This window comes from Salvelinus fontinalis, chromosome 35 (assembly GCF_029448725.1).
Source record: "Salvelinus fontinalis isolate EN_2023a chromosome 35, ASM2944872v1, whole genome shotgun sequence".
Taxonomy (NCBI): Eukaryota; Metazoa; Chordata; class Actinopteri; order Salmoniformes; family Salmonidae; genus Salvelinus; species Salvelinus fontinalis.
The window spans coordinates 20,630,979-20,765,596 of record NC_074699.1 but is presented as its reverse complement, the minus strand read 5'-3'; the positions used below and the strand labels follow the sequence as shown (position 1 = coordinate 20,765,596).

The window sequence follows — 134,618 nt, the reverse complement described above, 5'->3', positions numbered from 1 at the left end:
TGAGAGTGATAGAAATTGGTCAGGTGATTGGGTGATATTTACTGTAAATGTAATCCCTTTTCAGTGCTCCCAATTTGTTCCTCTGTCACTCCTCTGTCCAATCCCAATCCAAATCTGTACACACACACACACACACACACACACACACACACACACACACACACACACACACACACACGCTCGTTCATGATACACACATATCACAACTGCTACTACCAGACTCTTAATTACTATTGTTAATAATGCACAATTTAAAAACTTGCCCTCCAATCCCCCCTTCCCTGATACGCACATGTGTACATATTGGACTATAAATTGTGCCTTACTGTATTATACTTCTGCTAAAAAGTTTATTCTATTCTACTGAGCCATTTACTTTATTTTCGTATTCTTATCTTTGTTGCATTGTCGAGAAGGAACCTGCAAGTAAGCGTTTTGTTGAACGGTGTATACAATGTGCTTCCAGTACATACGATTAATATAACGCTAAACTTGAAACACACACACACACTGGATGTTCTCTATGAACCCTGCCTCTTACACACTGAATGGATGAACCCATTCCCCTGCCCACTCTTCTGTGGATGGATGGTCTACACTGGTGGCATGATTCCAGCTACATCACAATCTGTGAAAGGCGTATCCTTCCATATGTCCCTCTATCCATCCAGGAGTGAATCCAAATATAGATCAGGGATGTAATCACTTAACACCAGAGAGAAAGGCCAAAGGGGAAGTGAATGGAGTGGAAAGGCCGTCCTCTTATAATAATAATAATAATTAATAATTATGGGGGGGAACGTGTTGCATTGAAGATGTAGGGGGTTGTGTGGGAAATTACACTGCAAATCCGACCCTATGCTCCAGTGATGTTGTCCACCATGGCCCACGTCTGCCGCCCAGGTTATACTTGTGTGTTGATGTCAGCCATTGTGTGAAAGGGGGTATTTACTTTCTATGGGATGTCTCCAACCTTGGCTATAATAACAGACTGACATTGACATGTCATAGTGACAGTGTCAGGGTTTTCGAATGATAACAGTATCAGCGTGTTTGGGTTTTTGGAATGAAACGTGTCAGAGTGTGTTTCTGTTTGGGAATGATGGATTGGCGAAGTTCTGCATTTTGGGAATGATGGAGTGTGGGGATGACAGCTCTGTTCTGTGGCTGGTATCCCCTGAGACAAACTATCACACTGAGACACATTGGGATGCAGAGACTTGATATAAACACCAAAGAGAAGCACAGTGAAAAGCTGTTTTCTGTTGCAGCAACACAACAACAGGACAGAGAGGCAGTCACCCTCCGTGTTCCTACACTTGCTCAGTTAAGAGATAGAATAGATTCTAAGGAAGCAGGTAGAAAAAGAGAGAGAGAGAGAAGAGCGAAGACATAGGAAGGGAGCGAAGACAGGAAAGAGAGAGGGAGTACAGAGACAGAGGAAAATGAAGGATGATGAAAGTAGGGGAGATGCAAGAAGAGAGGGAGAGAGAGAGTTTAAAGAAAGGGAGGCGCGTGGAGAGGTTTGTGAGGCGCAGTTGTTCTCCCCAGATGCTTGTTACAGGCAGAGCCTTCTGAAAGAGCACTGAGCACAGCTGTGAGAGTAGCTGGGACACTGTACTGTTCGCTCTACAATAAACATGCAACTAGGAATAAATATAGAATAGAATAAAAAATAATAGAAATCATCAATGACAAAGACTGGTAATCAGGTCAGGCCACAAGCAGTAATTTAAAAAACGATGCTCAAGGGAGGCTTCAGTCCTTAATGAGGTGCCTTTCGGTATGTGATTAACCAAGAGGAGCTTGTTGGGTAAATGAGTAGTAGGTTCCCCTGTCATGTCATTGATTAACGAAAGAGTCCTGTGCAGCCTCATAAAGTTGCTATGGTAATAAACATAAAGGGGGTGATTGGAAGAGGGGGGTCTCCAGCCAAATCAAAGACTGAACAATCAGATGAGAAGGGGAAGGGGTGTGAGGAAATGGAGGGGTCACAAATCTCTCTGGATGGCAGGTGTTTTCCATCAATAAACAACAACAACAAATGAACCACTGACACCTAGTCTGGATTGGAATATCCATCATTGTTGTTTCTTGAAAATATTTCATTCTGCCCCCCAGTTAAACGGCTGGTTTTATGGACTGAGTATGTACATCATGCTAGACAGTCTATGTATTGCTGATTCCAGATGGTCTATGCCTTTGTCTATTTAAAGTGTTCTTCATCAATGCTGTCTTTCTTCATGTATTTACTTTCTGTCTTCCATTTGCTGTATGGAACAATTGAGGCCTGTGTGTGTTCGTGTTTCCTAAAGATTTGAATTAAGCGTTTACTGATTTAATTAACATTTCTCCCCTAATCTGTGCTGATGTGACGAGTTGTCTGTGTGTGTGTGTGCGTTTGTGAGACAGAGAGAGAGAGAGAGAGAGAGAGAGAGAGAGAGAGAGAGAGAGAGAGAGAGAGAGAGAGAGAGAGAGAGAGAGAGAGAGAGAGAGAGAGAGAGAGAGAGAGAGAGAGAGAGAGAGAGAGAGAGAGAGAGAGAGAGAGAGAGAGAGAGAGAGAGAGAGAGAGAGAGAGAGAGAGAGAGAGAGAGAGAGAGAGAGAGAGAGAGAGAGAGAGAGAGAGAGAGAGAGAGAGAGAGAGAGAGAATGTGTGTGTGCAACTGTGTGTGTATATGTGTGACTGTGTATGTGCATGCAAGCATGCTGGTACACAGAGCAGTCCCATAACACACACAGTGCCTTAGGTGAACTTCTGTCCTGGTTGTATTTGGGAACAGAGCCAAATATTTGGGGAATGAAATTCAAACACTCTTAACAACCCAGTGGAGCCTGCATAGTCTGACACTCTAATAGTCTACTGCAATCATCCCTCTTAAGCTGTCACCCATCAACATAATGGAGATGCTTCAGTGTTTGTGTATATGATTAGATGAGGAATGGTACTGGTGGGACTGGTCTGAGGTCAGTCTTCTGTATTTATGATTTCTGTGCTGTGAGCTGGAGAAACTGACACAAACACCCCCCTCAGTTTTATTGCAGTCTCGCTCCTCCTTCTTACATGACAATTTACTGTCATAACTCAGTGTCCGTGTGTGATAAATGGATGAATGTGCAGCTTTGATGATGTGTCTGTAAATTCAAATTCTTCCTTTCCCCAACCTGTGTTGTGTGTGTTCATTGTGTTGTTATATGGCTGGATTGTATTTCCATTTCTCTTTGTAAGTGGAGGCCTTACACTCCCCTTGCAGTAAGGGTTGTGATTGTATAGGCCCCAGCCCAGCTCAGAGTGAGAGTGTGTGAGTCGGGGCCACTATGTGGCTTTTCTCTTCCTGTCACTGTAAAGCACAGGTGTCAAACTCATTCCACGGAGGGCCGAGTGTCTGCGGGTTTTCGCTCCTCCCTTGTACTTGATTGATGAATTAACATCACTAATTAGTTAGGAACTCCCCACACCTGGTTGTCTAGGGCTTTATTGAAAGGAAAAACCAAAAACCTGCAGACACTAGGCCCTCCGTGGAATGAGTTTGACACCCCTGCTGTAAAGTGTAAACTAATGCCATGAAGCTACTCTCATACATTACAGTATGGCCATTAGTGTGCTTATTGACCCCATGCGAGGGGTCTTTTATTCATGCTTTTAATGCTTTTAAGAGCTCCAATTGGGCTCCATTAATTGACACTACTTCAGTTTCCATGGAGCCACAACACTTTTTAATTTCCTTGCATTTATACACCCACTCCTTTACTTATCGCCCGTTGCTATAAGCGCACGTGACAATGAGAAATCGTTACCATTTATGCAGAGGCGCCTATTTATAGAGAGGGTATTTTCTGATCCAAAAATGGTTTGGGGTGAGTAATCCCCTTTGATGTGAGGCCTTGCTCACACTGGCCCAGATCAATGCGCTCAATAGGCCTATGCGTAAAGTTCTCTATAGCTTATGCTTTATGGCCTACTAAGCACATCACTTGTCCTAAATTCTTGAATATACACTCTGAAACGTGGTTGGTTATTTCATGACAGGAATATGACTAATCTAATGGCACAGGCCATATGACCAATATACAGTGCACTCGGAAAGTATTCAGACCCCTTGACTTTATCCATATTTTGTTACGTTACAGCCTTATTCTAAAATTTATTAAATTACACACAATACCCCATAATGTCAAAGTGAAAACAGAAATGTTTGCAAATGTATTAAAAATAAAAAAACAGAAATACCAACACAGTGAAAATTGTACAATTAATATCCATTATGGCCACCATAATTCAATAAAGGGGAGGAGGGTATAGTAGTCAGCCTTGAGAGCAACATAGGTTATTAAATCATGCAACAACTATAAAAACAGACATTAACACATTTATTTATTTTTATTTCTAATGGACCCAGTTGAAAATTCAAGATGGCAGATTTTTCAAGATGGCCGCCATTGAAACTTTAAAAAAGAGTAAATGAAGTCACCCTTGTAGTGGAGGTTTCAGTGAGGAGGCATACAAGTGGATCCAGTGCAGCGCACGTGATGAGGGCTTTTATAAGTGAAATCACGGAATCAAAGACTGTACACTATGTACATGTAGGTACAACAAAATAACAAACAGTACATAGACTGGACATGTAACATAAACTGGGGGAAAACTGAAAGTACATTTAAACATAGTAGAGCTCAAAAAATTAACCAGGCCTCAATCATGCCTGTAGACTGCCAGCATGGCACCTTACCTCTGTCTGGGCAAGACACAAATGACAAGGTTTAAATATATTTCAAACATCGCATTCACCTGGACCATACCATTCTCAGCCAATTAGAAATCACTTGTAGAATTAACTTTAAAAAAGGCATGAAATGCACAATAAACCTATTCCAGCAATAAATCAACCATTCTTAAATACATATACACTATATCATAGTGTTTTAACAAGCATGAAGCATACAGCATACATGCATGTGTATTTCATTCAGATAGGTCAGGCCGGCCAGATAAGTAGGTCCGGCCAGATAGGTCAGGCCAGATAGGTCCTTTCGGATAGGTAGGTCTAGCCAGATAGGTCAGGGCAGAAAGGTCCGGTTTGCCGGCCGGCCGGACGGCCAGATAGGTCAGGTCGGTCAGATAGGTAGGTCCGCGTCCAGCCAGATAGGTAGGTCCGCGGCTAGCCAGATAGATCCGGCCAGCCAGATAGGTAGGTCCACGGCTAGCCAGATAGATCCGGCCGGCCAGATAGGTAGGTTCGTATAGGTCCAGTGAACAACCTTTCTAATTATGTGGACACCTGTTCAACTTAGTGGAATCGGCTATTTCAGCACCCGTTGCTGACAGGCGTATAAAATCGAGCACACAGCCATGCAATGTACATAGACAAACAATGGCAGTAGAATGACTTTCAATGTGGCACCATCATAGGAAGTCGGCTCATGAAATTTCTACCCTACTAGAGCTTCCCGGGTCAACTGTAATTGCTGTTATTGTGAAGTGTAAACATCTAGGAGCGACAGCGGCTCAGCTGCGAAGTGGTAGGCCACACAAGCTCACAGAATGGGACCGCAGAGTGCTGAAGCACGTAACTCGTAAAAATCATCTGTCCTCGGTTGCAACACTCACTACCGAGTTCCAAACTGCCTCTGGAAGCAACGTCTGCACAAATCTGTTCGTCAGGAGCTTCATAAAATGGGTTTCCATGGCCGAGCAGCCGCACACAAGGCAAAGATCACCATGCGCAATGCCAAGCGTCGGCTAGAGTGGTGTAACGCTTGTCGCCATTGGACACTAAAGGAGTGGAAACGTGCTCTCTGAAGTGATGAATCACGCTTCACCATCTGGTAGTCAAACGTACGAATCTTGGTTTGACGGACGCCAAGAAAACGCTACCTGCCCCAATGCATAGTGCAAACTGTAATGGTCTGGGGCTGGGACAAAGGGACAAAGGTTCGGGCTAGGCCCCTTACTTCCAGTGAAGGGAAATCTTAACGCTACAGCATTCAATGACATTCTAGACGATTCTGTGCTTCCAACTTTGTGGCAACACTTTGGGGAATAAACTTTCCTGTTTCAGCATGACAATGCCACCGGCCACAAAACGAGGTCCATACAGAAATGGTTTGTCGAGATTGGTGTGAAATAACTTAATTTTTTATTTAACCTTTATATAACTAGACAAGTCAGTTAAGAACAAATTCTTATTTACAATGACGGCCTAAACTTGACTGGCCTGCACAGAGCCCTGACCTAAACCCCATCGAACACCTTTGGGATGAATTGGAACGCTGACTGCGAGCCAGGCATATTTGACTAACATGAGTGCTCGACCTCACTAATGCTCTTGTGGCTGAATGGAAGCAAGTCCCCACAGCAATGTTCAACATGCAGTGGAAAGCCTTCCCAGCAGAGTGGAGGCTGTTATAGCAGTAAAGGGGGTGACAAACTCCATATTACTGCCCATGATTTTGGAATGAGATGTTTGACGAGCAGGTGTCCACATCCTTTTGGCCACGTAGTGTATGTCATGCAGGGGCAGCTAGTAGAGCTTAATTGTAAATCACATGTTCATCATCATAAAGGTTGGCGTAAACTGTATGGAACAGTATCAGATGGAAAAATAAATTATACAAAATTACATAATTTATGTCCATGAGACATACAGTTGAAGTAGAAAGTTTACATACACTTATTTTGGAGTCATTAAAACTTGTTTTTCAACCACTCCCCAAATTTCTTGTTAACAAACTATAGTTTTGGCAAGTCGGTTAGGACATCTACTTTATGCATGACAAATAATTTTTCCAACAATTGTTTACAGACAGATTATTTCACTTATAATTCACTGTATCACAATTCCAGTGGGTCAGAAGTTTACATACACTAAGTTGACAGTGCCTTTAAACAGCTTGGAAAATTCCAGGACATTATGTCAAGCTTTAGAAGCTTCTGATAGGCTAATTGACATAATTTGAGTCAATTGGAGGTGTACCTGTGGATGTATTTCAAGGCCTACCTTCAAATTCAGGGCCTCTTTGCTTGACATCATGGGAAAATCAAAATCAGCTAAGACATCAGAAAAAAAATTGTAGACCTCCACAAGTCTGCTCCATCCTTGGGAGCAATTTCCAAACGCCTGAAGGTACCACGTTCATCTGTACAAACAATAGTACGCATGTATAAACACCATGGGACCACGCAGACGTGATACAGTTCAGGAAGGAGACGCGTTCTGTCTCCTAGAGATTAATGTACTTTGGTGTGAAAAGTGCAAATCAATCCCAGAACAACAGCATAGGACCTTGTGAAGATGCTGGAGGAAACAAGTACAAAAGTGAGTCCTATATCGACATAACCTGAAAGGGCGCTCAGCAAGGAAGAAGCCACTGCTCCAAAACCGCCATAAAAAAAGCCAGACTACGGTTTGCAACTGCACATGGGGACAAAGCTCGTACTTTTTGGAGAAATGTCCTCTGGTTTGATGAAACAAAAATATAACTGTTTGGCCATAATGACCATCGCTATGTTTGGAGAAAAAAGGGGGGCTTGCAAGCCGAAGAACACCATCCCAACCGTGAAGCACGGGGGTGGCAGCATCATGTTGTGGGGGTGCTTTGCTGCAGGAGGGACTGGTGCACTTCACAAAATAAATGGCATCATGAGGGAAGAAAATTATCTGGATTTATTGAAGCAACATCTCAAGACATCAGTCAGGAAGTTAAAGCTTGGTTGCAAATGGGTCTTCCACATGGACAATGACCCCAAGCATACTCCAAAGTTGTGGCAAAATGGCTTAAGGACAACAAAGTAAAGGTATTGGAGTGGCCATCACAAAGCCCTGACCTCAATCCTGTAGAAAATTTGTGGGCAGAACTGAAAAAGTGTGTGCGAGCAAGGAGGCCTACAAACCTGACTCAGTTACACCAGCTCTGTCAGGAGGAATGGGCCAAAATTCACCCAACTTATTGTGGGAAGCATGTGGAAGCTTCCCTTAAACATTTGACCCAAGTTAAACAATTTAAAGGCAATGCTATCAAATACTAATTGAGTGTATGTAAACTCCTGACCCACTGGGAATGTGATGAAAGAAATTAAAGCTGAAATAATTCATTCTCTCTACTATTTTTCTGACATTTCACATTCTGTGAATTTTTACTCAGATTAAATGTCAGGAATTGTGAAAACTGAGTTTAAATGTATTTGGCTAAGGTGTATGTAAACTTCCGACTTCAATTGTATTAATATGCAAATAGTATTTATTGTCTTAGTGCCTTCAGAAAGCATTCACACCCCTTGACTTTTTACAGATTTTATTGTGTTACAGCCAGTGGCGGTTCTGGGGGGGGGGGGGGGGGGGGGGGGCAGTGCCCCACTGACAACAATTTTGGACCACCTTGTGGCCCCCCTAAATGTGGAGTATGAAATAATTTTTACATAACAAATTTTTGCTATCGTTCTTTTTTTACATCCATTATTAGACAGTGGCAACGATGATGATTATGAACATGGTCTTTTGCCTGCTAATGCCTGCAATGCAGTGAAGAAAACGGTGACAACAATAACGTCTTATGTAACTGGCCCCTCTAACAGTACAACTGGCCCCAGCTTGCCCCCCCCAGTTGAAATGGTCTAAAACCGCCACTGGTTACAGCCTGAATTTAAAATTTATTAAATAGAGATTTTGTGTCACTGGCCTACACATAATGTCAAAGTGGATTTTGTTTTTAAATAAAGAATAGCTGAAATGTCTTCAGTCAATAAGTACTCAACCCATTTGTTATGGCAAGCCTAAATAAGTTCAGGAGTAAAAACAAGCCACATAATAAATTGCATTGACTCAGTCTGTGTGCAATAAAATTGTTTAACATGGTTTCTGAATGACTACCTCGTCTCTGTAACCCACACACACACAATTATCTGTAAAGTCCCTCAGTCGAGCAGTGAATTTCAAACGCAGATACAACCACAAAGACCAGGGAGGTTTATAATGCCTCGCAAAGAATGGCACCTATTGGTAGATGGGTAAAAATAAAAAGGCAGACACTGAATATCCATTTGAGCATGGTGAAGTTATTAATTACACTTTGGATGGTGTATTGGATGGGGACACCTACTCTCGTTGCCTGCTGCACTGCTGCTTGAATTCCAGCTGGAGATCTGTTCACCGTCTGCCCTGATTTCCCCCCCCCCCCCCTCCCCACTCCCCCCACTCTCTATTGGTTACACAGATTTTTAGCCTCCCATCCCATTCTAACCACCTCTCGCCGGCTTTGTATTCACGTTACCTGATGAAATTGGTGTACAATATGATCTTGTTTCCACCTGATGCACATTCAGATGTCATACATCAGCACTGCAGAGCTCTCCCTATCCTATCCTATGCCGTGCCTTGATTGTATTACTGTTGATGATATCTGGAAATATGCATGTACCCCCTGGCCCATCTACAGTTGCTAGCCCCAAATCTGACTTGTGCTCTGATATCTGCTTCACTGATTTCTGCTCTCGTAAAATCCAGGGTTTTCTGCACGTTAACACTAGAACCTTACACATAAAATAGATCAATTGAAAGTGTGGGTTCCCAGCTCCAATCCAGATGTGTTGGTCATTACTGAGAAGTTTAAGGAAGAGTGTTTTGAATACTGATGTTAACCTTTCTGGTTATAACCTTTTTCGGCAAGACAGATCTTCCAAAGGTGGGGGAGTGGCAATCTTTACCAAGGATCACCTTCAGTGCTCAGTCTGTCCCCAAACAATTTGAATTGCTGGTTTTAAGTATTAAACTTTCAAATAGATCTTTGTTGACTGTTGCTGGGTACTATTGTCCTCCATCAGCACCGGCCTGTACCCTACCTGCCCTGAGCTCTCTCCTGGCCCCTTACACTAAGTCTGAATTCATCCTGCTAGGTGACCTAAACTGGGACATGCTTAAACCACCTGACCAAGTCCTAAAGCAATGGGACTCCCTAAATCTTTCTCAGATTATTACCGATCCCACAAGGTATGACTCCAAACACCCAGAAAAGGGTACTCTTATTGATGTTATCCTCACAAATAATCCTGATAGGTATCAGTCTGGTGTTTTCTGTAATGACCTGTGTTCGTATTGGCTGCTCAGTGAAACGACCTGTCCTGATTTGTCATAGATGCTTGCTAAAAAACTTTCATGGGCAAGCCTTCCTTCATGAACTGGCCTCTGTAAAATGGTATAGAATCAGCTTGATCCCCTCTGTCAAAGACGCTTGGACCTACTTTTTTTCTATATTTTCAGTGGTATTGTTAGCAAACACGTCCCCATAAAGAAAACGAGAATTAAAAACAGCTTCAGCCCATGGTTCGACAGTCATCTTGCAAAGTTACTCCACCTCAATAATTGCATTTGGCGAAATGCTCGACACACGCATACTCATGCTGACTGGCTCTCATTCAGGCAAATGAGAAGTAAGTGCACTCAGGCGATCCGTAAGTTACTTTAAGGAGCAGTTCTCTCTCTGTGGGTCTAACCCCAAGAAGTTCTGGGAAACGGTTAAAGACCTGGAGAATAAACCCTCCTCCTCACAGCTGCACATGTCCCTTAATGTTGATGATGTGGTTGTTACTGACAAGAAGCACATGGCTGAACTCTTTAATCACCACTTCATTAAGTCAGGATTCCTATTTGACTCAGCCATGCCTCCTTGCCCGTCCAAAATTTCCTTGTCTCCCACCCCTTCTAATGAGACTATCTCCAATGCTTCTCCTTCTTTTTCCCCTGCCCCGCAACAAAGTTTCTCCCTGCAAGCAGTCACTGAGTACGGGGTACTAAAGGAGCTCTTGAAACTTGACCCCAAAAAAACATATGGGTCAGATGGTTTAAACCCATTCTTCTTTAAGGTTGTGGCCCTTATCATCGCCAAGCCTATCTCCGACCGTTTTAACCTGTCTCTCCTTTCTTGGGAGGTTCCCATTGCTTGGAAGGCAGCCACGGTTCGTCCTTTATTTAAAGGGGGAGATCAAGCTGATCCTAACTGTTATAGGCCTATTTCTATTTTGCCCTGTTTATCAAAAGTGTTGGAAAAACTTGTCAATAATCAACTGACTGTCTTTCTCTCAAAGAGTGCAGTGTATAAAGTCAGAAAAATTGCTGTCTCAGCCACTGCCTGTCACCAAGGGAGTACACCAAGGCTCAATCCTAGGCCCCACGCTCTTCTCAATTACATCAACAACATAGCTCAGGAAGTAGGAAGCTCTCTCCTCCATTTATGTGCAGATGATACAGTCTTATACTCAGCTGGCCCCTCCCTGGATTTTGTGTTAAATGCTCTACAACAAAGCTTTCTTAGTGTCCAACAAGCTTTCTCTACCCTTAACCTTGTTCTGAACACCTCCAAATCAAAGGTCATGTGGTTTGGTAAGAAGAATGACCCTCTCCCCACAGGTGTGATTACTACCTCTGAGGGTTTAGAGCTTGAGGTAATCACCTCATACAAGTACTTGTGAGTATGGCTAGACAGTACACTGTTCTTCTCTCAGCACATATCAAAGCTGCAGGCGAAAGTTAAATCTAGACTTGATCGCTCCTCTTTCACCCCAGCTGCCAAACTAAACCTGATTCAGAAGACCATCCTACCCATGCTATATTACGGAGACATAATTTATAGATCGGCAGGTGAGGGTGCTCTCGAGCGGCTAGATGTTCTTTACCATTCGACCATCAGATTTGCCGCCAATGCTCCTTATAGGACACATCACTGCACTATACTCCTCTGTAAACTGGTCATCTCTGTATACCCGTCGCAAGACCCACTGGTTGATGCTTTTTTATAAAACCCTCTTAGGCCTCACTCCCCCCTATCTGAGACATCTACTGCAGCCCTCATCCTCCACATATAACACCCGTTCTGCCAGTCACATTCTGTTAAAAGTCCCCAAAGCACACACATCTCTGGGTTGCTCGTCTTTTCAGTTCGCTGCAGCTAGCGACTGGAACGAGCTGTAACAAACATTCAAACGGGACAGTTTTATCTCAATCTCTTCATTCAAAGACTCAATCATAGACACTCTTACTGACAGTTGTAGCTGCTTTGCGTGATGCATTGTTGTCTCTACCTTCTTGCCCTTTGTGCTGTTATCTGTGCCCAATAATGTTTGTACCATGTTTTGTGCTGCTACCATGTTGTGTTGCTACCATGTTGTTGTCATGTTGTGTTACTACCATGCTGTGTTGTCATATGTTGCTGCCTTGCTATGTTGTTGTCTTAGGTCTCTCTTTATGTAGTGTTGTGTTGTCTCTCTTGTTGTGATGTGTGTTTTGTCCTACATTCATATTTTATAATTTTTTAATTTTTAATTTCCGTCCCCGTGGGAGGCCTTTTGCCTTTTGGTAGGCCGTCATTGTAAATAAGAATTTGTTCTTAACTGACTTGCCTAGTTAAATAAAGGTTAAATAGGCCTCCCGGGTGGCGCAGTGGTCTAGGGCACTGCATCGCAGTGCTAACTGCGCCATCAGAGTCTCTGGGTTCGCGCCCAGGCTCTGTCGCAGCCGGCCGCGACCGGGAGGTCCGTGGGGCGACGCACAATTGGCATAGCGTCGTCCGGGGTAGGGAGGGTTTGGCCGGTAGGGATATCCTTGTCTCATCGCGCTCCAGCGACTCCTGTGGGGGGCCGGGCGCAGTGCGCGCCAGCCAAGGGGGCCGTACGGTGTTTCCTCCGACACATTGGTGCGGCTGGCTTCCGGGTTGGAGGCGCGCTGTGTTAAGAAGCAGTACGGCTGGTTGGGTTGTGCTTCGGAGGACGCATGGCTTTCGACCTTCGTCTCTCCCGAGCCCGTACGGGAGTTGTAGCGAAGAGACAGGGTAGTAATTACTAGCGATTGGATACCACGAAAATTGGGGAGAAAATGGGTTAAAAAAATAAATAAATAAATAATAAATAAAAAAATAAAGGTTAAATACAAATGTATTTAAAAAAAAATACACCCAGTCACTACAAAGATACATGTGTCCTTCCTAACTCAGTTGCCGAAGAGCAAGGAAACCGCTCAGGGATTTCATCATGAGGCCAATGGTGACTTCAAAACAGTTACAGAGTTTAATGGCTGGGATAGGAGAAAACAAAGGATGGATCAACTGTCACACCCTGATCTGTTTCACTTGTCTTTGTGCTTGTCTCCACCCCCCTCCAGGTGTTACCCATCTTCCCCATATGTTCTCTGTTTGTCTGTTGCCAGTTTGTTTTGTTTTGTCAAGCCTACCAGTGGTTTTCCTGTGCTCCTGTTTTTCTCTAGTTCCTGTTTCTAGTTTTCCCAGTTGTGACCATTCTGCCTGCCCTGATCCTGAGCCTGCCTGCCGTTCTGTGTCTTGTCACACCACCCTGGATTACTGACCCCTGCCTGCCCTGTGCCTGCCATTCTGTACCTTTCAGACTCTGCTCTGGATTACTGACCTCTGCCTGCCATTGACCTGTCGTTTGCCTGCCCTGCTGTTTAGTAATAAGCTTTTGTTACTTCGAAACTGTCTGCATCTGGGTCTTCTCCTGAGCCTTGATATCAACAACATTGTAGTTACTCCACAATACTAACCTAATTGAAAGTATGAAAAGAAGCAAGCCTGTACAGAAAAAAAATGTGGCAAAGAAATTAACTTTATGTCCTGAATACAGCACAACACATCACTGTGTCACGCCCTGACCTTAGTTATCTTTGTTTTCTTTATTATTTGGTTAGGTCAGGGTGTGACAAGGGTGGTTTGTTTAGTTTTTGGATTGTCTAGGGTTTTTTGTATGTCTAGGGGTTTTCTAGTCTAGGTGTTTATATGTCTATGGTTGCCTAGATTGGTTCTCAATCAGAGGCAGCTGTTTATCGTTGTCTCTGATTGGTGACCATATTTAGGTAGCCATATTCCTTGGGTATTTTGTGGGTTGTTATTCTGTGTTTAGTTGCCTGTTCTGCACTAGCCGTATTGCTTCACGGTTCGTTTTGTTGTTTTGTTTAGTTCTGTTCAGTGTTCTCTCTTTTATTAAATAGTTATGTTTGCTTACCACGCTGCGCCTTGTCTCCTCATTATGACGACCGTGACACACTGAGTAACATTCTTCATATTTTCAATCATGGTGGTGGCTGCATCATGTTATGGGTATGCTTTTAATCGGCAAGGACTAGGGAGTTTTTTTTGGGATAAAAACAAATGGAATAGAACTAAGCACAGGCAAAATCCTAGAGGAAAACCTGTTTCAGTCTGCTTTCCAGCAGACACTGGGAGACAAATTCACCTTTCAGCAGGACAATAACCTAAAACACAGGGGCCAAATATACACTGGAGGGACTGGCCTAGTTACAGTTTCGACTTAGTTCATCTTGAAAATCTATGGCAAAACTTTAAAATGGATGTCTAGTAATGACCAACAACCCACTTGACAGAGCTTGAAGAATTAAAAAATAATGTGTAAATATTGTACAATCCAGGTGTACAAAGCTCTTAGAGACTTACCCAGAGAGACTCACAGCTGTAATTGCTGTCAAAGATGATTCTAACATATATTGACTCAGGGGTATGAATACTTTTGTAAATTAGATATTTATGTTTTTAATTTTCAATAAATGTCATTATGGGTTATTGTGTGTTGGCATTTTTTTTTAAATTCAGGCTGTAACAACCACATGTGGAACAAGTCAAGGGGTATGAATACTTTCTGAAGGAGCAAAACTGAAATAGCCCATCATTTATTTAAAAAAATGGGTCAATGAATGGGTCAGATAAGAAATGTAATTATTGTTCATGGCTGTTTAGTAATGAGGGTAAGACAATACTACTGTGCCCCACAGAGTTATACGACTAGCTTTTTGTTTTATTGTATTTTTATTGAGAAAAAAATTCAGAACGTTGATTGTCAGAAAACAGCGCAAGAAGACATTTCTCTTCAAACACACGCATCCAATTCCCTGTCTATCAATGCAGCTATCAACACATGTGATATGAGGGTGTGAGCCGAAATGAGAGGCGGAAACGAGTGGGGGAATCGAGGGGCAGAAATGAGGGGCGGGAAATCAGAACATGGGAAGCCCTCCTGATGGATGAGACACCTGAAAGTTGTCTTTCTTCATATTTGACAGTCAACAGTACATTCATCGGGACAAAGTTTTCTAAATAACATAACTACTACATATTCGCCATCTGCAACACTGGAAAAAAACGCATCCTCGAATGCTGCACCTCTGGAATTTAATTCGTTAGCTAAGCTGCTAGCTCTGAGTTTCAGGGCGGCAGTTTAACGGGGACAGTACATTTTCTATTTGAAATCTGCAGAATATTAAACATGACTGTGGGTGAATATATATGTACATACAAGGTAAACAATCTAGAATTCAATAATAACTCACCCGACGATCAGGAACTTCAAATTCCGTGGTGTATTTTCGACTTCTTCTCTTTAAATTGCCACAGAAAATGGCCTGAAAAGATTGGCGTATCGGGGTGATAGGAATAGGAAGTTGGACTTCCGTAGATTCAAATAACATATAGATCATGTTGATGATGATTTGTACAAACCGCAGAAAAAAACTAGAAACGCATCTCCAAGTTGTAAAATTAGCAGAGATTGGAGGAGAATGGCGCCGCTGACAGCGGCATGTACTAGCTCCAGTTACAATGAAATAATGCATTTTCAGTAACAACATAGTCAAATACAAGTTAACAAAGGTAATATCAACACACTGGTGAACTGTTAGGTATGCGTAACTGGCTGTAAGGGAGTCAGGCGCAGGAGAGCAGAAGTTGGATAGCCAAAGGAGCCTTTTATTTCGGTGAACAAAACACAAGGCACTAAGAACACTAAACACAAAATGGGTTGACATAACCCAGCGCAAACCAGTCTAGCGTGCACATACACAAAACAACAAACAATTCCACACACAGACATGGGGGGAACAGAGGGTTATATACACGTCTAATACTGAGGGAATTGAAACCAGGTGTGTAGGAAAACAAGACAAGACAAATGGAAAAATGAAAGGTGGATCGGCGATGGCTAGAAAGCCGGTGACGACGACCGCCAAATGCCGCCCGAACAAGGAGAGGAACCGACTTCGGCGGAAGTCGTGACATGAACACTGTCGTGTATTTTAATGTCATGATGGCGAGAATAGGGTATTTTTCACATTGATTAAGTAGTATCCTCTTGAGTGAAGTCGTATTTTCCTGCATTCTAAGAGCAGTGTATGAACCATATATATATATATTTTTATTTCACCTTTATTTAACCAGGTAGGTAGTTGAGAACAAGTTGTCATTTGCAACTGTGACCTGGCCAAGATAAAGCAACGCAGTTCGACACATACATATATACTTATTTTATTTCTATTTTTTTGTGGCCTTTTGGGCCCCCCACAGGCCTGGGCTAAGGGGCTTCAGCCCCGGTAATCCCTTGCATCATGCCGGCCCTGGCCATCAGGCCAGTCCACGTGCTGCACTATTGTCATTCCACCCCGTGAGTGAATCAGTCCACCCCCACCTTTCAAACCGAAAGCTGTATCACAGACAGCGAGAGAAATAAATCTAACAATTTCCACAACCGTCGCCGACATGTCATCCACCAGCGAGAGCAGGTACGATAAATAAACGACTACATGATATTATGCTCGGTCAGAAGGAATAAACCTTAATCTATCACCTCATAAACATGTTTCGCCATTTCGAATTAACCATTAACTCGGGAACAACCAGATCATTGCCATAGCAACGGCGATCATTCCTCATAGAGAATTTGAGAGTGCAGCGAGAAAGCGCAATACTAATGTGGCGGCAGTAGCTCTCGTTTCTGATAACGCCCCCGGTCAAAGTGACAGGTAGATAGCCAAAACGTCCTTTCCATATGATACAAGGTGGATGGAAGGAAATAGACTACAGATAGCCAGTTTGAATTCGATGAGAGCTTGCCTATATTGCACACAATAAAACCACGCTGCAGCCAAAACACTGCAGGCTATGCAGGCACAAGATTAGGCTATAAGCCTATTCTCTCTTAGAGAAAAGGGTTCCAAAAGTGTTCTTCGGGTGACTCAATAGGCAGTTGTGTAAAGTACTTAAGTAAAAATACTTAAATGTACTACTTAAGATGTTTTTTGGGGTATCTGTACTTCACTATATATTTTTGCCAACTTTTACTTTTACACCGCTACATTCTTAAAGAAAATAATGTCGGCAACTTTTTACTCCATACATTTTCCCTGACACACAAAGGTACTCAATGCATTTAGAATGCTTAGCAGTACAGGAAAATGGTCCAATTCACACGCTTGTCAAGAGAACACCCCGATCATCCCTACTGCTTCTGATCTGGCAGACTCACTAAACACAAATGCTTCGTTTGTGAATGATGTCTGAGTGTTAGAGTGTGCCCCTGGCTATCCATTGATTAAAATAAACAAGAAAATTATGCCATCGTGTTTGCTTAATATAAGGAAGGTGAAATTATTTATCCTTTTTATATTTTATATTTTTTAATTACATTTACTTTTGATACTTAAGTATATATAAAACCAAATACATGTAGACTTTTACTCAAGTAGTATTTTACTGGGTCATTTTCTATTAAGGTATATTTACTTTTACTCAAGTATGACAATTGGGTACTTTTTCCACCACTGTCCCTTGCCGGTTCCAAGTAAAACCCTTTTGGTTCCAGGTAGAACCATTTTGGGTTCCATGTAGAACCCTCTGTAGAAAGGGTTCTACCTGGCAGCCGAAACGGTTCTACTTGAAACCCTTACCTACCCTAACCTAACTTAACCCTAATCCTTAATAGTGTGCAATCTTTTTGTAAATACCTATAAAATAGTTGAATATGGACCGTATTAAAGTGTAACTGTCTATTTAGCATACAAACTACAGAGGCTGCTCACCCTACAAAAAACAATGCTAAAACATGCAGAATTCCACTGCAAAATTTCAAGATGCAAACTTGAAAACTCATCAGTCACTGGAGTTGTTTTCCTGCAAAGCTACAGGAGGGACTAGGCTAGGGAGAGATTAGAATTCAGAGTACATGCCTCTCTAGGCTGCTCCTGAGAAGAAATACTGTATATCAGGGCTTTTCGTTGTAGCCTACATTAGGATAGGCCTGTTTGGTATTCAAATGCTCTGAACGCGGCTGCTGTGCTGTGGTCGGTCCCGCTTCCGTATTCATAGCGCAAGGGACAGGAACTTTGCCAGAGCGACAGTCAGGACCTTCGACAGCTCTGTGTAGGAGGGAAGGCATGGGGCAATGTTGGGTAATCTAGTTTACCCTGTTGCGCACTCCGTGCTCATCGTTTGTTTTCTAGTTTCTCAGTACTTTTCTGGTTTCTCAGACATGAGCAGTCGTGCAAGTTGAGCCTGTGGATGCCCCATGTGGCAGGTGTTTTTTTTTTTTACTGATAACAACTAGATGCAAAGAATTCCATTAGTCGGGTCTTTCTGGTTCAACACACACTTGAGTGGTGATGTGTGTGAGTGTATGTGTGTTTGTGTGTGTGTGTGTGTGTGTGTGTGTGTGCATCCCCTGTGTGTAGTGGAAAATAGCTATTTTACATTTTCAGCAAGTAATCATAATCTTTGGGCAACAAAAATATATTACTGACTAAATGTCTTTGAGGCCTGAATGTCAATTCCTGCATTCTATAGGATGAACTAGACTAGAATAGACTACTTGCTTCTTTGCTTGCTTAGTTCAACCTTAACTTAGTACCCCATTGTTCCCTTTCCTATAGCCCTTTCTCTAGCTACCTTTTCTTGCAACCTCTCACTCATTACTGGCTTTAAGAGCTCTATACACCGAGAGAGAGGGAGAGCATTAACCACACTGACCCATTACTGCCTTTAATTAAGAGCTCTATACACCGAGAGAGAGGGAGAGCATTAACCACACTGACCCATTACTGCCTTTAAGAGCTCTATACACCGAGAGAGAGGGAGAGCATTAACCACACTGACCCATTACTGCCTTTAAGAGCTCTATACACCGAGAGAGAGGGAGAGCATTAACCACACTGATTGCTCTCTTCAATGGCTTCTCATGTCAGAGAACTCTAGTCCACTCCATCCCCACAGACCATCTTTCTCTCTCTCTTTCTGTCTCTCTTTCTGTCTCTCTTTCTGTCTCTCTTTCTGTCTCTCTTTCTGTCTGTCTGTCTGTCTGTCTGTCTGTCTGTCTGTCTGTCTGTCTGTCTGTCTGTCTCTCTCTCTGTCTCTCTCTCTGTCTCTCTCTCTCTCTCTCTCTCTCTCTCTCTCTCTGTCCCTCTGTCTCTCTCTCTCTCTGTCCTTGCCTTCAGGACAGAGTGAGAGATGTCTACTCACCCAGTGAATTGAATTGATCGAATTTGATGAATTGCTGAAGCCATTCCACCCCACATGACCAAGGCTGACGGGGCCAGAGGGATGGGGGTTTATTTACGCATCCTAACCCTTCAATCAGGCTTCAGGGGCCACTTGTTGGAAGTGCATGTGTGTGCATGCACACACACTCATACATCACCACCCACGTGTTTGTGTTGAGTATCACATTTTGATGTGTGTGTAAGGGACTGCTTGCTTACTGTGCTCCAGTGGATTTGCTTATGGAGGCTTCTCAGCCTGTGATTCATCACAATCCTGCCAAGTTACTCTGCCCAGGGCCTGAGCTAAACGCCCCACTGCAGGAGTGGGACAAAACTGCATTTACACCCCCCAAATCCTTCCCTTTGCCCCTAACCCTTCACTGTTGCCCCTTTCTTTCTTTCTTCTCCCTCTCTCTCTCTCTTTTTCTCACTCCACTTCACAGGTACACCTATGAGCAGTACAAAGAGACAGCTGATTGGCTGCTGGAGCGTACGCAGCACATGCCCAAGGTGGCCATCATCTGTGGTTCTGGACTGGGAGGGCTGGCAGACTTACTGGAGAATAGTGTAGCCTTCCCTTATAAAGACATCCCTCACTTCCCTCAGAGCACAGGTACAGTATACACACACAACCTTGAAGACTTATCTTTGACACTGTGTTGTGAGTCTGTAGCTTAACATCTTCTTCACCTCACATGACTACATTGCATAATAAAGTTCTAAAGCCATGTCATCAACATTGGTCCCAGATGACATCATTAATGAGGGACCATGGTGGGTAGATGGGGGGTAGCTGGGTTGTTTTCCTACTCAGACGTAAGCTCTGGGGTACAGGGCTTAATCACCCCTCAGGGGGTAGGGGAACTGGCCCTGCCACTGAGACACACAAGGAGATGCCCACCTACTAAACACACACACCAAACTCCACCATACTGCACACCAGGTAGACTGGCCTGTTAGTGCTTTGACCTGCAACTTCACCTCCTTTCCTCATCTGTCTCCCTTAATCCCATCCCATGTAGGGTAACATACGTGTGTATGTATGTGTGTGTGTGTGTGTTTGCGTGCACACGTGTGTGTGCAACACCTCGTCGGACCCAAATCTGGCAAGGAAGTTGGTGTATTTTAGTGTGAATGTGCCAGTGTACCACAGGCTGCCGGTGGCACCTTAATCGTGGAGGATAGACTCCTAGTAATGCCTGGAACGGAATAATGGAATGGTATCAAACACATCAAACACATGGTTTCCATGTTGTTGATACCATTCCATTCACTCCATTCCAGCCATTATTGTGAGCTTTCTTCCTCTCAGCAACCTCCTGTGCTGTCCCCATATTTATGTATCTCTCTCTCTCTCTCTCTCTCTCTCTCTCTCTCTCTCTCTCTCTCTCTCTCTCTCTCTCTCTCTCTCTCTCTCTCTCTCTCTCTCTCTATCTCTCTCTCTCTCTCTCTCTCTCTCTCTCTCTCTCTCTCTCTCTCTCTCTCTCTCTCTCTCTTTCTATCAGTGCCAGGCCATGCTGGGAATCTGGTGTTTGGGGAGCTGCAAGGGAAGGCCTGTGTTTGTATGCAGGGCAGGCTCCATTACTATGAGGGCTACAGCATTGCCATGGTTAGACTGCCTCTTCCGCTCTGAAACACAAGGCAACACACATACAGTACATACCATGTTGTGTATGCTATGCTTTCCATAAAAAGTATTTTGAAGACAAATTGCTGTAAAAAAAAAAGACATGCAGTAAACATAGGTCCTGCTTAGACAGTATCAGTTACATGAGCTTGTTACATAGTACTGTTTTGGATTCTGCTGTGTCACTGTCCAACATGAAGCTCCTAGACTACTCTGACCACAGAGCTGGCAGATTACATTATAGTTGGGACTGCAGTGGGCTGCTGAGTCCTAAGTAAAGACAGCTGATTAACGTGATGATGCTCTCTGTCACTCCAAGACATTGTAATGGTGTAGGTCCACTCTGACTGCTGTAGTACTGTATATTCTGTGTGTTGTGCAGGTGACGTACCCGGTGCGTGTGTCTACTCTGCTTGGGGTGGAGACGTTGATAGTGACCAACGCTGCAGGAGGACTGAACCCTAAGTTCAATGTTGGTGACATCATGTTGATCAGAGACCACATCAATATGCCTGGCCTGTCCGGCATCAACCCTCTGAGGGGACACAACGATGACAGGTGAGACACCTAAACTATGAGACAATCAAACAGGGGCCTTTGATCATCAGTGAGCCACCAAAACACTGAGACCAAATTACCATAAATGACACCCTATTCTATGGGGTTCTGTCCTATGCACTTTCTACTGTATTGAGAATAGAGTGTAATTTGAGATTTGTCATGTTTGAGTCTGAACTAGCAATTCAAGTGCCTCTAAGCAGTCATCGCTAAAATGAGATGCCGATAACCTAAATGGAGTTATGACGGTAATGAGTCATTTAGCTGTGATGAGCTCTTATTACCATCATTAGGTGCTTTGATTGTTGAAGGTATGTGTGGACTTTAAAAAAGTACAATTTGGCATGTGAGGTTTTGGGGTGTATGTTTGAGAGCGTTCAGTGTGTGTGTTAAGTCTACTGTTCTGTGTGTGTGTGTGTGCGTGAGTGTAGGTTTGGTGTTCGGTTCCCCTGCATGTCGGATGCGTATGATGCAGACCTGGGCCGTTTGGCTCGAGAGGTTGCGGAGGAGCAGGGCTGTTCCTCTTTCCTCCAACAGGGGGTGTACTGCAATGTGGGCGGCCCCGCCTTCGAGACAGTGGCAGAGAGCAAGATACTGCTGAGCCTGGGGGCAGACGCTGTGGGTGAGTACAAGACACTGATTTATGGTCAGCTTTCAGATCTGTGCTAAAGGGAAACTTGTACCTTGAGGGAGCACATCAAGCCTCTGATGTGTATACTATCTTCTGACTGAGGAAATGGAGAAGGCTCTCCCCAAGAGCACTCTATCTGAAAGAGAGCGACCCGGCTCTACATATTTTACTGGTTTGTGACTCACTAACACCGCCCCCCGGTTAGAGGGGAATAAAGTAGCCAAAGAACAAACACACAGGAACTTTATTTAAACACACTGAGGAAGATGAATATGTTGATGCATATGGGGATGTACATGGGGATGAAAAGTGGGAGAGGTTGTGGAATGGTAGTGGATTTTGGGCATGCACACCATCCCACAAGTCCAGAGATATTATTGAGTCCAGTTGTTGATGGGCAGAGACCTGCTTGAGGGAGACTGCAAGTATTGTGTGACCTGTATAATCAAGAGGATGGGTAAATGTCCGGCCCCCTACTATCCTCCCTAGCAACCAACCAGGGCACATCTCACACAGGTCAGGGAGAGTTTGAGAGGCAGGTTTATGGGGCCCCCTAGACTCTTCGGCTCCAGTTGTGGGTGATGGGGAGTGGAGTGTGAAGCTCAGGGTTGTGAGGTGCTAATATCAGTCACTGGAATTTGTAATACTATCTAACCAAAGACACCATCAATAAAACGTAGACACACACACACGTGGAGAGGTGCATGCAGCTAGAAACAAAATTACGAACAAACAAACGAATGTTAATAACAGAAAATGTCAGGTGCTCCTTTCTCTCTAACACACAACATCAGTTGACATCCCACTGGGCCCACACTGGCTGAATCAACATTGTTTCCACGTAATTTCAATGAAACCAACATGGAATAGACGTTGAACTGATATCTGTGCCCAGTGGGATATCTATGCCAATGGGGTCAGCTTCAGGGGTCATAGTTCAATTGGTCTGAACCCTGAGTGGTGTCAGTTAGAGGGTAACAGGTTGACAGGGAGGAAGATGTACAAGTTATCCTTTGACATTACTCATTTTCTAGGTCTCCCCCTATCTTTCCCTTCCCCTCTTTATCCCCTGTCCTCACACACCCACACCCTCCTATATCACTTTCTCTCTCTCCCTCTGTCTCCCTCTGACCTCTCCCTTTTAACTCTGTCTTGCTCCCTGTCTCTCGCTCCCTCTCACTCAGGTATGAGTACAGTGCCAGAAGTGATTGTGGCTCGTCACGGTGGTCTGCGTGTGTTTGGTCTGTCTCTCATCACCAACCGCGTGGTATCAGAGTATGGCAGCCAGGAACGCGCCAACCATGAGGAGGTGCTGGAAATCACCCAGCGACGCACACAGGACCTGCAGAAACTCATCATCAACCTCTTGGCCCGAATATAGATACACACACTATCTGATAGTGATGTTCAATTAATTTTTTATTTATTGAACCTTTATTGAACCAGGTAGGCTAGTTGAGAACAAGTTCTCATTTACAACTGCGACCTGGCCAAGATAAAGCAAAGCAGTTCGACACATGCAACAACACAGTTACACATGGAATAAACAAGCATACAGTCAATAATACAGTAGAAAAAGCCTATGTCACGTTCGTCATAACTAGGAGACCAAGGCGCAGCGTGAGATGAATACATTCTTCTTTATTTAAACAAAGAACACTAAACAAACTAACAAAAATAACGTGACGCTATAAACACGAGTGCTGACATGCAACTACACATAGACAATAACCCACAAAACCAAAATGGAAAATGTCAACCTAAATAGGATCCCCAATCAGAGACAACGATAAACAGCTGTCTCTGATTGGGAACCAATTCAGGCCACCATAGACCTACATTTACCTAGACAATACCAAAACCCCATAGGTATACAAACCCCCCTAGACAAGACAAAAACACCCATACCACCCTCGTCACACCCTGACCTAACCAAAATAATAAAGAAAAGGCGGGCAGGGCGTGACAGTCTATATACAGTGTGTGCAAATGAGGTAGGATAAGAGAGGTAAGGCAATAAATAGGCCATGGTGGCAAAGTAATTACAATATAGCAATTAAACACTGGAATGGTAGGTGTGCAGAAGATAAATGTGCAAGTAGAGATACTGGGGTGCAAAGGAGCAAGATAAATAAATAAATACAGTATGGGGATTTTATTTATTTTTTATTTTATTTTACCGTTATTTTACCAGGTAAGTTGACTGAGAACACGTTCTCATTTGCAGCAACGACCTGGGGAATAGTTACAGGGGAGAGGAGGGGGATGAATGAGCCAATTGTAAACTGGGGATTATTAGGTGACCATGATGGTTTGAGGGCCAGATTGGGAATTTAGCCAGGACACCGGGGTTAACACCCCTACTCTTACGATAAGTGCCATGGGATCTTTAATGACCTCAGAGAGTCAGGACACCCGTTTAACGTCCCATCCGAAAGACGGCACCCTACACAGGGCAGTGTCCCCAATCACTGCCCTGGGGCATTGGGATATTTTTTAGACCAGAGGAAAGAGTGCCTCCTACTGGCCCTCCAACACCACTTCCAGCAGCATCTGGTCTCCCATCCAGGGACTGACCAGGACCAACCCTGCTTGATGGGATGAGGTAGTTGGATGGGCTATTTACAGATGGGCTATGTACAGGTGCAGTGATCTGTGAGCTTACCTAGCAAAGACTTGTAGATGACCTGGAGCCAGTGGGTTTGGCGGCGAGTATGAAGCGAGGGCCAGCCAACGAGAGCGTACAGGTCGCAGTGGTGGGTGGTATATGAGGCTTTGGTGACAAAACGGATGGCACTGTGATAGACTACATCCAATTTGTTGAGTAGAGTTTTGGAGGCTATTTTGTAAATGACATCGCCAAAGTTGAGGATTGGCAGGATGGTCAGTTTTACGAGGGTATATTTGGCAGCATGAGTGAAGGAGGCTTTGTTGCGAAATAGGAAGCCGATTCTAGATTTAATTTTGGATTGGAGATGCTTAATGTGAGTCTGGAAGGAGAGTTTACAGTCTAACCAGACACCTAGGTATTTGTAGTTGTCCACATATTCTAAGTCAGAACCATTCAATACTGTCAGTACAATAAAAATTAAGGACAGCTTGAATCAGAGAGATACGTGTCACGTTCCTGACCTGTTTTTCCTTTTTCTTGTGTTTATTTAGTTGGTCAGGGCGTGAGTTGGGGTGGGTTGTCGAGGTGTTATTTTCTTGTTGGGTTGTTTGTGTTCGGCCGGGTATGATTCTCAATCAGAGACAGCTGTCAATCGTTGTCCCTGATTGAGAATCATACTTAGGCAGCCTGTGATTCATGTGGTTGCGGGGGGTGGTTGTATCTCGTGTCAGTATTAGTACCACACAAGACTGTTTTCGGTTTTGTCACGTTTGTTGTTTTTGTATGTTAAGTGTTCAGTCTACGTTAATTAAAGATGACCACTTTCCACTCCGCATATTGGTCTGATCCTTCTCGCCTCTGGCTGGTCCTGGCTGGACGGCTCTGGCTGGTCCTGGCTGGATGGCTCTGGCTGGTCCTGGCTGGACGGCTCTGAAGGCTCAGTACAGACAGACAGCGCTGGGCAGGCAGACAGTTCAGACAGCGCTGGGAAGGCAGGCAGTTCAAACAGCGCTGGGCAGGCAGGCAGCTCAAACAGCGCTGGGCAGGCAGGCAGCTCAAACAGCGCTGGGCAGGCAGGCAGTTCAGGCGCCGCTGGGCAGACCGCAGACTCTGGCCGGCTGGGACGCACTGTAGACCTGGTGCGTGGTGTAGGCACTGGCTGCGCTGGAGAGGAGGAAGGCTCTGACAGCACTGGACAGGTGGGAGCAGCTGGAGAGAGAACCCGGAGAGACAGCCTGGTGCGGGGGGCTGTCACCGGTGGACTGGTACGTGGAGGTGGCACCGGGTATACCGGACCGTGAAGGAGGACACGCGCTCTTGAGCACCGAGCCTGCCCAACCTTACCAGGTTGAATGGTCCCTGTAGCCCTGCCAGTGCGGCAAGGTGGAATAGCCCGCACTGGGCTTTGCTGGCGAACCGGGGACACCATTCGTAAGGCTGGTGCCATGTATGCCGGCCCGAGGAGACGCACTGGAGGCCAGATGCGTTGGGCCGGCTTCATGACATGACCAGCCAGAGCCGTCCAGCCAGGACCAGCCAGAGCCGTCCAGCCAGGACCCGCCAGAGCCGTCCAGCCAGGACCCGCCAGAGCCGTCCAGCCAGGACCCGCCAGAGCCGGCCAGCCAGGATCCGCCAGCCAGCCAGGATCCGCCAGCCAGCCAGGATCCGCCAGCCAGCCAGGATCCGCCAGAGCCAGCCAGCCAGGATCCGCCCCTCAGTCCGGTGCTGCCCCTCAGTCCGGTGCTGCCCCTCAGTCCGGTGCTGCCCTTTGGTAGAGTGGGATTGACATGGAGGGTGGTCATTGGGAGGAGGCCAAGGAAGCGGGGTTTGACTATGTTGGGGACCACGACCAGCGCCAGAGCCGCCACCGTGGACAGACGCCCACCCAGACCCTCCCCTAGACTTTATGCTGGTTCGCCCGGAGTTCGCACCTTAAGGGGGGGGTTATGTCACGTTCCTGACCTGTTTTTCCTTTTTCTTGTGTTTATTTAGTTGGTCAGGGCGTGAGTTGGGGTGGGTTGTCGAGGTGTTATTTTCTTGTTGGGTTGTTTGTGTTCGGCCGGGTATGATTCTCAATCAGAGACAGCTGTCAATCATTGTCCCTGATTGAGAATCATACTTAAGCAGCCTGTGATTCACGTGGTTGCGGGGGGTGGTTGTATCTCGTGTCAGTATTAGTACCACACGGGACTGTTTTCGGTTTTGTCAAGTTTGTTGTTTTTGTATGTTAAGTGTTCAGTCTACGGTAATTAAAGATGACCACTTTCCACTCCGCATATTGGTCTGATCCTTCTCGCCTCTCCTCCTCGTCCGAGGAGGAGGATTACGACGATCGTTACAATACGAGTGTATCTGATCCCCCACACTGTTTTCCAAATCAGTATTTGTGAGTTATTAATATGTGCCTGAGATTGAGAGGACTTGGAACTCAACTCCACCTTATTATTGTCCACAACTGATTATTCTTTCTTAAGTAATATCTTATTTTCTTCAGTCGTAACTATCTTTCTAAAAATAAATGAATATATTATATTATAGTACTGTTATCTGTTATTGTACTGACAGTATTGACAGTTTTAATTTATTAATATAAAAGTTTTTATTATTCTATGAACATAATTTTCTTTCTGCTTACTTGCTGTTGTTGCCTTGCTTATAACCCTGCATCTCTTCTGAAACACTCTTGTGAAATAAAAGGCACCATTCCAATCATGTGTGTCTACCTCTATGTTCAACTGCTTTTAAGTTCATAAATCTGTTAATCAAATGGTTTGGTAAGTTAAACCAATATTGCTTCTCTGATCATGCTACATCGAAAGAGAAGGAAGAGAGGAAGAGTGGGAATGGGGAGATGGAAAGATGCTAGAGTAAGTCCCATTGATCCAAGCAGGAGATGTTCTGGTGATACTACAGAAGACAAGAAAGGTATTGTCATCAATAACATGGATCAATAACCAAATGGAGAGAGGGATGGAGATAGAAGGATAGTGAGGAACTAGAGAGAAATGATGAAGGGAGAAAAGGAGAGGATTGCAGTTGCATAGAGGGGATGACGGGCAGGATCTACTGTAAGCAAAATGACCTCTTGGTTTAGAATGAACTCCCTGAACACCCATCCTAAACACACACATGCCTAATGGACACACACACATGTCACGCATACTCGCACCCCACATAGCTCTACCCCAGGTAGGGAGTAAAAATACATTTAAAAAATTCAGAAAGGAAATTAAAATGGTCTGAAAAGCCTGTTATACACCTGCCCACCTCCTTTATGCCCCCTACCTCCCCCATGTCCCCTATTGTGTTAAAATATGCACATTATCCTTTATTACCATTTCATCCTCACTCTAATTTACATTTAAATGCTAAATATGCAGATTACGTTTTTTTAAAGGACGTTACCCTGATTGAAAATGTACTTTCAAATGATCCATGGGGGGGTGCAGTGAGAGTGGCATGCTAAAATAATACCCTCACCTTCTTATCAGCAGATTAAATGTAATGGCCTTTCTGATGACCGGATGGTTAACTAAAGAGATTAGGTCTGAGGGTCACTGTACTGTATGTGTGTTAGTGCGTGCATACATGCGTGTGTGGGGGTATTTTTGTGTTCAGGTAAACCTTGCGTGAGGATTTAATGGACATATTCACGTGAGAGCTGATCAGTGGTCCATCTACTCAAACTACTACACCCTACTCTCTCTTCCAATCTCTCTATTGCTCCCTCTCCCCCTCTCTCCTCTATCGCTCCTCTCCCCCCTCTCTCTCTCCTCTCCCAGAGAGATCAGAGCAGAGGGAAACACTCCTATATACACTGTCTGTAATTATTATGCATCAGTATAGATTTCACAACAGGGGTCCGCACACACTCTCTCTCTGTCTCTCTCTCTGTCTCTCTCTCTCTGTCTCTCTCTCTCTGTCTCTCTCTCTCTCTCTCTCTCTCTCTCTCTCTCTCTCTCTCTCTCTCTCTCTCTCTCTCTCTCTCTCTGTCTCTCTCTCTCTGTCTCTCTCTCTGTCTCTCTCTCTCTGTCTCTCTCTCTCTCTCTGTCTCTCTCTCTCTCTCTCTCTCTCTCTCTCTCTCTCTCTCTCACACACACACACACACACACACACACACACACACACACACACACACACACACACACACACACACACACACACACACACACGCACCTTCAGGCTTTATCAAAGCTGCTGGAGCCTCAAATAAAAAGAATGTTAGAAAAGTGAGAAGAAAATAGATAAAGGAGGAGTGGGGATATCCCCCATACCAGAGCCTATAGACGCTTTATTATACTTTAGTGGCAGTACAATATAGTCGTCCTAGTGGGTGATAGGATTTGTGCCAGCTATGAGGTTGAATGGCCAAGGAGTCTGAGGAGAAACTTAAATCTAAACAGATCCTATAGAAGAGCTGGGCTTACTGCGTGGGAGATGAGGCAGTGACAGAGGGATGCATTGATGGATGGGGGGATAAAATGGGAGTAAATTAGGAACGGTGAGAGAGGGGATAGTACAGTCTTTTTTCAAAGTGATACTTGATAAGTACAGTAAGATCAATGGTGAGGCATTTGGTAGAGCAGAGAGATAAATACTCGTTACCAGAGCATGTGCGCACAAACACACACACACACACACACACACTCACTCACTCACTCACTCACTCACTCACTCACTCAGTCACTCACTCAGTCACTCACTCAGTCACTCACTCAGTCACTCACTCAGTCACTCACTCAGTCACTCACTCAGTCACTCAGTAACTCACTCACTCACTCACACACTCGCACGCACACACACACACACACACACACACACACACACACACACACACACACACACACACACACACACACACACACACACACACACACACACACACACACACACTTAGTTGGATTCCTACTGTGTTGGCCTGTTTGATGGGACAGACTATGTGATGGAATGCTTTGATGTAATTTTTGGCTCATGAGTGCAAGTATATAGGGCCTTTCTCTGTATGATTATATTTCCATAATTCCAATCAACAGAGAGAACTGCCCGTGTTATTCTGCATGGACAGAGCCTGCATGGACAGTGCCATTGAGTATCTCTCATCCCTCTGAGGGGAGTGACAGAACAGTACAGCTCCTGCAGGCTCTCACACTCCTTGGCTCAGAGTACATTCAGGTTCAGAGCCGCTGCGCCCCCTTCTGTCAGCGTGAAAAGTGCATGCGCCGCGGGGGGGTTTAAAAGCCCGGGTTGTGTGGGAGCCGCTGACAGTTTGGAGAGGCTCTGGATCAGACTGGGACCAAGTTAACTAGGGAAGAAGAAAAAGCAGCAGCGACTGAATGATGGCGAGTCAAGCACAGCAGCCCCCTCATCTCCACCTGGCAGAGCTCACCGCGGCGCAGTTTCTCGACATCTGGAAACATTTCGACTCAGACGGTCAGTACTGCTACGGCCAGGGGGTTAAAATTGGGCAGGACTGGACTATGGGCATATCATAGGAGTAAGCTGGTTGTAAATTCAGAATGGTTGGATAGTTGTTAAATTGATAGGCTAGTGCTTGGTGGGACAGAGAAAGTGAGCAGATGTGATAGATGAGGGTAGGAAGTCCCGTGTGATGTACTGCGGTACAGAGGAGCATATGGATTGTTATTTAAACAGCGTCATGGGAATCTTGGCTGTGATTGTCAGTCAGAGTTTCCTTGTGCCCTGTACCCTGTTCCGTGATCATGCAATTCCGGGAAGATTTTTAACTTGACACTCCTTTTTTAACTTTAATTGCACAATTAGCATATTGAAGTTGTATAAAGGGGCATTTGTGGGGTTTGTAGATATTTGTTGCAGAACTGTCAGATAAGGAAACATATTTTGAAGTAGCAAAGTAGAAAAGCATTTTCAAATAGTTCAGTTTGTGCATTTTCCCCACACGAGCGTTATATGAGATTTCATATAGGCTACATATAATCCCCTATAACCATATTTGTTATTCATCATTTTATTTTAGTTCCTCAATTACGCATCAAACCGCGCCAAGCTGTGGAACAGAAGAGCGCTGCTTTGGAACACATTTGTGGCACTATTTTCTGTGCGTAAAACACGAAAGTCTAATACAACACTACATTCTTTGAGAGTAAACATGCGTTGTTCTTGCTAGATCATTTATTATATAGAGTGGTGACGTGTGTGCAAAACGGAGTGGCTGTTTGATCGCTGTGAATTATATATGTGCCTGGCTTGTAGCGACCCCAACGAGGCAACCGGATCCGCGCGTCTCCTATGAATGAATCTACAGTAGCCTATGTCATCACCGGGGCTTCTGCCAGGCGCGGTGTATTGACAGGCAGCTTGCCGTGTCCGGTCTGGGAATGGGAAGGAGTGGAGCGGGAGAGAGAGTAGGGGGGGAAGGGGTTAGGAGAAGGGGGAGCAGTGTGTGAAGAAGATGAGGAGGCAGGACAGAGAGGATGGTAAAGTGGAAGTGGGGGCAGAGGAGAGACGAGGGAGAAGTAGTGATGGGGAAAATGAGTGCGACGGAATGAAAATAGGAAATAGCCATATAGCCTTTAAAGTCATTGGGGTGGGGGGGGGGGGGGGGGGGGGGGGGGTACTGCACGCACTTTATACTGGGCGGTTAGGGGTGTGACTGACTGCAGATCGATGGCCCAGTCGCGGGTATGGTGTGCGTCACTGTGCGCTAGAGCTGGTCTCCGTCACACACCACTCAAAGGTGATCATGAAAGGTTATAAACAGTGATTATAACAGCAGCTATACGAGTTGCTAAATCCCATGACCCTCAGTATCTCTCATTTACGTCTTTGGATTTAAATATATTGCATGGTATAGCACTGCGTTTTCTTTCTTTAATCCATCCATCCATGCATTCATTTCTGCACTGCGCAAAGCATGTTGAATCCTTCTCCCCCCATCCCATGGTGGTCCCTTAGGGCCGTGGGAGACGTTCTGCTTGGCAGCAAAACGCTGGGCTAGGCCCGTTTAGACTTACTGAGGGCTCTACTAAACACGCGCCTGTTGAAGTGTGTAAAGATGTGTCAAAAAGTCTGTGACATTGTGCAGGCTTGACATGTTTCCGCCCCATAGCGCTCACTCTGAGCTCTGCAGCCTCTCACCTAGAGCGTGTAAACAGTCACACCTGAGCAAGCGCAGGGATTCTCCGAGCCGCTCAAACACTCCACTGCCCCAGCCGAGGGTTAAATCCGCCCACCGGGTCAACTAAGCCATATGCATCCCTGTTGTGCACTGGGCTGGAATGGACCTAGAAGTAGTAGAGCCAGGGATGAGGAATGAGTGCAATTACACACACACACACACACACACACACACACACACACACACACACACACACACACACACACACACACACACACACACACACACACACACACACACACACACACACACACACACACACACACACACACACACACACTCTAATTCCACAAATTATAGTTTGTGGAATGTAAAAATAGGTCTCACTGTTTGCTGTGAATACATGAATGCATTTAAGGCTTTTCAGGGATGTCGTGCCAGGGATCCATCTGTGGGAAGCAGAGGTGGTTAACAGAAACACATTGCGGCCAAGCAGGTTTGTGTCGGTCTGTCCTGTCGAATCCGTGCACCAATCTGTGTCCATAGTCTCATACATGATAAAGTGGGACTAGAGCTGGGGTAGTGGAGCATGCTTTTCAAGAATCCTAGATTTGATTTTTCGGCCACTGTCAATGACACGTTTCAGATTTAAAACTTCAGATGATTCACTCTTAGGACAGGCCTTGTATGGTGTGTGCGTGTGTGTTATGGTTTGTGCAGAATGTGTCTGTGTGTGGACTAGAGAATAGGCCTATGATAATTGGGAAGCGCATGCATTATTCCACTCTTCACACCAAAGATTATTACATGCAAGGAAACAAGATCTATGTCTAACATAACTGGAAAATGTATGAACAGGTCCAAGCCTTTTGGAGCCCTATACGAGATTTGGTTAGGGGCCTACCACCTCGCTGGTAAAATATTTTAGTGGCTCCCCACTTGACCATGGAAATATTTATAAATTTTTAAAGTTCATTTCCTGTAATTCCACACATTTTGCCATAGGGCATAGAGAACATTTTGCCGTTTTAAAGCAAGTTTTCTGCAGTTGTTGTCACGTTCCTGACCTATTTCTGTTAGTTTGTTATATGTGTTAGTTGGTCAGAACGTGAGTTTGGGTGGGCATTCTATGTTTTCTGTTTCTATGTTGGTTTTTGGGTTGCCTGGTATGGCTCTTAATTAGAGGCAGGTGTTTGGCGTTCCTCTAATTAAGAGTCATATTTAGGTAGGCGTTGTCACAGTGTTCGTTGTGGGTGATTGTCTTCCGTGTCTGTGTCTGTTCACCACGCGGGACTGTTTACGGTTTGTTCGATTTGTGTAGCCTATGTTTCCTATTCGTGCGTTCTTCTTGTTTTATGTTAGTTCGTCGTCTAGGTCTGTCTACACCGTTTGTTGTTTTTGTTAGTTTAGTCAAGTTCGTGTTTTCGTTAATAAAATTATGTCATTTCACTACGCTGCGCCTTGGTTCCCTCAATACTCCTCCTCTTCAGATGAAGAGGAGGAGGACTGCCGTTACAGAATCACCCACCAAATATCCAGAACCAAGCAGCGGAGTAAACGGAGTAAGGGACAGAAAAAGAAGGAGGAATGGACTTGGGACGATGTATTGGACGGGAAAGGTTGCTACACATGGGAGGAGATCCTGGCTGGTAGGGATCGCCTCCCATGGGAACAGCTGGAGGCACTGAGGAGAGCAGAGGCAACCGGAGAAGGGAACCGGAGTTATGAGGGGACACGTCTTGCACAGAAGCCCAAAAGCCCGTGAGTAACACCCAAAAATTTCTTGGGGGGGGGGGCTAAGAGGTAGTGGGCCAAGGGCAGGTAGGAGACCTGCGCCCACTTCCCAGGCTTACCGTGGAGAGCGGGAGTACGGGCAGGCACCGTGTTACACAGTAGAGCGCAGGGTGTCTCCTGTTACACAGTAGAGCGCAGGGTGTCTCCTGTAGGAGTGCATAGCCCAGTGCGGGTTATTCCACCTCCCCGCACTGGTAGGGCTAGATTGGGCATTGAGCCAGGTGTCATGAGGCCGGCTCAACGCGTCTGGTCTCCAGTGCATCTCCTCGGGCCGGCATACATGGCACCTGCCTTATGCATGGTTTCCCCGGTTCGCCTTCATAGCCCGGTGCGGGTTATTGCACCTCCCCGCACTGGTCTGGCGACCGGGAGCATTCAACCAGGTAAGGTTGGGCAGGCTCAATGCTCAAGAGAGCCAGTACGCCTGCACGGTCCGGTATTTCCGGCGCCACCTCCCCGCCCCAGCCTAGTACCTACAGTGCCTACACTACGCACTAGGCTACCAGTGCGTTTCCAGAGCCCTGTTCCTCCTCCATGCACTCTCCCTGTAGTGCGTGTATCCAGTTCGGTGCCTCCAGTTCCGGCACCACGCACTAAGCCTCCTGTGCGTCTCCAGAGCCCTGTACACACTGTTTCTTCTCCCCCTACTAATCCTGATGTGCTTGCCCTCAGCCCGGTGTCACCAGTGCCGGTACCACGCACCAGGTATAGAGTGGGCTTTGAGAGTCCAGTGTGCCCTGTCCCTGCTCCCCGCACTAGTATGAAGGTGCGTGTCCTTAGGCCGGTGCCTCCAGTTCCGGCACCACGCACCAGGTCTACAGTGCGCCTTATCCGGCCAGAGCCATCCGTCTCCCCAGTGCCATCTGAGCCATCCGTCTCCCTAGTGCCATCTGAGCCATCCGTCTCCCCAGCGCCATCTGAGCCATCCGTCTCCCCAGCGCCGTCTGAGCCATCCGTCTGCAATGAGCCTGCAAAGCCGCCCGTCTGCCATGAGCCTGCAAAGCCGCCCGTCAGCCATGAGCCTACAGAGCCGCCCGCCAGACAGGAGCCGCTAGAGCCGCCCGCCAGACAGGAGCCGCTAGAGCCGCCCGCCAGACAGGAGCCGCTAGAGCCGCCAACCAGACAGGATCCGCCAGAGCCGCCAACCAGACAGGATCCGCCAGAGCCGCCAACCAGACAGGATCCGCCAGAGCCGCCAACCAGACAGGATCCGCCAGAGCCGCCAACCAGACAGGATCCGCCAGAGCCGCCAACCAGACAGGATCCGCCAGAGCCGCCAACCAGACAGGATCTGCCAGAGCCGCCAACCAGACAGGATCTGCCAGAGCCGCCAACCAGACAGGATCTGCCAGAGCCGCCAACCAGACAGGATCTGCCAGAGCCGCGAGCCAGACAGGATCTGCCAGAGCCGCCAGCGAGCCATGAGCAGCCAGAGCCGTCAGAGCCATGAGCGTCGAGAGCCGTCAGCCTGCCATGAGCGTCGAGAGCCGTCAGCCTGCCATGAGCGTCGAGAGCCGTCAGCCTGCCATGAGCGTCGAGAGCCGTCAGCCTGCCATGAGCGTCGAGAGCCGTCAGCCTGCCATGAGCGTCGAGAGCCGTCAGCCTGCCATGAGCGTCGAGAGCCGTCAGCCTGCCATGAGCGTCGAGAGCCGTCAGCCTGCCATGAGCGTCGAGAGCCGTCAGCCTGCCATTAACGTCGAGAGCCGTTAGCCTGCCATGAGCGTCGAGAGCCGTCAGCCTGCCATGAGCGTCGAGAGCCGTCAGCCTGCCATGAGCGTCCAGATTCGTCAGTCAGCCATGAGCTGCCCTTCAGCCAGAAACGGCTATATACCCAGAACTGCCCCTCAGTCCAGAGCTGTCTCTCTGTCCGGAGCTGCCTTTCAGTCCGGAGTTGCCCCTCTATCCTGATCTCCCTCTCTATCCTGATCTACCTCTTTATTCTGATCTATCCCTCTGTCTTGTGCTATCCCTCTGTCTTGATCTATCTCTCTGTCCCGGTGCTGTCCCTGTCATTGATGTTACTAAGGGGATTTTGTGGGGGTAAAATGAGAGTGGACATTTTTAGGGGGAGATGGAGGCTAGGATTGATTATGGTGGGGTGGGGACCTCGCCCGGAGCCTGAGCCACCACCGTGGTCAGATGCCCACCCAGACCCTCCCCTAGACTTTGTGCTTGTGCGCCCGGAGTTCGCACCTTATGGGGGGGGGTTATGTCACGTTCCTGACCTATTTCTGTTAGTTTGTTATATGTGTTAGTTGGTCAGAACGTGAGTTTGGGTGGGCATTCTATGTTTTCTGTTTCTATGTTGGTTTTTGGGTTGCCTGGTATGGCTCTTAATTAGAGGCAGGTGTTTGGCGTTCCTCTAATTAAGAGTCATATTTAGGTAGGCGTTGTCACAGTGTTCGTTGTGGGTGATTGTCTTCCGTGTCTGTGTCTGTTCACCATGCGGGACTGTTTACGGTTTGTTCGATTTGTGTAGCCTATGTTTCCTATTCGTGCGTTCTTCTTGTTTTATGTAAGTTCGTCGTCTAGGTCTGTCTACACCGTTTGTTGTTTTTGTTAGTTTAGTCAAGTTCGTGTTTTCGTTAATAAAATTATGTCATTTCACTACGCTGCGCCTTGGTTCCCTCAATACTCCTCCTCTTCAGATGAAGAGGAGGAGGACTGCCGTTACAGTTGTACACATTTTGCCATAGGGCGAAAAGAAACTATAGCAAATGTCTAACTAATTTCATGCAATTTTATTTGTGAGAGAGTGGCAAAAATCAGTGGGGGCCCCCTAAAGGGCAGGGGCCTTGCACACATGCCCTTTGTTCCCGTTCGGTAATTTATTTATTACTACAAATTTAGATAGCAGGGTAGACTAATTTACCAATCTAAAAATGTGTAGCTTCGTGGGCTAATTGAGTGCTGTCAGTGACTGACATAACAAGAGGAAAACAGCTGATGCACAACCACATTTCGAAATTGCGCTTTGTGTATTCTGCTGTTCAAATTCTCAACAGTAAGAATGAGTTCCTTTTTGGGTCAGGGGCCCCCTAGCGGCCAGGGGACGTAGACAAACCGCCTATGTCGCTTATGCCCAAGTCCGGCCCTGTGTAAAGACATGGGCATAATTCACACTAAATCCTCACATTGGGAAGAGCAATTAGGATTATTTGTGATGGGGTCTGCCGATATCTAGCATAATATCCATGTCTCTGGTGAAACTTCTTTACGCAGTTAAACAGCCAACTCACCCACTTCCCTCCCACACAGTACAGGAATATGTTTAGTTGTGCTTCTGTGAAGTGATGACATGTTGATATAGAGAGGAGACAGTGATTTGTGTGTTTCTGCAGTGATTTGCTTACATCTCAAAGACCAGCCGAGCCGATGCACAGATGGTGATATACCTATCAAATACAACACACAAAGTTAAAAGTTTTATTAGTAGTATGGGATACGTATTGTATACATCGTCCAACGAAATGCTTACTTGCAGGTTCCTTCTCGACAATGCAACAACAATAAAAAACAGTAAAAAAATAAGAATAAAAAGAAAAAGTGAGCCTGTTGGTATTAGACCACATGCTTCGTAACAGTCTGCCTGAAGGTAAGGGAGAGAACAGCTCGTAGCGGGGGTGTGTGGGGTCCATGATGATGCAGAGTGCCTTCCTCATGCACAGTTTCAAGTAGACGTCCTGGATGGGTGGAAGCATGGTCCCAGTGATGTACTCGGCTGTCTTCACCACGCGCTGGAGGGCTTTGCGGTCGTGGACAGAGCAATTCCCATACCAGGCCGTGAATCAACCGTTCAGGACGCTCTTGATGGTTCAGCAGCGGTAGTATTTGGAGCAACATGCCAAATGTTCCCTCCTCTGCTTCCGGAAGTCAACAGTCAACTCCTTTGTTTTGCTGACATTGAGGGAAAGGTTGTTGTCATGATGTCACCACAATGCCAGTTCACTTATCGCCTCTCTATAGGTGAACTAGTCATTGTTGGTTATCAGGCCTACAACTATCGTGTTGTCAGCAAACTTGCTGTACACCATGCGTAGCCAGTCACATGCCTGTCATGTTTGTGAATGTTGCTACAGAATATCTAGTGCCCCAATAAACATCTACCTGACCCCCCACTGTCAATCACCCAGGCACAAAGCCATTCCACTGTGAATATGTTGCTAATGCCTTCTGAGCTGCAGGCAATTCCTGTTCTTAAATAGCATTCTGTGGCAACATTACCAGAGAATTTCCACACTTCCCATTCGTAAATGCCACCCTGATCTGCCTAAAGTCTCCAGATGCGGGCAGTGCTTTGGTCATGTGAATAATGCAGAACCCCTACCTTCTCCCAACACTGAGCTAAACTACAAGAATGTTAGAGCGGGTCCTTTCTTCTGCCCTCTCTTTACCCCCTCTCTCTCTATTGCTGCATCTCCTAGCTATCTCTTCCCATTCTCTCTCCTTTTCTATCTGCCTGTAGGGTGTGTGTGTGATGTGTGTTTCTCCCGTGTGTGTTTGATGGCCTCTGAGTGTTTCTCTCATCTCCCCGATGGGGGAACTCACAGAACACAGACCTGGGGGAACTCACAGAGTACAAACCGTTAGAGATCTGATCGGCCAAGACAATTAGGAGCTTGTTATATTTTCAATCAGCCTTAAATATCTACAGCATGTGGGTTGCCCCTACAGTGTGCGCACGCACACACGCACACACGCACACACACACACACACACACACACACACACACACACACACACACACACACACACACACACACACACACACACACACACACACACACACACACACACACACACACACACACACTTATTGTCACGCCCTGACCTTAGTTATCTTTGTTTTCTTTATTATTTTGGTTAGGTCAGGGTGTGACATGGGGGATGTATGTGTTTTGACTTGTCTAGGGGTTTTGTATGTTTATGGTATGTTTATGGGGTGTTTACTAGTCTAGGTGTTTGTATGTCTATGGTTGCCTAGATTGGTTCTCAATTAGAGGCAGCTGTTTATCGTTGTCTCTGATTGGGAACCATATTTAGGCAGCCATATTCCATTGGGTATTTCGTGGGTTATTGTCTATATGTAAGTTGCCTGTGTCTGCACTTGTTTAATATATAGCTTCACGTTTGTTTGTTGTTTTGCATAGTTTGTTTAAGTGTTCTTCGTTTCGTTAAATAAATAGAAGAATGTATTCTTATCACGCTGCGCCTTGGTCCTCCTCTCTTCATCCAAACGACGAACGTGACACTTATCAAGTAATCTCTTTCCCCTCTCCATAATTTTCTTCCCCTGTGAATTCAGCTATCATTTTATTCCTATGGTGCTATGACACAATAAGTCACATTAAGCCCCTGCCCTTTCAGATCCCTCCCTCCGACCTACCCTCCCTTTCTCTCCTCCTCCCTCTATCTCATCCCCATCAGATACTGGGCCTGATGGTTTTGCTGGGATATCAGACTAATCCTAGTAAGGACCAGGGAGCTCAGCAGTGTGTGTGTGTGTTGGATATAAATATGTGACTCAATGTTATGCTACTGTACTCCTGTGGGAGTCGTGTTGGCCAGATGGACAATATCGTGTGAATGTAGCATTAGGCTAGATAATGAGAGTGTTTTTGTCAACATGTTTCCATATTGTTTAGCCTGTCTAGGATGAGGGTGCCGCTAGCGGCACTCCCTCCCCACCCCCACTGAAAAACCAGTGCCGCGAAATTCAAAAAAAATATTTTTTTAAAATATTTAACTTTCACACATTAAAGTCCAATACAGCTAATGAAAGACACAGATCTTGTGAATCCAGCCAACATGTCCGATTTTTTAAATGTTTTACAGGGAAGACACAATATGTAAAGATGTAAATCTATTAGCTAAAAACACATTAGCATAATCCACCATCTTTTATTTGTCCACCAACACCAGTAGCTATCACCAATTCGGCTAAACTAAGATATTTATAGCCCCTAACCAAGAAAAAAACTCATCAGATGACAGTCTGATAACATATTTATGGTATGGGATAGGTTTTGTTAGAAAAATGTGCACATTTCAGGTAGCTGGCATAGTTTACAATTGCACCCACCGTCACAAATGGACTAGAATAATTACAATGAGCAACGTGTTTACCTAACTACTAATCATCAAACATTTCGTAAAAATACACAGCATACACTAATCGAAAGACACAGATCCTGTGAATACAGACAATACTTCAGATTTTCTAAGTGTCTTACAGCGAAAACACAATAAATCGTTATATTAGCATAGCACATAGCACATAGCAGCCCAGCATTGATTCTAGCCAAAGAGAGCGATAACGTAAACATCGTCAAAATATATTATTTTTTTCACTAACCTTCTCAGAATTCTTCAGATGACACCCCTGTAACATCACATTACAACATACATATACAGTTTGTTCGAAAATGTGCATATTTAGCCACCAAAATCATGGTTACACAATGACAAAAGTAGTCCAGCTGGTGAGAAAATGTTGGTGCGCCATATTAGACAGTGATCTACTCTTATACATAAATATTCATAAACGTGACTAAAAAATATAGGGTGGACAGCGATTGATAGACAATTTAATTCTTAATACAATCGCGGAATTACATTTTTTTAATTATCCTTACTTTTCAATACAGTTTGCGCCAAGCGAAGCTACGTCAAAAAACATGGCGTCCTAAGCCACTAACATTTTTCGACAGAAACACGATTTATCATAATAGAAATGTCCTACTTTGAGCTGTTCTTCCATCAGTATCTTGGGCAAAGGATCCTTTCTTGGGTCTAATCGTCTTTTGGTGGAAAGCTGTCCTCTTGCCATGTGGAAATGCCAACTGCGTTCGGGATGAACTGGAAACGTGCCCAGCGATTCACAGCGTTTCAGAAATAAATGTCCCAAAATCGCACTAAACGGATATAAATTGCTATAAAACGCTTTAAATTAACTACCTTATGATGTTTTTAACTCCTATAACGAGTCTTAACATGACCGGAGAAAGATTACTCCCAACACTAATGCTTGGAACAGGTGCGGGTCGGTGTCCTCCACGCGCATGACGCACCAAGAAAAGAGTTGCTAGCTACAGGGTTTTTTAATTTATAGTGCCTGTGAACGCGCAATCGACCCCATTCAAATCGTCATCACGTAAAGGCATCCAGGGGAAGACGTAAGCAGTGTCCGTATACTCATAGCAATAACAGTGGCCTTTTAACTGACTCCAGATCAGGGGCCAACATTTCTGAAATCTGACTCCATGTCAGGGAAATTGCTGTAGAATGGGTTCTGTTCCACTTAGAGACAAAATTTCAACTCCTATAGAAACTATAGACTGTTTTCTATCCAATAATAATAATAATATGCATATTGTACAATCAAGAATTTTGTGGGAAGCCGTTTCAAAAATTACACGATTAGCATAAATAGTGACAACAGCGCCCCCAGCCTCAACAGGTTAAAGTATGCAAACAGTCATGGTGGTGCTATACAACACTTGAATCTCTGGACTCCTTGTGGACTCGTTGTTCTGGACCTTCATTGAGCTACTTGTTGAGCAAAGGGCTTAAAAAATGCCTCCATATTGAACCCTGTTTTTTTTACAGTAATGAAACACACACTACATACCAGGGTTCTATCTCAATTCACATCAGCTGTATTGGAGAAGAAGGTCCAAGGTCCCTCCCCTTACTTTTTTCTCCAATAGGATTTGCGAAGGAGGTGAGGAGAGAGGATGCGAGGAATCAAGGAAAGATTAATTGAGAAAGTGCCATTTAACTATTATGTTTTTCACAGGTTCAAAAGTCAATGAAATCCCCATCTCACTGATCCCAGGAATGACCTTTAACCCTTGGGTATGTTCTACAGGAAATGGCTACATCGAGGGAAAGGAGCTGGAGAACTTCTTCCGGCAGCTAGAGACTGCGCGGAGAGGAACAGGCGTGGTGAGTGGGTTTGAATACTTTGAAAATGCACCCTTCCTTCCTTCCTGCCTTAAAGTGAGTGACTGACTCCATCCTAGTCGAGGCAACCTTAAACATTGTATTTAAATGAGAAAATGGTCCACTTTACTTGATTGTCATCATCCATGGTGTATTCAGGCTTCTGGATAGGCTAATCGACTAGACAATTTGATATAATATGCTATAACAACTCATCATCATAGAGAGTCGTTAGGTAGGAAGTCTATGTTTTATCAGTTTTTGATTTATTCTGTTTGTTTGTGTGTGTGTGTTTGTCTATTCAAGGATCCCACACATGCTGCCTTTAGAGAGAAAATGAAGGAATTCATGATGAAATTTGACAAGAATGCAGACGGAAGAATCGAGATGTCAGAAGTAAGACCATACTGTACACAAGCACATTCAAACTCCTCTGTTGAAATGTCTGCTTACTTTTTATGTTTACCTCAGATCTGCATAGATGTTCTTTGTTTTGTACACAGTGTTGTTGTTGAAATCCGCTTTAATATTGAGTTAGTAGCCAAGTGTAATAATCCTCTCTCTCTATATTTTCTCTCTCTCTCCCTCTTTCTCTCCAGTTAGCTCAGATTCTGCCCACAGAGGAGAATTTCCTGCTTTGTTTCAGAACATTTGTGGGATCCAGTGCAGAATTCATGGCGGTAAGTTGTGTCTGTCTGTCTGTGTGTGTTTGTGTGTAAGCCCATTGCACTGTACAGTATATCAATCACTAAAGATGGCTCCTGCTATCATTGTTCTCCGATACAGATAACTTTTTGGTGTATCGCTAAGTCTGATCACTTCGTCCCATACACAAAAACCAACACAAAAACACATCCATCCACACACACAGAATCAATCCCAAGAGAGCTTAGAAATATCAGGGAAACAGGCATCTTCTTGTCTAAAGTGTTTTATATCTAGAAATAACTAGAGAGAGAAAGAGAGAGAGAGAGGGGGGCTCCTTTTAACTATTCTCTGTTGGTGGAGACACACAAAGTAAGGAGAAGAGAGGATAGACAGAAGGAAGGAGTTTTGAAGTGGTCCAGTGTGCTGGCTACCCCGTGTTAAAAGTGGAGGGGGGAGGGGAACACCGAAGCTATTCTCAGACTGCCATACATTATGGATGGGTTGCAGGCTTACTGCAGAAGAGTGGGGGGTGTGTGGGGGGGGGGGGGGGGGTTGATGTAGTTTGGGCATCCATCTTTGATAAGGATTCGCTCTAGACACGGGACAGCTGGTAGATTAAAACACAAATTATATATTTTTCTGTCTCACTCTCATCCTCTTCTATCTCCGTCTGTCTACATTCTCTCTACCGATTATAGCATCATGACTTTTCCACTTGTTATTAAAGTAAAGAGGGTTTTAAGGCTTTAGAGTTCTTAATCTCTGTGTTTAAATGCATGTGTACTGTGTTGTAATGAAATGTTAAAAATGCTCTGTCTACAGGCATGGCGAAGGTATGACACTGATCGCAGTGGATACATCGAAGCCAATGAACTGAAGGTAAACAAATGTGTCAAAGTTTTAAACATTCATAACCTTCAGTAGTCAGTTTCCAAGGACTTGTGCTTGTTATCAGAAGAGGACCCCTGAGCACTCATCCTTAAACTTTAATTTTGGGTCACTGCGCCAGTTACCAGTGGGGTAACGAGGATCTGTCTTCCTCAGGGTTTCCTGTCAGATCTTCTGAAGAAGGCCAACAGACACTACGATGACAAGAAACTCAACGAGTACACACAGACAATCGTGAGTGTGACACACATACTGTACATGTGTACACAAACACACAGGTTTACCACCGTGTAGTAATGTTACGCCACTCACTGTTGCATTTCACTCTCCAGCTGAAGATGTTTGATTTGAACGGTGATGGGAAACTGGGCCTGTCTGAAATGGCCAGGTGAGTGTATGTGAGTCTTGTTCACTGAGAGACTCTCTGTGTTATACTTGAATCCATTTTGAAGTAAAGAATCTGAATGTGAACGATTTTCTTTTATCTCATTTAAGGCTGCTGCCGGTTCAGGAAAATTTCTTGCTCAAGTTCGAGGTGAGACCTGACCCACACACGCCACCCCACCCCACCCTACCCTACCCCACCCCACCCCACACACAAAATCCTTTAGGAATTGGGGCAATGTATTCATTTGTGAAAGAGTCGGTTACTATGTGAATTAAAGCAGTCTTGACTATAACCCTAAGGTAAAGGTCGGCAGATCTATGGTACAATTCAGCTTCATTGCATTCACTTTAAGAGGATTAAACTGTTTATCACAGGAGACGTTTACTGAGTCTGCACCTGGCTAGACTGCACCAGGCTAGACTGCACCAGGCTAGACTGCACCAGGCTAGACTGCACCAGGCTAGACTGCACCTGGCTAGACTGCACCAGGCTAGACTGCACCTGGCTAGACTGCACCTGGCTAGACTGCACCTGGCTAGACTGCACCAGGCTAGACTGCACCTGGCTAGACTGCACCAGGCTAGACTGCACCTGGCTAGACTGCACCTGGCTAGACTGCACCTGGCTAGACTGCACCAGGCTAGACTGCACCTGGCTAGACTGCACCTGGCTAACTGAAACCAGTTAGACTCCAGTTTGTGAGGAACAGACGCAGGCATTCCCAGGGTGCTACAACTCAATATTAGGAAGGTGTTCCTAATGTTTGGTAAACTCAGTGTACGTATATCATGTACAATACATATTCTAATTTTCACCTTCACTGTCTTTCCCATCTCTCCAGGGATGCAAGCTTTCAGCAGAGCAGTTCAACACAATATTCACCTTCTATGACAAGGTAAAAGAGCACAGTAGACATATTTGCTGGGAGGGTGTGTGGGTGGAGAGATTGTTTGTATCCCTGTCACTCAAGCTACAAGCTCCATGCAAATGGTCACTTGCACAGGTAAATACTCCAGACACACCTGCGTCTGTATCATTTATTTTGTTAGTGTTACCTTGGTAACCTTCCCAGTAGCGGTGCGTGGGTTAAATGAAGGGGGACGCCAATCCAGAAAAAAAAGCACATATTACAACCTATGTGTTGTGATAACTGTGTTGTTTGCTCTATAACCTGTTAGTTCATATGCCTTGACACCGTGATATATAGGCCCAATGCCGAGACAATAAGAAGACACAGTGGCAGAATACATTCAACCACACATTTGTTTCATTACAAAACCGGAGAGCAACATCTGTCCACAGAACATATTGAATGTAACAGTTACATGACCTACAGCATGGTCAAGCAAGGTAATGTTTCTGACAATTTTGGACTACTAAACAACTATTGATTTAGAACCACAGAGAGTTATTGCAAGTTACAAAGAAAACAGGAGCTGGCTGTCAATGTTACTGATTTATGTGTGTGTGTGTGTGTATGTGTGTGTGTGTGTGTGTGTGTGTGTGTGTGTGTGTGTGTGTGTGTGTGTGTGTGTGTGTGTGTGTGTGTGTGTGTGTGTGTGTGCAAGTAGAAAAAACATGTTGGCTCAACCTACTTGTAGAGAAATGCCAATGCCATCCTCCTCTCTTTCATGTTGCCTAAACATGAAGTACACACTTTTAGTTTTTGTTGTCCTAGGCTATCTTGCTAAAACACTTGCTCGCTAGCTTCCTTTCATAGACAACGATACACCAGGCCAGCTAGTTAACATTAGCATACTACACTCTTTGAAAGAAATATGCTATCTAGAACCTAAAAGGGTTCTTCAGCTATCCCCATAGGAGAACCCTTTGAAAAAACATTTTTGGTTCCAGGTAGAACCTATTAGGGTCCTCTTGTGGGGACAGCCGAAGAACCCTTCTGGAACCCTTTTTTCTAAGAGTGTACATTTAGCTACATGTTGAACTTCCATCCTCTCAGGTCAGGGGCACAACAATGTATGAATTAATGGTTGGATCAGAATCACCATTATAATCATTGGCCAGTACGGAGAATTAATTAAAACCACAAGTCCAAATCCCTAATTTAGGAAAGGGCTGAATACAACGAGATGCAACAATTCAAGTTTTTTTCTGTCATTAATGACATTTGGCTTTGGCTTGTGATGTGATTGGTCTGAAGCCAAATCCAAACTGGCTTCCCTTGACACTTTTTTTTATGGTGAGCTAGCACCATTCACAGCTGAGCTCACTCAGTTTAGCTCAAAGCTGATTGACAATTATTTTATGTATTTTTATCAAGGGAGGCCAAATGCTCGCTGGCTTCCCTTGAATTCAATGCTATGGGCGGCCACAATGTCATACTCTTTCTGACCAGAGAGCATCAGATAAATACTCTACACACACTGAGACAGAGGGGAGCTGTTTGGTTCGCTTGGATGCTTTCTCCGGTGAGATATATTCATTTCAGCCTCTTGTGAATTGAAGGAAATGTATGAAACACAGAGCGACGAAATATGTATTTTTTTCTTGGTCAACTTTTTGGGGAAGCCTGGCTTCCCTTGGCATCCATGAATACATGCCACTGAACCTTCCACAAATAAAAAATAGTACAGTAGGAAAGACAGGTGTACAGTACAGGAGTCTCATACTAATGCCTTTGTAATGACTGAATTGGCAGTTGGTCTGTGAATGATTGATCTTGCCTGTGTATACTCTGAGTGGGAGGATATCTGAGTGTTTGATTGTTCTTTTAATGAGAATATGATATGAGATGCCTGGCCCCTTTCTGCTGTTTCACTGTTTTTCACTGTTTCACTAGGATGGAAACGGTTACATCGATGAGCAGGAGCTGGACGCACTGCTGAAGGACCTACATGACAAGAACAAAATGGTAAAGAACAAGAGACTTCACTTATTTACTAACTCATCTTTTGATTAGTTGATTGGTTGATTATGTCATACTGCACCTGGAGTGTTTACAAGATCAGAATGATTGGCAGAACATTGTGGTCTTCTACAGGTTATGGTCTTCTGAGTTTTTGTTGGATCAGGATGTGGTGTTGCATTGACTGTTAGGGCCATACCCAGCAAACAGGGGACGTCCTGAGGATATTTGGCGACTTTCCCATTAGGTCCCTTAAAGGTTTAGGCACAACGTTATCCCACTGACGTTCTGAGAATGTTCTAGTTCCCAGGATGTCACTGAGGACCATGTCAGGACCATTTTAGTACGTTCTCAGGACTTTCATTTTACTAGTCCTTAGGACATCGAATGATGGTCCCAAGGGAACATTCTCTGTGGGACCGTTTTATAGTTCCCGGCTTGACTTGGGGATGTTTTTAGGATGTTCTTGGTCCCCTGAAGGTCACCTGAACGTTCTAGTTCCCGGTTTGTCCCCGGGATGTCCCCTAGGACGTTTTTAGCATGTTCTTGGGACGTTGTGTCATGGCCCCCTGGAGGTTTTGTCTAGTTCCCAGTTTGTCCCGGGGATGTCCCCGAGGACGTTTTTAGGACATTCTTGGGACGTTGTGTCATGAAATAAGTGAATCCCTTGCATTGCCAAAATACAAACAGCTGTGACTGGATCAGTGGTTTAGCAATCAGGGCCTTGATAGGCTTGACAACAGTAACAAGAGGTGATGTGTAATGAAACTAGGGTGTGCGTGTGCCCTGGGCAGATTTTTTTTTTTTGGGGGGGGGGGGTAGGAAATGTTTCTTTGCGACCGGGAACTAGGCAAAAACCTCTAGGGGACCATGACCCAAAATCCCAAGAAAGTTTTTTTTTAAAGTCCTTGGGACGTCCCTGGGACTAGACAAAACCTCCAAGCGACCATGAGACAACGTCCTGACGACTTCAGGCGACCATTTTGTGAAGTCCTGGGGACGTCCTAATGGCTCATTATTGTTTACAGGGTAGACACCATAGTTAATGATATCATTGGTTGAGGCACTAGCACTCACGTCTGTTTCTCTCCCTGTTTGCTGTAGGAGTTGGACTCGACTGGTCTGGTGGGCTATAAGAAGAGCATCATGGCTCTGTCCGACGCGGGGAAGCTCTACCGCACCGAGCTGGAGATCGTCCTCTGCCGCGACTCCACACTGTGATCTTTCACCTCTGACCCCTGACAACCCCCCACTGCCCCCATCCTGGCATTACTAGGTGCATGTATGCCCCCCTCCTCCGCTCCAACATCTGTAGAGTGAAAGTGAATGTCCACTTGAAGGTATAAGCAAGACCCTCAGCCTAACTGCCCCACTCTGTTTAACTACCTGTCCCTTACTATGCCCCACCTCACCTCCCCCCTTATCGCAGCGTGGCGCGACCTGATGATGTCATCAGCGTCTGCAGCTTTTTTGTTCTTTTTTTTTTACATGCAATTCTATAGTGAGTTAACCAATACATATGGAAATAATAGAAGGACTATTTATTTGAATGCATATACATTTTGCGTGAATGTCCTTTATACTGTACTCCCTAAGCCTACTCTTTGTTTTTTTTACAGTTTGCCTGTAAATCTCTCTTTCTCTCCCTTTTTCTATTTACCTCCAATCTCAATGCCCCCTCCCTCACTATTCGTTTCAGTCTGTTGCCTTGTTTTTGAATTGGGTTTAGGCTCGTACTGTTTTAGTGGAGAAATTATTGAGAGCATCAATAAATATAGCTGATGATCACTTATGTCTCTGCCTTACTCCCAACCACAAGGCCAAACTGTCTCTATCCAAACCATGGGATCTCAGTCTGCTATACTTCTATATCAGCCTATACATCTCTATAAATGCCTAGTTAAATCTGTTTCTATGAAGACTTAATCTTGGCCAGGCAAGGGAGAGCTATTTTTCTTTGCCAGCATAATGTGTTTCCTATGAAGATAGAAGTTCCAATACAGATGTTGGGAGCAGGCGCGTTATCTCCCTGAGCACTCCACTCTCGCTGTGCTAATCTCCCGTTGAAAGCCAGCTTGATGGAGGGAGTCTGCAGCACACTCCATTTTTCATAGATGAGAACTTTCAGAGGTACTTATGTGTCTCTATGGCACACTACAAACACTGAGTGGGTCAAGGCTGGAGGAGATGAGTGACCGAGGGGAGGGATATGAGTGGAGTTAAACAGCCATTCTCCAACACCTGCTAGTAGACTAGTCCTACCATAACAGCCTAACAAACCTTTGACATCACAAAGGAATTGAAATTCTTTACTTACTGTATCACTACAAGAAAAACTCCTGATGTTTTTTTACCTCAGGAGATCCATCTGAGCCTTTGAGCCTCACTACTTACATGCACATCCCGAATTTGCAGACAGAGCAATTTAGGGCACTCCAGTTGGTGGACACATTTCCCTGTGTAATATATACAGTATATATATGGAAATGTCCAGAGTCCTGAAAGAGAATGACAAATATGCACCAGGCTTGTTTTTGGTCTTTAAAGGTTTAAAAGAACAACACCACACAACACAGTAATCATTACATTGTTGCAAAAAATATATATATATATTTTTTGTGAAAACCTTCAGTTTCTTGGGTAATACATCTAATTTTATGTACAAGCTTTTGGAGCCGTCCACATTTTTCACTGTATGGAGAGGTCTGGACACCCCTGGTTTAGTACCAAATGAAATAGTTTGACTTCTATCAATTAATCATCCGCACTTGCATCTTTAATTAAACTCGCTCTAGTTTTCTTAAAGCACAAAAAAACACCAAACCACGCACTTACGCATGTACACACACACACACACACTACTTTGATCCCCAAGCAGCCAACTGCTGACAACAGTACAGGAGAAATAGAGTCTGCTCTGATTCCCTCCCCCACCTTGGTTCCTCACTCAGAATGAAAAAGGGAAGAGATGGAAGCGAGAGATGGGGGAAAGACAAGCTGCTAAGATTGGGGTCCATATTTAGCTATTCTCCCCTGAGTAGAATTGCTATTGCTTTAAACAAAAGGGATAGGTGCACACACACACACACACACACACACACACACACACACACACACACACACACACACACACACGCGGAGAGGTGCATGCAGCTAGAAACAATATTAGGAACAAACAAACAGATGTTAATAACAGAAAACGTCAGATGCTCCTCTGTCTCAAACACACCAAAACAGCTTCAGCTGAGTCAGAGGATGAGGCAAGGTTGCAGCCTCGGTGTACAAACACATTTAAGAGTTATCGGCACACGAAGTAGAAAAGTTTGGTCTTTTTAGAAATGAGTTTGGGCTTATAAAGTCTGCTGTCTTTTTGGTCCAGTACATATACAGGCACAGTCACGCATGCACGCACACGCACACACACACACCACTAAGTGTTGTTGGACAGCTCTGCGGTGGCTGGATAAGGCAAACAGTTGTAAAGCTTTTTAGGAATTTTCTCAGTGAGTCATGGACATGGCCGGAGCAGAGAGGGGAACAGATGCTGTCAAATCCCTGATGGGTTTTGGAACACAGGCCTCTCCTGCTCAGCACAGTCCCAATGTGCCACTAATCCCTGATTTCTGAAATGGTGGCAAAAGAAAAAACACTTGTTGGATTTTCCCTCCATTGTTTCTGTCTCTAATCCATTTATTCAGCAGAGAAATTAATCTCCATCATTTCTGAAAATGAGTGAGACTAAGAGAGTCAAAGATACTAACACACACACACACACACACACACACACACACACACACACACACACACACACACACACACACACACACACACACACACACACACACACACACACACACACACACACACACACACACACACACACACACACACACACACACACACACAACACACAAGGATGCATGATTTTTCACAACTGTCAGTACCAATAGTAGTAATATGTTGTCTTCTTTTGTTGCTTTGCTTATCTATTATTCTTTGGAGTCGTAAATGCTTGTCATTGGCTGTGCTTCCTCTGTGAAAATACATGTATGTGTTTAAATACCCCACTAGCAAGGATACACTGACAGAAACACACCCATAAAAATGTACATACTGTAGCCACAGCCTCTCAATCAACTCTCTTTGTCACACAAAGACTTCCTGCAAAAGAGTGTCCCACTCTCCCTGGACCACTTCTGTGTTTGTGTGCTTACATATGGCTGTCCTTTGATCGTTAATTACAATGTCAGAAGTTCTTCTTTTCGCGGTAACGTATTTCCACAGCAACGTATTACAGTGTAATTAAACTGGCCTGAATCTCTCCATGGGAAACCCTTCACCTCTGAGTGTGGAGGAACAATCGGGAACTGTTTGTCTGTGTGTCGGTGTGTGTGTGTCGGGTGGGGGAAAAACATGATCTGTTATCATTCCCTATAATTACCTTTCCCCTTTTTGACAGCTGCATTCCCTGCAAGCAATTGGCTTTGCACACGTACACACACACACACACACACACACACACACACACACACACACACACACACACACACACACACACACACACACACACACACACACACACACACACACACACACACACACACACACACACACACACACACACACTGTGGGTTTTATGAAAGCCTGTCTGACATGGTGCTCAAGGAAACCCCTAATCAGGGGAGGCTTTCAAATGTCATTCAGCATTACAGTCAGTAACACTTCTCTCTCATCATTTTCTCCTGCTTCTCTCTCTTCTATCCCCTCTCTCTGTCTCTGTCACTCCTCCTCCGTCTCTTCATTTATTCTTTCTTCCTCTCTTCCTCTCATTTCCTCCTCCTCTTTCTCTGTCACTCTGTCCCTCCCTCTTCAATTCTTCTTCCTTCTTTCTCTCTCCATCCTGTCCTGTCATCAGCTTCTCCCCTGACGAACTGCTACAGTAGACCTCCATTCCTGTAACTACTGTGTTTTTCATCCCAGAGCAAATACACCCAGCCACAACATACTTCTAAGCAGTGGTGTGAAGTACTTAAGTACAAATACTTTAAAATACTACTTAAGTCCTTTTTTGGGGGTATCTGTACTTTACTTCACTATTTATATTTTTGACGACTTTTACTTTACTACATTCCTAAAGAAAATAATGTACTTTTTACTCAATACATTTTCCCTGACACCCAAAAGTACTCTTTACATTTCAAATGCTTAGCAGGACTGGAAAATGGTCCAATTCCCGCACTTATCAACAGAACATCCCTGGTCATTCCTACTGCCTCTGATCTGGTCGGACTCATTAAACACACGTGCTTAGTTTGTAAATGATGCCTGAGTGTTGGAAATTTAAAAAACACAAGACAATGGTGCCGTCTGGTTTGCTTAATATAAGGAATTTGAAATTATTTATACTTTTACTTTTGATGCTTAAGTATATTTTCAACCAAATACTTTTAGACTTTTACTCAAGTAGATTTTTACTGGGTGACTAACTTTTTTTTTTTTTCATTTTCTATTAAGGTATCTTTACTTTTACTCAAGTATGACAATTGGGTACTTTCCACCACTGCTTCTAAGTCTTTGATGTTTCATGCATAAAAACAGTATGCAAAATTTTGCTTAAATCAAATCAAATTGTATTGGTTGTCTAAACATATTTAGCAGATGTTATTGGGGGTGTAGCGAAATGCTTATGTTCCTAGCTCCAACAGCACAGTAATACCTAACAATACAAAACAATACACGCAAATCAAAACATTTAAAATGAATTAGAACGAGCAATGCCAGAATATAAATATATGTATATGATGGTGTGTATACAGTATACAGTTGAAGTCGGAAGTTTACATACACTTAGGTTGGAGTCATCAAAACTCGTTTTTTAACGACTCCGCAAATTTCTTGTTAACAAACTATAGTTTTGGCAAGTTAGGACATCGACTTTGTGCATGACACAAGTACTTTTTCCAACAATTGTTTACAGACAGATTATTTCACTTATAATTCACTGTATCACAATTCCAGTGAGTCAGACGTTTACATACACTAAATTGACAGTGCCTTTAAACAGCTTGGAAAATTCAAGAAAATTATGTCATGGCTTTAGAAGCTTCTGATAGGCTAATTGACATAATTTGAGTCAATTGGAGGTGTACCTGCGGATGTATTTCAAGGCCTACCTTCAAACGCAGTGTCTCTTTGCTTGACATCATGGGAAAATCAAAATAAATTAGCCAAGACCTCAGAAAAAAAATCTGTCAGAACAAGTCTGGTTCATCCTTGGGAGCAATTTCCAAAAGTCTGAAGGTACCACGTTCATCTGTACAAACAATAGTACGCAAGTATAAACACCATGGGACCACGCAGCCGTCATACAGCTCAGGAAGGAGACGCGTTCTGTCTCCTCGAGATTAATGTACTTTGGTGTGAAAAGTGCAAATCAATCCCAGAACAACAGCATAGGACCTTGTGAAGATACTGGAGGAAACAGGTACAAAAGTATCTATATCTTCAGTAAAACAAGTCCTATATCGACATAACCTGAAAGGCCGCTCAGTATGGAAGAAGCCACTGCTCCAAAACCGCCATTAAAAAGCCAGACTACGGTTTGCAACTACCAATGGGGACAAAGATCGTACTTCTTGGAGAAATGTCCTCTGGTCTGATGAAACAAAAATAGAACTGTTTGGCCATAATGACCATCATTATGTTTGGAGGAAAAAGGGGGAGGCTTGCAAGTCGAAGAACACGGGGGGGGGCAGCATCATGTTGTGGGGGTGCTTTGCTGCAGGAGGAACTGGTGCACTTCACAAAATAAATGGCATCATGAGGGAGGAAAATTATGTGGATATATTGAAGCAACATCTCAAGACATCAGTCAGGAAGTTAAAGCTTGGTCGCAAATGTGTCTTCCACATGGACAATGACCCCAAGCATTTTTACATTTTGTATTTTTTATTTCACCTTTATTTAACCAGGTAGGCAAGTTGAGAACAAGTTCTCATTTACAATTGCGACCTGGCCAAGATAAAGCAAAGCAGTTCGACACATACAACAACACAGAGTTACACATGGAGTAAAACAAACATACAGTCAATAATACAGTAGAAAAATAAGTCTAAGCCTCCCGGGTGGCGCAGTGGTCTAGAGCAATTTTCGTGGTATCCAATCGCTAGTAATTACTATCTTGTCTCATCGCTACAACTCCCGTACGGGCTCGGGAGAGACGAAGGTCGAAAGCCAAGCGTCCTCCGAAGCACAACCCAACCAAGCCGCACTGCTTCTTTAACATAGCGCGCCTCCAACCCGGAAGCCAGCCGCACCAATGTGTCGGAGGAAACACCATGCATCTGGTCCCCTTGGTTAGCGCGCACTGCGCCCGGCCCGCCACAGGAGTCGCTGGAGCGCGATGAGACAAGGATATCCCTACCGACCAAACCCTCCCTAACCCGGACGACGCTAGCCCAATTGTGCGTCGCCCCACGGACCTCCCGGTCGCGGCCGGCTGCGACAGAGCCTGGGCGCGAACCCAGAGACTCTGGTGGCGCAGTTAGCACTGCGATGCAGTGCCCTAGACCACTGCGCCACCCGGGAGGCTTGAGAGTTTACAGTCTAACCAGACACCTAGGTATTTGTAGTTGTCCACATATTCTAAGTCAGAACCGTCCAGAGTAGTGATGCTGGACGGACGGGCAGGTGCAGGCAGCGATCGGTTGAAGAGCATGCGTTTAGTTTTACTTGTATTTAAGAGCAGTTGGAGGCCACGGAAGGAGAGTTGTTAGGTATTGAAGCTCGTCTGGAGGGTTGTTAACACAGTGTCCAAAGAAGGGCCAGAAGTATACAGAATGGTGTCTTCTGCGTAGAGGTGGATCAGAGACTCACCAGCAGCAAGAGCAACATCATTGATGTATACAGAGAAGAGAGTCGGCCCAAGAATTGAACTCTGTGGCACCCCCATAGAGACTGCCAGAGGCCCAGACAACAGGCCCTCCGATTTGACACACTGAACTCTATCAGAGAAGTAGTTGGTGAACCAGGCGAGGCAATCATTTGAGAAACCAAGGCTATCGAGTCTGCTGATGAGGATGTGGTGATTGACAGAGTCAAAAGCCTTGGCCAGGTCAATGAATACGGCTGCACAGTATTGTTTCTTATCGATGGAGGTTAAGATATTGTTTAGGACCTTGAGCGTGGCTGACGTGCACCCATGACCAGCTCTGAAACCAGATTGCATAGCGGAGAAGGTGCGGTGGGATTCGAAATGGTCGGTAATCTGTTTGTTGACTTGGCTTTCGAAGACCTTAGAAAGGCAGGGTAGGATAGATATAGGTCTGTAGCAGTTTGGGTCAAGAGTGCCCCCCCCCCCCCCCCCTTTGAAGAGGGGGATGACCGCAGCTGCTTTCCAATCTTTGGGAATCTCAGACAACACGAAAGAGATGTTGAACAGGTAAGTAATAGAGGTTGCAACAATTTCAGCAGATAATTTTAGAAAGAAAGGGTCCAGATTGTCTAGCCCGGCTAATTTGTAGGGGTCCAGATTTTGCAGCTCTTTCAGAACATCAGCTGACTGGATTTGGGAGAAGGAGAAATAGGGAAGGCTTGGGCAAGTTGCTGTGGGGGGTACAGTGCTGTTGTACCGGGGTAGGGGTAGCCAGGTGGAAAGCATGGCCAGCCGTAGAAAAATGCTTATTGAAATTCTCAATTATAGTGGATTTATCGGTGGTGACAGAGTTTCCTATCCTCAGTGCAGTGGGCAGCTGGGAGGAGGTGTTCTTATTTTCCATGGACTTTACAGTGTCCCAGAACTTTTTTGAGTTTGTGTTGCAGGAAGCACATTTTTGCTTGAAATAGCTAGCCTTGGCTTTTCTAACTGCCTGTGTATTTTGGTTTCTAACTTCCCTGAAAAGTTGCATATCACGGGGGCTGTTCAATGCTAATGCAGAACGCCATAGGATGTTTTTGTGTTGGTTAAGGGCAGTCAGGTCTGGAGAGAACCAAGGGCTATATCTGTTCCTGATTCTACATTTCTTGAATGGGGCAGGCTTATTTAAGATAGTGGGGAGGGCATTTAAAAAAAATAACCAGGCATCCTGTACTGACGGGATGAGGTCAATATCCTTCCAGGATACCCGGGCCAGGTTGATTAGAAAGGCCTGCTCACTGAAGTGTTTCAGGGAGCGTTTGACAGTGATGAGTGCAGGTCGTTTGACCGCTGACCCATTACGGATACAGGCAATGAGGCAGTGATCGCTGAGATCTTGGTTGAAAACAGCAGAGGTGTATTTAGAGGGCAAGTTGGTTAGGATGATATCTATGAGGGTGCCCGTGTTTATGGCTTTGGGGTGGTACCTGGTAGGTTAATTGATAATATGTGTGAGATTGAGGGCATCAAGCTTAGATTGTAGGATGGCTGGGGTGTTAAGCATGTCCCAGTTTAGGTCACCTAGCAGCACAAGCTCTGAAGATAGATGGGGGGCAATCAGTTCACATATGGTGTCCAGAGCACAGCTGGGGGCAGAGGGTGGTCTATAGCAGGCGGCAACGGTGAGAGACTTGTTTTTAGAGAGGTGGATTTTTAAAAGTAGAAGTTCAAATTGTTTGGGTACAGACCTGGATAGTGGAACAGAACTCTGCAGGCTATCTCTGCAGTAGATTGCAACACCACCCCCTTTGGCCGTTCTATCTTGTCTGAAAATGTTGTAGTTAGGGATGGAGATTTCAGAGTTTTTGATGTTCTTCCTAAGCCAGGATTCAGACACGGCTAGGACATCCGGGTTGGCAGAGTGTGCTAAAGCAGTGAATAAAACAAACTTAGGGAGGAGGCTTCTAATGTTAACATGCATGAAACCAAGGCTATTACGGTTACAGAAGTCATCAAAAGAGAGCGCCTGGGGAATAGGAGGGGAGCTAGGCACTGCAGGGCCTGGATTCACCTCTACATCACCAGAGGAACAGAGGAGTAGTAGGATAAGGGTACGGCTAAAAGCTATGAGAATTGGTCGTGTAGGACGTCCGGAACAGAGAGTAAAAGGAGCAGGTTTCTGGGGGCGATAAAATAGCTTCAAGGTATAATGTACAGACAAAGGTATGGTAGGATGTGAATACAGTGGAGGTAAACCTAGGTATTGAGTGATGATGAAATAGATATTGTCTCTAGAAACATCATTGAAACCAGGTGATGTCATCGCATGTGGTGGTTCTTTCAAATTTGTGGCAAAATGGCTTAAGGACAACAAAGTAAAGGTATTGGAGTGGCCATCACAAAGCCCTGACCTCAATCCTATAGAAAATGTGTTGGCAGAACTGAAAAAGTGTGTGCGAGCAAGGAGGCCTACAAACCTGACTCAGTTACACCAGCTCTGTCAGGAGGAATGGGCCAAAATTCACCCAACTTATTGTGGGAAGCTTGTGGAAGGTTCCCTGAAACATTTGACCCAAGTTAAACAATTTAAAGGCAATGCTACCAAATATTAATTGAGTGTATGTAAACTTCTGACCCACTGGGAATGTGATGAAAGAAAGAAAAGCTGAAATAAACATTCTTATTATTTTGACATTTGACATTCTTAAAATAAAGTGGTGAGCCTAACTGACTTCAGATAAGGAATGTTTACTAGGATTAAATGTCAGGAATTGTGAAAAACTGAGTTTAAATGTATTTGGCTAAGGTGTATGTAAACTTCCGACTTCAACTGTACATTATGGGAAGTATTTCAATAGAAAAGCTGTGTACAGCAGTAGTTATATAGGATGAGGCTTAACTAGAATACAGTATGTACTGTACATAGGAAGTGTTTAAAACAATATGTAAACATTATTAAAGTGACCAGTGTTCCATGACTATGTACACAAGGCAGCAGTCTGTAAGGTGCAGGGTTGAGTACCGGGTGGTAGCCGGCTAGTAACAGTGACTAAAGTTCAAGGCAGGGTACTGGGCGGAGGCCGGCTAATGGTTACTATTTAACAGTCTGATGGTCTGGATATAGAAGCTGTTTTTCTGTCTTTCGGTCGCAGCTTTGATGCACCTGTATTGTCCCCGCCTTCTAGATGGTAACAGGCTGAACAGGCCGTTGCTCGGGTGGCTGAGGTCCTTGATAACCTTCTTGGCCTTCCTGTGACACCGGGTGCTTCAGATGTCCTGGAGGGCAGGCAGTGTGCCCCTGGTGATGCATTGGGCTGACCACACCACCCTCTGGGGAGCCCTGGGGTTGTGGACGGTGCAGTTGCCGTACCAGGTGGTGATACATCCCAACAGGATGCTCTCAATGGTGCATCTGTTGAAGAGTGTCTTAGGGGGCAATCCGAATTTCTTCAGCCTCCTGGGGGAACAGGGAGTACAGGAGGGGGCTGAGCACGCACCCTTGTGGGGCCCCTGTGTTGAGAATCAGTGGAGGTGTTATTGCCCACCTTCACCACCTGGGGTCGGCCCGTCAGGAAGTTCAGGACCCAGCCACACAGGGCGGGGTTCAGACCCAGGGACTCAAGCTTAGTGATGAGCTTGGAGGTCACTATGGTGTTGAAGGCTGAGCTGTAGTCATTGACCAGCATTCTTACATAGGTATTCCTCTTGTCCTGATGGGATAGGGCAGTGTGTAGTGCGATTGCGATTGTGTCATCCGTGGATCTGTTGGGGCAGTATGCAAATTGTAGTGGCTCTAGGGTATCGTGTAAAGTGGAGGTGATGTGATCCTAAACTAGCCTCTCAAAGCACTTCATGATGACAGAAGTGAGTGCTATGGGGCAATAGTCATTTAGTTCAGTTACCTTCGCTTTCTTGGGCACGGAAACAATGGTGGACATCTTGAAGCAAGCGGGGACAATAGACTGGGATAGGGAGAGATTGCATATACTCCAGCCAGCTGGTCTGCACATGCTCTGAGGACGTGGATAGGGATGCCATCTGGGCCGGCAGCCTTACGAAGTTTAACACGCTTTAATGTCTTACTCACGTCGGGCATGGAAAACTAGAGCTCACAGTCCTTGAGTCTTCCTCAAAGCGGGCGAAGAAAGTGTTTAGCTTGTCTGGGAGCAAGGCGTCGGCGACGTGGCTGGTTTTCCCTTTATAATCTGTGATTGTCTGGAGTCCCTGACACATACGTATCATGTCTGAGCCGAGACATATGTAATGTAAACAGGACAGTACAATTGTGCATAAATATTAATCATGGACGTACACATGACCACATGCATGTACACACATGCACACACACACACACACACACACACACACACACACACACACACACACACACACACACACACACACACACACACACACACACACACACACACACACACACACACACACACACACACACACACACCGACAAACACACACAGACACAGACACACACACACTAGCCAGTGGAAGCTGTTGTCATATGCCAGAAGAAGGATGTTTCATGGACTTCTAAGTTCTATCTGTGGAGGTTCCTCAGATGGTCGTTGGGGAAAGTAGAATCAGAACATGCAGAAAAGAAATGCAGAAAAGGTCAGTTTGTACTGTGGTGGTTCATTTATTTACTATCAAATGAGGAAAGACAACTTATCACACAAGTCAGAGTTATACTTAAACTAAATCTTTAATAGTGAGAGCTTTGCAATAGCGATGGCTGGTCGACGAATCACCGTCTCTGATGATTCGTTGAAAGCGGCGAGACAAAAGTACAAAGGTCTTTTATAGCCAAGATCCACCCACTAGTCGACATAACAAACCACAGATGTTTTGAATGGGTCACAAGGTGAGACTTTTTAAATGAGAAAGGAGTATCCCGTAGCCAGATAGCATTCGCTATAAATTATTGTTCAGTTTGATCCCTAAGATGAGGTTCCAATCTCGTTCCTGGTACTTCATTGCACAAAAACACCAACTCATCCAATGGCATAAATCAATTGGCAACTCCAGATACTCCCATCTTAAGTAAAACCCCTTCTTGACCACACTCCTGGACAAGCTCACTGAGGGGAGTGAGCCTCTAGGTCATACACTACCCCAGGATAAGTGCAACATCAGAGATGACATACAATGGTTCCAGACACTACCACACACATCCCCCAATGCCAAAGGAGGGAGTGACTGGCGCATAGACATTGTGAAGACAAGTAATTGGTTCCCCATTAATCATGCCATCCCTTCACATGGTTTAAGAATAAGTAGACACATTCACATATGAAGACAATGTTCCCTCCTGTCCTCTTCCCCTTCTGAAATTCTGCAAAGCACCAGGGACATGTGAAAGACAAGCCTGACCTCTTCCCTCTCTGGGCCCCAGGTGACTGAGCCCCAGCTAAGGGAAGAAGTGCATTACTGCACACACTCAAAGCAAGAGATCTCATTTGACATGAACGCTTTCCCATGGTAGTGAATACCTGTAGGCCTACACTGCAGCCTGAAATCAACAGGATCCAGAAATGATTCATGTGAAGAAGGTGGATTTAGTCTCTTTTAAAACAATGGTGATAAACAGCACTTCTCAAGTTGAAAATAGGTCACAAAAGATCTACATTATTGTTTCTGCAGCTGAACGATATCTGGTATGAAAAGATTTCACATCTGAAGAGCTACATGGAGTTTGCCTACTGTCTGGAGCGGTCCCAGCCTCTCAGGCCCCAGAGCCTGCAAATGACTGAAGGTGTGGGAACATTTCTGTTGATAATTATGTTTGCAGTTTTTGTGGATTCATGTTGTTTTTGCCTTCACGTAATGGGAATACTTTTCTTTTGTGAATTTTTCTTCGGTGAGGTTTAACGGTGGTTTGCATCCAATATGTTCCATTACTGCCCCAAACTGAACTACAATATAGATACATTACACTTTTTGATACAAAGTGGGAAAGGGGAAGCAGGAGAAAAATCGAAATATGCATATATTTTAATTATCCTACCAACTAACCCTATACCCATTAAAACCCATCACCTTATTCCACTACTTTAACCCTCTCTGATCCTATCCCTATCCGATCCTATCCCAGGCCAACGGGCCACCCAACACACGCTGTAGCTCTTGTGAAGTGAAATCTCATACCCCCAAGTACTTCTCTGCAGCTGCCATCACAACATCTATTTTCTGTGATTTATGTTCCATTTCTGCAGTACAGTTGATAACATTGCTATGAATGCTAAGAAGCCAACCTTACTGAAGCATATACAGCGCATTCGGAAAGTATTCAGACCCCTTCCCTTTTTCCACATTTTGTTACGTTACAGCCTTATTCTAAAATAGATTAAATAAGTTTTTTCCTCATCAATCTACACACAATGACAATTGAAAACAGGTTTTTAGAAATGTTTTCAAATGTATTACAAATAAAAAACAGAAAAACGTTTTTTACATAAGTATTCTGACCCTTTGCTATGAGACTCGAAATTGAGCTCGGGTGCATCCTTTTTCCATTGATCATCCTTGAGATGTTTCTACAACTTGATTGGAGTCCCCCTGTGGTAAATTCAATTGATTGGACATGATTTGGAAAGGCTTCCACCTATCTATATAAGGTTCCACAGTTGACAGTGCATGTCAGAGCAAAAACCAAGCCATGAGGTTGAAGAAATTGTCCGTAGAGCTCAGAGACAGGATTGTGTTGAGGCACAGATCTGGGGAAGGGTACCAAAAAATGTCTACAGCATTGAAGGTCCCCAAGAACACAATGTCCTCCATCATTCTTAAATGGAAGAAGTTCGGAACCACCAAGACTCTTCCGCCCGGCCAAACTGAGCAATCGGGGTAGAAGGGCCTTGGTCAGAGAGGTGACCAAGAACTCGATGGTCAGAGCCAGAGCTCCAGAGTTCCTCTGTGAAGATGGGAGAACCTTCCAGAAGGACAACCATCTCTGCAGCACTCCACCAATTAGGCCTTTATGGCAGAGTGGCCAGACGGAAGCCACTCCTCAGTAAAAGACACATGACTCCCTGCTTAGAGATTGCCGAAAGGCACCTAAAGGACTCTCAGACCATGAGAAACATGATGATCTGGTCTGATGAAACCAAGATGGAACTCTTTGGCCTGAATGTCAAGTGTCACGTCTGGAGGAAACCTGGCACCATCCCTACAGTGAAGCATGGTGGTGGCAGCATCATGCTGCGGAGATGTTTTACAGTGGCAGGGACTTAGAGACTAGTCAGGATAAAGGGAAAGATGAACGAAGCAAAGTAGAGATCCTTGATGAAAACCTACTCTAGAGCACTCAGGACCTCAGACTGGGGCTAAGGTTCACCTTCCAACACGACAACGACCCTAAGCACACAGCCAAGACAACGCTGGAATGGTTCGCCAACATACCATAGAAGAAGAAGACCTGAGCGCCCCCCCCCCCCCCCCCAAGTGGGATGCACTGTTGAGCGCTACATCCTGAGGAGTTTGTGCTGATTGTATGGAGATTGTGACAGCCGGTTAAATTGCGTCACTTGACAAGGCAATAACAAGATGCATGTCAGGAGAAGTGTTTTATCATAAGGAGTTATACCTGGAATACGCAGGAGGAATGGAGGGGGAAAAAGAGCCAGAGGAGGTCTAAGAGAGAGAGGGAGGAAGAGGGTGAGCTTGAGTCGGTTAGAAATAGAGGAAAAAAGGGAGATGGTTTGTTGGTACACCGCTCCTTCTGCGGTGCGAACGTGATATGAACGTTCAGTGTCAGCTGGCTGGATGACGACTGCTGGCTTCCAGAGGCCATGCTCCTGGATTCTAACTGACTCTCCGTCGATCAGTGGTGGCAATGGTCTAGCTGACCTGTCGTAGTATCGCTTTTGTTGTTGTTGTCTCTGTGCACGTTTTTCATGCATTTCCTTGTAGCTGACGACCTCAGGTTGTAGCTGCTGGTTGGTGCTGGGAAGGAGTGAGCGAAGTCTGCGGCTCATCAACAGCTGGGCTGGTGATTTGAAGTTGTCAACTGGAGTGTTGCGGTATTCAAGGAGACTAAGATAGGGGTTTCTCTTTCCTGATTTTGCTTTGTCCATGAGTGATTTAGCAATCTGCACTGATTTTTCAGCAAGGCCATTACTTTGAGGGTAATGTGGGCTTGTGGTGACATGTGTAAACTCCCATGCTTTTGTGAAGGATTCAAACTCATTTGATTTGTAACAGGGCCCATTGTCAGATAGTAAAGTCTCTACAATGCCATGCCTGGAAAAGGCTGCTTTCAGCTTGTATATCACAGCTGCAGATGTGGTGCTGTGAAGCTTGTCGAGTTTGAAGTATCTGCTGTAGTAGTCCACTGTTACGATGTAGTCCTCGTTATTCCAGGTGAACAGATCGGTTGCCACGACCTGCCAGGGTCGGTCTGGGATACAGTGAGGTAACATTGGCTCTTTGGTGTTTGAGGGGCATCGTTCAAGACATATGGCGCATTTACCAACAATGTCCTCTATTTGTTTGCACATTCCGGGCCAAAATAAAATGTCCCGTGCTCTCTGTTTGCACTTTTCCATGCCCATGTGTCCAGCATGGATCTTTGTCAAAATCTCTTCTCTGAGACTGGTAGGAATAATGATTTTCTCTCCTTTGAAAATTATTCCATTGATCTGTGATAGTTCATCACGATGGTTCCAGAATTCTGAGACGCTCTGAGGGCATTTTCTCCTCTCCTCAGGCCATCCATCCTGTATGACTTTCCTCAGCTGTGCGAGTTGTGAGTCCTTTTCTGTTTTTGCTTGGATCTCCTTCAGTTTTGTGTCACTAACTGGTAAGTTGCTGTACACAGTGTGCACTTGCATGTCCATGCCTTCACTGAGGCTGCTGTCCTTATAGGTAAGAAACTTCCTGGAGAGCGTGTGATTGTGAAGTCGTATTTTTGTAGTTGAAGAATCATTCTCGGTAGCCTTGGCAGGGCTGCGGCTAGTGGTTTACTCATGATTGACTCAAGGGGCTTGTGGTCGGATTCCACAATGACTTGTCGTCCATATACTTACTGATGGAAACGTTTACATCCGAACAGAATGGCGTAGAGCTCCTTTCAATTTGAGCGTAGTTGATTTCACAGTCTGTGAGAGATTTGGAAGCGTAGCCGATGGGCTTTCCTTCTTGCAGTAGCACTGCACCTAGTCCATACTTCGACGCATCCACTTGGAGTCTGAACTCTTTGTCGGGGTCGTAGTAGGCAAGGATTGGTCCTGGTTCTCTCGTGATCAAGTCTTTCACATTCTGGAAAGCAATGTCGTGTTGCTTGTCCCAGAGAAACTCACTGGACTGCTTTAGCAGTTGACGCAGGGGTGCATTAGCATATGAGAGGCTGGGTGCGAACTTGGCTAAGTAGTTGACCATGCCAAGCACTGTTTCCAGCTCTGCACTGTTCTTTGGTGGCTCCATTTCTTTTATGGCTGAGATCTTCTGTGGATCTGGCTTGATTCCAGTCGCTGTGAGAAGATGTCCGAAGTAGCTGACCTCTGTAGCGCCGACTGTGCTCTTCTCGGGGTTGAGCCAGACTCCTCTCTCGCGGGACCTTTGCAGCATCGCGTGGAGGTTTTGGTCGTGCTCCTCTTTGGTTCGACCACTGACAAGAATGTCGTCCACAATTGCCCCAACTCCGTCGAGGCCTTCGTACACTTCGTCGATCTTTCGCTGAAACTTGTCTTGGGCTGAGATAATCCCAAAAGGCAGGCAACGGAACCTGTAGCGTCCAAACAGTGTGTTGAATGTTGTGAGCTTAGATGACTCTTCTGTGTTGATAGCCCAGTAGCCTGATCTAGCGTCCATGACACTGAAGTAGTGTGCTCCCGCTAGCTTGTGTGTGATGCCATCTAGCGTCGGTAAAGGAGAATGGAGGCGTTTGATAGCCATGTTCAAGTCTCTTGGGTTGAGATATACTCAGAGCTTGCCTGTGCATGGTTTCTCCACCACCACTAACGCATTTACCCAGTCAGTCGGTTCTGTAACCTTGGTGACTATGTCAGATTGCTCCATGCTCTCCAACTCTTTCTTCAGACGGGCACGCAGAGCAAGGGGAATCTTTCTCGGTGGGTAGACCACATGGGTTGCGTCTGGGTCAAGGTGAATGGTACATTCTCCTGGGAATAATCCTATTCCTGTAAAAACATCAGCAAACTCCTCCAGTACATTTTCTGTCTCTACTGGTGCTGTCACTGATAAAACTAGCTTGATGAGGTCCATGTCTAAACATGCTGTATTCCAAATACAATACGGTCCCTGACCATCTCATCCTTGTTTGCATAATCACAGTCTTTCACAAGCAGACGCAGCTCTGTCACAAACTGCTCGCTAGCTCCTTGTACTTTCTCATGGAATTTGTACCTAGGGAAAATCGTATTGGTCTTCGGCACAACATATGCTTCAAAACGATCGTAGTATGTTTTCAGTACCTTTGATTCAGCCTCGGTAAGTGTCCATGTGTTGTAAATATCTCTCCCTTTTTCACCGATCCAGAGGAACAAGTAGCTACACTTTTCCTCTTCTCCTCTTTCCTTCAGAGGACCGTGAACATTAGCTCCACATGCTGTTTGTACTTACGCCATGCATCGGGTAAGTTTGTAGACTCCCAGTCCATTCGAGGTGAAGGAACTCCAGAAAAATCCATCTTGTAAGACCTTTTACTCTGACACCATGTCTTGTTTTGCACGCTTTGTACAAAATAATAAAATGCAGTACTACAGGATATTTCTTAACATAGCTCTTTATTAGCTAGCTATATGTTCACGTATCTCCAACCATGATCAACTGACCATGACCTAACCATCTGGGTTGTCTTAACCAATCATAGCACAGTATGATACGGCGGTAAAATGCATCCAATTATAATTCAGTATGTTTACACATATGAATATTACAGTGGTGTCCCATCCTTTCAGGCTGTTGGCCTGAAGTAGCACTAAATATATTTAAATAGTGGAGTATGGTATTTATTAATACTTTTTGTGAGTGTAGTGTTAGATGGTAAGGTATTTGTTGAATAATTTTAATATTTTATTTTTTTAACAAAGTATAAAGGAGTTTCACTCCGGTCTAGTAGGTGGCGGTAATGCAACATTTATCGGACGCCAACCGCCGTTAAACCTCATCGAAGAAGAAAGAAGCTTGCGTGCATGACCGATTCATATGCTCACTCTGCTTTTTCTGTCATTCTGCGCCTCGACTCAACCATGTCTCTGTTGAAGTCCTGCAAGGTGATCTCCGGTATTGGGACTTTCTCCCCATCTCTGGGAGTTTTGTCTACACGTAACAGGTAATACCAGACATGCAATCTCTGTACTGTCATGTTTGACACGTAGCTACTTTGGTAGTTTGCCATTGAATGAATAGCTAGCAGCACTTAGTAAGCTAGCTAGCCGTGCAGCAATGACCCAAGTGGCCTAACTTCAAGTTTATGAATGGGGGTCCGAAGCGGTCATGCACTTACGTCTCTCGCCGTAGTTTAGCTATCTACCTAATATTTAAATTACATTTGATTTGGTTAACTAACTGACTGAAACTCGCATTCATTAATCCGCCGCCTGTCGTGAATGACATTTCCCGTTCATATCTTTGGGTTTAGTCAAGTCATACTTTCTAGACTTCAAGGCTCAACCAGTTCACTGACAGTCGAACTTGGCAAGGTTACTTTCCAACTATGGATACTGATACTGTTATTTGGTGGCTCTGTAAAAATATTATTCAGATTTCAGTGATAGACTATTTGTATGTTGTCATCATATCATAGTGATCATTCAGTTCTTCCCGTGAAAGTTAAATTATTCAATTATTTTTTATTATTTTAGTGTCGCAGTGGCATTTATCCTTTGCGGTTCGACATATTTTCTCGGTTTGATCTCCCTTGCATACCGTAGCTCCCTAATTCTAGCGTGATCATTGGTTATCGTGTGCAGGCCCCTGGTCGCTGATTGGCCAAGGGATGTCCCGGTTTCTATTGAGATGTGACGACAGTAACTGGTGTCTTTTCGCTTTCCTCTTGGAGGGCAAACTTTGTTTCTCACTTATAAGATACCGCTTCACATCTCTGGAAAACAGGCTGTGTTCGAAAAGCATCAGCAAATACACTCTGCGTCACTGTCGGGTTTTGTTAGAAGACCGTGCGCCGAGTTACCTTATTCTCATTCAAAAATAATTTCGGTCTGTATTCAAGTGCATTTTAGTCCATTAGCAGGCTAAATTCAAGTCTGTGACTCAACATTGGATGGCCCCTCATTGATGCTGTCATCGTGGCATAAATAGAACTCAGTCAGTGTACTCCCTGGCCTATGAAGTGTTTACCAAGCATATTTGTTTGCTCGACATCTCACAAGTTAAAATGTTCAAAGGTTCTGTGTGTATGTAGTACGCACATACTGCTGATAATAGTAGCAGTATGCACCAGTGGGTAGGCTGATAATATACCCAGGTTCTTCTCACTCTAACAGATTTGTCAGAATCAGATAAGTATTCATATTTGTATTCAGTTTTACTGATTGAGGATCTGATTTTAATGTGGAGTCCCAATGTTTCTGAGTGGCTGAGTGTTCAATTTTAGTCACCTGAGATCTTTTTGTTATTGGACAATGGGTGTTCTATAAGGACGTTCTATAATGCTATGTAAACAGGCTCGTTGACAGGTGACTGTTCAGTGTGTTCCCTAAAACTTGAGGTGGGTGTCATGTCATCATTCTTGTCTCATGTTGCGGTCTTGGCGTTGCTGCCCTTTGAGAAGCATTCGGCTCAAAGTATTGCTGTGAGTTCCAGGGTGTTTGAACACAACCGTTGAACCTGAATCTCAGTGAGCTGCAGAGTATCACTGCTCAAGTCATAGTGGCTCACCACTACATTTGACATATAAAAACATACTACTGTACCAGTACGCACTGGTGAGTAACATCAGACACAACACGGTTTTAGAGTTCAATATTACAGAAGGCTCCAATAGAAATGTTGGGAGTCTTGCTGTGAACTTACATTTAGAACATTGCATGGAAAAAATGTATCTCTAGTTCAGCCTCAGCAGGCCTATAGCCTCCACTACAGCAGTGAGAGGAATATGTCAGATTAGAGGCCCTACTTGCCCCTCTTTCAGAGGTCATGTGGAAGAGGTCAGGGGCAAGGTCATGTGGAAGCAGTATGTGTGTGTGTGTAATTCTATTAGTTCCTGACCTGGGCCCCTGATAATTTTCTGTTCTTTCCTCCTCATAAGACACATTCCATACAGGGGGAGAGAATTGTTTTGTGTGTGAGAGCATATGTTTGCAGTGCCCGATCTTCGTGTGTGTGGCTGTGGAAAGGGAAGTGTAAAGTATTGGATGGATAATGTCGTGGAAAATTGTCTCAGAAATATGACACTCTTATAAGAACTTGTGAATTCAATATAGACTTTAATACAAAGTAGCAAAGCTGAGCCCTTCCATGGAAGGACCCTATCACAAACGTAACAGAGCCGAGCCCCTCCATGGAAAGAGACTAAATTCTCATATTAGAGTCCTGCTTTTATAGGATTCTGTCTTAGCATAACGTATAGAGTCCCCTCCCTCAATATGAAAATAGCTTCCCTTGACCTTTCTCCATTATTATCTTTTTACCTCAGTTCTTGCTTGTTAACGCCCACATCTGACAGCTGTATAGGTTATATTGGTAGCGGGGCCCTGGTCCTATATGTTCCATTCCTTATATAGCCATTCTGTCTCAGCTCTTCAAAGTGGAAAGCCTAGATGCTGCTAATATTGGAAATGTAATCATAGTCATGAGTTTTGCTCCCACAATAATCAGCTTGGTGGGGTCAGTGTGAAAGGAAGACCAGGCTGTAATGACCAGATCCAAAGATATGATGAATGAATGTGGTCTGAATTTCAAAGAACCAATCATTGCCTTTGTTTCAACCACTCCCCCTGCCCTTTAGAGCTGTCATTCTGGTAGTGTAGTGGCTTGAGCAGTGATACTCTGCAGCTCACTGAGATTCAGGTTCAACGGTTGTGTGGAGAGAGATGTTCATGTATTTAGTGCAGTACATCTCCTCCCTTTTAGTGACTCCCCCTAATGCCATCCAACCCGGGCCCTTCACCTCAACAGACTTCAGCTGTGTGTAGTGGTGATTTTGTAGTGTGTGTGTGTGGCTTTTCGCTGTGCAGGGACCAGGCATTCACCAGGTCATAGTGCAGAGTGTTAGTCTACTGTGGGTGGGTGGTGCTACTCTCCTCTGGTTAGGTGAGAGCAACCGTTTCTTGAGCAGAGTATAGTACTGTTTACCGCTGAGTTTTAGTCTTTTATTTTAAGTCTAGTTTCTTGGAGAAATATAAGCCTACACTGAGTGATTAGAAAAATAAACTTGTCCACTGAAACAAATATGAACACAAGTCTGCACAATGATGAATTAAGCTGCTTCTGTTTGTTTCTCCCTCTCCACTCTGTTGCAGTTCATGGTGGGGTGGAGTGCAGATGGGCCCCCCTGACCCCATCCTGGGGGTGTCGGAGGCCTTCAAGAGGGACACCAGCCCGAAGAAGATGAACCTGGGGGTGGGGGCCTACAGGGACGACCACGGCAAACCCTTTGTGCTTGATTGTGTCCGCAAGGTAGGAATACCATGACAACCAGTGTAACTACCCAGGATTCCACACAGACACAGACAGGGACTAGATAACTATCCCCAGTTTCACCCAGCCATTCGTATTTTGTTGAGGCTCACTCCTCAGAGGAAAGGTGAGTAGCTCTTATTGTTTTGTAATCCCGAGCTCGGCATTAGGGAAAGGCCAATCCAGTCACACTGCTACTAGCCCTTTTATGTAAGAACCGGATCAGTTAACAAACACATAGAAGCATGAAAAAGGAGGTTTTCATGTTATTGAGCAGATTCTCACTATACAAGATTTTGTGGAGTTGCAGGCCTATGCAGGCCTGTGTGTTTCTGCACTGTCATCCTGAGCTTAACTCGTATAATGTATACCCATATGGAACCTCTATTACTGTGTGGATGTGTGTTTGCATAGTTTTTGTATGTAAGTTTGAGGTGCAGGCTCCAGCAGACCCATGTGTTAGACATTAACAGTATTTCTGCATAGTCGTTCTGCGCTCAGCTCATACGGCCCTGCTAAACCCCAGCTGTGTGTGTTACGCTATTAGCTCTGATTTGGCAGGGCTTTGGATCAGTCAAGAAGTGGATGCCGAGAGAATGTCACCATTAAAAACCTTTCTACTTCCCCTCACACTCACTATTTCTCTACCATCCTCCCCGACCCTCTCTAGGCAGAGGCTCTGATTTCTTCCAAGCAGTTGGATAAGGAGTATCTGGCCATCGGGGGTCTGGGGGACTTCACCAAGTCCTGCGCTCAGCTAGCCCTGGGGGCTGACAGCGAGGTCCTCAAGAGTGGCAGGGTGAGTGGATGTGTGGGTGGTAGCTTGGAAGCACATTTGCTGTCTGTGTGTTAAGTGAACGATAGAAATGCTAATAACATCTCTCTCCTCTCTTCAGAACATCACTGTCCAGACCATCTCAGGAACCGGCTCACTGTGCATCGGAGCCAACTTCCTGGTAAAGGCCCATCACTTTTAGCAGCTAAACAGGAAGAGAATGAATGCACCTACACTACCACGTTTCCATTTGGGCCCATAGCCCCCTAGAACAGTGCACCAGCCTAAACATACCTGAAACAACTGCCTTCTCTATAATATATATGCATACAAATTATTGTGTTCTATAAAACAATTTCTTTATACCAGTAGTACTGCGGAGTGTGTGTATGGTGTCAGTCAGTTAATTCATTATATTTTTCTCTAGTCTCGCTTCCACAGTGCGTCCCGTGACGTGTACCTGCCCAAGCCCTCCTGGGGGAACCACACACCCATCTTCAGAGATGCTGGCATGCAGCTGAAAGCCTACCGCTACTACGACCCCTCCACCTGCGGCTTCGACTTCAGCGGGGCGCTCGACGACATCTCTGTGAGAGAGGGATGGGAAAGGGGGGGTTGTATGATTCTACACTGACATGGAGGACCATTACCACGTCTTCTGAGATCTGTCTTTATATTGTTATGTTGACTTAATAAGGTTAAGGTGTGGGGGTCTATTTCCGTCATGAGAATCTGATTTGAATTTTGGGTAACACTATTTTCCCTCTGAAACAGAAAATGCCAGAGAAGAGTGTGATCATGCTGCATGCCTGTGCCCATAACCCCACCGGTGTGGACCCCAAGCCTGAGCAGTGGAAGGAGATCGCTGACCTGGTGAAGGTGAGTGTGCTTACCATAGATATGAAATGTTAAGTTCATGTTTTAAGTATCCCTATATTACTGTTATTACGGGGCTATCATTCAGTCAAGAGTGCGCCTGTGCAGGGAGTCTTGTTGTTGATGGACCTAGCCTGGAGTGGAATGGCTACCTTGTAGTATGTTCATATAGTAAACTTTGTTAAACTGGAACCTTGTGTCATTTCGAGTTAACATTGGTAGCAGAGGATGGTTAATAACTACAATGTGCCAACTCGCTTCGACGAGAAGAGGTCGTACGAAAGTTGGAAAAATGAACTTGGAATCTGGACACGTTACTAATCTGGATGTGAAAAAGCAAGCACTTGCGGTGGTATTATCGCTCGAAGGAGGAGCGAGAGGTACAGCACTGGAAATATATATACATATATTTTTTTTGTTATTATATATATTTTTTTCCCAATGCACAAAACACCAGGGGTTTATTTTCTTATTTGAATTTTTTTTTTTTTAAACAAAAAGTAGAATAAACATAACCCATTGCAAACAGCTTTTCTTCCCCATAGATATACATTTTAATTAAATTCTCAGATTTGAATCAAAAGTGCCATTTACAAAACTTCCTTTTTACAAAATGTTACAATTTTTTTGTTCGTTTTAACTTTTTCCTCCTTCAGCGATTTCTTTGCAGTGTCCTGAAAGGGTTCCCTACTTCTTAGGAGAGTTTTCCTTGGCCTGGTGGGCTTGCAGCACAGCTACTGCCTCATCCACCTTAGAATGCAGGGACTCGGGTGACTCCAGCATGTGCAGCAGCTCAGAGTTGTCAATCTCCAGCAGCATCCCAGTGATTTTACCAGCCAGGTTGGGGTGAAAGCCATGGATCAGAGGGGACAATCGCTCACCAAGCAGCTGTTTCTGCTCCATGAGAGGGGCTGAAGCCAGCATGGAGGCAGTGAGGGGTTCCTGGCCTCTGACATGCACCGCTGGTTCCATAATCTGCTGGGTAACAACCTGCTGCACTGCCATTGGTGCGGGCATAGTGATGACCTGCTGTAAGTTCCTCACCCCTGATGAGTATTTATACTGGGTGCCTCGGACCATACCACCAGACATGCCTGCCCGACCTCCTGCGGTCTGTGTGCCAATGTTAGCCATCCTCTGTGTGTAGTTGATGATGCGTGGAGCCTGGGTGGAGGCCTGTCTGACGGTGCTGATGGGGGTGGAGGCGCGTCGGGGAACAGCAGACCTGACAAACTTGCCCGAGTAGGGTGTCTGGTCTGGGTGGCTGTGCAGCCCAGCGAGGAGATGTCCTCATGGTGCTCACAGGGTTGGGGTTGCAGAAGGTGCGACTTGGGGGCTGAGGCACAGCAGACATATAGTAGCCTGCCTGCTGGTAGGAGTCGATGACTGGGCCAGGCATGGTCCTCTGCATGTATTTGTTGGTGAGGATGGCCTTCCGCTCCTCCTTGCGCTGGGCCAGAGCCACGTATAGCGGCTTTGTGGCCACAATGCAGCCGTTCCTCTCAGTTACCGCTTTGGTGGCCTCCTCGGGAGATGAGAAACAGACAAAGCCAAAGCCCTTGCTGTGGCCCCCGTCCGTCATCACCTTGGCACTGGTGATGGTGCCATAAGGGGCAAACACCTTCCTGAGTTTCTCATCGTCCAACCCATCATCCAAGTTCTTGACGTACAAATTGACCCCTTGATAGCGGTGGATACGTTCCTGTTTGATCAACTCAAACTTGCGTTTCAGCTCTCCCTGTCGCTCCATCCTCTTCTGAGCACGGCCCACATACAGAACTCGGCCAGGAACGAGTTCTTTCCCATTCATCTCCTCAACTGCCCTTTGTGCATCCTCGTGGTTTTCATAGTTTACAAAGCCAAATCCACGAGACCGGCCCCTTTCGTCCATCATCACCCGCACACTGAGGGTCCTGCCAAATGCAGAGAAGACCTCCTGGAGTTTCTCATCACTATAGTCATCGCCAAAGTTCTTGATGTACACATTAGTGACCTTGATGGCTTTGGCCCCAAACTCAGCCTGTCGCTCCTTATGGGACTTAAAGTGGCCAACAAAAACTTTCCGGTCATTCAATAGCATTCCATTAATGGTATCAATGGCACGATTGGCTGCCTCTTGGGTTTCAAAGTGAACAAAGCCGTAGCCTTTGGAGCCATTCTCATCACACACAACCTTGCAAGACAGAATATTCCCAAAGGTTGAGAATGTGTCATACAGGGCCTTGTTGTCAATGGACTCGTCCATGTTCTTGATAGAAATGTTTCCAACTCCTGACTTCTGTAGCCCAGGGTCGCGCTGAGACCACATTATTCTGATAGGCCTACCCTTGAGGACCTCATATTCATTGTATCCAGAGCACATTCCGCATCAGCGGGTTGTTGGAAGTCGATGTATGCGTATCCTAGGGACCTGCGAGTGATGACATCACGGCAGACGCGGATGGACGTGATGGGCCCAGCAGGAGAGAACTTCTGGTAGAGCATGGCCTCTGTGATGTCAGGATGCAGGTCCCCTACGTAGAGGGAGGCCAATGGGTATGACTGGCCAGTGCTGGTCATCCTTATTGAATTGGCCAAGGTGGAAACAGCTCAAATACTTTAATTTAAAAAGTTCTGGCCTAAAACTTAGTAAAATGTTTCTGTTACAATTTGATAATTGCTGTGAAACACCTGCCTTTTCACTCCGTGACCATAAATATTCCTCAGCACTGGAAATATCCGTTGAGGATTTGAACAAGGATGACGGTATGGTGAATTTGATCAGAGCACTGGATTCTGTATTTCTTAAAGAAGAGAAAGACCGTGCCTACGAGGCATATTCAAACTTTGACAGTATTACGAGAGATATTTCGGTTGCAATGATGGACTACATCATTGATTTCGAACAGAGGTACAATAGGATGTGCAAATAAGACATGGTTCTCCCGGATGCAGTGTTAGCTAGAGACTGCCTGTCTAGATGGTTGGGAGAAACAGTTGACTTTGACTGCTTGTACTGTGCTGACTTGTGCATCGATGAAGTCCGCGCTAAAAATAATTTTGGGTGTAAAGACGTCTGTCGCGCCAATAACAGGTGGAATGCAAGTGAGTGACGCAGCGTATTACACTGAGCAGCAGAGAAAAGGCGCCAACAAGTCACGTTCTCAAGACAACCAGAAGAGGGCGCCATTTCCCGGCACAAATCCACTGGACAAATATGGAAGGAGATCAAAATGTGCTATTTGTCAAAGCACTTACCATTGGGTTAGACTGTCCTCATAAAAATGAACAAGTTAAACTAACAGAGGAAAATGTAAACACAGCGATAGAGCAGTGTAACATTATACTGTTTTCAAATGAATCTTCTGATACTGAGATATTTATAGTTGAATCCTTAGGATCTGCTGTGACACACCAAGCAACAGAGCTTTCAAATTTGGAGATGGGAGAATTGTCCATTCTACAAAGAGAGTTAAGATACCAGCAAAAATTGGTCAGACAAAGTGTCACATTGAAACAGAGGTGGTCCCTACAGATATCCCCTTACTATTAAGCAAAGCTCCCCTCAAGAAGGCAGAGGCTGTACTAGACATAAAAAGTGACCAGGCAGTGATGTTTAAACAACCAGTGACTCTTGAACTTACTACCTCAGGCCACTATTGTGTAAAAATTTTAGACAAAGACATCTCACAGAGTCCATGCAAAAATGAGATTCTGACTGACACAGAGCACATGGAGATTCTGACAGTCACAGAGAACATGAACACAAAAGCTTCAAAAACAGTTTGGACATGCTACAGTTGACAGACTTCAGAAGTTACTCAGCAGTTCAGGGAATAATGATGATGAGAAGTATGAAACTGGAAACAAAGTGTACTACAAACGAGTTGACTGTCAAGAGTGGAAAGGACCAGGAGTAGTCATTGGTCAAGATGGTGTGGTAATATTTGTGAGGCACGGAGGCATCATTGTCAGGGTGCATCACTCAAGATTGCGGAAAGTAAATGATCAACAAGATAGAGGGGCTGTTGCTGAGAATCAGTCTCCTAATGAAAAGGACACAGTAACAGACACAAACAGACTTTAGCAGCATCAAGGAACTTATTCAAGCACAGAGAATCCAGCGGATTCTGTGGTCGACCACAAAGGAACAGCTTGCTGACTGTCTGACTAAAAAGGAGCATCCGGTCTTGTGCTCCTAGAGGCTCTCAGTAATGGAAAGTGGCAGCTTGAGTAATACAAATAAAAACTGTCACACAACCCATTTGTAATGGGTATCTTGAATAATACTTGGACATTTAATTATGTTGTTTTATTTGTCTTTAAAGAAAAGGGGGAGATTGTTAAGTTCATGTTTTAAGTATCTCTATATTTCTGTTATTAGGGGGCTATCACTCAGTCAAGAGTGCGCCTGCGCAGGGAGTCTTGTTGTTGATGGACCTAGCCTGGAGTGGAATGGCTACCTTGTAGCATGTTCGTATAGTAAACTTTGTTAAACTGGAACCTTGTCGTTGTGTCATTTCGAGTTAACATGAAATACCTCAATGGGGATTATTCTGTAAAGGCCCTAACTAGCTAAAGTCTCTGTCACTATTGGGACTCTACTGCTGAAGAGCTTTACTGCCCAGTGCCTACAGGTGTTGTGTGAAGACTGACATCTTTACTGTGCCAGACAACTATTTACACACACACGGTCCTAATAATAACTCCTCTGCTGTTCCTTCAGAAAAGGGACCTGTTGGTGTTCTTTGACATGGCCTACCAGGGCTTTGCCAGTGGAGATATTGATCGTGATGCCTGGGCTGTTCGTCACTTCATTGAGCAGGGCCACAACATTGTCCTGTCGCAGTCGTTCGCTAAGAACATGGGCCTCTACGGTCGGTCTCATTATATATATACACACACACACACAATCTAACTCACAACTATGGTATTGACATAGGAGAAGGGTAAAAAAAATCTCCCACCGGTATGGTATCTTACCTGTCTGTTTTGACAGGTGAGCGAGTGGGAGGGTTCACTGTGGTGTGTAACGATGCCGAGGAAGCTAAGAGGGTGGAGTCTCAGCTGAAGATTCTGATCCGGCCAATCTACTCCAACCCTCCAATGAATGGAGCCAGAATCGCTGCCACTATTCTCAACACACCAGACCTTTATAAAATATGGTAAGTGTGTATACACACACACACACGTTTGCCCATTTCACTGATGCTGTGATTTTATAATCTAGCTGACTGCCTAGGAAGGTATCGGAGTTCTCTTTGGAGTGGGGTCCTGTCTCTACACAACTTCCATTCTGTTTCCTCATCAACCCCCCTGATTAACCTCTCTCTACACAGGTTGGAGGAGGTCCACGGCATGGCCAACCGCATCATCAAGATGAGGGAGCAGCTGGCGGTCAATCTGAAGAACGAGGGCTCCACTCACAACTGGCAGCATGTCATCGACCAAATCGGCATGTTCTGCTTCACAGGCCTCAAGCCTGAACAGGTACACACACAAACGACCACACCCACTCTTTATATCCACACCTGTACTGTACAACCTTATGACATTTATTATATTCATATTGGTCATATTCATCAGTTGGAATTAAGTTCTAGTATAATGATAAATTGCGTTGACTCCAGGTGTTTGTGCGTGTCTACCTCAGGTTGAGCGTCTGACTAAGGAGTTTTCAGTATACATGACCAAAGATGGTAGAATCTCCATGGCAGGCGTCACCTCTGGCAACGTGGGATACCTAGCACATGGAATCCACGCCGTCACTAAGTAAAAAGGAGAATGCCGGGAGAAACAGTGGGGCACGGTGGCGCTGGACACAATCCATAACAAAATAATAATGGCCACTCCACCCACCCCTTACAGAGGAGCTGGACATTCTTTAAGACTGTCAATTGTTCAACTTTGACCTCAACCCTCCTTGGGGTAGGGATGTTTTAATGGTTAGTTCCCTGTGACCTCCCCAACGAGGTCACCATGTCAAAGGTTGTTTAGTGATGGTCCAATGATCTGCCCTACATTTGACTAATGAGCTGATGTCTGTCTTTCTTCTACGCTTATTTATTGTATGTCAAAGTTTAATATTAATTAAATTAATAAATGGCTTAATAGTGACAGGTTAATATTCTCTTTTAAACCTGCTCTGCCTGCTGTAGTCCAAATTGCTGTCAGGCTACAGATGAGTTTACCAACACTTAGGTTGTGTGTGTGTATGAACTGTGAACTCTTGTCTGTCATTGGATATTTTATGTAGGATGTGAAAGTTAATATTTTCCTCAACACCATTATAGTAGCAGAAAACTCAGCATTTCCAGATAACAATTAGTTATAAGATTGTCTGGCACTACTTTTAGATGAGATACAGTAATTGATATTTTAATATGCTTTAGAAATGGGCAATGTATGATCATTCTGTCCTTTCACTCAGCCTCTCTCTTGCATTATCTTGTCTTCCATATTCAATATAAATAATTATATTGCTGTACAAGTTTTGTGCTTTTTGCACGAAGAGCAGGGTCTACTGCGTTTCTGCTAAGTGTTGATGAGTGAGCAGTCAGTTAGCCAGTCTTAAATGCCCACTAACCCCCCCCCCCCAAGCACTTGGCTTATGAGGTTTTAAAGGGGAATTATACAGAAATCGCTCTGCCATTTCCTGGTTGCTAAAATTCTAATAGCTAACCTAATTTAAGTTTGACAAAACAAGTGATGTGTAGAGAATCATTGTACTATCTAAACCGCTGCGAAATATATATCTTACAACACTTTTGGTTATTTATTTTCAGCTGGTGTACAAAACTGAAAGTAAGATGAAAAAATGAAGCTTTGGTAAGCAGAACACAGAACAGATCTACTGTTTCTTAGACTTGTTTTCAATGACAATGACTGCTTTATAACTAAACATTTCTGTGAATTTGGTCCAAAAAGTTACAAATTGCAGCTTTAAAAGGATAGACTGTCCTATGATGGTGCTCTTGTATTTCCACAAGGAAAGGCATTTCACAAGTGTTATTTAGATCACTGGGCGACTCCTATCCCCTCCGTTTCAGAACTAAGAGGTTATAGAACTTCTATTAATACATATAAAAAGTTGTATAGACAGTGTTTTGCTCTAATGATCATCCTTCAAACATGTTCTCTGTGTGTGTCTTTCTGTTTGTAACAAGACAGATTGTGCAGGTAAAATCACCTTTTCTGCTGTCTACTCATGAAGATAAAGCTGCTCTGTCATCATGTTCGGGTTAGAGCAAAATAATAAAACAATATGGAGCATCGGTTATGTCTTTCTTTGAACAATTAATAAAATATCTATAATTGAAATAACTGGGCTTATTTGGAGTTCATTCTAAAAATAATATTGCCAAACCAAATGTAAGAAACTGAACTGATACTGTTGGACTACGGCAGTGATTCCCAACCTTTTTAAGTTACCACCAACTGAATTTTGTTCTGGCCGGAGTACCCCTGAAGTACCCCCTCGTGCATTTTACCAGTAGGACTATGGTCTCATGAATCTTCTCAAGTACCCCCTGTGGATAGACCAAGTACCCCCAGGGGTCCTAGAGTTCCTGGTTAGGAACACGGCCTCCCGGGTGGCGCGGTGGTCTAGGGCACTGTATCGCAGTGCTAGCTGCACCACCAGAGTCTCCGGGTTCGCGCCCAGGCTCTGTCGCAGCCGGCCGCAACCGGGAGGTCCGTGGGGCGAAGCACAATTGGCATAGCGTCGTCCGGGTTAGGGAGGGTTTGGCCGGTAGGGATATCCTTGTCTCAGTATATAAAATGTATGCACACTACTGTAAGTCGCTCTGGATAAGAGCGTCTGCTAAATGACTAAAATGTAAAATGTAAGGAACCACTGGACTATAGTGTAGGACATGATTTTACTATGTAAATCATTGGTTTTTATTTGACACAATATACTCTCGTTTTATGAAGATGTATCTGTAGTACACAGGAGGTTGGTGGCAAATTAATTGGGGAGGACGGGCTCGTGATAATGGCTGGAACGGAATGGGTGGAATGGTATCAAATACATCAAAAACATGGTTTCCATATGTTTGTTGCCATTCTATTCGCTCTGTTCCGGACATTTTTATGAGCCGTTCTCCCCTTAGCAGCCTCCAGTATCTACGCTGCTAAATCCCTCATTGGAATGATTTGTGGCGTTCTCGTGGCCGTAAACTACAATTCCCACCATGCACTTCGTTTTTAAAGACGTCATTTTACATCGTCACATGACCTCATCCCAAACAAGTCACATGCCATCATTGCTTGTTCAGCAGGAATTTCACTGCGCTTGCGGTTGTTGGAGGAAAAACAAGCATCGGAGATGCAATAGAGAGGTATTTATTGAGTATTTGAGTATATTATATGCATTTTCATATTTTCAACTGAATAGGTTAAAGAATATGTAGATGGGGAGGTCGGTAGCAGCTTTCGGAAACTATCAGCCAGCTAGCAACAGCTGACGATGATGCGGTGTCCAGTTTGCTATAATAACATCACCAATCAGGTTCATTGTCGTGATTTGGGTTTTTCTAGGCCTGTTGCTAGATCTAGATTCAGTTGCTTTATATGCAAAGTTGACTATTAGTAAAGCTACCAAATTTCTGTATTTTATGAATGTTTCTATTCTTTGTTATTGTTTAGGTAGCCCCAGTGGTGTTACTATGATTTGATGACATTGGGGGCTTAGCCCAAATCCAGAAGGGGAACACTAGTAGGGGGGTCCGTGAGGATCCTCCCTGGAAGAAGACATTTTCGTTTCAATAGCTAAATGCATAAATCTGGTTAATTTTGAGATTAACATTGAGCGATTATAGTTATTAAAGCTGCAGCATGTAACTTTTTGGGTGGCTGATCAAATTCACATAGAAATGTGAATCATAGATCGGTCATTCTCATTGAAAGGAAGTCTAAGAAGCGGGATATGTTCTATGTGCGCTATTTCTATGCTTATGTATCGTTTTTTCTTTTACTTTCAGTTTTGTACAGAAGCTTCAAACAACTTAAATATATACCCTACCATCAAAAGTTTTAGAACACCTACTCATTCAGAGGTTTAAAAAAACAAACTATTTTCTACATTGTAGAGTAATACTGAAGACATCAACACTATGAAATAACACATGGAATCATTTAGTAACAAAAAAGTGTTAAACAAATGGAAATATATTTTATATTTGAGTTTCTTCAAATAGCCACCCTTTGCCTTGATGACAGCTTTGCATGCTCTTGGCATTCTCTCAACCGTTTCATGGGGTAGTTACCTGGAATGCATTTCAATTAACAGGTGTGCCTTAAGTTAATTTGTGGAATTTCTTTCCTTCTTAATGCGTTTGAGCCAATCAGTTGTGTTGTGACAAGGTAGGAAAATAGTATACGGAAAATAGCCCTATTTGGTAAAAGACCATATGATGGCAAGAACAGCTCAAATAAGCAAAGAGAAACGACAGTACATCATTACTTTAAGACATGAAGGTCAGTCAATACGGAAAATTTTAAGAACTTTGAACATTTCTTCAAGTGCATTCGCAAAAACCATCAAGCTCTATGATGAAACTGGCTCTCTTGAGGACCACCACAGGAATGGAAGACCCAGAGTTACCTCTGCTGCAGAGGATAAGTTCATTAGAGTTACCAGCCTTAGAAATTGCAGCCCAAATAAATTCTTCACAGAGTTCAAGTAACAGACACATCTCAACATCAACTGTTCAGAGAAGACTTTGTGATTCAGGCCTTCATGATCGAATTGCTGCAAAGAAACCACTAATAAAGGACACCAATACGAAGAAGAGACTTGTTTGGGCCAAGAAACACAAGCAATGGACATGAGATTGGTGGAAATTTGTCCTTTGGTCTGGAGACGAAATTGGAGACGTTTGGTTCCAACCGCCGTTTCTTTATGCGACGCGGTGTGGGTGAACGGATGATCTCCGCATGTGTATTTCCCACCGTAAAGCATGGAGGAGGAGGTGCTATGGTGTGGGGTTGCTTTGCTAGTGACACTGTCTGTGATTTATTTAGAATTCAAGTCACACTTAACCAGCATGGCTACCACAGCATTCTGCAGTGATACGCCATCCCATCTGGTTTGTGCTTAGTGGGACTATCTTCAAATCAAGTTTATTTTATATAGCCCTTCGTACATCAGCTAATATCTCGAAGTGCTGTACAGAAACCCAGCCTAAAACCCCAAACAGCAAGCAATGCAGGTGTAGAAGCACGGTGGCTAGGAAAAACTCCCTAGAAAGGCCAAAACATAGGAAGAAACCTAGAGGAACCAGGCTATGAGGGGTGGCCAGTCCTCTTCTGGCTGTGCCGGGTGGAGATTATAACAGAACTATGCCAAGATGTTCAAAATGTTCATAGGTGACAAGCATGGTCAAATAATAATCATGAATAATTTTCAGTTGGCTTTTCATAGAGTTGAAAACAGCAGGTATGGGACAGGTGGCGGTTCCATAACCGCAGGCAGAACAGTTGAAACTGGAATAGCAGCAAGGCCAGGTGGACTGGGGACAGCAAGGAGTCATCCTGACGTATGGTCCTAGGGCTCAGGTCCTCCGAGAGAGAGAAGGAGAGAATTAGAGAGAGCCAAGATTTTCAAAATGTTCATAAATGACAAGCATGGTCAAATAATAATCAGGAATAAATGTCAGTTGGCTTTTCATAGCTGATCATTAAGAGTTGAAAACAGCAGGTCTGGGACAGGTAGGGGTTCCGTAACCGCAGGCAGAACAGTTGAAACTGGAATAGCAGCAAGGCCAGGCAGACTGGGGACAGCAAGGAGTCATCATGCCCGGTAGTCCTGATGTATGGTCCTAGGGCTCAGGTCCTCCGAGAGAGAGAAAGAAAGAGAGAATTAGAGAGAGCCAAGATTTTCAAAATGTTCATAAATGACAAGCATGGTCAAATAATGATCAGGAATAAAAGTCAGTTGGCTTTTCATAGCCGATCATTAAGAGTTGAAAGCAGCAGGTCTGGGACAGGTAGGGGTTCCATAACCGCAGGCAGAGCAGTTGAAACTGGAACAGCAGCAAGGCCAGGTGGACTGGGGACAGCAAGGAGTCATCATGCCCGGTTTGCCGTGATGTATGGTCCTAGGGCTCAGGTTCTCAGAGAGAGAGGAAGAAAGAGAGAACGAGAGAATTAGAGAGCATACTTAAATTCACACAGGACACTGGATAAGACAGGAGAAGTACTCTAGGTATAACCAACTGACCCTAGCCCCCCGACACATAAACTACTGCAGCATAAATACTGGAGGCTGAGACAGGAGGGGTCAGGAGACACTGTGGCCCCATCCGATGATACCCCCGGACAGGGCCAAACAGGAAGGATATAACCACACCCACTTTGCCAAAGCACAGCCCCCGCACCACTATAGGGATATCTTCAACCACCAACTTACAATCCTGAGACAAGGCCGAGTATAGCCCACAAAGATCTCCACCACAGCACAAACCAAGGGGGGGCGCCAACCCAGACAGGAAGATCACGTCAGTAACTCAACCCACTCAAGTGACGCACCCCTCCTAGGGACGGCATGAAAGAGCACCAGTAAGCCAGTGACTCAGCCCCAGTAATAGGGTTAGAGGCAGAGAATCCCAGTGGAGAGAGGGGAACCGGCCAGGCAGAGACAGCAAGGGCGGTTCGTTGCTCCACTATCATTTGTTTTTCAACAAGACAAAGACCCCAACACACCTCCAGGCTGTGTAAGGGCTATTTTATCAAGACGGAGAGTGATGAAGTGCTGCATCAGATGACCTGGCCTCTACAATCCCCCGACCTCAACCCAATTGAGATGGTTTGTGATGAGTTGGACTGCAGAGTGATGGAAAAGCAGCCAGCAAGTGCTCAGCATATGAGGAAACTCCTTCAAGACTGTTAGAAAAGCATTCTAGGTGAAGCTGCTTGTAAGAATGCCAAGAGTGTGCAAAGCTGTCAAGGCAAAGTTTGGCTATTCGAAGAATCTCAAATATAAAATATATTTAGATTTTTTTTGGGGGGGGTTACTACATGATTCCATATGTGTAATTTCATAGTTTTTACGTCTTCAGTATTATTCTACAATGTAGAAAATAGTAAAATAAAGAAAAACCCTTGAATGAGTAGGTGTTCTAAAACTTTCGACCAGTAGTGTATTTCAGTGGTTTAGATGGTAGTGATTCTCTACACTGAGGGCTTGTTTTGTCACATAAAAGGCAGACTATTTCGAATTTTTGCAACCAGGAAATGGCGGAGCGATTTCTGCATATTGCACCTTTTTAAGAATTTGGTAAAAAATTATAATAAATGTAGGTAAACTATCCCTTTTTAAAATAGGTCTTGAAGAAAGTCCTGCAGGGGATACATTTCCCCTTCAGAGGGTTTGAAAATGTTCATGATAATTAATTTCTCCAAGTCACCTCAACTTCAAGAAAAATCTAAAGGTGCTTGAGGATTACTAGTTGCTGACACTTGTCATCTTTTAGTACGTAGACAAGATATTTTGTGTTTTTGGTCTATTGACAGGCCCCTTACCATGTCTGCCTGGCAGCTTGTGAACACAAACGAAATTACAAAATAATTGAGCTAAGATATGTAGTCTATTTCCCATTGACTAAATTAAGTGAGATTAAGTTGTTATCCACCTTGTATTTCAATATAACCTATTCTTATTTATGACTTACAGTCAACATGTCCATGACATAGCTTACCTACATGAATGACTACAAAATGCATTGCCTCTGACAAGCACTAATAAATAGCCTGTTTAGTGTGCAGGTCACACGCCTGATAGTGAGGTTTACAATAGTTATCCACTGTGACACACTGTGTCATCATGAGAACAGTGACCCTGATCACTGAAGTCCACTTTACTGTAATCCTTCTCATGGATATGAAGTGAAAATCTCTTGGGATCAGACCTATCTAAAACTAATGATTACATGTCTCTTTAGAATGTGTTTCCGAGGGATGCTGTATAGCAGGGGTAGGCAACTAGATTCAGTCTAGGGGGCGATTCAAATAAATAAATAAATAAATATATATATTTTGTTGAAGCAAATGGTTGGGAGGCCGGAACATAATCATAATAATTTTGAACACTGCAAGTTGACCACAATTAGGCCCAAAAAGAGATTGTATTTGAAAATAACAATTTCATACCTTGATTACATTGAGACACAATCATGTCTCTTTTTTTTATTCGTGGGAATACTTGGGAACAGATTTATTAAATTAAACCCATTTTTAGGCGAATTCCTGGTGATTAGTCTTTTTTTAACCAGTCTTTTTATTTGTTATTTTAATTTTGGTCACATTCTGGTGTTGGTGTGTAAAGCAAGGTCAGCTGACAGCACAAGGCAGGGGACCGGGGGGAGAACACACTGACAAGAACGTGTAGGCTACTGGGAAAGTAGGTTGTAGCTTTACTAGGTAGTAAGCACTTAGAGAGCGCTGAGATAAGGTGTCGAGAAGGCCAAAGCTGTAATGTGTGTTTGTCTTGTTGCAGATTGAAATAAGGGTTGACTGCTGGGTGACAATACATCCACTTTGAGGATAAACTGACAAGCGGTCCTCTGTGTCCTGAATGTCACAAGAGCCACAACAAACTTTAAACTTTCAGAGTGACCCCTCAACCCAAACTCTGAATACCCTCAACTCAGCTCTTTAGTGTTGAAGTCTGTGTTGAACAGAGTAGGGTGAATTTGAGGGTGTTTTAGGTAGTGTTTTTGGGGCTGTGCCAGCCGGGTGGTGTCCCATGGCGATTAACAGTGAGGCGGGGGACTGGGCCGAGGCTGGGAGTGAAGATGCTGGTGAGAGGGCGTGGCTACTGCAGAGCCCCAGTGTGGAGTCCGTTCGCCCTCCTTTGTCAGACAGGGAGAGGAGTGGAGGGGTGTCTGCCACAGCCGCTGTCTTCATTGTGGTGAACGCTGCGCTGGGGGCAGGACTACTCAACTTCCCCGCCGCCTTCAACATGGCCGGAGGCGTGATTGCAGGGGTGGTGCTACAGATGGTGAGCGCTACATACACACTTTTGAGACCGAAGCCTGCACACTGTGGCACTCCAGGAGCAGAAGTGAGAAATACTGGATATACAGTGGGGCAAAAAAGTATTTAGTCAGCCACCAATTGTGCAAGTTCTCCCACTTAAAAAGATGAGAGAGGCCTGTAATTTCCATCATAGGTACACTTCAACTATGATAGACAAAATTAGAAAAAAAAATCCAGAAAATCACATTGTAGGATTTTTAATGAATTTATTTGCAAATTATGGTGGAAAATAACTATTTTGTCACCTACAAACAAGCAAGATTTCTGGCTCTCACAGACCTGTAACTTCTTCTTTAAGAGGCTCCTCTGTCCTCCACTCGTTACCTGTATTAATGGCACCTGTTTGAACTTGTTATCAGTATAAAAGACACCTGTCCACAACCTCAAACAGTCACACTCCAAACTCCACTATGGCCAAGACCAAAGAGCTGTCAAAGGACACCAGAAACACAATTGTAGACCTGCACCAGGCTGGGAAGACTGAATCTGCAATAGGTAAGCAGCTTGGTTTGAAGAAATCAACTGTGGGAGCAATTATTAGGAAACGGAAGACATACAAGACCACTGATAATCTCCCTCGATCTGGGGCTCCACGCAAGATCTCACCCCGTGGGGTCAAAATGATCACAAGAACGGTGAGCAAAAATCCCAGAACCACACGGGGGGACCTAGTGAATGACCTGCAGAGAGCTGGGACCAAAGTAACAAAGCCTACCATCAGTAACACACTACGCCGCCAGGGACTCAAATCCTGCAGTGCCAGACGTGTCCCCCTGCTTAAGCCAGTACATGTCCAGGCCCGTCTGAAGTTTGCTAGAGAGCATTTGGATGATCCAGAAGAAGATTGGGAGAATGTCATATGGTCAGATGAAACCAAAATATAACTTTTTGGTAAACACTCAACTCGTCGTGTTTGGAGGACAAAGAATGCTGAGTTGCATCCAAAGAACACCATACCTACTGTGAAGCATGGGGGTGGAAACATCATGCTTTGGGGCTGTTTTTCTGCAAAGGGACCAGGACGACTGATCCGTGTAAAGGAAAGAATGAATGGGGCCATGTATCGTGAGATTTTGAGTGAAAACCTCCTTCCATCAGCAAGGGCATTGAAAATGAAACGTGGCTGGGTCTTTCAGCATGACAATGATCCCAAACACACCGCCCGGGCAACGAAGGAGTGGCTTCGTAAGAAGCATTTCAAGGTCCTGGAGTGGCCTAGCCAGTCTCCAGATCTCAACCCCATAGAAAATCTTTGGAGGGAGTTGAAAGTCCTTGTGGCCCAGCAATAGCCCCAAAACATCACTGCTCTAGAGGAGATCTGCATGGAGGAATGGGCCAAAATACCAGCAACAGTGTGTGAAAACCTTGTGAAGACTTACAGAAAACGTTTGACCTCTGTCATTGCCAACAAAGGGTATATAACAAAGTATTGAGAAACTTTTGTTATTGACCAAATACTTATTTTCCACCATAACTTGCAAATAAATTCATAAAAAATCCTACAATGTGATTTTCTGGATTTTTCTTTCTCATTTTGTCTGTCATAGTTGAAGTGTACCTATGATGAAAATTACAGGCCTCTATCATCTTTTTAAGTGGGAGAACTTGCACAATTGGTGGCTGACTAAATACTTTTTTGCCCCACTGTATATATATACAGGGATGTATTTGATAAAACTTCCTTTTTTTGTGTGTTGTAGTCCATGCTGATTTTCATAATCAGCGGTCTGGTGATCCTGGCATACTGCTCCCAGGTTAGTAAGTTAATACCCCCCTTATGAACACACAATCTACAATTAAAGACAGTCTTTTCCAGCAGTACTCATCCTAGTGACCCTGTGCTGTTTGTCTAGGTCAGTAATGAGAGCACCTACCAGGAGGTGGTGCGGGCCTCGTGTGGGAAGGTCACCGGGGTAATCTGTGAGGTGGCCATCGCCGTCTACACCTTCGGCACCTGCATCGCCTTTTTTATCGTCATTGGAGACCAGCTGGACCGCTGTGAGTGTTTCTCACACATAGATAATGAACATGTGTACACACAGACACATTTTAAAGTACTTTATTTGAATCCACAAATCACATTACAGTCGAAGAATTCAAAAGGACACGGATATCTGGACAATTATGGATGCATTTACTTGAAAAGCAGTGCAGATGCAAAGTTTGGTAACAGAATGACGGCACTCGGTTACTAAACTTTGCATCTGCCACTGTTCTTCAGATAAATGTGTTTTTGGAAATTGTTAAAAGTAGGCCTTGTGCATATAGTTTTCAGGGTTGATTAACTTTGCAATCATTGTTGTTTTTTTTACATTTTTAAAGTGAAAAATCGAAGTCTTCGCATCACTTTGTTACCGTAGAATTGCCCACCAACTTCTCCAAACCGCTAAGCTGCCCATGACAGCTGACACACAAGGGGCTGGTATTTCAGCAACTTGTCAGCAAAGGTCTGCTCTATGTAGGAGTCAAAAGAGTAATCCAGTTGCAGAATGAGCTCCTCCCCACCAAAACAACAGTATCTGACATATTCTGTATACAAGAAAACACATCAACATCAAACCAGCCTCCTCTGATGAGACTGTTTGTGAATAAGCACTGGTGATGTTACTGTCTGTCTCACCTCACTAGCTATCAGGTCAATGAGGCGGTCATGTATAAGTCCTTGAATGAACGGCAACCATTAACAACATGCCATAACTCCATTACGTTTGACTTGTAAAATACAATACAGATCATGGTTTGCAGGGTACCGGCGTTTCACTCAAAGTTGCAGATTGTAGCATTGGCTAGCCTTTTTCACTAGGTTTCCGTTTCCTTTATACCTTCAAAAAAGGTTGGAAAGCCACCTTAGGTCAGTCTCAGATGGACTGACCCTGCTATTAGATAGCCAACACTATAACAATTCCACTTTAAATAAGACGGTAGTCAATGGAATGTTTTGTTTGCTCTGCTGCCTTTCCTCTATTTCTCTCACTTCCTCTACTCACTATCTTTGTCTTTCTGTAGTGATAGCTGCAATAGCTCATTTGCCAGACGGTGTGGTCGGTGGTCACTGGTACATTGATCGTAAGTTCACCATTTGTGCGACTGCTGTCCTGGTCATTCTGCCTCTTTCCATCCCCAAAGAGATTGGCTTCCAGAAATACGCCAGGTATGCGTATACTAAGTATACCTTCCCACACCACCCTTTAGTCTACAACTGATGATTGAATTAGAATTTGAAGCCTGCTTTGTATCAGTAGGCTACATGAACTCAGGTCAGTCTGATAGTACTGTTCTCCCGTTTGTAGTGCGCTGAGTGTTGTTGGCACCTGGTATGTCACCATTGTGGTTATACTGAAATACATCTGGCCTGATAAAGAGATGACGCCCGGCTACATTCAAACCAGGTAAGCTAACTGAACTACAGTACCAGTCAAAAGTTTGGACACACCTACTCATTCCAGGGTTTTTCTTTATTTGTACTATTTTCCACATTGTAGAATAATAGTGAAGACATCAAAACTATGAAATAACATATATGGAATCATGTAGTAACAAAAAAGTGTTACTAATCAAAATATATGTTTCTTCTTCAAAGTAGCCACCCTTTTCCCTTGATGACAGCTTTGCACACTCTTGGCATTCTCTCAACCAGCTTAATGAGGTAGTCACATGGAATGCATTTCAATTAACAGGTATGCCTTCTTAAACGTTCATTTGTGGAATTTCTTTCCTTCTTAATGCGTTTGAGCCAATCAGTTGTGATGTGACAAGGTAGGGTTGGTATACAGAAGATATCCCTATTTGGTAAAAGACCAAGTCCATATTATGGCAAGAACCGATCAAATAAGCAAAGAGAAACGACAGTCCATCATTACTTTAAGACATGAAGGTCAGTCAAACTGGAAAATGTCAATAACTTTTTTCAAGAAGTGCAGTCGCAAAAACCATCAAGCGCTATGATGAAACTGACTCTTATGAGGACCACCACAGGAAAGGAAGACACAAAGTTACCTCTGCTGCAGAGGATAAGTTCATTAGAGTTAACTGTACCTCATATTGCAGCACAAATAAATGCGTCACAGAGTTCAAGTAACCGACACATCTCAACATCAACTGTTCAGAGGAGACTGCGTGAATCAGGCCTTCATGATCAAATTGCTGCAAAGAAACCACTACTAAAGGACAACAATAAGAAGAAGAGCCTTGCTTGGGCCAAGAAACATGAACAATGGACATTAGACCTGTGGAAATCTGTCCTTTGGTCAGATGAGTCCAAATTTGATGATATCCACATGTGTGGTTCCTGAAGTGTGGAGGAGGTGTGATGGTGTGGAGGTGCTTTGCTGGTGACCCTGTCTGTGATTTATTTGCAATTCTAGGCACACTTAACCAGCATGGCTACCACAGCATTCTGCAGCAATACACCATCCCATCTGCTTTGCGTTTAGTGGGAATATCATTTGTTTTTCAACAGGACAATGATCCAAATATACCTCCAGGCTGTGTAATTGTTATTTGACCAATTAGAGTGATGGAGTGCTGCATCAGATGTCTTGGCCTCCACAAGCTCCCGACCTCAACCCAATTGAGATGGTTTTGGATGAGTTGGACCGCAGAGTGAAGGAAAAGCAGCCAACAAGTGCTCAGCATATGTGGGACCACCTTCAAGACTGTTGAAAAACCATTTCTCATTAAGCTGTTTGAGAGAATGCCAAGAGTGTGCAAAGCTCTCATCAATTTTATATACTTTGAAGAATATAAAATATATTTAGATTTGTTTAACAATTTTTTGGGTTACTACATGATTCCATGTGTGTTATTTCATGGTCTTGATGTCTTCACTATTATTCTACAATGTAGAAAATAGTAAAAATAAAGAAAAACCCTTGAATGAGAAGGTGTGTCCGAACTTTTGACTGGTACTGTACATATACAATTCCCACTCATTCAGACCCGTTTCCTACACCCATGGTGCTAGACAGGACATAGAGTCCAGAAATGGCATTTCAGCCCACTGAAATGCACAGTCATTAAAGCACAGTCTACATCAAACTACTGTTCCCATCATGCTTTGTTTGTGTTAATCAGCCAGTGTGTCTGTTACAGCCCGTCCTCCTGGAGTGCAGTGTTGAACGCCATGCCCACCATATGCTTTGGCTTCCAGGTATCTGTCTGTGTTTGTGAGTGTGTATGAATGTGCAGGGGTGTGCACATGGGTATTTCTATTACTTGAATGCTTGAAGTTACTTACATCCTCTCACAATCTCTCTTTCTCACTTTCTCGAAAGTGTCATGTGAGCAGTGTGCCAGTGTTTAACAGCATGAGAAGAAGTGAACTCAAGCCCTGGGGAGGTGTGGTCACCGTCGGCATGATCATCTGCCTCTTTGTCTACACTGGCACAGGTGTGTTTGTGTGGCTCTATAGTCAGTTTTGAAGCATCAGTTTTTTTATGACATTGCCCGTTTCTTGTGTCATTCGTTGATGTGTTAATAGTGCATACTCTCTGTGTCAGGTGTCTGTGGCTTTCTGTCATTTGGGTCTAACGTCAGTCAGGATGTGCTGATGTCATATCCTCCTAATGACATCGCCGTGGCGATTGCAAGGGCCTTCATCGTCATCTGTGTTATCACCTCCTATCCCATTTTACACTTCTGTGGCCGGTGAGACACTAACCTTACACTACAAAGCACTGTGTGCCACCCATGCCATTTCAGTACTACATTGTTGTGTTGTGTAACCTGTTTCTTCAGGGCGGTGCTGGAGGGGCTATGGCTCCGTTTCCGCAGCGAGCAGGTGGAATTGTGTGTGAGGCGTGAGCGGAGACGCAGGGTGTTGCAGACGCTTGTGTGGTTCACGATCACACTCGTCCTCGCACTCTTCATCCCCGACATTGGCCGAGTCATCTCCCTCATCGGAGGCCTGGCAGCCTGCTTCATCTTTATCTTCCCAGGTATGACCAGTGTGTCTGATTCTGTGTGTGTGTGTTTATATCAGCAATAAGCATAATGCCTGTATATAATGTCTGCTCTTCCCTGCAGGTCTGTGTCTGATTCAGGCAAAACTCTCAGAAACAGAGGTCCGATCTGCTAGGTAAGACTAGACTCACTACCTGTACATAATCTCCTCATGTGACTGTTACTGAACGCTGATCTTCTCTCTCCATAGCTGGCATGGGATGGTGGTCTACGGTGTCATCATGGTAACCATCGGCACTTTCGTCTTTGGCCAGTCCACCGTCAATGCAATCTATCAAGACTTCATCCACTATCCGGACAGCCAATAGAATTCTGACCAGGAAGGAGGATGCAGGTCTATGCTGCTATTCTGAACTTTATTGACTTATATCAGGATGTGGAGGATTCAACACACACATGCAAACACACTCCCTCCTGTGACATCTCCTGCATGCCGCACGTCTTGTTGTCTCCCTGACGATGAAACCGCTCCATAGCAAGCACTCGTGTCACCCATGGAGCGATGCTCTAGGATTGGACGAGAGTCCTGAGCGCAACCACTGACAATGACTTTTTTTTTTTTTAAGATTATGCAAATGCTATGTTGTTTTTATTACATTTTATTGTGGGAACAGTCCTCAGTGTTTTCGCCCCGTTGTGGGCTGCAGTACTATATCCATCTTGACATTCTCAGCCCCTCCTTATGCCTTTCCCTGCTGGCCCAGCAAACACCACTGCACTACAGGTGGCATCCCATCCCTCATGAAACTGGGCAGTGAGAGAGGGTACCTCTCTCTGATGGGTGTTGTTACTGATGATTAATGAACATACTGTTTTAAGAGTGTGGCCAAACATTTCCATCCATTTTTATAGTAATTTTACAATTCCAATGATTGTGGTTTATAGACGTATCCTTCAACTGTAGTTCTGAAACCTGTGTAATGTGGCAAGTGTAAAATTTTAATCGATTTTGAATGCCTTTGAGATTTCAGAAGTCTGGGGTCTCAGGCTGATTCCTGTGGTTAAATGATTGTATTGGACCTAGCTTTAAACAGACAGATATTTTAAATGTGCTTTACCGACAGAGAGAGATTAGCTATAGGCTACAGAAAGAGGTAAGGAACAAAAATCTATCATGTTCAAAGGGATTGTTCTTAAGGGCAGAAATTACTGTTTTACAATGACTTGAATGAGATTGGAAATGCTTGAAATTCAATTACTTTTTTATTGTTTTATAACTTGTATTCCATAATTGGAGCCAAGGGAAATAGTTTTTTTCTGAACTGAACCAATTTAGTAATCTGGTTGAACAATAAGCAGTCTTATATTATCATGAATTCTCCTGTTATCAATCTACATTTTAATAAACATGGTTTTGTCAGGTTTTGTCATTGAATTCAGATTTTCATAGTTTTGTCCTAAATCCTCATGTTAGTAAAAACATATTGTCTTATCAGGTGAATAGCTACAGTATACATATCTCCCTGGCATATTACATCATTTATGCTGCAGCATACAGTACATGGACTCACCCTGTGCTGTGCTCACTTGAACAGGAAGGTGGCGTGGCGGTCCTTTGTGGGCAAATTTTGCCATCCAAGTCTGCCATTTTCTGAATTTATGGTTCTTTCAAAACAACTGGGAACTCAGAAAAAAACAATGTAAAATCATGATGACGTCATTGATCTTCAGGTTGTAGCTCTAAAAAGAGGATGGATTTACAATTCCGAGTTGGATGACCATTCAAAACATACTTTCCCAGCCGGAGCTTATTTATTCCCGACTTCCCAGTTGTCTTGAACTCACGGAAGTCAAGTATTTGCAGTTCCGAGTTGTTTTGAGTGTGGAACAAATTATGCGTCATTGACAGCATGACCAATGTTGAATGTTTATCATTTTAAACTTGGAAAAGAGCCCCTTAATCCCAGAAGTGGAACCACACAGCCACTGATTCCTTACCAACACACTCATTGTTGAATTTGCGAATTTACGTCCAGTGGCCGATGAGCTCCGATACTTTTTATCTATTATTTCTCTTCATATGACAAGGATTTGCCAGTAGATTGTCGACTTGTTTCATAACTAAGAATTACTGTTAACATGATTTGACTTCATTTTATCTGTGACCAATGGCCTTCTTGGATGGGCACTTATGTAATTATGGCAGCACCAAAGGGACCAGAATTTAAGGTCTACCCTTAGACTTGTCCACATGAATGATAGAACAGGGCCAATCGTAACTCTCCATGTTTTCTGCTGGCTTGCCCCGCCACCACAGAAAGCACTGAGCTAGGCTGAAACACCTGCAGGTTTGTGCTGCCTTCAAGAAAACAAGACCATGTTTGTATGTGGCTTTATTGACTATATATTTTTTTTCAAAAACGTGGGGCTTAAATGACAGGTCGCCACTGGTGGTGTAGAGACAATGTAAAATAATTCTGCAATGATACACATTTTTCCGTTGAGCTGGAAGAAAATGTAGCAGTTTCTAAGCTAATTTCCAGCAATTCTACACAGTGAGACAATTTTGCCATGACTAATGCCTTGCGCCTCTGCTCAAAAAAAAGTGTGTTCCAAATACCTGTTTATTTTGTCTGGTTTTAATTGTTCTCAAACACGGCATTAATTGTGTTTAAAAATACCAATATTTTTCCTCCCCAAAAGTAATTGCGGACCGCTGCAGTACCCCATTTGGAAAACGCATGGACTAGTCAAATGTGTTTATAAAACCCTTTTTATATCAGCAGATGTCAAAGTGTTTACAGAAACCCAGCTTAAAACACCAAACAAACAATGCAGATGTAGGAAGCACTAGAGACATTGATGTATCCTGACTTTTGCAAGAAGGACTACCTGTAAGTCTTGAAGCAACTAAAAATATATAGCTTAATTTCAGTTACACGGGAATCACTAGTCATGTCCAGTTAATCTCTGCTACACTGATGGGCCTGTTATGTACTGAATCTTCAGTATAATGGCTGAGGAGATTTTTGGTGCTCAATCACCATCCCTGGAATTTACCACCATTATCTTTACATGTCTATGGAAGTCACTTAAGATTACATGGATGTTTACACATTCAGTAATTAATCATGTTCAATAAAAAAAGCTCTTAAAATGATAATGAGATACAAATGGTTTCATAAAAAGCATTTATTAGAAAGACAAAGAATGTAAGATTATTTTAAAGTGCTGATTGGCCTTTTGGCTATTTGAGTTCTGTGGCATTTCAGCTCCCCCAAGTGGTGACAATTGAAAACCCGATACAAAAACTGCATGAGGAAATTCAAAAGGCAAATGATAGTTCTGATGTGACTAATAAGCTGCTAATCAGTTAGAAAGCCAACCAGAGTGATTGCACAGCATCACCAAAGGAAGATTTGACATGTGATGCATCTAAACATTTCTGTAAGGCTATTAATATGCTGTTTGCTTCAAATAAAATTATAATGGCTTAGTCCGATTACACTCCTGTCACCCCAACTCCAGAGTTGTGTTTTGATCTAATGAACTTACTTGGAGTGCAACAGAAACATTATATTTGATCACAAAAACAAAACATTTGGTTTACCCCTTTCCACCCAACCCTCCCTGAGAAAAATGGGCCATCATCCTGACCCACTAACAAGTTCCATTACAGACACTGGAAGCAGCCCCAGGAGCATGCTCAGTAGGGTTTGTTTGACAGGAAGGACTGGAACATGTCTAAGGCGGGGCCTGGAGCCCACTGCGGCACCATGTGACCAGCGCCCTGAAACAGAAGATGGGATTAGAACACAGCAGCCTCACCCCTGTTGCATCCACTAATCTTTATGAACATGTCTGTGGTGTGTTAAGGAGTCTGAAGACAGTGAATCAATGCTAATGTGCTAACTAAGTAAGTAGTGCTTACCTTCACAGTCAGGAGGGTGAGGTTTCCATACTGCTCGTAGAAGCCGGCAATCTGGTCATCAGATATCCAGCTCTGGTACTTGGTGGTTGTCTGGAAAAGAAAGAAAACAGTCTTCACAATGCATGCCCTGTGACAATGTCTTCACAATGCATGCCCTGTGAGTTACAAACATGCCAAATACCCTGCAAGCCAGCATCCAAATCTCTATGCCACATGACCCAAATACCAGTTTTCAAGAGCTTTACCTTCTGGTTGAGCTGCTCCACAAACCACTTGTCTCCCAGGAAGTTGCAGGCCATGTCAGTGTCTCCGTTATAGACCAGCGCCCGGACACCCAGAGACAGCAGCTTCAGATACACATCCTTCACTGTCGGGTAGATGTTGGTGTACTGTCCTCCCACCACGTCACTACATAGAGTTATGGTAAAGATGTCCTTTTGTAGGTAGTTTACTGTTGTCAAGTTTTAGATGTTCCGTCACTGAATTTAGATTTCATGAGTGTTAGGGATGTGTGGGTACGAGTAATATACCTGCAGATGTCCCAGGGTGGAAGTGTATCAGGGATGTGTAGGGCTTTCCTCACATCACCCCGGTTGAGCCAGTTCATCTGAGCTGTGCTGTTAATGCAGGGAGGGACCTCACCCACAGGAGGAGTTTGGCCAGTGACGGACGGCACCTTCAGCAACTACAGCGAGACACATTACTTACATAAAACACCAATATCTTCCCTCAACCACTTCAGAAGGGTTGTTCTCAAATTGTTTGAACACAAGACTAACAAAATCTAATGCCAGGATGAACACAGGATGGACTTGAACACTGTATTCCTCCATAGGGGGGCACTTACCTGGAAGGTGTCCCAGTGCTTCCTGTAGTTCCTGAAGAGGTGGCTCATGCTCCTCTCATAGACTTTGGCCCCAACTCCACCCTCACAGTCCATGTAAAGTGCATACTCATTCAGCCCAGAATCATACACAATACTAAAGGCCTGGCTCAACTGAGAGAACAAGAATGAGTGCGAGGGAGAAACAAGTATCCATTTATATGTTAAACCTGTGCATGTAATAGCTCAATTGTTGTATTTGATATATAATACTTCTAATCCGATTGTAAGTGTTTCCATGTGTACCAGTGTCTTGCAGGCCTCCTTGCTGTTGTTGAAAAAGTTACAGGTTCCCTTATCGCAGCAGTTTGTGTTCAGATCTGTCCACAGTCTGCAAGAGGATAGTTTACTTAAACGCATTGCAATTTCTTGTAACAGAAGCATCATACAAGCTTGGATTCAAATTGTGGGCCTTTCAAAAGGAATGATCCCTTGTCATGTAAACATAACTAAACAGTCTGGGCCCACATGAGTGAATGTGTTGTGAGTTCTTACTGTTCTCCGAAGAGGCCGTGGTAGTAACCAAAGTAGATCAGAGACTGGTCATTCAGGGCATAGCTACTGAGGCCATTACCCACTGCAAAGCCCTGAAAAACACATTAAAGGAGTTCTTTATAACTGTCATACATATTGGATTCATACCATCCTCTCCTTGCCTTCTCTACATAATCATTGACAGGTGGTTGGATAGGATTGAATTCCATTGCATTGCTTTTAACTTATGTCAGTCTTTAGATTTTCAGAGAGCGTAAGAGTGTAATCCACTCAAAACAATCAAGTCGGTGTGTAAATCAACTCACCTTGAAGTTAATCTTTGCGGTTCCCGTGGCCACACGCTGGCTGAGTGTCGGGGCATATATCCCACCATAACTCTCACCGATGATGAAGAACTCATTCTGTGTGAAGTTTGGAAACTTGGCAAAGAAACTCTGCAGAGCTAGGTAGTTGTCATCAGCCACCTAATAGTAAGGGGGAGAAATCAGTTACTATTACTTTAGTATTCAGTAAGGAGGAGTGAACTGCATGATTTCTGAGCCACTGTCAGTGGAGCACACCACTGGAACATTCAGATAGAAATACAGTGTGTATAACAGACATGCCTATTACAAGAGGTAAATAATTGTCTGATTTATTCAATGCATTCCACTCTCCCGAATGAGACCCTGATCTCACCTGGTCGTCGTCAGTTTTGTACTTCTGGTCATCAGAGTAGGAGTATCCCACACCTGCAGGGGACTCTAGGTACAGAACGTTGGCGATCCTGTTCCAGCTGAAATTATTCTCATACAGAGTGGCCCCATCATCATTCACCTGAGGGAGACAAAATTATGTTGTTATTCTGTGGGACTCAGAATCACTGCATACAATAATGTTACACTGGGACACAGGCACACAAACTGAAATCACAGGTCCTGCTAAGCTCATGCTGAAAAGGTAACGTGTGGGATAACTAACATGGAAGGGGCCGTTCTCTGACAGAAAGCCATCCAGCGAGCTGCAGCCTGGCCCTCCATTCAGCCACAGCACAACAGGGTCCTTCAGTGGGTCCCTCTGTGAGGTCACAAACCTGGGGAAGCAGGGAGGTAGAGTGTCAGGTTAACAGGAGATAAGAGAGCACCCAAAGACACACTTGGTGCACTCCGCACTTAGTTCTAGACCCCAGGTACAACAGTGTCTGCTGATTATGTTTATGTGCGCGTACATGGACCTGTGTGTTTGTGTGTGTGGCCTATAGAACACTAGAATAAAAGTATGTCATGTGTTATTTTGTCAATCATTAACTTCTCATAGCTTATGGCAAAGGATGTTCTAGCTCTTAAACGTCTCAATGAAAGGTACAAGCTACAACACAATGCATGACCAATGCTGGAGGAAGTAGCAAAAGAGGAAGTATAAATAATAATCTAGTCCAACTTCAGAAGCGTTCTCTTCTGCCTGTGTAACTTTCTATTTGAAGTGTTGTTAAACAAGCTTCAGTTGTCTCTGTAATAATTTCTGTATTCATTCACTATTGAGCAATAGTCAATCTTGTAAGTTTATTTGATGACTTAAAAAGATAATACGGTTATTTATGCCATGCTTTGATTCATTTATTATTTTACCCATTTGGAATAAACCGATATATATAGATATTGTAGTAGTAAACTAATGTTGTGCACGAGCTGGAGTTTCTGAAAGCATCCCCAACCAAAACAAACACTAAGTTGTTAGTCAAGGTGGCGACGTATGCCGTTACTGATACTCACCAGTAATGGAGAAACTTTCCAGGGCTGGCTTTCAAATAGCCCGACCATTGCCGGTAGTTTGGTTTAAACGACATTCCCGGTAGTTCGGTTACCTCGTCAGGGGCGTAGTTAGCCCATGTAAGACACGAAACAGCAAGGAAACACACCACCAAACTAACAAAAGACATGCTGGTCATGTCGAGGACGAAACTAGCCTAATGTGCCAACAATGTTGACCTCAAATGCTAAACTCGAAGTCATGTGTTCGGAACAATTGCCGTGTCCATGCCCTGTATTTGGAAGCACCACAGGTCATATGACTACTAACTGAGCTCTCTAGTCACGTGATCGATCTTTTGTTTTGACGTTCATCACCCGATTGCGTTTCATTTGATAGGCTACATTTCTGCATTAATAATTACTGCTGGCGTCTCGGTTATATCAAGGACGGGCATTTCGATGTATTAGTTACTCAATATGTTAATCAGTCGAAATGCCAGCGCGTAGCAAAACAACTATGGCGAGCTCTGAATCATCGAGAAAAGTATAAAGCTGAAAATATGACAACTAGTCCTACCAAGAATTGGCTACATTTGCCAACATTGTTCCATCATGGCGTAACATTTAACATATGAACGTTTGATGTAACATGACAGTGAAGAATGTGAGGGTGGTATAATTAGGTGGCAATGTGTATTAGGTGGGTGTGTGTCAGAGAAAATGGTAGCCTTATTAGTCGACCTGAGTTTTCAAAAGGCCAGTAAAAGAGTAAAAACAAAAAAGACAAGTGAGTATCAGTCATGCGTTTTTACAAGGGTCTCTGGCAAAAGATCCCAGATGCATGATTAAGGTGACGCATGTATGCATGTTAGGCAATCAAGAGTTAGACAATACATAGCCTAGGCCTACATTTAAGTTGAAATATGATCCATTGACTATTGCATGTTATACATTGACTATTATACCTTTTACATCAACAGTTAGACAATACATAGTTGTCTATGCATAGTCACTTTAATAACTACCTACATGTACACATTACCCCAATCCCTCGACACCTGTGCCCTCACACATTGACTCTGTACCTGTACTTCCTGTATATAGCCCTGCTATTGTTATTTACTGCTGTTCTTTAATCATTTGTTATTCTTATTTCTTACATTTTTGGGGGGTATTTTCTTAAAACTACATTGTTGGTTAAGGGCTTGTAAGTAAACATTTCACCTGTTGTATTCGGTGCATGTGACAAATAAAATGTGATTAGATTTGAATACACAGTGCTTGACTTGGGCAGGAGCTCACTGGAGCTGAGTACTTGCACCTCAATGTTACTACTGCTTGAGCTCCTGTACCTCTTATTTTATTTAACCCAGTCAGTTAAGAACAAATTCTTATTTACAATGACGGCCTACCGGGGAACAATGGGTTAACTGACTTGTTCAGGGGCAGAATTACAGATTTTTACCTTGTCAGCTCAGGGATTCAATCCAGCAACCTTTCGGTTACTGGCCCAATGCTCTAACCACTAGGCTACCTGCCGCCCCAAAATAGAATATTTTAGAATATCTTCTAGAATATTTGCTCAAAAGTATTGTGGAGCTCTTGCACCTAAATATAAAAGTACGGGCACCCAAAGTGATTACCAGCACCTATTTCAGTCCAAGTCAAGCACTAACAATACATAGCCTAAGCCCTCGGCCTAAATGGAAAAAGTTTCAATATGGTCCATTGGCTATTGAATGTTATACCTCAGTGTGTTTTCTGGTCTTATTAAAGTGTGCGTGTGCACTATTATTAAACCCCTGGGTCTGTGTGTGACCTCTGGGGTTACGCTGTAGTGCTACAGAATCTCTCTCTCTCGTAGGCTGTGCTTGTTCTGTAGCCTGCGGAGAACTGAGACACAGTGACCCTTACTAACCCCCATCCCACTATCTTCCCTCTGTGTGTTACTGTGTCCATGTTTGAGTATGTGTGTATGTATCAGTATCTGACAGAATAGTGACACAGATCATGTACTTATATGTGATTGAATAGTGCCCTGCGTCTCTCTCTTTTCCCTCTCAGGTGACTCCGGTCAGTGTCTCATTGATGCAAATGTGTAAAGGGGTGTGTCTTTGCCACTAGGATTTCACAGTCCTTTTCTACACACCCTTCAATAATAGTACAATCATCACAGTCAGAAGAGGACAAGCCATCGGAGGCCTCCTAGCCAGCTGCTTAGACAGGGCATCCTCCAGCTTTCATTACCCCATGTGGTTAGCCATTCTTGCTGGCTGGGACTGAAATCCAGAAAAGATCCAGACATGATTACTGCTGCTTATGTCAGAGGACAAGTCACTCTTCTCTGATAAGGACACATATAAAGTTTTATGAGTGGAGATGTCTATGAGTTTCTTGTTAAATTGCCTTTCAATCCATTCTCTTAAATGTTTCAATTCCACCTGTGTCTGCTTCTGATGTTTCTCTACTTGTTAAACAGAGACCAGAAATATATTGAATGCAATAAATGTATATACTGAGTAAGAACAAACTTGGATATTTTGCGTGTGCAGCCTGAATGTCAGTCTGCAAGACTTTTGAGTAAACTCATATTGAGCTTTATATACATGTTTTTTCGGGTGCGGGGACTCCTGTCCTCAAGCAAGAGTTATAGATGCAAAGGGATCCGAGGAAATAAAATCAACGGTCACATTTAAAAAAAAATCTAAATCAAGTTTTTAACCATTGTTTTTTTTTTTTACAAACACTTTGAAATAATATAGTATGATTTATCTGTGATAGAAACACCATTCGAAGGATTTTAAAAATGGAAATACAAAGCATCAACAATAGATCCGACCTGCGACAAATTCTTCACCTGGAAGGCCCAAGACTGTCCCCTGAAATCAATGTTGGAGATCATTCTAAGACATCACATTGAAGGACATAAAGACATAATACATGGTAAAGCATACTGGATCATCTACGTATTGATTGATCATTCCCATATCTGCTCTTTACAGAACCTAACACAGATGATAAGGGGTTAAACATTGTTAAACTACTGCTGTAGTTTTATTTTTCATGACCTAGTAATTGCTGAAGGTGAATGAATTACAGAATAAGATTTCCCTAGCTCTGGCAGAACTAGTGCTCCCTTGAGGAGACAATGGGTAGTTCACCCTCACTCGCTGCTACTCATGTGAAATGCCAAGTGGTAGGGCTTTTGAGACTTTCCTGCCAAAGAAGAGGCTGAAATCTGGGACAACTCCATCCTCAGGCAAGAATCTTTACATCAACAGTTGTCACAAACTGCTTTACAGAAACCCAGCCTAAAACCCAACAGAGCAAGCAATCCAGGTGCAGAAGAACAGTGGCTAGGAAAGGCAAAATCAAATCAAAGTATATAGGTCATGTACATATATTTGCAGATGTTATAGCAGGTGCAGCAGGTGCAGCACTTCATTGACCCCCTCCAGTTTGCATACCGGTCGGAGAGAGGAAAAGATGTACATGCATTTGAAGGGCAGCAAAAACGTGCATATCATTTTCGAAGATTTTTCCTTTGCATTTAACACAATCAATGCGTTTATCCTCAAGGACAGACTTAGAGGAGACTTCGGACTTGATTCTATGCTTATCAAATGGATCACCAACTTCCTCACTGATAGGTCTCAGCAGGTACGAGTTGTCAACACACTCTCTGAGATGTGCACGTCTTCAGTTGGAACCCCACAGGCCAGCGTTCTTTCACCGGTTACATACATATTGTATACAGACAGCTGCCGGAGCCAGTTTCCAGGATGCCACCTGATCAAATATGCTGAAGACACTGCTTTGGTCAGTCTCCTCGAAGGGGATGAGACCGAACACGGACCAGCTCTGAATGATTTTACTGGCTGGTGTGAGTCATCCCATCTAAAACACATGCAAAACAAAGGATATTGTAACGGCAGTCTATTTCGTCCTCCTCATTGGACGAGGAGAGGTGAGAAGGATCGGAGGACGAATGTACAGCGTGGTAAGTTTCCATGATTTAATAACATGAAAACAATATACAATTACAAAATAACAAAACAAACTAACCGTCACAGTCCCGTGTGGCACAAACACTGACAGAGAAAACAACCACCCACAAAATCCCAACACAAAACAAGCCACCTATATATGATTCTCAATCAGGGACAACGATTGACAGCTGCCTCTGATTGAGAACCATATTAGGCTGAACACAGAAACAGACAAACTAGACACACAACATAGAATGCCCACCCAGCTCACGTCCTGACCAACACTAAAACAAGCAAAACACATAAGCACTATGGTCAGGACGTGACAGTACCCCCCTCCTGAGGTGCGGACTCCGAACGCACCCCTAAAACTCAAGGGGAGGGTCTGGGTGGGCATCTGTCCGCGATGGCGGCTCCGGTGCAGGACGAGGACACCACTCCACCATTGTCTTTGTCCCCCTCCTTAGCGTCCTTTGAGTGGCGACCCTCGCCCCCGACCCTGGTCTAGGAACCTTCACAAAGGTCCCCCCTAGATTTAGGAGACACCTCAGGACAGAGAGGTAGCTCAGGACAGAGAGGTAGCTCAGGACAGATAGGTAGCTCAGGACAGAGAGGTAGCTCAGGACAGAGAGGCAGCTCCGGACTAAGGGCAGCTCCGGACTGAGGGGCAGCTCCGGACTGAGGGGCAGCTCCGGACTGAGGGGCAGCTCATGACTGGAGGGCAGCTCATGACTGGAGGGAAGCTCATGACTGGAGGGCAGCTCATGACTGGAAGGCAGCTCATGACTGGAAGGCAGCTCAGACGGCGCTGGGCAGGCAGGCAGCTCAGACGGCGCTGGGCAGGCAGGCAGCTCAGACGGCGCTGGGCAGGCGGCTGACTCTGACCTGCTGAGGCGCACAGTAGGCCTGGTGCGTGGTGCCGGAACTGGTGGTACGGGACTGGAGACACGCACCTCAAGGCTAGTGCGGGGAGCAGGAACAGGGCACACTGGACTCTCGAGGCGCACTATAGGCCTGGTGTGTGGTACCGGCACTGGTGGTACCGGGCTGAGGGCAGGCACCTCAGGGCGAGTGCGCGGAGAAGGAACAGTGCGTACAGGGCTCTGGAGACGCACAGGAGGCTTGGTGCGTGGTGCCGGAACTGGAGGTACTGGGCTGGAGACACGCACCACAGGGAGAGTGCGTGGAGGAGGAACAGGGCTCTGGAGACGCACTGGAAGCCTGGTGTGTGGTGTTGGCACTGGTGGTACTGGGCTGGGGCGGGGAGGTGGCGCCGGGTATACCGGACCGTGAAGGAGTACACGAGCTCGTGAGCACCGAGCCTGCCCAACCTTACCTGGTTGAATGGTCCCCGTAGCCCTGCCAGTGCGGCGAGGTGGAATAGCCCGCACTGGGCTATGCTGGCGAACCGGGGACACCATTTGTAAGGCTGGTGCCAAGTACGCCGGCCCGAGGAGACCAGATGCGTTAGGCCGGCTTCATGACACCCGGCTCGATGCCCAACCTAGCCCTACCAGTGCGGCGAGGTGGAATAGCCCGCACTGGGCTAAGCATGCGTACTGGGGACACCGTGCGCTCCACCGCATAACACGGTGTCTGACCAGTACAACGCCCTCTCACTCCACGGTAAGCACGGGAAGTTGGCGCAGGTCTCCTACCTGACTTCGCCACACTCCCCTTTAGCCCCCCCCCAAGAAATTTTTGGGTGAGCCTCTCGGGCTTCCAGCCGCTCTGCCTTGCTAGCGCCTCATAATGCCGCCTCTCCGCTTTTGCTGCCTCCAGCTCCGCTTTGGGGCGGCGACACTCCTCTGGCTCTGCCCAGGGTCCTGTACCGTCTAGAATTTCCTCCCATGTCCATTCCTCCTGGTACCGTTGCTGCTGTCGCTGCTGCCCGTTGCCACGCTGCTTGGTCCGGGTTTGGTGGGTGGTTCTGTAACGGCAGTCTATTTCGTCCTCCTCATCGGACGAGGAGAGGCGAGAAGGATCGGAGGACCAATGTACAGCGTGGTAAGTTTCCATGATTTAATAACATGAAAACAATATACAATTACAAAATAACAAAACAAACTAACCGTCACAGTCCCGTGTGGCACAAACACTGACAGAGAAAACAACCACCCACAAAATCCCAACACAAAACAAGCCACCTATATATGATTCTCAATCAGGGACAACGATTGACAGCTGCCTCTGATTGAGAACCATATTAGGCTGAACACAGAAACAGACAAACTAGACACACAACATAGAATGCCCACCCAGCTCACGTTCTGATCAACACTAAAACAAGCAAAACACATAAGCACTATGGTCAGGACGTGACAGATATGGTGATTGACTTTCGAAGGAACACTACCATGCACACACAATCACTGATAAAAGGTGAGCCCATTGAAATAGTGGAGTACAAATATCTTGTGCTAGTCATTGACAACAAGCTGTCCTGGGATCAGTGTACTGACACTATTTTTAAGAAAGGCCAACAGTGTCACGACTTCAACCGAGGCAGGCTCTCCTTCTCGTTCGGGTGGCGCTCGGCGGTCGTCGTCACCGGCCTACTAGCTGCCACTGACTCTTTTTCCTCCCCCTCCTTATGTGTTTATTTGTATCACCTGTGTTCAGTTAATTGTTAATTAGTGTGGCTTTATTAGTCAGCCAGCCCGTACGCTTCTTTGTGCGGGATTGTTTCATTGTGGCTTTTGGATTTCGGGAGTGGATATTATTATTGTGGACTGGGTTCGTTTATTCGTGTCGTTGGACCGTTGTATGTGACACCCAGTATGTCCGTGTTGGACATTGTGTTTTCAAGTTGAGTATTAAAGGACTCAGCATATTTAAGCTCTGCTGTTCCTGCGTCTGACTTCGCACCTCCCGACACTCAGATCGTTACAAACAGAGACTGTATTTTCTATGGTAATTGCACTTTTTTAATGTTGACCTAACCATCGTGGTTCTCTTTTATGAATCATTATTTGAGAGAATTTTGTCCTACTGCTGGAATATCAAGGTTGAACCAAAAAATAGGTTAGGCAAGATAGTCAGGACTTGCGGAAAAAGCAAGGAGCAGCAACAGTAAAAACTGTCATCTTTCTACCTGGGCAGAGCTCTCCAGACTGCAAATGATATAGCGGTTGACTCTTCTCAACTACTGCACCCCGAATTCCAGCTCCTTCCCTCTGGCCGCAAGTACAGACTACCTAAGGTTAAATAAAATAGACAGGGCCAAGTACTCTTTTATTCCGAATGCAATTCTGTAATTGAACAAAATGTTGAACTAATTGCACTTCAACATGTAGCCCATTTTTACATTTTATTATGAAAATCCACTTACCCAGCCTAGTTGCTTGTAAACATCCTTTGCTATTTTTTTTAATTTAAATTTGTTTTGTGTGTGATATGTTTTATGACTGCTGCAAAATGAATTGCCTCTCTGAGGACATTAACGTTTTCTGAACCTGAATAGTAATAACACTTCTTTGCAAATCATTGGAAAACCTCCCTGGTCTTTGTGGTTAAATCAGTAACACTTAATTTCATGGGGTCCTTATTACAGTGTAATTACATGTGTAATTACACTGTAAAAACCAATAGTGTAATAACAACATGTAACTGGTAGTAATTGCGGTCTGTAATTACAAAGGTGTAACAATGAATGCTTGTTACTATGCTTGTTACAAATGGGCAGGTTTCCACTAAATTCACAAACGTAATGTTTTGATCCTTCTCAGCTTCATCTGCTTCAGCAACAACTGTCCCAAAGGTTGTGACCCCTCGGGGATGCGCTGGGTGTCTGAGAGATTATGCTCAATAGGCTCTAATTACACTCAACAAAAATATTACATTTACATTTACATTTCAGTCATTTAGCAGACGCTCTTATCCAGAGTGACTTACAAATTGGTGCATTCAGCTTATGATATCCAGTGGAACAACCACTTTACAATAGTGCATCTAAATCTTTTAAGGGGGGGGGGGGGTTAGAAGGATTACTTTATCCTATCCTAGGTATTCCTTAAAGAGGTGGGGTTTCAGGTGTCTCCGGAAGGTGGTGATTGACTCCGCTGACCTGGCGTCGTGAGGGAGTTTGTTCCACCATTGGGGTGCCAGAGCAGCCAACAGTTTTGACTGGGCTGAGCGGGAAATGTACTTCCTCAGAGGTAGGGAGGCGAGCAGGCCAGAGGTGGATGAACGCAGTGCCCTTGTTTGGGTGTAGGGCCTGATCAGAGCCTGAAGGTACGGAGGTGCCGTTCCCCTCACAGCTCCGTAGGCAAGCACCATGGTCTTGTAGCGGATGCGAGCTTCAACTGGAAGCCAGTGGAGAGAGCGGAGGAGCGGGGTGACGTGAGAGAACTTGGGAAGGTTTAACACCAGACGGGCTGCGGCGTTCTGGATGAGTTGTAGGGGTTTAATGGCACAGGCAGGGAGCCCAGCCAACAGCGAGTTGCAGTAATCCAGACGGGAGATGACAAGTGCCTGGATTAGGACCTGCGCCGCTTCCTGTGTGAGGCAGGGCCGTACTCTGCGAATGTTGTAGAGCATGAACCTACAGGAACGGGTCACCGCCTTGATGTTAGTTGAGAACGACAGGGTGTTGTCCAGGATCACGCCAAGGTTCTTAGCACTCTGGGAGGAGGACACAATGGAGTTGTCAACCGTGATGGCGAGATCATGGAACGGGAAGTCCTTCCCCGGGAGGAAGAGCAGCTCCGTCTTGCCGAGGTTCAGCTTGAGGTGGTGATCCGTCATCCACACTGATATGTCTGCCAGACATGCAGAGATGCGATTCGCCACCTGGTTATCATAAGGGGGAAAGGAGAAGATTAATTGTGTGTCGTCTGCATAGCAATGATAGGAGAGACCATGTGAGGATATGACAGAGCCAAGTTACTTGGTGTATAGCGAGAATAGGAGAGGGCCTAGAACAGAGCCCTGGGGGACACCAGTGGTGAGAGCACGTGGTGCGGAGACAGATTCTCGCCACGCCACCTGGTAGGAGCGACCTGTCAGGTAGGACGCAATCCAAGCGTGGGCCGCGCCGGAGATGCCCAACTCAGAGAGGTTGGAGAGGAGGATCTGATGGTTCACAGTATCAAAGGCAGCCGATAGGTCTAGAAGGATGAGAGCAGAGGAGAGAGAGTTAGCTTAAGCAGTGCGGAGCGCCTCCGTGACACAGAGAAGAGCAGTCTCAGTTGAATGACTAGTCTTGAAACCTGACTGATTTGGATCAAGAAGGTCATTCTGAGAGAGATAGCAGGAGAGCTGGCCAAGGACGGCACGTTCAAGAGTTTTGGAGAGAAAAGAAAGAAGGGATACTGGTCTGTAGTTGTTGACATCGGAGGGATCGAGTGTAGGTTTTTTCAGAAGGGGTGCAACTCTCGCTCTCTTGAAGACGGAAGGGACGTAGCCAGCGGTCAAGGATGAGTTGATGAGCGAGGTGAGGTAAGGGAGAAGGTCTCCGGAAATGGTCTGGAGAAGAGAGGAGGGGATAGGGTCAAGCAGGCAGGTTGTTGGGCGGCCGGCCGTCACAAGACGCGAGATTTCATCTGGAGAGAGAGGGGAGAAAGAGGTCAAAGCACAGGGTAGGGCAGTGTGAACAGAACCAGCGGTGTCGTTTGACTTAGCAAACGAGGATCGGATGTCGTCGACCTTCTTTTCAAAATGGTTGACGAAGTCATCCGCAGAGAGGGAGGAGGATTCAGGAGGGAGGAGAAGGTGGCAAAGAGCTTCCTAGGGTTAGAGGCAGATGCTTGGAATTTAGAGTGGTAGAAAGTGGCTTTAGCAGCAGAAACAGAAGAGGAAAATGTAGAGAGGAGGGAGTGAAAGGATGCCAGGTCCGCAGGGAGGCGAGTTTTCCTCCATTTCCGCTCGGCTGCCCGGAGCCCTGTTCTATGAGCTCGCAATGAGTCGTCGAGCCACGGAGCAGGAGGGGAGGACCGAGCCGGCCTGGAGGATAGGGGACATAGAGAGTCAAAGGATGCAGAAAGGGAGGAGAGGAGGGTTGAGGAGGCAGAATCAGGAGATAGGTTGGAGAAGGTTTGAGCAGAGGGAAGAGATGATAGGATGGAAGAGGAGAGAGTAGCGGGGGAGAGAGAGCGAAGGTTGGGACGGCGCGATACCATCCGAGTAGGGGCAAAGTGGGAAGTGTTGGATGAGAGCGAGAGGGGTCGGAGACTTGGAGGAGAGTTGCAATGAGATTAGTGGAAGAACAGCATCTAGTAAAGATGAGGTCAAGCGTGTTGCCTGCCTTGTGAGTATGGGGGGAAGGTGAGAGGGTGAGGTCAAAAGAGGAGAGGAGTGGAAAGAAGGAGGCAGAGAGGAATGAGTCAAAGGTAGACGTGGGGAGGTTAAAGTCACCCAGAACTGTGAGAGGTGAGCCATCCTCAGGAAAGGAACTTATCAAGGCGTCAAGCTCATTGAGGGAACCTAAAGGGCGATAAATGATAAGGATGTTAAGCTTGAAAGGGCTGGCAACTGTGACAGCATGGAATTCAAAGGAGGCGATAGACAGATGGGTCAGGGGAGAAAGAGAGAATGTCCACTTGGGAGAGATGAGGATCCCAGTGCCACCACCCCGCTGACCAGAAGCTCTCGGGGTGTGCGAGAACACGTGGGCAGACGAGGAGAGAGCAGTAGGAGTAGCAGTGTTATCTGTGTGTTTCCGTCAGTGCCAAGAAGTTGAGGGACTGGAGGGAAGCATAGGCTGAGATGAACTCTGCCTTGTTGGCCGCAGATCGGCAGTTGAAGAGGCTGCCGGAGACCTGGAACTCCACGTGGGTCGTGCGCGCTGGGACCACCAGGTTAGAGTGGCAGCGGCCACGCGGAGTGAACGGTTTGTATGGTCTGTGCAGAGACGAGAGAACAGGGATAGACAGACACATAGGTGACAGGCTACAGAAGAGGCTACGCTAATGAAAAGGAGATTGGAATGACAAGTGGACTACACGTCTCGAATGTTCAGAAAGTTAAGCTTACGTTGCAAAAATCTTATTGACTAAAATGATTAAAATGATACAGTACTGCTGGCTGGTGAAGTAGGCTAGCTAGCAGTTGCTGCGTTGTTGACTTTGTTTGAAAGTGTAGCTGGCTAGGTAACCTCGATAACTGGCTAGGTAATCTCGATGACCTCGATAATTACTCTAAACTACACAATTATCTTAGATACAAAGACAGCAAAGACAACTATGTATCTAGCTAACACTACACTAATCAAATCGTTCCGTTGTAATGTATTGTTAGTTTCTACAGTGCTGCTAGTTGGTAGAAGTTGACTAGCTAGCTAGCAGTTGTTGACTAGGTAGGAGAACGGTGGCGCGGCGACGAAAATAGCTGGCTAGCTAACCTCGATAATTACTCTAAACTACACAATTATCTTAGATACAAAGACAGCAAAGAGAACTATGTAGCTAGCTAACACTACACTAATCAAATCGTTCCGTTGTAATGTATTATTAGTTTCTACAATGCTGCTAGTCGGTAGAAGTTGACTAGCTAGCTAGCAGTTGTTGACTTAGTAGGAGAACGGTGGCGCGGCGCAGCGGACGAAAATAGCTGGCTAGCTAACCTCGATAATTACTCTAAACTACACAATTATCTTAGATACAAAAACAGCAAAGACAACTATGTAGCTAGCTAACACTACACTAATCAAATCGTTCCGTTGTAATGTATTAGTTTCTACAGTGCTGCTAGTCGGTAGAAGTTGACTAGCTAGCTAGCAGTTGTTGACTAGGTAGGAGAACGGTGGCGCGGCGCAGCGGACGAAAATAGCTGGCTAGCTAACCTCGATAATTACTCTAAACTACACAATTATCTTAGATACAAAGACAGCAAAGACAACTATGTAGCTAGCTAACACTACACTAATCAAGTTGTTCCGTTGTAATGTAATAGTTTCTACAGTGCTGCTATTCCGTAGAAGTTGGCTAGCTGGCTAGCTAGCAGTGTTGACTACGTTAGAAGGACGAAAATAGCTGGCTAGCTAACCTCGATAATTACTCTAAACTACACAATTATCTTTGATACAAAGACGGCTATGTAGATAGCTAAGAAAAATTGCTCAGATCAAACACATCAAACCGTTGTACTGTAATGAAATGTAATGAAATGTAATATTACCTGTGGAGCGAAGCGTAGTGCGAATACTCGCTCCAACCCAGCATCCCCTTCAAAATATAAACACAACCTGTAAAGTGTTGGTCCCATGTTTTTTGAGCTGAAATAAAAAACTTCCAGAAATGTTCCATACGCACCAAAAAATGCTTATTTCGCTCAAATGTTGTGCACAAATTTGTTTACATCCCTATTTGTGAGAATTTCTCTTTAGCCAATATAATTAATCTACCTGACAGGTGTGGCATATCAAGAAGCTGATTAAACAGCATGATAATTACACAGGCACACCTTGTGCTGGGGACAATAAAAGGCTTCTTTAAAATGCGCAGTTTTGTCACACAACACAATGCCACAGATGTCTCAAGTTTTGAGGGAGCGTGCAATTGGCAAGCTGACAGCAGGAATATCCACCTGAGCTGTTGTCAGAGAATTTCATGTTAATTTCTCTACCAAAAGCTGCCTCCAATGTCGTTTTAGAGAATAATGGCAGTCGTTCTCACAACCGTAGACCACGTGTAACCATTCCGGCCCAGGACCTCCACATCCGGCTTACCACTGTAGTGTTGTCAGCAAACTTGATGATTGAGTTGGAGACACGCAGTCATGGGGAACAGGGAGTATAGGAGAGGTCTGAGCACGCACCTCTGTGGGGTCCCCGTGTTGAGGATCAGCATGGCGGGGTGTTGTTTCCTACCTTCACTACCTGGAGTCAACCCATCAGGAAGTCTAGGACCAATTTGCAGGAGTTCAGACCCAGGGCCGTGAGCTTAGTGATGAGCTTGGAGGGCACTACGGTGTTGAAGGCTAAGCTATAGTCAATTAACAGCATTCTCACATAGGTATTCCTCTTGTCCAGGTGGGATAGGGCAGTGTGCAGTGCAATGGTGAATGCGTTGGATCTGTTGGGGCGGTATGCAAATTGTAGTGGGCCTAGGGTGTCGGGTAAGGTGGAGGTGATATGATCTTTAACTAACCTCTCAAAGCATTTCATGATGACAGAAGTCATTTAGTTAGAATACCTATGCTTTTTGGGGTACAGGAACAATGGTGGATATCTTGAAGCAAGTGGGGACAACAGACTGGGATAGGGGGAGATTGAATATGTCCGTAAACACTCCAGCCAGCTGGTCTACACATGCTCTGAGGACACGGCTTGGGATGCCGCACGGCTGTGGCACCCTGTTGCTGGCTTGAATCTGCAGAACATTGTCTCAGGGCTGCCATTGTGCAGTAGCAACTCATTAACCCCAATGCTCCTCAGATGTGGGGGACGTGGCTCTGGTCCCTAAATCTGTGTTCATAACCAAGTGGCAAGGTGCTAATTACTAGTTGTGAAGTCGTGAATACCGGTTGGATGCCTTCACATGCTTTGAACTCGTTGAGAAACGGCGATTGGTTAATGGCCAAAAAGCTCCATCAACCATAAACTAAAAATACAGCTATCATGCTTGTAAACAAATTATAGTGTTAAAAAAACATATTGATAGATTGCCTCTTGTGGTGAATACCACCTTTCCACTTGGTTATGAACGCAGTCAGCTGCAGGATTCAGATACCCTTATCATGAAAAAGATGGACTTTTGGGCATTTATTGTTACGGTGATAAACTGCACTACAGGAGTGGTAAAGAACTCGGAAGGATTGCTATTATCGTAGCGGAAGATGAAAGATTCTTGGGAGTGAGGGATGTAAAGGGTGAAGGGCTGCATGAAGTACTGGCAGGAGCATGGCATCCTCTCAGGTCCCCGGATCTGTGTAGGGCACTGAGTATTTTTTTGTTTTGTTTTGTATGCTGTTTTCGGATGTTAGAGGGCATTATAAGTTTTGTTTTCCCATTTCCGTTTTGGATTTGTTTTCTGAGTAAGCTTGACCCTAATCCAAAACAACTTTTCAGGATGTAGTCCCCCTTAAAACTCCACCAAAGAAGAAGGTTGTGAATGCAGCATTATTAAAGGTAGACTCAGGGATGTGACATAGATGCAGAAAGTAAACAGCTTAGTGGATCAATTTCAGCAACAACTAAGAGCGTTGAAGTGTTAGGCTCAACTTCTTCACTGTTTTGGTCCCGTGGCTACCATGCTGTACACAGTCTAAAGCAAACCCATGCACATGCCAGATACTGTGTGTGACTGTGTGAGAGCAAAGTGTGGCATCTCTCTCTCAATATCTCCGGTGCAGCTCGTGGCAACATCATTTGACTGAGTCTATCCTGAAGAAGGCATGGTGATGCTGAAGCATTGGTGGTTTACCCAATAAATTACTTGGAGCTTGTATGTAGAGCGTGCTACTCTCTTTATTTATTTTTTATAGTTGAATCTACCTTTAACACTCATTCCCTCACTCACGCAAAGAGACAAACACTCAAAAGGGGGTTAACCAATTCAAATGAAAGTTAATAGAGGTTAATTTCTTGTTACAAAAGGAATAAGCTACTAGCAACATTGTGACAACCAACCACATTCTGTGTGACATCCAACCCTGCTAATAACTCCATGTCAACCCAAGAACTTGGTCTTTCTATTAATGTTGAAAAGATTATTGTAAGGGATATTGGTGTCTGAAAATACACACAAGAGTAAAAAGTGTGACAACTGCAACCCCGGTCCCGGTCTCCCCTACAGCCTTGATAGTCTATACTGACTTGTGTTTAAACAAAACCTTTTGATTGGAGTAGTTTTCCAAGCAACAAATTGTGATAACTGTACAAGGGGGTGAATCAGGGTGGCACTTTACCAGACTATCAAGTAGGTCCCAACATTAATACGGAATTCAACAATGTTCAAAATGTGTTGAATTTAGAAGATTCATTAAATGTATTGAACTTATTAGAAAATCTATTGACCTACACAAGTTTCTCACAAGATATGAAAATAATGCACCAGTGATTGGTATTTCTTGTAACTTTTTGAAGAAGCAACAGCATGGGAATTCCTGTCTGTGTGGTGGGTGCTTGTCCATCACTTTGTATAGCCAGTTAGCCAGTTCGCTCGACCTTATTCATGGTTTCCTCGTGCATAAAGGTGGTGGAATTATGAGGGAAATAAGTCGAGGTCAGAATATGGCTTATCTGTAGACACACCGGTCTGCCACACCTTAATTTATTAGATCTCCACCTTGAAAGAAAAGCGATGTGAACAGCATGCTATTTTCATGTTTAAGTTCAAGGTCAGAATATGCATATGGGTAAAGGTGCATAAAAAGAAATAACATTCAATTTATGGCTTAACTCAGGCCGGAATCAGGCCTTAGGTGCGCAATTAAAGGAATCTACACAAAAAAAGGAATCTACACAAAATAATCTACATTTGTTAGTTTTTTTCTTTTCCTTTTGATTTGATTGATGCATTGACATGGACTCAGGACATCCAATGTTGATGTTTCTCTATAAATAATTGGAATTTTGAGAGTAAATAACTGAATTTGAAACTAGAAAAAATAAAACAGAGAAACTCAATTTGGGAAAAATCTAAACGGTATTGGGTAGAGGTTATGACATATTTAGTATGACAATTGGTGTGTTGTGTTCTTCTGTCTTGGAATATTAGTCACCCATCATCAGCTCCTACAAGATCATAGAAATCACATTCAGTCCTTTAACCCCCCCCTCATACTCGCTCTCAAATTTTTCTCCTTCTTTATCTTCTGGCTCATTCTTATTTTATTGCGAGGAAGAGGCCCTCTCATTGTGTTGTTGTCTCTTTAGGATGGGGATGTGAGGTGGGAAATTCTAGTTTTGGTTTTGGAAGGAGAAGGGGGGGCATCTGGTTGGGTGTACTCTCCAGATACCCTTGTTCCCCCTTAGTTTCTCATCCTCTGTCCCATAGGGGCCAAATGCACTGTGGGTTGTCCTGGGCACCGTTAGCCTTTTGTCTGTCAAACAATGCCCCTGCCCCAACAGTGCAGGGACAGCACAGCGGCCTGGGCTTTCATGTTGTTCATTGTGCATTCATAGCATACGGCTGTCCCTGACCCCCAATGCACCCGTTTCCACACAACCAATGCATCAGGGGTTGTCTCTCCAATGTGACCCTCAGACCAGGGTTTAAATCATTTCGACCTTGGCTTGATCCAATACTCTGACCGTAAATGGTCCATGTTATGTGAACAACGTGGGTTCAATTCCCGCAAAGATCACATTTAAAAATCTATATATATTATGCACTCTGTCATACATGTCGCTCTGGATAAAAAATAATCTGTTAAGTGGCATATAGTAAACTGAACTAAATAGTACCATAGTATTTTATTTTGCTGCTCCTGCATCTTGAAGCATTGCTACATTTTGGCCTCCATGCTGAATTGAGGTGAGGGGGATGCTACTCCAATTGACTGTCCCACTCCAGTCTTCTCTGTCTGGGCTGAGCCGCCTGGGAAGGCTTCTTTGTGGGTTTATAACCACGGTAGACAGAAATAGGTCAGGCTGTAATTTTGGAAGGGAGATGCCCCTTTTGGCCCCTCCCCACCTTGTGCCCCTTTGTGTTTGACCATCACACCTTTTGCCTCTGATCCAGTGGTAGGATGCAGAGGTATAGCACACACATGCACAAAAACACACACATTTGAAATACTTTATTTGAATCCACAAAATACATTACCAGCAAAATACAAAATACATTGTCAGCAGCATACCACCCTGCATAGCACTGCTGGCTTGCTTCTGAAGCTAAGCAGGGTTGGTCCTGGTCAGTCCCTGGATGGGAGACCAGATGCTGCTGGAAGTGGTGTTGGAGGGCCAGTAGGAGGCACTCTTTCCTCTGGTCTAAACAATATCCCAATGCCCCAGGGCAGTGATTGGGGACACTGTCCTGTATAGGGTGCCGTCTTTCGGATGGGACGTTAAACGGGTGTCCTGACTCTCTGAGGTCATTAAAGATCCCATGGCACTTATCGTAAGAGTAGGGGTGTTAACCCCGGTGTCCTGGCTAAATTCCCAATCTGGCCCTCAAACCATCATGGTCACCTAATAATCCCCAGTTTACAATTGGCTCATTCATCCCCCTCCTCTCCCCTGTAACTATTCCCCAGGTCGTTGCTGCAAATGAGAATGTGTTCTCAGTCAACTTACCTGGTAAAATAACGGTAAAATAAAATAAAAATAAAATAAAATTACAATCCATAGGCCACACTGTCAGTTAAAGTACAAGGCCAAGACTGTCACACACACACACACTGAACATAATTGTAACCCCAATCCTAAAGCTTACCCCTATGCCTAAAATAGGCTTTTTCCTCATGGGGACCTGGGAAATATCCCCACGAGGGAGAATTTTCCTTGTTTTGCTGTCCTTGTGGGGACTTTTGGAGATTTCTGGTATCCATGATTTCTGGTCATTTCAATCTTACACTTGGGTACTTTCTAAAAACACTGCACTTCAGTACAAGTGACTTTTTGTAGAATGTATGGAGAGCATTTTCCTGACGTTAACCTAATTCTCCTAAACTGCTACGTTAATTCTCCTAACCTGTTACGGAAAAGTCGTAGCTGTATCAAAGTGGAATGTTTTTAGGGAATCTACTTACACATGAGTGACTCAAAGAGGGTAGGGGCTTTGCAAAGTAGTGGAAAAGAGTCCTTGACTTGTCAAAATTATTTCTGCTTTTAAACTTGTCTGTGGGTGTATGGTTTATTGTTCATTCTCTGCATTGTTCCAAAAATGTGAATGTCATCTTGACATAGTTCTGAAAGACATTCTAATACCGTGTTTTATTCAAGAAACTGGGTCAATATACACTGAGTGTACAAAACTCCCCCCCGTCTGGACATGGACTCTACCAGGTATCGAAAGCGTTCCACAGGGATGCTGGCCCATGTTGACTCCAATGCTTCCCACAGTTGTGTCAAGTTGACTGTATGTGTTTTGGGTGGTGGACAATTCTTAATACACACAGGAAACTGTTGAGCGTGAAAAACCCAGCAGGGTTGCAGTTCTTGACACAAACCGGTGTGCCTGGCACCTACTACCATAACCTGTTCAAAGGCACTTAAATATTTTGTCCTGCCCAGTCACCCTCTGAATGTCTCACATACACAATCCATGTCTCAATTGTCTCAGGGCTTAAAAAAACGTACTTAACCAATCTCCTCCCCTTCATCTACACTGATTGAAGTGAAATTAACAAGGGACATCAATAAGAGATCATAGCGTTCACCTGGATAGTCTATGTCATGGAAAGAGTCGGTGTCCTGCATGTTTTGTACACTCAGTGTATATTACAATATCGTTTCATTTTGCGCTGTATCGTGATACTCTTCTATGTGTGACGCTCCCTAGCACTAACGTGATTTCATTGGCTATCTCCTGCGTCGCTCCATGCCCCGTTCGGTGTCAAATTCGCTGTACGCGAGGACATTCGTGAACAGGAAGAAAAATGCACTGGTTCTGTTGGATGAAAGATGCAGTAGGAGGGAGTTTTTAAACTGCTTTCGAATATTAGTTAAGTAAATGCCCTGAGTGATTGCTTGCTTACAATATATCGATGAAACAAACTCAATTTGAATAGCATTCCAACGCTGTTTTGAGGACAATTTATTGGTAAGTACATACGACCATTCATCAGGACACTCGTGACAGGAGATAGTTAGGTACTGTAGCTAGCTAACGTTATCTAGTCTGTTGCTAATCGGGTGAGTTAGTTATCTTGCCACCTAAGTTAACGTTTAGTTAACGAGAGCCAGTTAGCCACTAGCCATCGTTGTTTTAGTGATATGCATGTACCTATTGTACATGTACCTAATGTACACTACCTAGCTAGCTACCTTGTTGTGCTAACTACTGTAGTTAGCTAACGTAACTATGGGTGGTTGGTCAATGAGTTGCCAAGCCAATCCAGTGGCGGAGGTCTAATCGAAACCGGTTTGCATTTACTGCTAACTTGGTATTTTGCACTCATACACAATCTGATCAAATCAAATTGGAGTAGGAACTCTACGAGATATAGCTAGCTACTCTACTGTAGCTTCGTCTCCGTATGCAATGCATACAGCAGGTTATGGTACAGTGAGTAGTTGTGTATTTTTCGTTTCACTTTACCTTGGTGTCCTCACTTTGCAGACGCTCTCTACGCTTGAAACCATCCCAGCTTTCAGCCCGCCTCCAACGGCTCGAGCATAGGACCTCATTGCTGGGTGGCTGCTTACTGTGTTCTGGCTCACGGGGAGACGAACTGGACCGACCACTGACCCGGTGTCGGCACAGCCTTTCTAGGGTTGAAACTATCCCTGCGGTTGTACTGGACTAGGACGACCGAGGGCATAGGCCCAGTGCTTTACAGCATTTAGGGAAACCTCCCATTCACTAACGTTATATCGTCCAACCGATTCAGACTGGTTATGGCGCTGGAGGTGAGCCGAACCGAGCTGGAAGGTTCCGATGTTCCCCAGTCTCAGAGACACGAGAGGAGCCTCGGACTTCTCACCACGAAGTTCGTTACTTTGCTGCAGGAAGCGGAGGACGGGGTGCTCGATCTTAAAGTAGTGAGTTATGGGCTGCATCTCTTTTGACTGTCTGACTGTGTGAGAATGGTTAGCCATTTTTTGTTTATGTTTTAGTATAATCGCAGTCTTCAATTTTATAACCTATATAAGTCTAAGCACTGCCTTGTTTGATTGATATTGATTGCTACATTGTGTTGTAACAGATGTGCAACAAACTCCGAGGAGATGGATGTGGAATATGACATGCACTCAGACACCCACACCAGGGTTTCCACTAGAAAAATGTGTCCGGAAAGATTTTAATTACAATGTAATAGGTGTTGACTAACACTAATGCTTAAAGGGATACTTCGGGATTTTGACAATGAGGCCCTTTATCTACTTCCCCAGAGTCAGATGAACTCGTGGATAACATTTGTATGTCACTGTGTCCAGTATGAAGGAAGTTGGAGGTAGTTTTGCGAGCCAATGATAACTAGTGTTAGCGCAATGACAGGAAGTCTATGGTATCTGCTAGCATGCTAGCAGATACCATAGACTTCCAGTGTTTATGCTAACGCTAGTTAGCAAATGTGCTAGCACTAGTTATCAGCTTACTTAACTGCAAGCAGAGACATTAAAATGGTATCCACGAGTTCAACTGACTCTGGGGAAGTAGATAAAGGGCCTCATTGCCAAAATCCCGAAGTCTCTCAATAAATGGCAAATGCAAGGCATACTTCAATTATCAGTTGAGTAATAAAGCAATAGTAGCTATTTTTAATCATGACCATCAAAACCGTTTTTAACATGTGATTGCATTTAGAATTGTTGCCCAATGACACTCCAGAAGCATCGAGCTGAGGATCTGCAGCAGCAGCTCTAGCGCTGTTTGACAATTGATATTCTGTTAAAAATTGGCTCTGTATGCTGTGCACGTGTAATAAATAAGATACATGGCGACTAACGAAAATACACACACCCCAATTTAATTACACAACATTTTGTCAATTGAAGCTGCACTATGCAGAAATCAATAACCCGTTTCCTAGTTGCAAAAACTGAAATTAGGCAAATAATTTGAATTTATGTGACAAAACAAGAAAGTACTGTGTGGGGAATCATTCTGCCATCTAAACAGCTATGATATATATACACTGCTCAAAAAAATAAAGGGAACACTTAAACAACACAATGTAACTCCAAGTCAATCACACTTCTGTGAAATCAAACTTAGGAAGCAATACTGTTTGACAATAAATTTCACATGGTGTTGTGCAAATGGAATAGACAAAAGGTGGAAATTATAGGCAATTAGCAAGACACCCCCAATAAAGGAGTGGTTCTGCAGGTGGTGACCACAGACCACTTCTCAGTTCCTATGCTTCCTGGCTGATGTTTTGGTCACTTCTGAATGCTGGCGGGGCTTTCACTCTAGTGGTAGCATGAGACGGAGTCTACAACCCACACAAGTGGCTCAGGTAGTGCAGCTCATCCAGGATGGCACATCAATGCGAGCTGTGGCAATAAGGTTTGCTGTGTCTGTCAGCGTAGTGTCCAGAGCATGGAGGCGCTACCAGGAGACAGGCCAGTACACCAGGAGACGTGGAGGAGGCCGTAGGAGGGCAACAACCGAGCAGCAGGACCGCTACCTCCGCCTTTGAGCAGGAGGAGCACTGCCAGAGCCCTGCAAAATGACCTCCAGCAGGCCACAAATGTGCATGTGTCTGCTCAAACGGTCAGAAACAGACTCCATGAGGGTGGTATGAGGGCCCGACGTCCACAGGTGGGGGTTGTGCTTACAGCCCAACACCGTGCAGGACGTTTGGCATTTGCCAGAGAACACCAAGATTGGCAAATTCGCCACTGGCGCCCTGTGCTCTTCACAGATGAAAGCAGGTTCACACTGAGCACGTGACAGAGTCTGGAGACGCCGTGGAGAACGTTCTGCTGCCTGCAACATCCTCCAGCATGACCGGTTTGGTGGTGGGTCAGTCATGGTGTGGGGTGGCATTTCTTTGGGGGGCCGCACAGCCCTCCATGTGCTCGCCAGAGGTAGCCTGACTGCCATTAGGTACCGAGATGAGATCCTCAGACCCCTTGTGAGACCATATGCTGGTGCGGTTGGCCCTGGGTTCCTCCTCATGCAAGACAATGCTAGACCTCATATGGCTGGAGTGTGTCAGCAGTTCCTGCAAGAGGAAGGCATTGATGCTATGAACTGGCCCGCCCGTTCCCCAGACCTGAATCCAATTGAGCACATCTGGGACATCATGTCTCGCTCCATCCACCAACGCCACGTTGCACCACAGACAGTTCAAGAGTTGGCGGATGCTTTAGTCCAGGTCTGGGAGGAGATGCCTCAGGAGACCATCCGCCACCTCATGAGGAGCATGCCCAGGCGTTGTAGGGAGGTCATACAGGCACGTGGAGGCCACACACACTACTGAGCCTCATTTGGACTTGTTTTAAGGACATTACATCAAAGTTGGATCAGCCTGTAGTGTGGTTTTCCACTTTAATTTTGAGACTCCAAATCCAGACCTCCATGGGTTGATAAATTTGATTTCCATTGATAATTTTTGTGTGATTTTGTTGTCAGCACATTCAACTATGTAAAGAAAAAAGTATTTAATAGGAATATTTCATTCATTCAGATCTAGGATGTGTTATTTTAGTGCTCCCTTTATTTTTTTGAGCAGTGTATTTTCCATAATCAAAAATATTGTATTTTCAGCAGTTTGAAGCTGGTGTACAAAACTGAAAGTTAAAAAGGCAAAAACGAAACTTAAGAACAGGAAGCATAGAAATAGAGCACATAGAACAGATCTACCGCTTCTTAAACTTGCTTTCAATAATGACCGATCTGTAACTCACATTTCTATGTGAATTTGGTCGTCGCCCAAAAGTTACATATTGCAGCTTTAGCCTATAGACCAATAAGCATGACAGTCAAATGTATTTCCATCAACGAATAAAAATGATTTGTAATTTTATTCTCACGGTCAAATTGACTAGCAACAATTTTATTTATTGTCTTTTAATTTTTTTTATTGGCCAAAAGCCAGCAATTACACATGCACTGTGATCGTGATGATTTATACTCTAAAATAGAAGCTTAAACTCTAATATAAAACTAAGTGTAAAACTGTTACATTATCTAGGTTAATGTCAGTAAGGAGTTCGAGGAATAAAAGAGGGTAAAACACAGAAAGAGTGTGTGTGTAAAAGAGACAAGCTGTGTCTCATCGCTCAGCGGGTAGCTTTGTCACAGTCTGTCATTATTGTCTGCATTGTTTAGTCCCCCCTCTGATAGGCTCATAGGGTTGTGACCTCTCCTATTATTGGCTACCAGGGCAATGACCCATCCAGTGATTGGTTGACAGGCCCCTTTCTCACAGGCTCTGACCTTTTGTGATTTGTTAGTAAACCCCACGCTGGATATGCATTTCCCTTTAAGGAAAATAGCCTTGGTAGGGATTTGAGTGCTTGCATTTTAAAATCATTAATTAAGTTATTTTGCTTCTGATGAGAGAGGGTGTACTTTGACAGTTGTGTTGTGAGTAATGTCGTTTTTTCTGCTCTTGTAGGCAGCAGACACCCTGGCCGTCAGACAGAAGAGGCGCATCTATGACATCACCAATGTACTGGAGGGCATCGGCCTGATCGAGAAGAAGTCCAAGAATAGTATTCAGTGGAAGTGAGTGTACGGTCGCGGGCTTGTATGTGTATAGGTATGCACACAGTATGTGCTTACATTTCTGTACACTATCTGTCTAAGGGGAGTTGGGCCAGGCTGTAATTCAAGGGAGATTGGTGACCGGCTGATTGACCTGAAGTTGGAGCTTGAAGATCTGGATATGAGGGAAAGTGAGCTGGACCAGCAGAGGGTGTGGGTCCAACAAAGCATCAAGAACGTGACCGAGGACACACACAATAGCCCATATCCTTACTATGTACCCACATTCTCATACCTACACCAACATCTAAATGGTTACCCCAACCTAACCTTACATAGGTATCCATGACAGTCCACACCAGTAGAAAAGTATAGAAAAAGAGCTGCAGCTCTGTCTTGTCTGTACAATAGCAGAGGATACACTTGCCAGCATTAACACTGTTATAATACTCTGTTAAGGTGTGTGTCTGACCTTAACTCTGACCAACTCTAGCCTATGTTAATCATGAGGACATCTGCAGTTGCTTCAAAGGTGATACCCTCTTGGCGGTGCGTGCTCCCTCTGGTACGCAGCTGGAGGTGCCCATACCTGAAGCTGTAAGTTAGTTTTGTTTCTGCCTCCTCCCCTCCTAGTCAGAGTCAGTCTTCTCAGGGTGAAAAGTAAGTGTGTGTTTGTCTCCACTTTTAGGTTCAAAGCGGTCAGAGGACGTATCAGATCCATCTGAAGAGCGCTGCTGGGCCCATTGATGTTCTGCTCATCAACAAGGACCCAGTTAACTCAACCCCCGTGGTGCTGCCAGTCCCGCCCCCTGAGGAAATGCTGCAGAACACCAAGTCTCCTGCAGCCTCTGCAGACACAACCACTAACACACCCACTCACACATTTGTTAACACCACCCAGAGTCTGGCCACCAGCAAGCCTAAAGCACATACAGCAGCTAAGCCACCAGGTGACCTCACTGTTATATCTCATGGTCTATGAAAATGTTTTGTCTGCTAAACTCTCAATACAATATCATTGAATTGTCCCATGTCTACATCTGTATACATATCTCTTTCTCTCTTTATCTCTACCTCTACCTACCTACCAGACACCTCCAGCACTGAAAAACCTGCTCAGCAACCACCATCATTGGACACCCGATCCCTCCAGTCTTCTGCTTCATTGGACAACAACTTGACTGTCTTTGAACCAATCAAATCTGATTCATCTGACTGTGAGTTAGAATTCAATTTGATATGAATATGACTTAAGTTTTTATGCATGCTTGCTTTCTCCTGCCCCTCCCGCCGTGCTACTTCATGATCAAACAATTAGCTTGAATGCCGTTAGAGATAAATTATCTAAGTTTTAGGTTGTTTTTGAATAACCTTAAAACATGATAGGCCTAAGGTAATAATGAAAGAGGTAGAACAAACAATAACAAGATAGAAAAAATCTAATCAGTAGTTTGTACAAACCGTACAGTTGAAGAAAGCTTAGTCTATTATAAAATAATGCATGCAACCCTCCCTATTTCTGTTGTGAACCAAACGGCTAAAATCCAAATCCCACTAATTTAAAATAGCCTATCAAAAGCATGAAGTAAAAATTATGAATACAATTAACCAAATAGGCTATTCTAATGAAGTGTTTAAAGTCCTAAAGTTGCAGCTTTCAAATGCGAACATCTGTGAAAGGCAGTCTATAGGCGATTCTCTATCACAGCTTTATTTTAAATAACAAATGTTATAGGCAACAAGAAGTCAAATTGAGGAAACAATATCAAGATGGAAAAATGTAATGATGTCAAAAGAACTTACAGCTGATCAAAGCTTATGAAAGAAATGATGTGTAGAGTAGGCCAATTTCCATAGACTATAATTCGCAATGTAGTCTACAACCTACCTATACAACATATAGAAAGAAATCTAAGCCTAATAAGGGAGGAAGATTAGGAAAAAAATGTGTATCATTTAATAATTATCCAGTTATGGGGACAGCGGCGTTGCATGCTCTGCAGCTGAGCCCTTGATAATTTACAACCCATCACACGACACACAGCCAGCGAGGATCCTTGACTGTCACTTGCACTTTGGCACACAGACTAAGGCTGGGCGATATCAAATTAATTAGATAAATTAGAATTTATGTTTTTGCACGATATTTCTAATGCCTGTATCGCGGATTTTTTTTTTTGAGTGTGTATGTTCGCTTGTTCTCGTCTTTTTGGTCTCGTCTCCTTCGTTCCTTCTGTCCTGTGTGCACCTTCCCATTTACACCAGAGATATATATATATATATATGACAAGATTCTCATGTCTCTGCCCTAACAATGGGGGAGTCGTCCCAAAGGTGGGAAGACATGCGACAAGCTTACCTCCAAAATAAGCCCATAGAAACGCATTGGGCTTATTTTGGACAGATTTTTGCGAGAAACATTTGTGAAACCTCTCACTCTGCCTCTTCCTCTCTATTTACACACTCACACCAAGCCCCTCCCCCCTGCCACTCAGAACATCAAAGATGAGAGATCACTTCTTCCTCTCAGACAAACATGTTTTAACTCGTTATTTGAATTTTGATCCAACAGAATCGGTCATATGGAGACTGAAACACATTGAGACATTATTTTACTGTAATAGAGGAAGTTAACCTTTCTAAATGATACCCTTTTTATGTCTCAACTCCTCGAGTTGCTCACAGAGCGGACAGTACTAAAACAGGAGTTTCAATGAACATTGGTTCTGGAAAATGAATGCTCAGTTTGTCACGCACGCATTGCGGTACCACGTACAGCTAGCAGCATTTTAGTCAAAGATTGTTCTGCTAGCTGTCTAATTTGTTTGAGACCTGTGTTAATGTTCTATAAATGCCTGCTACAAGAAGTTAGTCATTATTAGTGAAAGTGCATTATACATAGTTCTGGTAAAAATTTGTTACAAAAAGGGAATTTTCATAGACTGACTTGAAAGCCAGATCAGTGATTATTGCAAAAAAGCAGGTTAAACTATTTAGATTAAATTATTATTGGGTAAACCACGCCGCCTCCGTATTGTAAAAACAACGCTCCATTGGCTGTTCTGTAGCTACAGAATGTATATTTTATCATGATTCCTCTCGCTAGTGGTCCTTTTTAGCAGTCTTTTTTTTTTTAAAGGATTTTTTTACCTTTAAAAATATATATATATTTTTTAAATACACTTGTGGGGTTGGCCATTAGGGGGCGATACCATCGTACATTACAATGTTTTATGGGTACTTAATCGCGATAAGACAAAGGTTGACCGCCTAACCATAAGCAGGAATGTGATGGAGGGAGATAAACCTTGGCACTGGGCTAGAATTCCAACGGTCTCTCTCTCACACGTACCAGTCAAGTTTGGACACACCTCTTCATTCAAGGGTTTTTCTTTATTTTTACTATTTTCTATATTGTAGAATAATACTGAAGACATCAAAACTATGAAATAACACATATGGAATCATGTTATATCCCCAAAAAACTGTTAAACAAATCAAAATATATTTTATATTTGAGATTTTTCAAAGTAGCCACACTTTGCCTTGACAGCTTTGCACACCCTTGGCATTATCTCAACCAGCTTCATTAGGCAGTCACCTGGAATGCATTTCAATTAACAGGTCTGCCTTCTTAAAAGTGAATTTGTGGAATTTCCTTCTTTCCTAATGCTTTTGATCCAATCAGTTGTTGTGACAAGTTAGGTGTATATAGAAGATAGCCCTATTTGGTAAAAGACCAAGTCCATATTATGGCAAGAACAGCTCAAATAAACAGAGAAACGATAGTCCATCATTACTTTAAGACATGAAGGTCAGTCAATCCGGAAAATGTCAATTTCTTCAAGTGCAATCGCAAAAACCATCAAGCGCTATGATGAAACTGGCTCTCATGAGGACCGCCACAGGAAAGGAAGACCCAGAGTTACCTCTGCTGCAAAATGGGCTCCCGAGCGGCGCAGCGGTCTAAGGCACTGCATCTCAGTGCTAGAGGCGTCACTACAGACACCTTGGTTCGAATCCAGGCTGTATCACAACCGGTTGTGGTTGGGAGTCCCATAGGGCGGCGCACAATTGTCCCAGCATCGTCCGGGTTTGGCCAGTGTAGACTGTCATTGTAATAAAGAATTTGTCGTTAAGTAACTTGCTTAGTTAAATAACTCTAATGAACTTATCTTTTGTTTTAACTGCACCTCAGATTGCAGCCCAAATATATGCTTCACAGAGTTCAAGTAACAGACACATCTCTACATCAACTGTTCAGAGGAGACTGCGTGAATCAGGCCTTCTTGGTCGAATTGCTGCAAAGAAACCACTAAAGGACACCAATAAGAGGAATAGACTTGCTTGGGCCAAGAAACATGAGCAATGGACATTAGACCTGTGGAAATATGTCCTTTGCTATGATGAGTTCAAATTTGAGATTTTTGGTTCTTACTGTGTCTTTGTGAGATGCAGAGTAGGTGAATGGATGATCTCCTCATTTGTGTGGTTCCCGAAGCATGGAGGAGGTGGTGTGATGGTGTGGGGGTGTTTGCTGGTGACACTGTCAGTGATTTTATTTAGAATTCAAACCACACTTAACCAGCATGGCTACCACAGCATTCTGCAGCGATACGCCATCCCATCTGGTTTGCGCTTAGTGGGACTATCATTTGTTTTTAAACCGGACAATGAACCAACACACCTCCAGGCTATTTGACCAAGAAGGAGAGTGATGGAGTGCTGCATCAGATGACCTGGCCTCCACAATGTCCCGACGTCAACCCAACTGAGATGGTTTGGGATGAGTTGGACTGCAGAGTGAAGGAAAAGCAGCCAGCAAGTGCTAAGCATATGTCAGAACTACTTCAAGACTGTTAGAGAAGCATTCTAGGTGAGGCAGATTGAGAGAATGCCAAGAGTGTGCAAAGCTGTCATCAAGGCAAAGGGTGGCTACTTTGAAGAATCTAAAATATTTGGATTTGTTTAACACTTTTTTGGTTATTACATGATTCCATATGTGTCATTTCATAGTTTGTCTTCACTTTTATTCTACAATGTAGAAAATAGTTTTTTTTAAATAAATAAAATGAAATGCAACTTGAATGAGTAGGTGTGTCCAAACTGTGGACTGGTACTGTGCGTACATTGTTTATCTGTTTAGTAAGCACACACTTCCGACCACAGAGTTGTAAAAGTTTTTTTTAAACATTAAAACCCTGGCTATGCCCAATGCTCTGTAACACAGGAAGCATCTGTGTGGCAACAAATGATGTACAATGCCTGCCTGCTATAGAAATGTGTGTCTGTGCAAGCTGTTTTATTTTTGGTTGTTTAATAAATGTACACAGGAAAACGGTGTGTAACTTGGCTCTGCCTTATAAAAACAACCTCTAATGTACTTGTATGGTGTCTATATTGTGCCTTGTGTTTTTCAGTGCTGGATTTCCCCAAATACTTTTCTGACATGTTTGACCCCGCTAAAGGTACTGTGTTTGACCCCGTGTGCATGTGTATCATGTTTTAAACTTTATTTAAATGTATCCGAACAGACCCTTGAACTTAATTTCCTCAAATAAAACACATGATAAACTATGACTTTGTGTACAGGAGACACTCTCTCACCTCTCTGTCTGTGTGTGTGTGTAGAGATGGTGAGTGCAGATCTACTAGAGGAACTTATGGCTTCAGAAGGTAAGAGTCTAAAATGGATTATGTTATAAACACCTTTACTTTGACTTGATGATTCCAGTTATTCATGTTTATATCCCACTTTCTCTCTACCAGTGTTCTCTCCACTCCTCCGCCTTTCTCCTCCCCCGGGTGACCATGACTACATCTATAACCTGGATGAGAGCGAGGGCCTCTGCGACCTCTTCGACGTCTCCATCCTCAACCTTTGACCTATGAACCCTGCCACAAGGCTCACATGAAGAGGCCCTTTTTTAAAGAAAGCTAAGAACACTTTTTTTAAACAATTCTTTGAGTACTAACAAACAGGTCTATTTTTGGAGTCTTGTAATATAAGCTGAATTGATGAACAAACAGTTTTTGATAATTTTCATACTCTTTATTTTTGTTGCGTCCCCTTTGTTGATGTTTGAACAGGGAGATGATGCAATTTACCCTGGAGAGCATCCCTCCCCTACAGGAATGATAAGCTTTAAGGATGTCATGGAATATATTTTTGGATCTGTGCTACTTAAGTAACAGTGGATGTGTTTTTAAAAGTTGAGTTGTGCTCCATTTGGACCGAGTAAAGATGGGTTGAGGTGAAGATAGCAACCCATTAATTTCCTCAAGGCAAAATCAACCACTACACCTAGGTACTTATGTACATCTGAAACGGTTGGATAGTAAGCAATATAGTGAAAATTACATCTAGTCTTTTAGAGGGCAAGGTAGAGCTATTACCATATTGCAGACCTATTTGATCCTTTCAGATCTACATGGTGACTTAGGGTAGGGTGGGATAGGTGCTGTGAGGAGCTGCATTGTTTGTATTCTACTGTCAATGGGCTGTGAGGAGTGCAGCTACTCCATTGCCCACATAGTGGTGCTAGAGTCACAGCAGGAAGAGAAAATCAGCTCCCTCACCTGCTGCAACCTAGTCTCCTATGAGTCAGGTACACAAGACCAGCCACAACACCACAATATACTGACAACATGTAAATCCATTCAAAGCCTTTACCAGTCCTAATCTTTTGACACTATTGTTGAGGCTTACAGTTCTCTTCAGTTGCTGGTGCATTTTATATCTTGTCTGTTTCTCCCTCAGTGAATGCGTGTGCATGTGGAGCACATTTTTTGTGTTTGTAATTTTCACAAGTCTCAACTCTGAATTCTATTGTAAAATGCTCTTTATTTTGGTGTATTTTTATAGTGAACTGACACTGTCAAGGACAGTACATACATATTTTGTCTATCTCTGTTTTTTTACATCCGGATCCAGATTCAACTATGATGATATGTGTTCGTTCAGCAGTAAATATTTTTCAAACTAGTGTCAAATCTGCTGTTTCATTTGTATTGTTTGGTTTTATTGCATATTTATGTTTGTAACCTGCTCATGTTCTGACGTAAGTTCACATCGGGGCAAACTGGAACCAGAAATGGGCATGGGAATTTTGTCACTCCTGCCTATCAGTTCGGGACCGTATATTTTTGGTCAGTGTCTGTGAAATGGGATGGCAGCAAATAAGCAAAATTATTGTGGGAGATAAATTGAAATGGAGAGGCTGAACTACTCTGCAGGTGATATATTGGTTGTATACATAAATGTGCATAACCTTTTTTTTTCTATTATCAGGCATATACTAATTGTAACCCCTATCTCTACAATGTATAAGTTTCAGATTGACACTCACACACCCGTCTTTGTTATCATATGTGCAAACAACCTCAGCGTGTAGCCACATATCCACTGAGTAAACCTGCCTATGTTTTTATAGGCTAAGTGAGGCTCAGAGGATATTTGTTTTAAAATGGGCAGTCACTCCTGATTACCTGTATGAATTAAAAATAATATATGAAAACTTTTTAGAATTTTGTCTTTCTTTTTTTGCATCACACAACATTACACACTTTTGTCTACTTAGTTGATACCACGAGGAGCATAATATTATGTTATGTTGCTGGCAAGTGGTCAGTAGCTTCCAAACAGGCTGAGGCAATTTAGATTGAGTCAAGGATACAACCTTGGAGTTCAGTGGTATAAAAATTATTTAAAGTAGAATTTAAGTTGGGTTTTTTGACAACTTTTACTTCACTACATTCCTAAAGAAAGTAATGTACTTTTGGTCCATTTTCCCTGACACCCAAAAGTACTCATTACATTGTGAATGCTTAGCAGAACAGAGAAACTGTCAAATTCACTCACTTATCAAGAGAACATCCTGGTCATCCCTACTGCCTCTGATCTGGCACACTCACTCAACTTAAATGCCTTGTTTGTAAATTATGTCTGTGTTGGAGTGTGCCGCTGGCTATTTGTACATTTTTTTTAAACAATAAAATTGTGCCTTCTGGTTTCCTTAATATAAGCAATTTGAAATGATTTTTACTTTTGATACTTAAGTATATTTAAAACTAAATACTTTTAGACCTTTACTCAAGTATTTTACTGGATCATTCACTTTTACTTGAGTCATTTTCTATTAAGGTATCTCTACTTTTACTCAAGAATGACAATAGGGTACTTTTTTTTTATACCACTGTTGGTAACTAATTCAACTAATTCATGACTTGCTCAATTCTCAGAGTTGTGAGTGACTGCTTGCTAAATTCTTTAGGGCTATCTGACTGAAGGTGACAGACTGACATTTGAGCTTGGCTGAAGCAGTTTAGCTAAAGTAGCGGAGCTGTTTCACAATTGAAGAAAATTAAACAAGGGTTTTTGGCCGCCTGCCAATCATGATGTAGTGGTGGTACAGAGGGTAGTGTATATGGCCCAGTACATCACTGGGGCCGAGCTCCCTGCCAGGCCCTAAACATTGTCAAAGACTCCAGCCACCCAAGTCAGACTGTTCTCTCTGCTACCACATGGCAAGCGGTACCGGATCACAAAGTCTGAGACCAAAAGGCTCCTGAAAGGCCTCTACCTCCAAGCCATGAGACTGCTGAACAGTTAATCAAATGGCTACTCGGACTATTTACATTGACCCCCTGTTTTTTGCACTGACTATCTTTCACTGACTCTATGCACACTCATACTCTACTCACACATACTACACTTACATTCCAACACACACACACACACACACACACACACACATGCATATTGACTCCACACACACGTTCACACAGACAAACTTTCACACTTTTCACATACCCTGTTGCTACTCTGTTTATTATCTGTCCTGATTGCCTAGTCACTTTAAGCCCAACCCACATGTACATAATACATACATACATAAATTACCTCAACTACCTCGTACCCCTGCACATTGAATCGGTACCGGTACTCCTTGCACAGTATTTAGCCTCGTTGTTATTTTATTGCGTTACTATAAACTTTTTTTATTTTGCTAATTTTTCTTCCTTGTAATTAAGAGTATCACGGTACAACACATGTTGTATTCAGCGCATGTGACAAATAACATTTCATTTGATTTGTATGAAAGATAAGAGTCACTCTGCACACTGTTCAGTCCGCTCTACAAGTAGGTTGAGCTGGAGAAATGGTTGAACTCAAACGTAACTCAACTTTCCCTGATCAGAATTTCAATTTAAATTCAATTCAATTCTTTAATTTCAATTCTTAGAGTTGTGACTGCTTGCCACATTCTTTAGGGCTATCTGACTGAAGGGGATAGACCGACATTTGAGCTTTGTTGAAGCAGTGTAACTGAAGCAGCTGAGGAGTTTCACAATTGAAGAAATGAAACCAAAGTGTATTTGGCCCCCTGTCAAACACGATGTAGCGGTGGTTTGAAAGATAAGAGTCACCCTGCTCACTACTCAATTGGCTCCACAAATAGGTTGAGCTGGAGAAATGGTTACACTCAAACTCAACTCTCCCTGATCGGATCTCCTCTCTACTTGTTTGTGGTTGTTTTTAGTTTAATTTAATACCACCTGCTGTCTCAACAGCTGTAGCCTATAGGTTATTATTCATAAGTGTCCATATATTTAATAAAAATACTACATATCGCCTAGTCTCTATGAAGTCAATATGAACTACTTACTAGAACTTAAACGTTTACATTAGTCATTTCTGTCTCTTAGATCTCAAATGTCACAGACACGTACTTTATGTTGACTGATAGTTTTTTGTGTGACAATTTAAAAACCCATTAGCCCATATCAAATGTTTTTAACAGTTTTAAAGCATAGCCTAATCTATATAAAAATAAAACATTGTCTGAACTCATATCTAATGGTATGACTGATGCAGAAATTATTTTATTGAAGTAGCTGACATATATTTATGTTTTTATTTTTAACATGTTATCATTTGAAATGAGCTGTTCTGAGTGCTGGCTGATGACTTCAAATGGGTGCTGGCCAGTCAAGTACGGGCACAGACTGCTGTCCTATCTGTGTTACTGCATGTTACAGATTCCTCCCTTAAGTGAGTTGAACAGTAGGAGTCAGGTTTGGGCGCCCACAGCCTTCAATTGCTTCCCTTAAAAAAAAAAATCCAACTATAACTTTGTTTAAAGTGCTGTGGTTTATGACCTGATCTAGGTCATATAATAATGCATATTAAAATTGAAATATTATGATAATATTAGAAAAATTATAATACATAATAAAATGGAAAGGCAGCATAAACAGACAATGTGTGTAGGTGGCTTCTCTTTAAATCGTGAACAACTCTAATCAAAAAGTTGAATGAACTCCATTTGAGTGCAATTATTAGTGGTGAACACTGTGTTCAACCACAGGTTCGTAATCCCCTAATACGCTAAATAGGCTAGTCAATATCAAGGCTGTAAACTCAGAGTAAGCAAATATCCCTCATGAACACTGTCTGACTGCTAGTTTTCAAAGCAGTCCAATGTGTGTGGGTGGCATCTAAGAGTCAGCAAATATCCCTGGGTGGTGTGGTTGGTATCTTTAAATGGTGAAGAACACATTTCCTGCAGCCCAGTCACCATGATAGGCTCGGTGATGTTGTTGCTATTTTTCCTCCTGTTCTTCTTGATCAGGGTCCGCCGACCTCCCCCCAGGACCCCGTCCCCTGCCCATCCTCGGCAATCTGCTACAGCTGGACCCTGTCAACCCCCTCAAAGACCTGGAAAGGGTAAGAGAACTTCACAAAAAATCCACACTGGTTTACACTAGGTTTATTTTTGTGTCATATACTGTATGTTGTCAGTGATTGAATAGTTACCAGTAATTTGGTTTTGTTTGAAGTTGCCCAAACTGTGTGCAGAAATATATGGTTTTGTAGCGTCCTTACAGACCTTTAAGCTTGAACAAACAACAATGTTTTTAGAAGACTTTCAACTAAAGCATCTTAGATACTAACTAAAATGCCATTGTGATTCATGTCAGAGCAGCAACAGCCACTAAACTGTGTTTGATCCAAAATAGGTCAGGTTCCAAAAGGTTTTATCAGGCCTAAATCAACATGCACTGTCTCCACTTTTGAAAAAACCCTCAAAAAGGTTCTTGATGGGGATTTGTTTTGTTACAGAAGTTTGTTCATCCATATTAATTTAACCCAGATAGTGAGGAGTGTCAATGATACAATACAATAACTTTTCACAGGAGGTTGGTGGCACCTTAATTGGGGAGGACGGGCTCGTGGTAAATGGCTGGAGCGGAATAGGTGGTATGGTATCAAATTAATCATTCCATTTGCTCTGTTCCAGCCATTATTATGTGCTGTCCTCCGCTGGAACTGTCAGTAGTTGCTATGGTTTAGTTTCATCTTCAGATGTGTCTGACTTGTCACACAACTTACTGTTCAGCTTGGGAACTCTCTCTCCCTCTCTCTACCTCTGTGTTTCAGCTGAAGAGGCGCTATGGTAACGTGTTCTGTCTGTACATCGGATCACGGCCTGTCGTGGTTCTGAATGGCCTTGAGGCGGTTTGTGAGGCACTGGTGATATGCACAGCTGAATTTCAGGACAACCAAACCATCTCATGATCAGCGACATCACAGAATGCAAAGGTACTGTGTTTTTAACCCCTTGTGTCCCCTAGGCTGGTCCTGGGTCAGTTTTATAATTTGTGATATAATTGTATTGGTGTAGGTAGAAGTAGAGGTGATTGTCAATAGGGGGGCGCTGTTTTCACTTTGGAAAAAATTGTGCCCAAATGAAACGGCCTCGTACTCTTTTCTAGATCATACAATATGCATATTATTATTACTATTGGATAGAAAACACAATTCAGGAAAGGAAATCAACACATACATATGACCAACAGGGGGCTCTGGGTGAGCCGGGTGCTGACTCACCTGAGATGTTCGAGCCGTGCTCTGCCTGCCCTCTCGACTCCCAGACGAGCTCCTCCAGCACCAGTCAGCAGTGTGTCCTTTCCAACCACAACTGGTTGTTAAAGGAATTTAATTCCTATATGTTCATCAACCAATTCAATTAAAACACTCTGCCCATTCATAAGAATTTGTAAGAACGTGGAACGAACAGACCCTGATCAGGACGCCCGCGAGCAGCCAGCAAGTTGTCCAGCCTGATGGACATGTCTATTAGCTGGTCTAGAGTGAGAGTGGTGTCACGACAGGCTAGCTCCCTGCGGACGTTCTCCTGCAGGCTACACCTATAATGGTCCATTAGGGCCCTGTCATTCCACCCCGCGCCGGCGGCCAGGGTCCGGAACTCCACTGCGGAATCCTGTGCGCTCCTCGTCTCCTGCCTTAAGTGAAACAGCCGTTCACCCGCTGCTCTGCCCTCTGGTGGGTGATCGAACACCGCCCGGAAGCGGCGGGTTAACTCTGGGTAATGGTCCCTCGCGGAGTCCGGGCCCCGCCCAGAACGCGTTGACCCACTCCAGGGCTTTACCCGAAAGGCAGGAGACGAGGACGTTGACACTCTCCTCTCCCGAGGGTCGGGTGAACGGTCGCCAGGTAAAGCTTCAGCTGGAGCAGGAACCCCTTACACCCGGCAGCCGTCCCATCTTAGTCCCTCGGGAGAGCGAGCCGAGTCCCGCTGGGGCCGGACGCCGCCGGAGAAGGTGGTGGTGCAGGCTGGAGAGTGGCTGAAGACGGGGTAGGGAGGCCGCTCCTTTCCCATCTCTCCATTCTCGCCAACACCTGATCCATACCTGTCCCCAAACGGTGTAATACCGCTGTATGTTGTTGAACACGCTCCTCCATGGACGGGGTGGGCTGGTCCGCTCCTGCTGACTCCATGATTTTCGGTGCGGGATTCTGTCAGATCTCCCCAAGGAGATGTGGGTGTGGAGTCAGGCGCAGGAGAAACAAGTTCTGAAGAAAAGGGTGTTTTATTAACCAGCTCAAAAATAACAGGACATCGGACTACAGCGGTAGCCACGAAACCCCACTCAGACACAGTCCAGGGAAAAAACCCACCTGTTAAACATGAACTAACGAAAACGCAACCCAAACTAACTGACAGTCAAACGAAAACAATCCCGCACAAAAAACCCAAAGGAAATATCGAGATAAATACCCCCCCTAATTAACCAAAATGAAACCAGGTGAAACACAAAACAGACATAACCAAAAGAAAAGGAAAAAGGATCGGGGGCAGCTAGTAGACCGGCGACGACGACGACGACCGTCGAGCGCCGCCCGAACAGGGAGAGGAGCCACCTTCGGTGGGAGTCGTGACACCCAGTCTGAGGTCCTGAGTGCTCTGGAGCAGGTTTTCATCAAGGATCGCTCTGTACTTTGCTCTTTGCCTCAATCCTGACTAGTCAAAAACGATTTAAAAAAATCCCCACAGCATGATGCTGCCACCACAATGCTTCACCGTAGGGATGGTGCCAGGATTTCTCCAGACGTGATGCTTGGCATTCAGGCCAAAGAGTTCAATATTGGTTTCATCAGACCAGAGAATCTTGTTTCTCATGTTCTGAGAGTCTTTAGGTGCCTTTTGGAAAACTCTAAGTGGGCTGTCATGTGCCTTTTACTGAGGAGTGGCTTCTGTCGGGCCACTCTACCATAAGGCCTGATTGGTGGAGTGCTGCAGAGATGGTTGTCCTTATGGAAGTTTTTCCCATTTCCACAGAGGAACTCTTGAGCTCTGTCAGAGTGACCATCGGCTTCTTGGCCACCTCTCTGACCAAGGTCCTTCGCCGATTGCTCAGTTTGGCCTGGTGGCCAGCTCTAGGAGGAGTCTTGGTGATTCCAAACATTTTCCATTTAAGAATGATGGAGGCCACTGTATTATTGCGGACCTTCAATGCTGCAGAAATGTTTTGGTACCCTTCCCCAGATCTGTGCCTCAACACAATCCTGTCTCGGAGCTCTACGGACAATTCCTTCAACCTCATGGCTTGGTTTTTGCTCTGACCAGCACTTTCAGCTGTGGGACATTATATAGACAGGTGTTTGCCTTTTCCAAATCATG

The 134,618-nt window shown here is 44.3% G+C and overlaps 6 protein-coding genes, 1 non-coding gene and 1 pseudogene across 9 annotated transcripts; 6 read left to right on the top strand and 2 right to left on the bottom strand.

The window, feature by feature from the left end:
• The first annotated feature begins 16,433 nt into the window (after positions 1 to 16,433).
• On the top strand, positions 16,434 to 27,446 carry LOC129834501 (purine nucleoside phosphorylase-like). Its single transcript, XM_055899539.1, has 6 exons — positions 16,434 to 16,559; positions 19,751 to 19,920; positions 20,813 to 20,916; positions 21,317 to 21,492; positions 21,924 to 22,114; positions 23,308 to 27,446. The coding sequence occupies exons 1-6, from the start codon at positions 16,537 to 16,539 to the stop codon at positions 23,502 to 23,504; spliced, it is 861 nt and encodes a 286-aa protein (XP_055755514.1). The 5' UTR covers positions 16,434 to 16,536; the 3' UTR covers positions 23,505 to 27,446.
• A 2,534-nt stretch (positions 27,447 to 29,980) lies between these two features.
• On the top strand, positions 29,981 to 48,146 carry LOC129834500 (calretinin-like). Its single transcript, XM_055899538.1, has 11 exons — positions 29,981 to 30,164; positions 41,495 to 41,571; positions 41,875 to 41,964; positions 42,168 to 42,248; positions 43,039 to 43,095; positions 43,261 to 43,338; positions 43,437 to 43,492; positions 43,600 to 43,639; positions 44,334 to 44,387; positions 46,293 to 46,364; positions 47,463 to 48,146. The coding sequence occupies exons 1-11, from the start codon at positions 30,068 to 30,070 to the stop codon at positions 47,577 to 47,579; spliced, it is 819 nt and encodes a 272-aa protein (XP_055755513.1). The 5' UTR covers positions 29,981 to 30,067; the 3' UTR covers positions 47,580 to 48,146.
• Positions 48,147 to 65,359: 17,213 nt separating this feature from the next.
• Positions 65,360 to 77,779, top strand: LOC129834498 (aspartate aminotransferase, mitochondrial-like). 2 transcript variants are annotated; one of them, XM_055899536.1, is made up of 10 exons: positions 65,360 to 65,521; positions 68,670 to 68,826; positions 69,497 to 69,625; positions 69,723 to 69,782; positions 70,029 to 70,190; positions 70,376 to 70,480; positions 75,183 to 75,333; positions 75,456 to 75,621; positions 75,796 to 75,946; positions 76,110 to 77,779. In XM_055899536.1, the coding sequence occupies exons 1-10, from the start codon at positions 65,382 to 65,384 to the stop codon at positions 76,230 to 76,232; spliced, it is 1,344 nt and encodes a 447-aa protein (XP_055755511.1). In that variant the 5' UTR covers positions 65,360 to 65,381; the 3' UTR covers positions 76,233 to 77,779. The 2 variants fall into 2 exon arrangements, with proteins under 2 accessions (XP_055755511.1, XP_055755512.1); XM_055899537.1 differs by lacking the exon at positions 65,360 to 65,521 and adding an exon at positions 67,195 to 68,460.
• On the bottom strand, positions 70,938 to 73,036 carry LOC129834495 (embryonic polyadenylate-binding protein-like; annotated as a pseudogene).
• A 719-nt stretch (positions 77,780 to 78,498) lies between the features above and the next one.
• Positions 78,499 to 91,817, top strand: LOC129834497 (sodium-coupled neutral amino acid transporter 7-like). Of its 2 annotated transcripts, XM_055899534.1 has the most exons (12): positions 78,499 to 78,798; positions 83,955 to 84,458; positions 86,197 to 86,250; positions 86,350 to 86,494; positions 87,503 to 87,647; positions 87,787 to 87,885; positions 89,588 to 89,645; positions 89,770 to 89,884; positions 89,995 to 90,142; positions 90,233 to 90,432; positions 90,521 to 90,572; positions 90,648 to 91,817. In XM_055899534.1, the coding sequence occupies exons 2-12, from the start codon at positions 84,204 to 84,206 to the stop codon at positions 90,763 to 90,765; spliced, it is 1,389 nt and encodes a 462-aa protein (XP_055755509.1). In that variant the 5' UTR covers positions 78,499 to 78,798; positions 83,955 to 84,203; the 3' UTR covers positions 90,766 to 91,817. The 2 variants fall into 2 exon arrangements, with proteins under 2 accessions (XP_055755509.1, XP_055755510.1); XM_055899535.1 differs by lacking the exon at positions 78,499 to 78,798 and having other exon boundaries at positions 78,809 to 84,458.
• A 1,757-nt stretch (positions 91,818 to 93,574) lies between these two features.
• On the bottom strand, positions 93,575 to 97,732 carry LOC129834496 (lysosomal protective protein-like). The gene is made up of 11 exons (XM_055899533.1): positions 97,458 to 97,732; positions 96,667 to 96,778; positions 96,385 to 96,522; positions 96,012 to 96,170; positions 95,707 to 95,798; positions 95,458 to 95,542; positions 95,176 to 95,325; positions 94,859 to 95,013; positions 94,574 to 94,736; positions 94,329 to 94,418; positions 93,575 to 94,187 (listed from the first exon to the last, which is right to left on the bottom strand). The coding sequence occupies exons 1-11, from the start codon at positions 97,631 to 97,633 to the stop codon at positions 94,104 to 94,106; spliced, it is 1,404 nt and encodes a 467-aa protein (XP_055755508.1). The 5' UTR covers positions 97,634 to 97,732; the 3' UTR covers positions 93,575 to 94,103.
• A 1,489-nt stretch (positions 97,733 to 99,221) lies between these two features.
• On the top strand, positions 99,222 to 99,342 carry LOC129835006 (small nucleolar RNA SNORA76). Its single transcript, XR_008756359.1, has one exon. It is a non-coding gene; the product is annotated as a small nucleolar RNA SNORA76 (small nucleolar RNA).
• Positions 99,343 to 115,889: 16,547 nt separating this feature from the next.
• Positions 115,890 to 128,150, top strand: LOC129834494 (transcription factor E2F4-like). The gene is made up of 10 exons (XM_055899532.1): positions 115,890 to 116,070; positions 116,590 to 117,011; positions 120,542 to 120,651; positions 120,733 to 120,894; positions 121,119 to 121,227; positions 121,319 to 121,580; positions 121,722 to 121,847; positions 126,051 to 126,098; positions 126,262 to 126,306; positions 126,400 to 128,150. The coding sequence occupies exons 2-10, from the start codon at positions 116,868 to 116,870 to the stop codon at positions 126,513 to 126,515; spliced, it is 1,122 nt and encodes a 373-aa protein (XP_055755507.1). The 5' UTR covers positions 115,890 to 116,070; positions 116,590 to 116,867; the 3' UTR covers positions 126,516 to 128,150.
• Positions 128,151 to 134,618: the final 6,468 nt, after the last annotated feature.

Coding starts and splice junctions, on each gene's coding strand:
- LOC129834501 (XM_055899539.1), top strand. CDS start 16,537: ATGTCATCCACCAGCGAGAGCAG. Junction 19,921..20,812: donor TCACTTCCCTCAGAGCACAG/GTACAGTATACA, acceptor TCTTTCTATCAG/TGCCAGGCCATGCTGGGAAT. Junction 22,115..23,307: donor CCTGGGGGCAGACGCTGTGG/GTGAGTACAAGA, acceptor CCTCTCACTCAG/GTATGAGTACAGTGCCAGAA.
- LOC129834500 (XM_055899538.1), top strand. CDS start 30,068: ATGATGGCGAGTCAAGCACAGCAGCCCCCTCATCTCCACCTGGCAGAG. Junction 42,249..43,038: donor CCAGTGCAGAATTCATGGCG/GTAAGTTGTGTC, acceptor CTCTGTCTACAG/GCATGGCGAAGGTATGACAC. Junction 43,640..44,333: donor ATTTCTTGCTCAAGTTCGAG/GTGAGACCTGAC, acceptor CCATCTCTCCAG/GGATGCAAGCTTTCAGCAGA.
- LOC129834498 (XM_055899536.1), top strand. CDS start 65,382: ATGACCGATTCATATGCTCACTCTGCTTTTTCTGTCATTCTGCGCCTC. Junction 68,827..69,496: donor TGCTTGATTGTGTCCGCAAG/GTAGGAATACCA, acceptor GACCCTCTCTAG/GCAGAGGCTCTGATTTCTTC. Junction 69,626..69,722: donor AGGTCCTCAAGAGTGGCAGG/GTGAGTGGATGT, acceptor TCCTCTCTTCAG/AACATCACTGTCCAGACCAT.
- LOC129834497 (XM_055899534.1), top strand. CDS start 84,204: ATGGCGATTAACAGTGAGGCGGGGGACTGGGCCGAGGCTGGGAGTGAA. Junction 84,459..86,196: donor CAGGGGTGGTGCTACAGATG/GTGAGCGCTACA, acceptor TGTGTGTTGTAG/TCCATGCTGATTTTCATAAT. Junction 90,433..90,520: donor CTTCATCTTTATCTTCCCAG/GTATGACCAGTG, acceptor TCTTCCCTGCAG/GTCTGTGTCTGATTCAGGCA.
- LOC129834496 (XM_055899533.1), bottom strand. CDS start 97,633: ATGACCAGCATGTCTTTTGTTAGTTTGGTGGTGTGTTTCCTTGCTGTT. Junction 95,326..95,457: donor AGGAGGCCTGCAAGACACTG/GTACACATGGAA, acceptor TTGTTCTCTCAG/TTGAGCCAGGCCTTTAGTAT. Junction 94,188..94,328: donor TCACCCTCCTGACTGTGAAG/GTAAGCACTACT, acceptor CTTCTGTTTCAG/GGCGCTGGTCACATGGTGCC.
- LOC129834494 (XM_055899532.1), top strand. CDS start 116,868: ATGGCGCTGGAGGTGAGCCGAACCGAGCTGGAAGGTTCCGATGTTCCC. Junction 121,848..126,050: donor CAAATCTGATTCATCTGACT/GTGAGTTAGAAT, acceptor TGTGTTTTTCAG/TGCTGGATTTCCCCAAATAC. Junction 126,099..126,261: donor CATGTTTGACCCCGCTAAAG/GTACTGTGTTTG, acceptor GTGTGTGTGTAG/AGATGGTGAGTGCAGATCTA.